The sequence below is a fragment of the Juglans microcarpa x Juglans regia genome, chromosome 5S (genome assembly GCF_004785595.1).
Source record: "Juglans microcarpa x Juglans regia isolate MS1-56 chromosome 5S, Jm3101_v1.0, whole genome shotgun sequence".
NCBI classification, from domain to species: domain Eukaryota; kingdom Viridiplantae; phylum Streptophyta; class Magnoliopsida; order Fagales; family Juglandaceae; genus Juglans; species Juglans microcarpa x Juglans regia.
Window position 1 is genome coordinate 5143125 of NC_054603.1, and position 141080 is coordinate 5284204.

Here is a 141080-nt window from a genome sequence, read left to right on the forward strand (position 1 = left end):
GTATATACATATATAGTAGTTGAAAACCCTAGTGAAAGAGGAGATGTGCATGGCATGGAGCCGTGCATGGCGTGGGATCTGATTCTTGGTTCTCACAGGCTTGGACTTTTTGACTCATTTCAAAGTATTTAAATCCACGTCTTGGATAGTGTATGGACTTAGTAAATGGGTTGGACTAGTTAGCGTAGCCCCAATCATTTCTTTGGTTTAACAATATTTCTATGGGTCGGGTATTTAATCAACACTAATGGGCTTCAATGCTTTAGGCCATGACTAAAAAAAAATCCACCCGATCCATAAAATATCAAATGATTTTAACCTAATTATCTGGCCCAATAAAAATCCACATCTTACAAAAGTAAAATTTTAAACCTATAGTCTATCCCAAGAATTAATCGTTAATCTCAAGTAGGAGTTTCATACGTATAAATCCAAAAATTTTTAGAATGTGAGCTTGGTGCTGGGCCTGAGTGTTACATTTGAACATGCTGATAATTGCCTGGAATCCTTTTCTGTGGTTGTTGATCTTGTTCATCATCATCATCTTCTTCCTCGTTCTTGTTGGGTTGAACTTCATGATCACCTTTTTCCTCTTCCTCACCTTTCACTGATTCTGGTTGCAGAACTTGATAAGGACCACTATCTAGTAGGTGAGTCACCGAGACTCACTTTAGACTCGTAAAAAAGGCCGAGAGAATGTAGCTTTCGAACTCCATGAGTTAAGAAAATGATGAGCCAGGGACGTGTCTATGCTGCCTGCCGCCGGGGGCCTCCCAGGCCCTTCGGCATACTGACTTTATGTATTTTTTTCTTTTACAACATACCAAAATTTATTTTTTATATTTTACATATTTACTTTTACAATATAACATATATCAATTTATCTATTTTTTATTTATATCATTCAAATATTTTATTTTTAATATATTTTATTCATTTCAAATAAAATAAAAAGTAGAAAGTAGCTAAAAAAATTAATAAAAGGTAAAAAGTAGAGAGAGAAATGAATTAAATATTTATACAAGTGTAAACAGTATTCCATAGATGTAGAGATGATACCGTAGCAAACTAGATATTAGTTATAAAATATATAATTCATTGGATGGGCTATATTGAGCTATTTCTTTCAAATTTTACAAAAACATGAGTTAAACCCATTGAGAATGCTCTAGACACGCGAATAAAATAGTAATTTCTATAGCAAAATTAAGCCCTACGGAGTTAGGCCGCCTCGTTTACACAAATATTTTATAGTACAAAGTAAACTCACAAATTGATGTGGTTTTATTGGATCTATTATATCTACTTTACAATAAAAATAACTTTACAATCTGACGTACTATATCAAACCACATCAGTTTGTGAGTTTACTTTTGTGTAATCTCTTTATATCTAAAATATTTTCCTAAAATATTTTATGGAATTTTAAAAAATAAGAAAAAGTTGAATAAAAATATTTTAAAGTTAAAATTTTGTTGTAATATAATATTTTATTTTTATTTTTATTTTAGAATTTGAAAAATTGAATTATTTTTTATATTTTGTTGAAAAGTTTGAAAAAATTGTAATGATTAGGTAATGATTTAATGAAAAAGTTGAATATTTAAAATTGAAAAGTATTGTATTTTTGTTTTAGTAGTATTTAGATGTTGATATGGAATAAGATGATACGAGACCATCTCAACATCTAAACAGAACCTTAGAGTAACTATGTGCATCTATTTTTTTAGGATAATGATATCCTTACTCATCCTTTACTACTGTTTTACTATCCAAATGCTTTTTTCCTTTTGCCATTTGAATCTTGATTAAAAATATCAGAATATGACTTTTTTGCATAATCTAGAAAAAAATAAATTCAATCAACTAACGTAATCATATAATTTAATTCATAATAAATTCAATTTTATAAAACTTGGCCTTTTGCTCTTTGAGTCAATTTTTATAAAATTAAATTTATTTTGAATTAATTTACATGATTACGTTAGTTGATTGAATTTATTTTCTTTTAAATTATGCAAGAATATCATATTCTGGAATTTTTAATCTAAATTCAAATAGCAAAAGGAAAAAAATAACTATGTAGTAAAATAGTAGTAAATGAGGTGTAAGGATATATTACTATTTTTTTTATAATTTTTTATATAATTATATTTTAAAATAGGAATATTTTTATAAAAAAAAACTTTGCTTTGCACAAGTGATTTTATAAGGATTATAAAAAGAATTAAGTGTCATCTTTGGTGACTTTAGTTTTCTTAAGGATGATAATTCGTGTTTGCGGGTCGTGTTTGCAGGTTATATTCGTGTATTGTCAAGTAATGAACATTCGATTATATGAGTCAACTCGAACCCGATCCGTTAAGTTAAACATGTCAAACCTTAATCTGACTTATTTAAATAATGTGTCGTATCATGTCATCCGTTTTGATCCATTTAATAATTAATTATAAATATGTTAATATGACATGATTCATTTCAACTCATTTGATTTAATTAACATAATTTAAGATAAAAGTTAAATTCTATATTTATTAGTAGCCATAATATCTAAAAAAAAAAGACTACCTACTAACAAAAAAAGTCATTCCCGACCCGCTGCGACAATCCAGACCTCGATTGGTATGGTTTGGAGGCCCTGATGGTGATCCGGTGTGGCTATACGACATCCATATGTACATCCATAACAGTGAACATAAAATAAATGTATGAAAAATAAAAGAGATAGAGACACACAAATTTAAGTAGTTTAGCGTAATGCCTACGTCCACAAGTCGTTTAGGGGGGAGAATCTACTATAATATGGTTGTTTTATAATCTCTTATGGTCTCTCATTTTCGTTCTACAATGGAGATTAGAGATCTATTTTCTAGTGGAGATATATTATTTGAAACTCTTGTCGCTAGGTTGAAAAAGCTGAAAGAGAAATCAAAGTAACCATGATGGAAGAAGCCCCCTTTGAAGTTGTCTGATCCTTTTCATTTATCCTCTCCCCCTGTCCTTTTTTACGTTACATCTTATCTCCTTTATGTCACATCTCATCTTTTCTCTCCTGACACACTATCATTTCTAGTCTTTTGTTCCCTTCTTCATTCTCTATTTCTTCCCTCCTAATGAGACCTCCAACCTTGGGTTGGGCTTGGAAAGCCACTTTGGGCCTGAGATATTTTGTTCCTTCCAAGGAGCATATGTTCAGAATTAAAATCTCAACAATACAAATATAAATATATTGAGAAATACTAATATTTACAACCAACAACAATAAGAAAATTATAATTTTGAAATAATATTTAAACAGATTATTGCGTGTTGATTTCAAGTTAAACATGTTGACCCATTTTATTAATTGTGTATTAATGGGTCAATCCGTTTTGACCTAATGGTTGAAAAACAATAATTTTAAATAAAAATTAAATTATTAATTAATATATAGAGTGTATTTGTAAAATATAAAAAATTATTATTAAAATATCTAATATTATATTATTATTTTAACTTTTAAATAGATAGTCCAATATATATTAACCTCTATAATGATTTTGACTTTAATCAAAATCTCAACTTCGTCAAATTTTAGACTAACCATTGCCAATGCTCGGCTCCTAATTACTGTAGCTCAAAATTATTGGTGTGGTAACTTGCCTAATCCAATCTGACATATTTTTATGTTTTAGGAAAGAGCAAAACTACGCATCAGCCTGTAGTCGCAACACACCACACAATATATATATATATATATTTTTTTTTTTTTACCGCAACACACCTACGAATAATTTTTCTTTAGGAAAATGCTTGCTCCATAGATGAAGCCCACCGAAAGCAGCCACAGATTTTTATTTTATTTTATTATTATTATTATTATTTTTACTTAGTGATCAATAAAGTGTTTTTAAATGATGTTGTAGTTTTAAAAAAAAATCACAAAGATATAAAAAAAAAATGTATTAAAACAAAAACACATTTCGATGACCACCTTCGGTAGCCTTCATCTGTGGACGTAGCAGTGTCCTATGTTTTATTAGCGACTGACTTTATTTGTATTTTTCTATTTCGATGAGAGTGCTATAGAGGAAGGGAAATTAATTTTTATTTTAAGAAATGATATTTATAATTTTATAATGCATAAGTTTTACATATGTTTTTATATAAAAAAAAATGGCTAAATCTTACACCCATATAACAAATTAGTTCATTTATTTATTTATTTTTTAAATCGTCTTATGGTGATTGGTAGCCCGAATTTTCTCGTATGCTTTCACAGGAACCTAAACTCCGCTACTTAAAAACTCCCTTGAAATTTCCCATCCAAAATAAATTTGAGCAGTGCATGCACCCAATGTCCCAACCTCTTTTCAAATTGTGCAGTCGAGTTCTATTCCCGCAACCTCGCTTCCCAGCCAGGCCCATTGGCCATCCTCGCCTGTCGCCTCTTGGCACTTTCCGTCACGCCGAAAGAAAGAATGCCAAGCTCTTCTTTATGATTCCAATTCTCCGCAGGCTATCAAAATCAGTGCCGGCCATAGACCCGCTCTCGAAGTTTATGGACTCGTCCAGCTTCTTTGGAGTCTCTCGGAGACTCGCCGCCTTGGCTCAACAGCTCCGCCTCTACAAAGCTCCGCCTACCCTCGAGGACATCGACGAACAGTGCCTCGAAGAAACCGCTGGAAAAGTGGTTTCCCAGGTTGGTTTTCCGGAATCGGCCACTCCAATTGCGCAAGATCCAGAAAGTTTTAGACCCAAGAGAGCCGCTGTTTTGGTCTGTCTTTTTGAAGGGGATGCTGGGGATCTGCGCGTGGTTCTCACGAAACGTTCTTCGAGGCTGTCCACTCATTCCGGTCAGTGGTGTCGGACACATCTTTTTGTTGGTTCCTGAGAAAAAAATGCGGAAGGAAAGAAATGGAGAAAAAAAAATTGAGTCTTGTGTTGGGCTTTTTGGTTGGAATTTTGTTTTTTTCACTCCAATTGTGTTTAGTTGTTGTATAAGGACAACATCAAATGGGAAGTTTTCTCTGAGTTGGTTTTTACTTCTTCTTTTTCCCTTTCCTCCATTTTATGGAGAAGTGGAACCAAACGGAAATAAACTGATGATTGTGATGTGGTTAGTGATTCAGATTATCTAATTATGTATTGGAATTTTGTTTTTGCAGGTGAAATAGCATTGCCGGGTGGGAAAGCTGACGAGGGGGATAAAGATGATGTAGATACTGCTACCAGGGAGGCGAGGGAGGAGATTGGGTTGGATCCTTCACTTGTCAATGTTGTCACTGTACTTGAACCATTCTTGTCTAAGGTATCAATTCTTTTGCATTTTTTCCATTGTCATTTTTGGAAGGCATTTGTGGTATGTCTTTAATGGAGATAAAGTGCATAACAATGTACCAATTAGGTGAATATAGACTTACTGTGTTTCCAATCCTATAGCATCTTCAAATTTTTCAAAAAATGGTGCGTACAATTCTCAATGTCGAAGTTGAAGTTTTGCATAACCAGTTAGGAAAGACTAGTGCTTACAATCAAAATCTGAGTCACTGGATGTAGTCCAAATCATATCAGGGGAACTATGCCTGTATTGAACCGTCAGATTTTTATTTTCAAGGTTGAGCGGTTGGTGAGCTTTCTCAGAATCTCAGGTTTGCAGAATTCTGAAGTGTCAACAGAATTCAAGCCTCATGAGTAATTGTCATTTTGTTATATAAGTAATTATAATTTTAAATTTAATGATTCAACCTTCAACTTCTGGTGATGGCTACATAACTTACATGAGTTATGATCATCAATGATTTCACCTTTTGCCATTTTGACTACCATGTATGATTTTTTTTTTCCCTGGTAAACTACATTTACAAGTGAGGTTGTCATAGAATAAAGTTTCAACTCTGAATCACATGTGAGTCTGTGACAAATTGTATGTTAAGTATGCATTAGGTTCTCTCCCATTTGATGGTTCCGTTACCATTGTTTTCTATGCAGCACCTCCTGAGAGTTGTTCCTGTTATTGGCATACTTAATGAAAAGAAAGCATTTAAGCCTGCTCCAAATCCTTCTGAAGTGGAAGTAGTTTTCGATGCTCCCTTGGAAATGTTCATCAAGGTTTTTCTCTTAAGCTCCATTTATTGAGCAAGGATTAAATATATTTTTTAATAAGTAGACTAAAAAAATTACAGTTTTTTTTCATTATTATCTTTATGTACTCTTTATAATATATTTGATTCAGGATGAAAATCGGAGAGCAGAGGAGAGAGAGTGGATGGGGCACAAGTATCTCATTCATTTCTTTGACTATGAAACAGAAAACAAGAAGTACTTGATATGGGGTTTTACTGCGGGTATCTTGATAAGGGCTGCATCAGTTGTATTTCAACGGCCACCAGCTTTTGTGGAACAGAAGCCCCCTTTCAAGGTTCCGAGAGTTCTTTGAAAAGATACACCATGATACCTTAAATCCGAGGAAGACTCCTAGAGTTCTTGGAAAAGATACACCATAACGCAATTGAGAATCATCTTTCCTGCAACAATATCCTCCGCAACCTGCAGTTGTTGGACTAGTATAACTAACTTCAGTCGATTGATGTGTAAACCAAAGTGGCTGAAACATTTCTGACTGGAGGAGTTAACCCTTATCTAATGTCGAACAGATCTTCACCGAGTCTCCACAATTCACCTTTCTTCAGGTCAGTTTGTCTACGGCTTGAGAATTTTCTCGACTGTGAGCCATTGCAGGACTTGATCTCAAGCACAGAGATCTTATCCAGTTTTTCATTAACACAAGGTTCTCTTTTGTTATCCCGTCCAATGATTGATAAAATATATAGAATGAAAATAATTGAGTATAGAAAATATTGAGGGTAAGAACATAGAAGAAAAATATATAGCACTATGACAGTGCCGTTGGTGTACTGTAATAAAATTATGGGACAGTTGTAGTTATTAGACTATATACCTCTGATATACTATTATCTATATGTGAGAAGAACAATAAGCAAACAGCTGATATGCAATCCAGCTCACAACTGTAGAGGCCTTATGTTAGTTATTCTCTAAAGTTATTTGTAACAACTTAGATTCCTTTTCTGTTCCTTCCAACAGTGTATATATACATAGCTTTACAAATGGAATACAAGGAGAATGAATTCATTTCTGTTATGCTTTGTCAGCTGCTATCGCACTCTGTTAACATGGTATCCAGAGCCTATGACTAACTGTGTAACACCCCCTTCCCGTAGGTTGGGAGTGTCACGTATTTTTCATAAAAATAAAATCCGGCAAGAGATTTCAAATTTCATAAATGAAATCAGCAATTTATTTTGTAGAAAAGGTCTAATAAAAAGTCTTTCAAAAATATTAAATGAAATAAACTGAACGAAACTCATGTCATAAAAATATGTTTTATTTTAGAAAGTCTGAACAAAAATTTAATGCTCCTTCTACTCCTGGTCTGTCTGCTCGTATTCATCATCATCACCTGGGTGGTTTAAAACATGAAAATAAACAAAAATGAGTCGAAGACTCAGCAAGGAATTCATCACAACGAAAACATACTAAATATAAGGTTTTCATAAAAATTTTCATGCTAAGAGTTTAAAATTATGACTATTCATACTGATGCTTGTGCTATGCATGACTGTTTAACTGAATTAACTGACTGATCTGACTGATTAATCTGACTAATCTGATTTATCTGACTGGCCAACACACTTAACCCTGTGTGCGAGGTTGTGCACCGGCCCCACATCCCGCGGCCGCAAGGGAAGCCGCTAATAGTATTCTGGCATACTATGGTGGACCACGACTGAGTTCGTGGCTTGTACATCCACCTTGAAACTGAACTGCATTGGTACCATGCATCTAAATAGCCATCTTATTAACTGATCTTATCTTATCTTTCACTTGAATTTAAGATGGCTTACGTGTCTTATACACATGAGATGTATGACATAATACATACATAATTATAATTTCTGAATTTAAACATGATGCGGAATGACAAAATAGTATGCTATGCTGGATGACATGTTTACAGATGACATGAGTGGTGCATAAATAATTGGCTAGAAATGAACTGGCTTGAATACTAATTATCTATAAACTGAACTATGATGATCCTAAACTTGTGATCAAATTACTTACCTCGCTGCGTGTCTTCTTGAATAACACTTCGTAACTTGAGACCTATACGAAATAATAACTATCACTAAATTAGTTTGGAAACACGTATTAATATCTTACTTAATTAAATCTAAAATCTAAAAGATAGTGTTAAACAATTCAATAAATCCTAGTATCTAAATTACTTAAAATACTTATTTATAATTTAGATGAATACTCGAACTATTTTTAAATAATTCATAAACTTAAATTCTTAAACTAAGTTTTATTTCTTAACATAAGTATTAAATCTTATAAGAAACCTAATAAATTCTATTAAATATTCTTAACATCAAAAATTTATTAATTTCTTAACATAATAATTTTATTAAATCTTACTAAATCAACAAAGGAAATATTAACTAAATACTCGTAAAACATCCTTATAAAAATAGTATTTGATTAATATATTTATTTAAGAAAAACTGACTTTTAAGATATTAAGCCCAATAAAATTTATTAAAACTGTTGTTAAAATAAAATAAGATCAAACCCAATTTAAAATATAAGCCCATTTAAACATAACTAAAATAGTTTCTGTAAAAGCATATAACCTGGGCCAATAACATATAATACTGAACTACATGAGCCCAACGAAAATGAGCTCAAACACCCGCACAAGGCCAAGGGCCCAAGGCCCATCAAAAATAACCCACGGGCTCTTCAAGAACCGAAACACACGGGCTTAAACACAAGGAAAACAGAGAGTTTGAGAGAGAGAGAGAGGTTCTGCGCAAGGGAATCTCACCGAGAGAGGGCTGAGTGCGACGACGACTTCGGGTGGCTGGGAGAGACCGGCGACGCGACTGGGAGTTCCTATGGTGGTGCGACACCGAGAGAGAGAGAGAGAGAGAGAGAGTTTAGAGAGAGAAACTGTGCTAACCGAGAACTACCGAAACCAAAACAAAGGCTGGCGGCGGTCGAGGTCTTACCGGAAGGGAGTGGGTGCGCTGGGGCTGAGCTGGTCGGCAGTTTCTGGTTCCACGGGTGGTGCTCCGACGTCCTATGGTGGTCGGCGGCGGTTAGGAAGAACTTAAGGCTTAAACGGTAGTGTTTTGGTACTCTGGGTATTTCAGAAACAGATGATTTGGAGTGGCTCACGAGTTACTCCTCTCGTACGAGGTAAGTGATATTTATAAGTGTAGAAGATAGAGAAATAAAAGGAATCTTAGAGGAGTAGAGACGTGCATGTGACTGAGAGTGTAAACGTGCGGAGTGGAAATCGTTACTCATTAACAGAGTCGGTTTCCACTAGAATTTGAATTTACAAAGCTAGGGATGAGGCTGAATATAAGGTTAGAATTTCAAATTCAACAGAAAGTGGGATGAAACCTACGGGTTGGTGGTTTAAAGTGTTTAACTAAGAGGCTAAAACCAATAGATAAGGTTCGGTGGAGATAGAGAAAATAAACTTTAAATTTCAAACTAACTCTAGTGAACGTAAATCTGATGTAATATAGAAAATCATTATTAAAAACAAACTCTAGCAATTTTAAATAAAATCATAAAAGTAATTATAAAAAAATATAAAGTAAATATAAATTCTGATAAAACTATAATCATAATAATAATAATAGAAAAAAAAACTTTTACTAGGAAATTTACTGATGTACCCTAAAACCAAAACTAGTATGTTACAAACTGTCTCTGATCAATGGCTGAATCACTTTCTCCTCCTCCCCTTCCCTCCTCCTTCATTACCTCATCATTTTCCCATATTGTCACCACGAAGCTCACCACTAAAAATCACCTTCTATGGAAAGTTCAGACCACTGCATATTTGCGTGGCCAGGACCTCTTCTCTTTTGTTGATGGATCATCTCTCAGCCCTCCCGAATTCGTTCCTGCTTCCACTAATGAAATACCAAAACCAAACCCAGCCTTTCTCTCTTGGTGACGCACTGACCAACCGGTCCTCAGCATTCTCTTCTCATCTCTTTTTGAATCCATTTTAGGCCATGTTCTTTCTTCTACTACAACTCATCACTTATGGACTTCCCTTTCCTCCATGTTTTCCTCTCATTCTCAAGCCAAAGATTTCCAAATTTGATTCTAGCTTGCCAATTTATCCAGAGGTGAACAAACCATATCTGATTACTTTGGGAAGGTGCGTCACCTTGCTGATTCCATTGCCTCTAATGGAGCCCCTCTATTTGACAATGAGCTTGTTACTTATCTGCTCAATGGACTCGGTCCTTCATACGAGTTCTTTGTGCTTTCCATTACTACCCGAGCTGAGCCAATTTCCTTCAATGAACTTTACCAACTTCTCCTTATTCATGAAACCAGACTCTTATAATACCAGACCTGCCCCTTCTTCTTTTGAGTCATACGTGAATCTCACTACAGCAAACAAAGATCAATGAGGCAGGAATTTCTTTCGAGGTGGATGTCAAGGTTGAAGCAGAGGGCGATAACTTACAATGGTCGTGGTGGTCGATCTCCCTCTCCTCTGAATTCATCACAACATTACAATGTCCAACGTCCTACTTGCCAATTGTGTAATAAATCTGGTCATATTGCACTTCAATGTCGCCACAGATTTAATCACTTATATCAGATGGAAGCTCCAAGGAATTTCTCTGCAAATTACACTGCACAAAGCTCACCTCCTGATTCGGCTTGGTATCCCGTTTCTGCACCTACACATCACATTACAAATGATTTCTCTAACTTAAATTTATCCTCTGAGCCATACACAGGTAGTGAGACAAGTAGAGTGGGTGATGGAGCTGAACTATCAATTCAATCCTTCGGTGACTCTTCTTTAGACTCCAACTCCTCTTCTTTTATTCTTTGAAACTTACTTCACGTCCCTTCTATCACCAAAAATCTTGTTTCTGTTATTAAGTTTTGCATAGACAACAATTGTTATTTCGAATTTCATGACACCCATTTTTCTGTGAAGGACAAGGAGATGCAAAAAATCCTCCTCACCGGGCCCACTCGTGATGGTCTCTACATTTTTCCATCCACCATGTCATTACTGTCATCTTTTCATTCAGCTCATGTTGGTGAGCATACATCTCTTGATTAATGGCATCAACGGCTTGGGCATCCATCGTTAGCCTTAGTGTCCTGTGTATTGCACACCAAGTGTTTGCCCCTTATCCCCACAGAGTTTGTTTTTCAGTGTTCTCATTGCCCTCTAGCAAAATGTCATCAACTACCGTTTTATGCTAGTCAGGCCCACTATACTCGCCCTTTAGAACTATTATGTATTGATGTTTGGGGTTCAGCCCACTATGTCTCCCACAACTGTTATAAATATTATATTTCCTTTGTTGATTATTACACTTGCTTCACTTGGCTTTTTCCACTTAAATTAAAATCGGATGTGCTTCAAGTTTTCTCATCTTTGTTACCATTTCTTGAACAATTGTTTAATACCAAGTTAATAACTCTTCAAACGGATGGAGGTGACGAATTTAAACCGCTCACCTCTATGTGTAAACAACTCAATATAACTCATCGTTTTTTATGTCCACATACCCATTAACAAAATGGGCTTGTGGAAAGAAAGCACCGGCACATTGTTGAAATCAGACTTGCCTTATTGGCCCATTCCTCACTCCCCTTCATTTATTGGGTTGAAGCCTTCGAAACGGCCGCCTACCTAATTAATCTACCTCCATCTCTTACTCTAAAAAATAAATCACCTTACTCAATGGTATACAAATGTGACCTAGATTATACATTCATCAAAGTATTTGGTTATGAGTGTTGGCCCAACTTACGACCCTACATTTCTCATAAGCGTAATTTTCGATCCACATCGGGTTTGTTTTTGGGCTACAGTTTAGCTCATAAAGGCTATAAATGTATGGATCTCAAAACAAAAAGAATGTATATTTCCTGTGACGTTCTTTTCAATGAAACTTATTTTCCCCTTCCAAAAACACGACCCAATACCATTTCCCTTGATCCTTCTTCTACTCAAGCAACATCACCAATCCTTTCTACTCCATCTTCGGGCCCTCATTCCAGCCCAACCACTCACGTTTTTAGCCCATCCATCCTTGGCCCTGGTCCATTTCAACCATCACCGATCTCACCTAACCCACAAATATCTCCATTGTCTTCCTTTCAATCCTCTGTTCCTACTCATCATGATTCCTCCCACACCTCAGCTCCCAGTTCTTCTATTCCTCTCCTTGTTCCTCCTTGGTTTCCAATAATTACTCGTGCACAAACAAACTCTTCCCATCCTTGAAGGTTTCTTGATGGTACCATCACTTATCCTACTCGACACTGTCTCACAATCTCTGTACAGGTTTCGGATGAACCCTCAAGTTTTTCTCAAGATGCCAAATTCTTTGAATGGACTCATGCTATGGCACAGGAATACGATGCTCTAATTCAAAATTGCACCTAGACACTTGTGCTGCCTGTTCCTCAGTCCAATGTACTCGGTTGTCGATGGGTATACCGCACCAAAACTCATGCCGATGGGTCTTTTGAAAGAAGAAAGGCATGGTTAGTTGCCAAAGGGTTTCATCAACAACCCGAAATTTATTTTCACGAAACTTTCAACCCGGTGGTTAAGCCCTCCACAATTCGTTTGGTGCTTTCAGTTGCAGTGTCTAGAGAATGGCCTTTGTGCCAAATTGACATCCAAAATGCTTTTTTACATGGTACACTAACAGATGATGTTTACATGCAGTAGCCTCAGGGCTTTGTTGACCCCACATGGCCTCATCATGTCTGCAAACTTCAGAAAGCCATGTACGACCTCAAGCAAACTCCAAGTACTTGGTTCGCGCAGCTAAGTACCTAGTTACTTGACTATGACTTTGTTGCATCTAGAGTAGATCCTTCACTTTTTATTCTCACCCACAATGACATTCAAATCTATTTGTTAGTCTACGTTGATGACATTATCATCACATCTTCTGCTTCATCGGCAATTACATCTTTAATACATGACCTAGGCTGTGCATTCCCTATGAAAGACCTTGGTAGTCTTGCATTTTTCCTAGGAATTGAAGTGGACTATACTCGTGATGGTGTTGTTTTATCTTGGCATAAATACATCAATAATCTGCTCACTTGAAGCAAAATGTTTCAAGCCAAACCCATGTCTTTTCATGGCTACATCTCTAAAACTGTCCAAGCATGATTCACCTGAGCTTGAGGATGTCACCTTATACAAAAGTATCGTGGGTGGTTTACAATATCTGTCCATCACGAGACCCGACATCTCTTTTTGCAGTGAACAAAATTTATCAGTTCATGCATACACCCAAACTTCCTCACTAGAGTGCAGTTAAAAGGATCCTAAGATACTAGAAGTTTCCCATTAATCACGGCTTATTTTTTGCATCAAAATCAAGCCTTATACTTCAAGCTTATTCTGATGCCGATTGGGGTGGGTGTCTTGATGATCGTCAATCAACAGGAGGTTTTTGCATCTATTTAGAAAAACATATCATCTCATGGAGCTCTAATAAACAGTCCACTGTGGCTAGATCATCGACTAAAGCAGAGTATAAGTCGATTGCTTCATCTGCGACTGAGCTTATTTGGTTACAAATAGTCATCCGAGAGCTGAGTATTCCTTTAAAACAAGCTCTAATTTTATGGTGTGACAACCTTGGTGCCACATACCTCTCGGCAAATCCTGTTTATCATTCAAGGACAAAACACATGAATATTGATTATCATTTTGTCCGTGACCGAGTGGGTGCAAATACTCTCAAAGTTAGATTGATTAGTTCTTAAGATCAAATTGCTAATGTGCTTACTAAGCCTCTTGTAGCTGATAAATTTTTGTGTTTTAAATCTAGTCTCAATGTTGTAGAAACACCCTTGAACTCTAGGGTGCGTATTAGACTATATAACTCTTATGTACCATTATCTATATGCGAGAAGAACAATAAGCAAACAGCTGATATGCAATTCAGCTCACAACCGTAGAGGCCTTATCTTAGTTATTCTCTACAGTTATTTGTAACAACCTAGATTTTTTTTTTATTCCTTCCAACAGTGTATATACACATAGCTTTACAAATGGAATACAATGAGAATGAATTCATTTCTGTTATGCTTTGTCTGCTGCTATCGCACTTTGTTAACAGTAGTCAGTGTGAAATAGAGAATATAGTACAGCACAAGATATTGGGGATTATTGATAATAAAAGTTTACCAAGAATCGTCAATTTAAAGCAAGAATTGAATTAGTTTGTGTTTGATAAGTGAAGTAGTCGACTACTTGATTACTATTCACTACTATTTATAAATAGTTTATTATTAGTTACAAACTATTCGCTATTTTTTTATTATTATTCATTAATTTTTTATTACTATTCACAGATCATCTGATATCACCTCAGTATCCAAACATAGCGAAACTGAAGCTGCTGGCCTGTTCTTTTCTCTTCTTGATCTTTAACGAAGCTTTTATGAATTGTGTTGTTTGCCTAATGGCTAATGAACAAAAAGCACAAACACCCAATTGCTAATTCAAAGAAAAAAGAAAACGCAAAAGAAAAACAACTTCCCTGTTTAGTCCAGTGGGGTTGGAACCATCCATTTTCCTCCCAAAGGATATTAATGAAGTTTCTGATTGTAGCTGTCCTACTAGGAAAAGATTATTGGTGGCGGAAGGATGATGGCATCTGATTTTTTTGTAAACAAAGAACCACACTCACCAGCTAAAGCCGGCAAGTCCTCGAAAATTTAATGTCTCCACACAAGCCTTTAATTAATTTTAAATTACTAAAAAACAAAATCAAAATAAAACTCGGTACTTTTATGTACATGGTAATTAAGAGTAATTATCCAGCCGGATTATACTTGCGCATCCGAACCAATCCATCTGCCGCCATCCATGGTAATGGACACTTGCTTTTCCCCTTACTAAGTAGTGAATACGGAAGGTGTAGAATTTTCTATAAGATAATAAGAATAATATTAGTATGTTATCTCATTTATATATTTAATCTTTTTCTAATTTTTATTTATTTATTAATTAAGGAATTGACTAATTAGTATATTAATATTTAAAAAAAAAAGTTTAAAAATGTTAAAAAATATATAAAAAGTAAAAATAAATAAAAAATAAAAAAGATAATTTTGCCTAGGCTGCCGCCGCATAGCATCGCTCAAATAATAAATGCCCTACTTTGTTTTTAAAGAAAAATGTTAAGTGGTTGTCCCCTCAATTGGACCATTCGTATATATTTAAAAAATAAAAAATATGACTACTAATAAATATGTACATTTTTTTAAAAAAATATTTAAAAAATATTTTTAAAAAAGTTAAAAATACACTAGAAGCACGCCTAGTGTACATGCTCGGCTGCCCTAGCATTGTCTTTTTGTGGTATGGTCGTAGACAGACGGTCACCCATCCCTACATATACAGATGAACGTTGAATCCATCCGCTGTTAGGACGGCGATAATCCGCTGTTGGGGCGGCGATAAAGGTGATGTAATAGGAATAAATACCATCTGTCCTAAAGCTAACTGGCGTTGGCATCCCTCGTGCCTAGCAAATATGTGGGGTTCACCCTATGTGATGACAATAAAGAGATTTAAGGCATGTTTGTGCGTTAAGATAATTCTCAAAATTCTTTATAATTTTATTATTAAAACATCACTCAAATATAAAATGTGTTACTCAGCTCCCTCACTTAACCCCCTCAAGTGTACCTCTAGTACATTTTAATTTTGATTTTATTTTAATTTTGTTTTTTTAATGTTAAAAAAAAAACATAAAAATGTACTTGTAGTAACTTGAACAAAAATCAATATAATTTTTATAAATTTCTAAATAAAAATTATATTATTTCTTAATTTTAAAACATTTTTATTTGTTTTTTTTCTCTTTTGTCGTTTCAAATCTTCACTCAAATTATTACACAAAATTTTGAAATGTGAGTGTACAAAAACATCTCCTTGATTGAGGAAAGGAAAATATTCTGTTTTATAAAGAGATTATACAAAATCAATCTTACAAACTAACATACTTTAATATAAGAAAAATTATAGACATAAATTCCACATCCTTGCATACTATTTAAAAATATATAATTTTATTTTTTTATCATATAGTTTGCCAGAGTGTGAGATTTTTTTGTAGTATAACTCTTAATACAAAACAAATCTAACAGAATATATGAGCTCAATTTTTCGGTGCATTAATTTGTTACAACTATTTAAAGAAGAGAAAAAAAGACAAAAAGTACGCTGAAAAATGGGCTCAAACAACCTCGTAGGAGTGCTAGAAACGCTCCAATCGTTGGCTCAAAATTCGTGTATTCGCAATCCTCGTCCGCCAGCGGATGCTACGAATTCGTCACAACAAAGGATCGGATCGAACAAGACCAAGCGAGCCGCAGTTCTGGTCTGTCTCTTCGAAGGTCCCCAGGGCGATCTTCGCGTCATTCTAACCAAGCGAGCTTCGACCCTCTCTTCCCACTCTGGTGCTAGGCCTTAACTAAGTTTGCTGTTTAGTTTTGAATGTGTTTTGGGGTTCTATGCTAGAAAAAGAAAGTGGGTTTTGTGTTTTGGTTGCAGGTGAAGTTTCCTTGCCGGGCGGGAAGAGGGAGGAAGACGATGCTGATGATGTAGAGACGGCGCTGAGGGAGGCTAAGGAGGAGATCGGCCTGGACCCTTCGCTTGTCAATGTTGTTACCGATCTCGAACCATTTGTGACTAAGGTACTTGTCATGCTTTTCAATTTGACCATCACTCGTCTATGTAGCTTTGCTTTGCAATTTGGTCATCACTAGAATGATGAAAGAGGCTTTTTCCATTTGTGTTGGGAATATATATATATATATTTTTAGCAGAAATGCATTCTACTCTCTATACCTGTTTCTCACTGGCTATGCGCAGAATGGTGTGGCAGTAGTTCCTGTGATTGGCATACTATCTGATAAGAAAGCATTCTGTCCAATTCCAAACGCTGCGGAAGTTGAAGCACTATTCGATGCTCCCTTAGAAATGTTCCTCAAGGTCTTGCTCTTGTCTCAATTCTCAATTCAGTCTGGACTTCTTTGACGAAATTAGTCTCAAAGAAATATCTTCGTGACATTTGTTTTCATCACTTTCATGGCAATAGGATGAGAATAGGAGAGTAGAGGAGAAAGAATGGATGGGAGACCAGTATCTATTACATTACTTTGATTACGAGTCAGAGAATAACAAGTATGTGATATGGGCTTTAACTGCCGGAATCTTAATTAAGGCTGCATCAATCGTTTTCCAGCGTCCACCGGCGTTTCTTGAGCGGAGACCTAACTTCTGGAACAGAGCTGCTGACAGCAACGCTACTTCATAGATCCAAAGCAATTTTGATGGGTCTTTTACCATGTTACTCTCACTCGTGTACTTCAAATAATCAACAACGCTTAAATAACCGGAATGATCTTTTGTGAAATAAATGAATTTTTAGGCAAGAAAATGAAATAGTTATATTTTCTCCAGCTCCTTCCTTTTTCCTCCTACTACAATACTGCCGGTCTATTGTGTACTAGATGCTCTTGCTTTTCTGTAGAGTGTAGAAAGTAGACCATATATCTTTTTTTTGGTAGCAGACGCTGTCGAAATGCAACAAAATGCAACACGCCTTTTTATTTCGGTTAAATTCTAGAAATAGTAGAAATGCAACAATCATTTTACCAAGTAAACCCCGAAACTGTGCAACATCGCCCGGATAAAATAATTATCTGCTTTTTCCGAAGTAGACCATGTATTACGAATAATGGATGCCCAGTATTCGTTAGATCATTGTGATACTAACTTCATGAGATCATCTTTTATTTTTTTCGGAAAGTGTTTACAGATATGTCAAAAACCTGAAAAGCCATGTTGCCTGCAGATGCTAGCAAATAGACGAATGAATTTTTACATATTTCAGCTGACTAATCGAGATCTCACTTACTACAGGGTCCTTGACCTGGTAATAGTTGGCAAATTCCATAAGCTCAGAAGAGAAACCTCAACGTGAATTGGTTTGGTGGTTGATGTGTGCATATTAATCAGTGTCACAAGCTCGTTTATAAAAGAACGTATATGCCTAGAGGAAGAACGTGTCCTTGAATGGATTTTGGCAAAACTATTGACAGAACATTATACATATGGATTGTTCAATTCCACAATCCCCAATACTACTGCTGTAAAGTTTGATATCATGGAAATAGTTCTGAGTTTTGCTAGTGGGGAAGGAAAATGGAAATGCCCGCAAAATATTAAATAAAGTAATAATCTGTTGAACAAAACTTATAGATACCTCCCTCAGCCAAACACCTCATAGAATTTTTCAATGACAAGTAAACCTGAGTCGATAGACTCCAAGGGATCCTTCCGAAGGCGGTGTCTTAAGCAGTTAGGAATCACAGTAGCAATATCCTCCGAGCTTACTTTATCTCTTCCCTTGAGAGCAGCTAGGGCTTTTGCAGCTCTATTTGTCACAATGTCTCCTCTCAACCCATCAACATTCAGCTCTGAACAAACCTTAGATATTTTCACCTTGAAATCATGATCAATCTGAACGGAAGGTAGAGAACTTCTAGCTGAGGTAATTTGCTGTTGAAGCTTTTCTTGCTCTGCCTTGTAAGATTCCCTGAATTCCTTGGGGTTTCTGTCAAACCGAGCTCTCTCCTCCACAATCTTGACCCTCAGCTCTGCATCCCTGACAGTCCCCACTTGTGCATGCATTCCAAAACGATCAAGCAGCTGTGGCCTGAGCTCCCCTTCTTCCGGATTGCCTGAGCCGATGAGAATAAACCGAGCAGGATGTGAAATTGAAATACCCTCTCTCTCCACTGTGTTCCAACCTGAGGCAGCAGAATCCAACAAAACATCCACCAAGTGGTCATCCAAAAGATTAACTTCATCCACATAGAGAATCCCCCTATTAGCTTTAGCCAGAAGACCAGGCTCAAATGCCTTGACACCCTCAGTAAGGGCTTTCTCTATGTCAATTGTCCCGCAGACCCTATCTTCTGTAGCACCCAGAGGCAAATCAACCATGTTGATTTTGGCCAATACAACTGGTAGTTTCTCTCCTTTCATAGTGCTTTCTCTGACTTCCATGCCCATGGATTCTGGATCTTCTGGATCTGAATTATATGGGTCACCAGCTACTACCTTGATTTCTGGAAGCAAATCAACCAAAGATCTAACAGTAGTGGATTTCCCAGTTCCCCTATCGCCCATGATCATGACACCTCCGATCTTAGGATCAATGACATTTAGCAGAAGGCATAGTTTCATCTCATCCTGTCCAACAATGGCAGGAAATGGATATACTGGCCTTTGGCTTTCTTTCGCAGCAAGCTTCTGGGCCTGAAAATCATTAAGTACACTCCTTAATCCCATAAAATTCATAACCTAATCACTAAAAATTTTCCGCAAGCATTCTCTTTTAAGAAACGATTACTTCCTCAGGCATTATTAATCTCCCCCTTTTCACAAATTGAAAAGTGATATTCAGTAACCATAAAGCCCACATCTAGAGTGCGCAAGGACCTCAAATCTTATCCAAACACTAAACAAGAACGCAGAGTAATTTGACTCGTTTCAGCAACCGATCAGCTAACATATGCACAGACGGAAAAGATATCAATAAACCAAAGTTAAATCAAGAACACATGAAGTACCTGCTCAACGGAGCTTACGTCAGTGGCAACATTTGTAACTGCAACATGGAATTGAGACCTCCCCCTCTTACCATGAATCCCAATCCCTCCATAAAACTTTTTGCCATTACTCTGCCCTGAAAACCCACAATTACCAAAATCAACACAGTCCACTAAAAAAACTAAATCCCATTTCTTAGCATGATGGAAAACACCTAAAAATCAACAAAATCTGAAAGATTAGAGTGCAGAAGAACCATAGAAGAACTGGTCTGTCGCATAGGTTCTCAATACGAAAATGTACAAGCCCAAAATTGGTTCAGAAACTGAAAAAAGAATGAAGTGGGATTTAGTTTCTTTATTCAGTAATGTACCTGGAGTTAAAGTGAGAGAGGGAGCAGAAGGCTTGGAGGTGGGAGAAGAGAGGAGCCGAGAAGCCAAGATTGCCTTTGAGGAAGTCCCCAGTACTGAGGCCATGGGAATTGTAATTGTAAATGGGAGTAGTCTGTGTCGCAGTGTATGAGTTTCTTGACCTTCACAGCTTGACGTGGTTCCTTATTGGTTCGTTAGGTTGTGGATAAGATAGATTGATTTCTATGGAACCGTATCTCCTATGTCTTTGCCTCTTTCTCGCATTCCGCTCATGAAATTATTAAAAACTACATTAAAATAACGATAAAAGAAATAAAATGTTTTTCATTATACTTTTTTTTTTTTAAACTTTTTTTCATTATCCTTATAAATTTATAATCGTTATACTTCTATCATTTCCTAATATCATATGAAATAATTGACTAAAAATATAGTCATTTAACAAAATGATGGGAAATAATGTTTAAAAATATGTTAATATTATTATGCAGAAAGAAATAGTCACAAACTCAAAAGGTTAAGGAAAGTTGAATTTAAATTGGGTCGCCATTATTTAATTTAAAAAAAATTAGGCACCTGTATATTATCATCTCTCAAAACTCATAAGAATGATGGTTAAAAATATAATACAAATAATTAAATTTATCTATTTTTATCAATTTAAATTTTTAGAATAAATAGTAATTTCACATGATATTAGAGAAAAGATCTTAAGTTCGAATAATGACTATACACTTTATCTCATTTAATAAGAGAATAATGATAAGCTTACTGCTTCTTACCACTCATTTATTATTCTTTTAATTTTTTTTTATTTAATAAGTAAGAAAATGACTATTAGTAAAATAGCTAATAAGAAAGTGACTCTACTATTGTTTAGGTAATCAATCCTTCATTGTCTAGATTGTCCCTAGCTTGTAGCTAAATCTGTACCTAGTGGTTTTCAAGCAAAAACATTGGTCATTGTGGTGTATGTCCCTAGCTTTGTAGCTAAAAAAAAATGATTATCTTTTCCTTGTAACACATATGACTCTTCTTTTCCTTTCTATCTACTCCATTGTGATATATGGAGTCCATTCTCTATTCCTACTCTTCAAGGTTTTAGATATTTTTTTTTATAATAGCCTATGATCATTCTCGATCAACTTAGGTTTATCTTCTAAAGTCCAAATCACATGTCAAATCAATTTTTATTTCCTTCGATAACATGGTAACTACATAATTTCATACAATAATCCATTGTGTTAGGAGTGACAATGCTCCAGAACTTTGCATGATGTAATTTTTTAGCTATAAAGGCATTATTCATCAAACATCTTGTGTTGAAACTCCTCAACAAAACTCTATTCTTGAAACGTAAACATCAACATCTGCTTAATGTGGCTAGAGTTTTAAGGTTTCAATCCAATCTTCCTTTATAGTTTTGGGGCGACTGCATACTTATTGCATGTTACCTTATTAATCAAGCAGTTCTGCCACATATGGGCACATGTGCAGAGGTATTGTGCACGCCACTAACATGGCATTCTGCCATCAGTGCTTATATTATTTACAAAAAATGAAAACGGAGGAAGAAGAAAGAAAAACGCAATGCCCATTTCCATCCATACATAGACTGCTTAGAAAGAAACCCATTTCGCATTCTTCAAGAGTTTGCCTCTCAATTTCTCTTACACTTCAAACCACTCGGAAAATGAATCTTGACTCCACCGGTAATGCATCTCTCTCTCTAGAACTTTTTGGTTAAATATTGGTGGAAACCTATTTGGGTTACTTTCTATGGAAACCCCTTTTAAAAAACTCAATTTGACTCCAGTATGTGTGCGTCCCTTCAATGCCTTCATTTCACTTTCTCTTCTCTTTAGTTGGTTTGTTTTTTCCCAAGGCACCTCGAGAACAGATCCTATAAGGGGCTTGGGGTAACAATAATGAAACAGACTGTTTCATTAGAAGGGATTCTGTCCCGCGAGGCAAGATATGTGCATCCTTCTAAAACCTCTCAATTCACTAAACACAGCATGCACAAGGCCTTCCCCTTTATGCCTGTGTTTAGAGTTTTTGTTAATCGAATTCCTTCGCCACTTCCAAATAACAAATCTCCTCATGAAGTGTTATATAACACCACCCCATCTTATACAAATCTACAGGTATTTAGTTGCCTATGCTATGCCTCTACCCTTAGCCGAAACAGATCCAAATTTTATGCCCAAGCTAAAAAGTATATTTTTATTGGATATCCTTTTTGGAACTAAAGGATATGAACTATACGATTTATTTGACCATTCTACCTTTGTGTCTCGGGATGTTGCATTTCATGAGTCTATATCTCCATTTAATCGTATCCATCTAGTCACAAAAATTCTCCTAAAACTCTTAACATTGTTTTTTCTCAATTAATTCCTGATATAGATTCTTCACATAAGCCACCAGCACCTGCAACTTCTCCTTCACTTGTACCATCTTTACAAGATAATCAACATTTCCCACCTCTAAGAAGATCATCTCGACAACACAAGATCTTAGGCTATTTGAAATCTTATCAATGTAATTTGGCTTCACCTTCTACCCCTTCTACATATTCTATAGGCTTTGAAACTATAAAACCATGTAAACAATACAACATTTCTGATGTTCTTTCTTATTCAAAATTGTCTTCTTGTCATTGTGCCTTTAGTATCTCCATTTCTTCTAATATTGAACCCACCTTTTATCATGAAGCTATTAAGCACTCTCATTGGAGATATGCTATGTCTGTAAAACTCTTTGCCCTTGAAGAAAACCAAACCTAGCTTCTTACTTCTCTTCTTCCTAATAAACACCCTATCGGTTGTAAGTAGGTATATAAAATAAAATACAATGTTGATGGATCTATTGGGAGATATAAGACAAGATTAGTTGCCAAATGATTTACTCAACAATAGGGCATAGATTTTTTTAAGACTTTTTTCTCTAATTGCCAAAATGGTGACAGTTAGATGCTTGTTATCCCTTGCTATTATCCGTGGCTGGCACTTAGTGCATTTGGACATAAACAACGCTTTTTATTATATGGTGATTTAGATGAAGATGTTTACATTGCCTGGTTATCTCCAAAATGGGGACAATCGAGTATGCAAATTGTAGAAGTTCTTATATAGATTGAAACAGGCTTCCCGATAATCCCACATCTACAGTTGCTCATCAAATACTTGGATATGTCAAGAATGCACCTGGCCAAGGCTTGTTTTTCTCGACATCATCTCAGATTCATCTTAAAGCTTTTGTTGATTCTGATTGGGCTAGTTGTCCTAAAACTAAAAGGTCTATATCTAGTTATTGTGTTTTCATTGGAGATTCCTTAATTTCTTGGAAATCATCAAAACAAAAGACAATTTCCAGGTTATTTGCTGAGATGAGAAACACTCTCAACTCATCTCATTTCATTATTACAATTTTTTAAAATTTTCACACAAAATATAATAAACAATTCAACTTTTTCAAATCTCAAAATAATAATAATATTAAAAAGATAATATTCTAACAATATTTTATTCAACTTTTAATTTTTATCTAAAATAATCTCTTCTCGTCTTACTATCCTAACAACTCCTTAATCAGAGAAAAAATCCAAACTGGTCTCTTACACACACTTCATGTTCCATCTAATCATCAGATTGCAGACATGCTCACAAAACCTTTGGGTTCTCAGCCTTTTCATTAACTCTTTGTCCACGATGAATATGCATACTATATACACATCATCTTGAAGGGGACTATTACCGAATGTATTTTGTACACGTAAGCATATGAGGGGTTAGGCAGTTAGCTTGTATTTTGTTCTTGTAAAGAATCTTTGTGATTTACCGCCAAAATCTGCAACTAGTATAAAAGCAGAGTTTTGGGGCTTTGTATTACTTAAGGAAAATAATTTAGAAAAAGTTCTCATTGTTTCCGGTCTTCTTCCTTTTGTAAAAAGGAGGGATTGTAATTTTAAAAGAGTTCTATTACTCGTTATCTACGTATCATATATTACATTTATTTTTTCAATTTTGTTCAGTTTTATTCTTTTTAAATTAATTAAATTTTTTTATTTATCATTTATCTATTATATATTTGATAAGAAAAAAAATTAAAAAAATTATATATAATATATAATACAAGAATGATGAATAGATTTTTTTTCACCTTAAAATGGGGTACCCGTCGTTACGAAAAATGCTACTTATATAAAATAAATAAATAAATAATTTTAATCTTAAATTCTATTCTTTTTCAAAATAATTACACGAACGGCTTGCCCACTTATTCTTCAAAAATCTCTTGGAACTTCAAAACTATAAATACAGAGCTCATTCGTACTGAATCTTTAAGTTCTTCTCTGCCTAAAAGCTCCCATTGCACATTTTCCTTCGACTCAAACAGAGATCGTTCTCATTTTCTCCCACAGCGAAACCAGGCAATGTCTCTCTCTCTCTCTGAATACGGAAGCTACGGATATAACTGGCGTAATACTAGATTCCATATCTTGTAGTTTATTACCTAGGCTTTTTCGATTTATAAGTGATGCGCTATTATTCTGATATGAGAAAATCGAAAATTGAATTTGTTGCCGTTCGTTTGGTTCTATTGATATGTTTCAGTTAACTTCTGGTGAGTTCGCAGATCGATTAGAGTTGTGAACGAAAGTGATTTTCGTACTTCTATTGGCGCAATATCGTGAGATTTTGGCAATAGATTCAAGTCTGGTTGTTTTAGCTTATTCTCCTTTTATTCAACGGATTTGTCGTTAAGTATTCCGTGGTGAAATCTATTTCATTAGTAAATAACAGTTCACTACAGCCTTTCAGTGTCACTCCGGTTCCTTTGAATCAAAACTTCTCTGGAAACTAACTCCACTGCTTAAACGTTAGATTTATTTTTTCCGTCGTGAATTATCTTTCACATTTCACTTTGAAAACATGATTAACATCGGGCCAGATCCTTAAAATTCTTTGTAATTTTCATTTATATTTCTTGATGGTTTAAAATAAAATTGATTCATTGGTCATTTTGGGAACTCATCTTACTCTGAGTGGCCGATGGACAAAGCATCACAGTTTGGATTTGATCCCTTTCAATTCATTTTTTCTACTTCACAAATCTAAGAAAATCTACAAGTGTTCCTTAACGTTCAAATGATTTCACAGGAATGCTTTGAGAATGAAATGTGGACAATAGTGAATCCATTTTATTTGTTCTGAGGATGGCTTGGTTTCTACGTCTTTAAAATTTGTGAACTCGTTGAACCATATCTTTATTGGCATAGAACCTCATCTTTCTCGTTTTTGAGCTTCCGGTATAATTCCAATAGATAAGACCAAAAATGATGACTAGAATTAAGATTTCTTCTATGTGCCAGCTTTTTCGTTGATGATTTTCTGCCCTTCTATGTATTGAAGATTTTTTTTTCCTGCTAATTACTTTAGGATAGCTTGTTGCTTCGTTTTTGTTTCCAAGTAATATTTCTTTTATTGAAGTGTGGGAAGGTTTTTTGCAGATTCTTAAATATAGATGAAATTTATTACAGTTTATGGTATTAGTCTCTCATCTTTGGTCCTCGTATTATTTTAGAATTATTAGTTAGGTCAGATGGTAATGTAGTTCTTCATTCAAAGTGCCTCCTTTCTGATTGGAATGCATATATGACAGTTTCCCGTGGTTCACAGAAGTCAGTCATAAGATTTACCTATCTTTTCAGATGGCAGAAGCACAGATGGGAATGTCATCTATTGATCCAAAAGAGAAGAGTTCACTGCTAGGTATTCTTCACTGCCCTTCACTCACAATATATATGGAGATTTTCAACTTAAAGAATTATAGTCCCTTGTCAATCTATACTAGCATAGGAAACTTAGAAAGTAGGAGTTCCATTCTGTGTGTATCTTCTCTCTGCAATGAATTAACAGGTTTAAAGATAGTTGGCACTGTTTAGACATAATATTGCATGTAGAGGGTTCCAGTGGCAAAGAGAGTGTCATAAAATGTTTTTAGAGTAGGCTCGAAAATCTAGGTAAGCATAAACAGGATTTATAGCACTAAAGAGTACTAGAAGACCATAATCGAAGTGACCAATCCTGTATCTTGGTTACTCAAGTCCTCAGATTTGTTAAGTGTTTCACTTCAACACGCCAGTAGTTTTTTTTCTTTTTCTTTTCTTTTTTAATTATATTGGCATGAGTAACTCAATGAAGTCCTATGCTCCTCTATAAACAGATGAGGAAATAGGAAAGGAGTTCCTCACCTCCTGGAAATCAATGTCAGTGACAGAAGATGATGCTATGGATTTTAGCTTTGATACCGTGGCCAAAGGCAAAAAAAAGACATTCAACTTTGAGAATTTGTGAGTACTGCAAAAATTTTAAGTTATTGCAATTGGTCAAGGAGTAAAATATCAAGTCTAATGCTGATATATTTGCTGTATAACCCTGTTGATTTGATAAGCATTGATTTTGTTCCTGAATCTTAATTTATATTTGAACTCTTCAAGTTTTGTTGACAGTATCTTCTCATGACTTCTGCTTTCTTAGGTTTCATGTGCACTATTATGCACGCCCACCCTCAGTGTATATGCTAACTTTAGTGTTTTATATGTAGCAAATTATTTTTCAACTAGGGATAGACTTCTGGAGACTAATGTATTTGTTCCTTAAACCCATAAATAAATTAATGATAATAGTTCAAGGCTGTAACTGCTGCATAATACTTATAAGCATTTTTTCTTTATATACTTCAGGGATATGGATTTCAATCTGGATGGTGATTTTGACAAGTTGTCATCGTTTAAAGTGGACATTTCAGACCTTGATTTCTCATGCCCACCCAAAAAAACTGCAAAACCTAAAGAAAGCTCTGAAGCAGAATTTACCAGTGGAAATTTTCAAGGAAAAAAAGGCTTTGATTTCTGTTTTGATTTTAATGAGTAAGTGGATATATCTTTCAAGACATTTTAGCCCTCTTTATTTATTCTGGTCTAGTTTTTTTCTATCTGGATTCTAGATCAGGAAAATGAGTGTACTTCTAATTTGAATTTCAGAATTGCTTACCAGTCATATCTTGTTTCAATTTAGGTTGGGTGGTTTCAATTTTGAGTCGAACATACTGAAAGAAGATAAGAATTCTCAAAAGACATCAGAAAGAAAAGGAGTTGCTTCAGAGCTAAGTCAGTGTCAAGGTTCTAAATTGAAACTGAGTGAAGATAATGCTGCATGTGATGATAGCTTAAGCATGAAACTTCCAGCTTGCAAGACTGTGGTCACTTCAAAGGTTGAGACCTCAATAGTTGTTCAAGGGGATCTTAATTCTAGTAATGATCATTCAACGTTTGAGAATTTGCCTGTGTCACATGGCCAAGGAACTTCTACATTGCAAACGACACTTAGGAGTACAGAAGATACTGATCAAGAAAACTGCTTGTCTGAGAAGTCAACATTTGCAGATCCTTATCCTCAGCAGGTCAAACCTGATTTACCAATCCAATCTGTTTGTGCAAATTATCCAAATCAAGATACTATTTCTGATGCTTTAGAGGTAGATACAAAAGTTTGTCCTCTAGGCACAAAAGAAGAAAATGCTGCAAGTGGAGAGCAAATTGATGTTGACGAAATGACGGTTAGCGTTAGATCTGATCATGAAAAGTCACCATATAAGATTTCAAGTCTGGTGTTCATTACTGGATCAGATAGAGATGATGGTGAAAGGAATAAGTCAGATGGCCTTGCACCAATTAAGAATATGGATGACACTGAACCAGCTGAAAGGGATTTAGATATGAAAGATAATTCTTTGACAAATGTCTCAAGAAAGAACCCACATGACACCAATGGCATTTGGCAGAACCAGAGTTCGAGGCTTCATTTGGCCCCATTATGCCGGTAAGAGAGTTCAAAAACTTGATGGATTTTATTTTTTGAACAAACTGTGCGGATTAGAAACTGATAATCATGAGATTCAACCTTTATATTTTTACATGGATTTAACTATAATTGAACAATTATTAGAAAACATACCGTGTAACTGAAACTGCAATTCAAAACATGAGGAGGCTGTTTTTGGTTTTATAAGCTGATGCACCTATTCACTGAATTTCACTTTTTTCATGCATTTCGTTGAACAATTTCTACTCTGCTATCGGCCATCAGGTTCATAATCTCTGATGATAACCTTTGACACCCCATGTTTCTTTTGATGTTCAGTGTTAGTACATGTTTCGTTTGCTTTTTTAAGGGAACCTGTAGTTAATACAAGGATGCTGGAGAAAGAAAAAGAAGGAAGTATTCACTCAAAGTTTTATACAAGGCCAGAGGAAACTGGATCTCAATTGTATCAATTATCTGGGACCAAGTTACCCGCATTTGGCAGAAAAAGAGTTGGGGCCATGCATGTATGTCCCATTGGTGAAAAAAGGTGAGTCATTCTCTAATAGGTGCAGTGGTTGGTCTTCAAATGATAGAATGGATCATATACTCTGCTACAGGAAGGACTTCAATGTCAACGATGCCCAGACTGCAAGCAAATTGGCTGGCGGTACAATTTCAGTTGCTAGAGAAGTAACAAAAGGCCAGCCTGTTTTTCTTCGAAGTGAAAAGAATGTTAAACATATTATTAAAATCCGGTGAGGCCTCTGTCTGCAGGAGCTCATTTTTTTAGTAAAAACTTCTGCACTTTAGCATTATGTTGAATTTTTTGTTCCTCTAGAAATGGGATTAAATCAAGTAAGTTAAAAAAAAACTCCCTTATTTGGCTCAACTGACAGTGTCCTTCACAACCTTCAACAGGGAGGGCTTAAATTCCGATATTATACCTCATGTGGGCAAGCTGATTGAGAATTCACAACCACATGATAAAGAAGTAACAGAAGGAGAACCTGTTTTGATAGGAAGCGAAAAGAATGTTAAAGATCATCATACTTTGAGGTCAGCATCTATACTTTAATGATTGTATTTTCTTTCCTTCATATTATATGTTTGACTTTGCGGTAAAGCATCAAAAAGTTCACTAATTAAGGAAAACTGATTAAGAACGAAACTTAATGAGGATGCATATATGTGCTTATTCACATATTTTTCTTAAATGCTTTTACCTTTCCCCATTTAAAAGAATCACTCTTCAAACCAAGTTTCCTCTCAGTTAATGCACATGTTTCTCTAGTCATTTTGGATAATGACTTCTCCAGAAATTATACTGTTTTTGGAATGTGTTCTAATTATACTACAGAATCTTTCACTATATTGAACTGGCCAATTTCTTTGAAACCCGTTACTGTATATTGGTTTGTTTTTCTGGATGTTACATGAGTATTTAATCTCTATCTGACAAAATTCTAGTGTGATAAGTTCCTCAGACGTAATCTGGCTTGTAATTTTTCCATGAGACTTGCTAGCAAAATATTATATTTTTGATTCAATCTTTTCAACCCTAAGGGAATTTCTGAATCCATCCAGCTTAACTGAGAAGACAACTGAATGTAGTGCCCCGGCACGTGTTAATCTGAAACTTGTGGTTTCAAGCATGGAGTCGTTGAGGAACTCAAAGATCATTTCAGCTGAAAAAAATAAAGTTTGTCCTATAAAAGCTGGCAAGAAGATGCCTGATCTTTCTCACATGAAAACTTCAAGGTATGATGCCAATACAGCTCTAAATCTTCTTAAGTGCTTCTATCTCTGAAAACTTGACGATTCATCTTTACATGATTGCATGTCTTCAATGTAGGACACTAGGAGCAAAACAAGTTCTATCAAATTCTACAAGAGAAGTTTCTTCCTTGGGAAAGTTAGAGGAGAACAGGAAAGTACAAAGCAATACAGAATTGAAGACTGAGCATCCTGTTGACAGTAATGAGAAACAAATGTCTCAAAACCTTTCCTTGAAGCGGAAAACATTTGAGGTTTATATGATACAGTTATTCCTCATAATTCATAGAGATCTATTTAAAATGATAAAATAAAATTGTTTATACTAGGGCTGTAAGTTGGTCGGTTCGGACCGGAAAAACCGATTGGACCGACTTCTAGACCGGTCAATTTCAGTCCCATAAATTATGGACCGGGAAAATTCGGTCCGGTCCCAGAGTCTATAAATTTTGGACCGGATTGAACTCCTATATATATTTTAAAAATATTTTTAATAATATAATATATTATTTGTATATATTAATTAAGTTAATGATGTAATTTTCATATAATTTATTATTATTTACTATATAAAATATTTTTTTAATGAGTTAGTTACATAATACATATTAATTATTCACTTAATTTTAATTTAGTGATTTAAATAATTTTTTTATTAATTTATTTGAAAAAAAAAAAAGAAGAAGAAAAAAATAAAAAATAATTGGGCCGGACCGAACGTACCAGATTGGACTGGACCGATTTACACCCCTAGTTTATATTATAAAACCACCACTTGTCTTAAAAATTTAAGCTGATGGGAAGATATGGGTTTTTATTATTTATATCCTTTAACATATACAAGTTGGAACTTCAGTAAATTATATGAAGATTTTCGTGAAATGTCATCACTGATACTATCAACAAGCTATTTTTTCAGGGTTCAAATTCAGATTCAGGGTCCCTAAAGCCTCTAAAACGACTCTCTGAGTCACCTAGTGAAAGCAGGTCTCGTTGTTCTGTTGACTACGATTTGTTTTATTTTTAACTGTCTTTCTTGGGCCTGAAAATTTAGTAATTATGTTTGTGACATATCTTATGCTTCATAACAAATTACCTGCAGCAATTTTAAAGTACCTGCAGAAAGAATTCTTGAAGAACAGGTAGATACGAATTAAGTTTGTCAGTCTCACAAATAGAAAGATAGAAGCTGAAGCAATCTATTTCTTTTACATGCCATCCAGGTTTGCATTCATGGGATTCAGGGAGAGAGTACTGCCAAGCATGTTGTTTATGACCACCTAACCTCTGGACTTGAAAGTCATAGAGTGGCGAACATGATGGACCTGGAAATTCCTTTAGTTATGGAGACTGATGGAAATGTTGAGAAAGCTGAGGCATATGCAAAGGAGCTTGATGATGTGAGTAAACAAGGATTTATTTATTAGCTATCAAGCAATTTCTATATCGTTTACGTGATAAAAGCCAATCAAACCGTGAAACTTACCGAAGGCTCAAACCTGTGAGTGACTTGAAAACTGTGAACCTGAAAGCGGAAACACTTGAGAAAAGACTGCAGGTGTAAATTTGAGAGGATTTTTTTTTGCTCGAAACCTAAGTATAGGGATGCAAACTATCAGTAGTGTCAGTAAATGTCAAATAAAAGAAACCCAGAATAATTAGACTCCATTGAAATTATATGTTAATTGTTTAATTTTATTTTCACTGCAGATTTGTAACATGCTGAAAAAAAAGCACGAGGAAGCCAAGGAGATATTGGTTCGAGCTATTGTGAACAACAATAATTTGCTGATGCTTAACCATCCAATCCATGAAGAGAAGATATCCTTCCAAGTTGTCTTAATTTGCTTCTCCCCCAGTTTGGCTTATGTTCTGTTAGAAAATCAAAGTTGCGTATCCTTGATAATTGAGAACATCCGTAAGATTCAGAACTTTGCTGCTCGACTGATGTCCAAGGAGCTTCAAACGTGATTATTAGGAGCCAACAGTTTGAATAGTAAAAGGTGCGTAATGCATTCTTTTTATCTGACTCGCCTTAATTTTGCTACCCAGCTGATTATTTCATTTAGAGTTTTGTTTGGCAATGTTAAATAATCAGTTGAGTTATGCAAGTGTCAGGCTCAGGCAAAAAACTCTCAATGCGATGGTTCATATTTCATGGGTCCAGTTAGGTTTGTTGTTTTCGATTTTCTAGTTCCAAATAGTCACTCTTTAGCTGAAAGATGAATCCTCGCTTGCTCATGCATGAGCTAATTCCATTTCGATAAATAAATGGCAATGGTGATGTAAATATAACAAGATATATCCTCTCTCTCTCTCTCTCTGGGGTTTGTTACTTTCTTTTAGTTTAATCCGGGGAGCCACCATCGTAGTCATACGGCCTAGGCCGCAGGCGCAATGGTATTTAGGGCGTGGACTTGCAAGCTCACGGCGAGTCTTTCGAAAGAATTACTGTAGCTTAAAAAACATGGAGAGAGATTTATCCGATGAAGGCTGAAACTTGTATCAAGTACTCGTCTTTAAAAAATAATAAATAATTTTTCTTTTTACAATCACGATAATTTGGTCCCTATTCATACTGTGAGATAATAACATTGAGAAGGGTGAGATCAACAGATAGCTATGGCAGAACACTCGGTTTTCAGAGCCGAGCAAACCATGGGACCTGATCCAGGAATTTGCTCTCAATCTTTTAGCCACCTTATTAATTCTCAGATCGGGAAGATAAAGTTGAAAGTTGGAGGAGTTCAAAAAAGAAAAGAAAAGGAAAAAAAGAAAAAAAAAAAAAAGGGGATTCAATTTGTTTTGTCATGATGAATGAATCTTTTATATATAGAGTTGAAACATGTGGAAATCATATAGAGAAGGAAGAACATTGGGGGCCAGTTAAATCCACATCTTTTTTTATCCTACTCCCAAGGAACAGATATGGCCTAATTTCGTGACTAGATCCCACCGCGCATGTGCAGGCAGATAAACAATGTGAACGACGCCATTGGTCATCAAAAAAGGAAGAACTAAATGAAAGATTCAAATGCCAAATAATTTGCCCCATAAATTGTCCTAATGGACACAACACAATTTGGTGGTAAGTTGCAACTTTAGTTTCTTGTCCTTCAAATGAAAATCAAGACCAAACCAAACGGCCAGGAGCAGAATATGAAGACAAAAACACCAGAAAGTCCTATAAATACCAGCCTGACATGACTTTGAGATCGAACCTCCACTGCTCTACAGTCCGCACCAGTTCTTCCACAACCTTTGAGACAATATATGGCTAATTTCAGGTCCTGGGTTTGCCTGGTTTTGGTGTTTTGTTCACTTGCAGTAGTTTCTGAACCTCGTCTTCTTAATCCCACAATTCAGAGAAGAAATCCAACCACATCATTCCAACCAGTGGGGGTGGATCCCCGGCAACTTTTCCGTAAATGGTGAGCAGTCAAGAGAACAAGTGACAAGATCAGCATGCGTAGGACTGAACGTAAGAGTCCCGGGGGCCCTGATCCCAAGCATCATTAATATGAGTGCTTAATTGGAAGAAAATCTTTTTCGGGTGATCAGTAAAATTCTATACACTATATTACTATTTGATCACTTTCATCCTATTAAGTAAGATGTGACATATTTATCACCATTAAATGATTATTTATTATATTTTTTTATCATCTAATGATAATAAATGTGCCATACACTACTTAATATGATCAAAATAAAATGTGAATGTGGTGTATAATATTACTCATCATGAATAACGTTTAAAGTGTTGCGGCTGCTGCTTCGTCCTGTATCTGTCGTTATTTTACATAGATTTTCTATCATTTTGGCCTCAAAAATAAATTTAAAAAATAAATTAAGGCGTAAAACTAATGATGTAAATGAAAACCACGTGCATGTACCGATCAGTGCTCATATTATTCTAACTAGAGCTGAACAAAAACCCGTGAACCCGACCCGAACCGACCCGTTTGCACATAAAATCGGTACCGGAATTAGCCGACCCGTTTCCTTCTTTTGCCGGGTATCACCCGTTACCCGTTTTAAAAACTCAAAATCCTCACCCGACCCTCTCCCGCACGTCAAAACCTCTGCCCCTCTGTCGCAACTCCGAAGCTCTCCTGCTCTCACTCTCTCTCGCAACTCCCGCTCTCTCTCGCAACTCGCAGCTCGCAGTTCGCAGCTCGCACTCACTATACGACCATCAAAGGTAAGGTTACTGTGGCCTGTGGGTGTTTTTGTGGGATTTTTGGGTGTTTTTGTAGGATTTTTGGGTGTTTTGTGGGTGTTTTTGGTTTCTGTGGGTGTCTAATCGTTTTTGTCTACTTGTTTGAGTTTTTAGATTTCCTCTTTTGTCATTTTCTCATTTTTTTAGTGATAATTTTTTTTTTTCTTTTGCTGATTCTACTCACATTTTCTTTTGTTTCCCACATTTCTGTGTTTTCATTTGGTTGAGTTAAATATTTTGACATTTCCTTACTTCTTTTTGAGTAAAAATATCTGCACTTTGGCTAAAGATGATCTTAAAAAATACATTTGGGTTTTATCGTATGGATGCTGTGCCATTTCTTGTAGAGCACATTCATAGGGCAACTGCAAAATTACTTCTCAACATTGATGGGTTAGTAGAAGACATATTTATTTGAACAGTTATATGCCCGGCCCTATAGAATTGGTATCTACATCTATCAATCAGCATTTTTCATCTAAAATTGTTGACTGATTACTGGTTTCATATTGTTTTCTTTGAATTCGTGTTTGTGGATAGTTTCAAACATAGTGGGAGTGCTAGCTACTATTTTCCAACATTTTAAGCTGTTCATTGTCCACCCGGAGGCAGCTTTCTGAATGTTAGACTTGATCCCTCCACTCAACAAAGCCTTAATGCAAATGATGGTTGCAATGGATTCTAAAACTGAAGAAGTCTTCTAAAACTGGAGGTGCTAAGATTTGGTTATGGGAGAAGGTTTAGCAAGGTGGTTTTGAAGAAAAGGGATATGTACTAATTTTAATTTCAGGGGATTTGGAAAGATCTGTTCAGTACCAAAAGGGTGCTTGGATTATGACCAATTGCTGAATATTGCTTTGTTTAAAGGAATAGGCAATTGTCTTTGATAAGAGTTTTTTTTGTTGGCTAGCTCCCATTTTAATTTGTTGTTATTTTAGTTGCCATAGCTAATGACTTTGTTTTGACAAAATAGCTTAACGTAGAAATTTGGTATCTTTCACGTGCAGATGGATCATAACATAATTTATCTCAAATTGCAGTTGAACCTTATAGAACATAGTGTTGCTATACTTTCATCTGGGTCTGAATCAATGCCCAATATGATTCATTTGGATAGCACTCTACCTCCAACTTTGGATAGCTCTCTCCCAACAACTAGTTCTCAAGTTCGCCCTCCCATCACAAGAAAACGAGGCAGATCAGATGTATAGCAACACTTTACGAGGATTGAGGATGTTGAGGATCCCAATGAGCCCAAAGCCTCATGCGATTATTATGGTAAGATTTTATTATGTCATCCTAAAAAACAAGGTACTTCATCCTTGAAGTACCATCATCAGACATGTAAAGTCTTTAATGCTAGTGGAGTTGGAAGGGATAACCCCCAATAAAAAACGATCGGGACTAGAAAGATGGGGGTGGATGGTACAACTAGTAGTCCTAGTGTTGGACTTGCCAAGTACAATGAACAAAAAATACGATCAGCGGTAGCTAAAATGATAATCATGGATGAGCTACCGTTTAGATTTGTAGAAAAGCAAGGTTTTAAAGACTTTATGGCTGTAGTTGAGCCTAGATTTCCAATCCCCTCTCGCATTACTGTTATGCGAGATTGTATGAAAATGTATATGTTAGAAAAAGATAAGTTGATGAATATGGTCATGACATCTGATTATAAGATTTGCATCACTACTGACATGTGGACATCCATTCAAAATCTTAACTATATGTGCATAACAACCCATTTTATTGATGATGATTGGATCTTGCATAAGAGGATTATAGATTTTAAGAAAGTTTCTGATCACAAAGGAATAACAATAGGAAAAGAGATTGAGTCATCTGTACTTGGATGGGGCATAAAGAAGATATTTACAATCACAGTCGACAATGTATCATCAAATACTACGGCCATCGATTATTTGAGGAAAGTTGCCAAACTTAGGGATTGTATGGTATTAGAGAATGAACTTATGCATATAAGATGTGCACATATTTTGAATTTTATTGTCCAAGATGGATTGAAAGAAGTTGATAAATCAATTGTCAAGATTTGAAATGCAGTTAAATATGTGAAGTCTTCCCCTGCAAGACTTAATAAGTTCAAGTCATGCGTATTTTGGGTGGTGTGCTTCTTTGTCTTGATGTTCCAACTAGGTGGAACTCAACATATCTAATGTTGAGTGCGGCTCTCAAATATTATGCGGCATTTGACATGATGCAAGATGAAGACAATGAGTTTGGCCCATATTTATGTGAGGTTGGACAAGGAATATCAACTTTGCATGATTGGGAAACTATTAAGGTTTTTGTTCAATTTTTGAATCTTTTTTATGATACGACTTTGTAGGTTTCAGGCTCAATTTATGCAACTTCAAATTTGTTCATTAGAAAAATATTTGCAATTTATAATCATTTGAACAAATTTTCTATGAATCATTTGAACAAATTTTCTATGAGTGAGAGTAATATGTTGAAAACCATGTCGGAGAGGATGTTGTTGAAATATGACAAGTATTGGGGGGATTTTGAGAAATTAAACAAAATGTTGTTTATTGCATCTATGCTTGATCCGTGCTTCAAGTTGGAAGTTTTGAAGTTTTGTTTTAGAAATATTCTTGGGGTTGATCGAGCATCTGAACTTGTTGATTGGTTAAGAAGGATGATTGAGCGGATGTATAAGCAATATTCAAAATTCAGTGTAGGTTCAAGTAGGGGCCAATCAAGTGTTGGTGAGACCCAAAGCAACACTTCTTATGATAATGCGGATGATATATTAAGTATGTTTGAACAATATCAAGCATCAAAGGTTGCGGTAGAGTCTAAATCAGAATTGGATAAGTATTTCATGAAAAGTGTTGAAGGATCGGCACCCGACTTTGACATTCTACTATGGTGGAAGGTAAACTCAATCAGATATCCGATCCTTGCCAATATGGCTCGAGATGTGTTAGCTATTCTCATATCTACTGTTGCTTCTGAGTTGGCATTGAGCGTTGGAGGTCGTGTCTTAGATTCATTTCGTAGTTCATTGGCCCTAACAATAGTTGAATCTCCTATCTGCACACAAAACTGGTTAATGGCTCCCTCCATTAATTATGACTCTCAAGATGTAATGGAGGATGCTGAAAGCTACAAGTTAGAAACTGGTAAAATTATTTTCATAGTCTTTTCAATTAAGTATATGTTTAAGTTTTAACATAATTTTTTTTTTCATGTAGAGATAACTTTGAAGAATATTTTAAATGAGGTCGATTGAAGATTACTTAAAGTCGCCTTTGGTTGGATTTTTCTTTTTGATATAAACAGTTGGATTTTTCTTTTTGATTAATTAACAAAAAGAATTGATTTTTTACTTAGAGAAACATGCAATGCATACAGATAGAAGTGTCCCCATTTGGGACTAGCGAAAAATGGGAGATTTCAAATACCTCTTGACCAATCCCATGTTCATGTCGAAGCATCGCATTGGGTGCTTCCAGACAATATTATTACCGTTCAAAATCAAAATGTCTACGAAACTGAAAAGCATTTAAAGATCTTTCTTCTAGTGACTCAAAATCAAAATAATTTTCTATTTTTCTAGATAAAATCAAAATGTAGTGGATTTTTTCTCATTGAAATGTAGTGGATTTTTTCTCATTGTAAATAGATTTTTTCTCATTGAAATGTAGTGGATCAAAATAACTTACACGATCAAAATAACTTAACTTTCTATTTTTATTTCAAAAAAAAAATCGAGTAATCGGGTATTCCGAAATCAGGGTCGGGTCGGGTCGGGTCGGGTCAGGTAATCGGCCGAACGGATAATCGGGTACTCGGAAGTGCATTGGAATCGGGTCGGTCGGAACAATGAATTTTCAGGTTGGATCGGGTCGGCTGAACAGTCCTAATTCTAACCGCTTAATTGTGAACGAAATGTATGCGCCTAGTTTTGGACTTTATTCGTTACAAAGAAAAACAATTACTTATGATAAATTATTTATCATAAAAATTATTATTTGTAATGAGAATGAACTCATTTTGATACTAAATAATCATTTTCAACGCAAATTAGTAGTCACATATAATCGTTTTTCTTGTAGTAGTAATTTGCAAGTTTTACTTTTTTCCCGTAGTTGGACTCGTGTGTATATATACACACACATATTAAAAGGTATATGGAAGATTAGGAACTTTATTGCCAAAATAGATAATTTGAAGAGTAATTACAAATTGGGTGCTAGACTAGGGGAGTTTGTGTATTTTTACCCTAAGTTCTATTTTCATAAAGCCTTCGTTAATTTTTGTATTCCCTGCGAGAAGATGTATGTATATTAAGATCAGCCCTAGAATCTAAACAATGTTGTCTCAAGCCTCACGTATATAAGATGATCAGTGCTCTTAACGTACATCATTTTTTAAAAGTCTTTAAACTCTCAATTAGTACTGTTTTCCGAAAGGACTGTTAATGTAAGAATCTATATAGATATAGATATCTAGTTCATCTTAAGGATTATTTTTATGCTATGTGTACATTTATGCAATAATTAAAAGATCCCCATAATAATAAAATTATAACACAAAATAGTCGTTCTCGACAATACCAAAATTTGCATGACTCCCTCAACGTGAGATCCACACATCATCATGAGGCGGAGCCAAAAAATAAAGATCATGAGAAATCCACTAATTAATTAATTATTTTTTATTATAGAGAACTGCAAAACGAATTACAATACTAATCACTAATTCACCCTAGAATTCAATTTACACATGTTTGTGAAATACGTAATAATATAAAAGAAATTACAAAAAAATTAAAATTAAAACGAAATCAGTTTAGACTGAGGCACAGAAATCTCACTTTCTTTAAGAAGATTCAAGCCTTCTACGGTGTATAAAATCTCAAATTAACCAGTGCAACAGAACTCCTTTTAACTTGACTCTTCCAGGATACAACAACCCAACTGATCGTCGTATAGCCACACAAGTGATTGAGCTCAAAGCTCTACCAAAAAAATATTTTTCTTTTATGTAGAAATACTCTTAAAATTATCTAGGTGTAATCCTCTTTTTAGTCTCTCTAAAAATTTTTCTCTATAAAATAACACCTCACTCAAATGGAAAATAATACTAGATGAATCCCCTCACTCAAATAAGCTCAACCATTTAAATAAAGAATAGTCGTTTTCCTCCATCTGGCAACTGGGCAATCAATGAAAAAGAAACTGACAAAAAAAAAAAAAAAAAAATCGTTGGCCATCAATGGTACTAATAGCAGCCAATTAGCTAACTTATTACACCATTAACAAAGAGCCGGTAAAAAAGAGTATTAAAGAGAGAAAATAATTCAAACGGCTTGGTTAGAAAAATACCGTAACAATGAGCAATAAAAGAATTAAAGCTGCCAGATTTTATTCCCAATGAATGCCTTAATGAACACGAACGTTTAAGCTGTAAAAAATGCTGCAAAACTTCAATTGATGGAAACCAACGGTTATGACCTCCTAAAAGAAATGTTATTAATAAAAATTATTTATTAAAAAATACCAACAACAGAAACGAGAAGCTTTCACAAAATGGGAGAATTATTTATCTGTGAAAACTCGAGACCTAATTTCTATCTTTTACTAAGCGACGTACGCACAGCCCACGACAAACCACCCAATTAAGAAAAAAAAGATGCTTAAATTAAATTTATAAACAGCAAAAAGTTTAAGGCTAGCTGTACTTAACCAAAATTATAAAGATAAAAAGAATCACAGTGTAGGAGTCGATACATAATATAGGAGCTACTCACGGTGGAAGAAGGTGACGTACTGCATTGAGATGGAAGAATTGAAGTTGGGATTAATTTGTCAAAATTTTTGAGAAAAGTGAATTTTGATGAAGACTTAAGGCAAACATTTAAAATATTAATTTTTAAAGTAATACTAGATACAGAATGTGTAACTCATTGTGTTCTCTTTGAAAAAAAAAGAAAACAGCAAGGCCTAATATTATTAAAAATAATTTTATTACATGAGTCTAATATTTATTTATTTTTTTTAAAATGAATATACGGCACTTGCACATCCTAAAACTACAAATATTATTTCTCTAATTTTTAACTATCTTTACATGAATGGATGGTGCATGCCACACTAAGTAGTGTGCCCAAGGTTAGCTTTCAAGTATTGTATTTTTTTTTTTTTTTTTAGAGAAGAGGACGGTACTCTAAATTTTATTGATTGTCCTCACTTGTGGCGGAGGAAAACCATGGTTACAACAAGACACCTAGGAGATACAAGTACACAAGATACCAAAATCCAGGCATCGTAAAACTAAACCATTCGGGATACAAAACAAATATCATAACAGTACAAGTCGAAGCAGTACAAGAAAGGAACCTGCAAAAGAGAAAACCAGGAAGGAACATAACAGGGCTAGACAAGATAAAACCTGCAAGAGAGAAACAAAAGCACATATATTTGGGAGAAATAAGACAGTAAAACCAAGAAACGGTTACCAAGGAAAAACCTTTACGATATCCGCAGATAAGGTAGACTAATTCTGTCCATGCGGAGGAGGCTTCTTTCAAGTATTGTATGCATATATGTGTATATATATATATATATATTTTTAAGAAAGAGTTAGGATCACATGTCCAAGAGTAATCTCTCTCCAATTTTATTAAAAAACTCCACTTTCGGCGTAGGAAAACCGTGATTACAATTTTTAAACTCAAATGAACCAACAAAAAAACCAAAACAAAACAATCCAATACCAAGTCTCTACCCATAACACGTTATTGATCTAATAGAAGAGCATCTGGTTCTATACAAACGGAAAATACCCCTAAGAAACCGAGGTAAATTTGAGCTATTATTCCATGTTTTATTAACACCATCAGCACCCAAACGAGCAAAGCCATCAGCCAAAGAATTGCATTCTCTATAAACATGTTGAAAGTGGAAAACCAGACCATCAAGTAACCTTAACAACTCCTCCCAGTAGTCTTCCAAATACCAAAGGCCACACCTTTTCTTCTTCAACCAATCTATTACTAACTTCGAATCCATCTCAATTTCTACCCTTTGTAAACCCAAAAATCTCACCATGCGTAGTCCTTGGAGCAAACCCATAAATTCAGCAAAATTATTTGATTGTATACGAGTATTTATAGCAAAACCAGAGATCAAATTCCCCTTATAATCTCTGATAGCCCCTCCTGCACCCGGATTCCCCAGTGAACTGCCATCAACATTCAACTTATAACAACCTTCCTAAGGCTTCGTCCACTGCATTATTTTAGAGTTTATAAACTTTCTTTTCTTAACATGGATATTAAATAACAGCAAAATCTCCTCACCCCGTCTAGAAAAGTTGGAGGACACCTTAAGGTTTTCTCCTACTAAAGCCAACCAATATGTAATCAAAGTCCAAACCGATTGGATAGACTCCTGCTTACCCTCCATTCTAGATGTACACTATCGAGTCCATAGTCTCGAAGTAATAATACAAGGCAAAAGGCCAATTAATTGACCACTCTGTGAGGACTGCTTTGCACGCCTATACTAACTTCTATTTTTTCCTTCCATGTTTTGCCTTCCAATAAAGGCATTCTAAGCTTTATAGAACAAGTGCGCCAATTCTGTTCTGCAAAAGACCCTAGTGCCAAAATATGGTTCTGGTCCTCATATCTCCCAACACTACAGCAATCAAACTTTGAGGCCAATTGGATTCCTGCTCTGTGAACTCGATCATCCTCAGGTAGAAAATTGTTTTGAGCCTTCCACATAATTAAAGACATTTTCCTTGGTACTGCAGGATGCCACAACCAATGTACCCACGACAGTTTACGAGCACGGGTTCGAATACAATCCCATGCCGAATGGGTGGAGAAGCTTCCTTGAGCACTCGGTAGCCAAATGAGCACATCTCTCCCCTGTTTCACTCTACCCAGTTCTTCTATAATATGTTCCGACTTTTCCATCCCTACTAGGCGATCAAATGCTTCAACCTTCCATCCCGCTTCTGTCTTGCAATCTGATAATAAAATATTCGGTGAATCTCTAACCTCCTGTTGATCTATAAGCGGGCCATCAGAAGACCACTTGTCCTGCCAGAAAGATAAGTTTCCATCTCTGACCTTCCACTTCGCATACCATTGCACTCCCGGCAAATTATGCAATATTAGTTTCCAGAATTTTGAACCTTTTGAAGGGTCCACACTAGAAATATGTTTTGGTCCTACATATTTAGCAAGAAAAAATTTTGACCAAATCGAATTACCCTATAGTAAATTCCAGACCAGTTTCATATGAAGTGAATTCTACACCTCATGCAAGTTACGTAGACCAATGCCCCCCCCGGAAACACCAGCCTACAAAGTTCATCCCATGCCTTACATTTTTTCTTCAGTTTCCCATCTCTGACTCCCTAAAAGAAAGTGCTCATAAGCCTCCTCAATTTATCCATCACCACTTTAGGAGTGTGTAAAATAGAAAGGCTATAAATAGGGATACTGTGCAAAACATGCTTTAACAGCAGAAGGCGAGCACCAGTAGATAATAATCTAGCCTTCCATCCCTCTATTCGATCCCGAACTTTGTTAATAATTCTTTCAAAATGTACCACACGAAGTCTTCCTGAAACTATTGGAACACCCAAATAATTAAACGAAAATTCCCCTTCACTAAAACCAGTTAAACGTAAAATCATTCGACGTCTCGATGGGGACACATTTTTGGAAAAATTGATAGAGGATTTCCTCTTATTCACTACTTGACCCGACCATTCACCATATTGCTTTAGAATTTTCGAGATAGCCTTCATAGATGTTTTTCCACCACTTGCCAATATCATTATATCATCCGCATAAAGTAGATGGAAAATAATAGGAGCTCCCCTCGGATGATAAAACAGAACAATCTTCCCCAATGCAACCTGCTGTTTTAACATCCTATAAAGGATCTCCACCACAAGTATGAATAAATATGGCAATAACGGATCTCCTTGTCTTAATCATCTTCCTGATTCCTTGAAAAATCCTTTAGGAATACCATTCATTACTACCGAGTACCAAGGAGAAGTAATACATTGTCGAATAATCCCACAGACCGACTCTGAGAATCCAAAAGAGCACAACACATGTATAAGGAAGTCTCAATCAATACTATCATATGCTTTGGCCATATCGATCTTCATCACAACATTTCCCTCATAAGATGGTTTATTTAAACCATGTATTATCTCTTGAGTTAAGCTAATATTTTCAAAAATACTTCGACCTTGAATAAAAGCACCTTGTTCCCGCGAAATAATTTTGGTTAATATTGAAGATATATGATTAACAAAATTTTAGAGCATGCCTTATAAAATACCGAACATAAACTTATTGGTCTGAACTTGTCAAATCTGTTAGGATTAGGAATTTTTGAAATTAATACCAAAAAGGAGGCCAAGTAAAACCTTGGAAGTATAGCACCACTAAAAAATTATGCCACCGCCTCAACAACCTCCTTGTAAATAATATGCCAACACAATCGATAAAACTCCAAACCGAAACCATCGGGCCCCGGACTACTATCTATCGAAATAGAGAAAATAACCTCCTTAACTTCCTGTTGAGATGGCACTTTACATAATTCAGCATTATCAAACTTAGTCACCACCTTTTCCACTAGTCTAGCCAAGTTTGGCATGACACCAATTGGCCTAGCCTTCAGAAAATTTTTAAAATGAGACAAGGCTCCATTATGCACTTGTTCCAGAGCATTAAGAATTGTACTATCAGAAAGTTGCATCCCCTTCACTTGTTTATGATTACGCCTACTAACTGCACGGAAAAAACCAGAATTAGCTTCACCTTTGGGTAACCAATGCTGCTTAGCCTGTTGCGATAACCCCAGCTCCTCTCGACCCAACCAAACCTTAAGCTCTAGCTGTTATGCAATGAGGTCCATCTCATCATCTTGAGAATAAGAGCGCGGTAGAGTTTCCTCAATTTCCTCAATACGTGATTCTAGACGTGTAATGTTCACATATGTCTGCCCAAATACATGTTTATTCCAAACTTTAAGAGCAGCTCTTAAGGACTTAAGCTTAGCAACAAGTATGAAAAAGGCTGAACCTGATACTTCTACTGCCCACGCCTTAGAAACATAGTCAAAAAATAATTAACATGAAGTCCACGTTTGCTTAGACTTAAAAGATGGAAAGTCGTAAGGAACCTCTTTCCCTACCAACGTAATTTGCATTGGTGTGTGATCAGATGACGTGTGAGCCAAGTATTTCAAGTGAGCTTCAGCATACTTAGCATAACCCAAAGCATTACAAAAACCACAGTCCAGACGAGCCCAGCTTCAGGTAAAATTACTATGGTCATTGCACCACGACATCGACATCCCATTAAATTGCATCTCCATTAATCCACATACATCAACAGAATTATTAAAATCATCAATTGCCATTGCGCTTTTAGGCCTCCCCCTACTTCTTTCACTATCATTTCTAATGATATTGAAATCACCCACAACATTCCATGGCAAATTATGCGTATCAGTAGCTTTTAAATCATTCCATAACCTTCTACGATCTTGATAATAACATTTAGCATATACCAAAGTCACGTAAATAGGTTTAGAATTTTCCAACATTCTCACAGTAATAAACTGATCTCCCATGGCTTGCACTACCAGATTAGTATCGTTTTTCCACATTAACCATAGTTTTCCACCAACAACCTCATTTGAAGCACAATCATCAAAGTTAAACCAATCTCTCCATACCTGAATGCGAGTATGAGACACCATAGGTTCAGCAAGCATTAGGACTTTCGGACTCAATTTCACAAGTAATTTCTTCAGTCTAGTTCTCGACATACCCAAGCCTCTCACATTCCAAAATAAATATGAACTCATCATAGATCAAGTCTGGATGGTTTGCTTTAAACCCTAGAAGAACCCCTGATTTCAACTGCCTTTTTTCATTGAGTTTCCGTCTCTACTTGTACTTCTAAATCTGAGACGCAATCCTTCCCTTTAGCCAAATGTTGTAAGGATCTATTTGTTTCTGACTCCGAACAAACCTGAATTTCACCATCTTCTCTTTCAAATAAATTAGGCAAATTGACATCAAGATCCTTTGGCCCCATCAGAATCTCGTTATTACAATCCCTATCAATCAACCCATGCTCCACCACGTTAGCAAAGCCCAAGAAGACCTCAGAACGAACATTGGCTCCTGGAACTCATGAGGCTCCGCCATCACAACAATATTCATTCCATCGTGATCAGAACCATCAACCTCAGTAAGCACAACAACAGATTTTTCCACTTGCATGGCCTGAACCTCAATAACAGGACTCTGCATGAGCATACTTTCACCATCAATGATTTCCACTTCCTTTCTTAAGACACTCATCTTATCAACCGGATTCGATTCTGTTTCCAGGATATTCATTGTTCGATTAGTTTGCCCCTCTTGAAAAATCACTAGATTGCTTGTTTCACCCTCTTGAAATATCACAACACTTTGCTCCAGAACAGTCTCCTTAGCCGCTAGTGTTTTATTCTAATCTCTACATACCCATTTCTGATCCACCTTCCCACCATCAATTTTAGGATTCTGATTGCCTACCTTTTTCTGAGCAATCTGTTTGCATGTCTTAGATAGTGTCCTTGCATATTACACTTCATGCAATATGCTGGTAACGTCTCGTATCTCACTTCCTGCAAGAAACTGTGAGGCTGTCTAGGGATACAAATCCAAAATGTTGTCAAAGGCTCTTTAGGCACATCCATCTCAATATAGACCCGCGCCCTCTCAGTACGAGTAACACATTTGGTAGGGTTATCCTGTTTTAGATAGCATTCGATCGGAGCCGTAATGCTACGCAAGAATGAATCGTGATAAAAGTTCGGGAGAAGGCCTGGTAAAGATATCCAGACAGGTACATTAACCGGTTCTTTATCCTCCTAAAATTTTGTCGTCCACTTAAACACCCGATAGATCACTCCATCAATATGTCGCCTCCCTCGTCAATGCTTTAACAAAATCCTCCTCAGATGACATCCTGGTGAAAACATTACGTGGCCTTAGCATTGACGATACATTAGGCTAATTAAGGAGACCCCATCTAGAACGAATGAAGGCTCTAATAGAGAATCGAAAAGGCACCATCGATTTATCAATTTCATCCTTAGTGAATAAAACACAAACTTCATCATCGACAGTTTTAGGAGCACGAAAAGGCACCAGTACCTCAGGAATCGGTTGAGGAGATTCCTAAACCAATTCCGCAAACGATTGTAGCCTAGGAGCCGTCACCGAGGTGGCCAAGGGGCCCTCGGCGGCAGCTATCATGAGAGAATGAAAACCCTTACAGAGAGGCCCTTGTAAAAAGATCTCCCCCCGACTCACACATGTATATATACACACATGCACGTGCATATATATATATATATATATATATCCATGCTGCATACACATGCATACATATACATATACATAGAAACAGTCCTACAAGAAGATAGTGCCTAATATTTGGTGTAACTAGTTGAACTTAAGCAAGTAGTGGGCGGTCAAACTTTGACGTTTGTTCTATTTTTATTGTAACACAAGTCAAGTTTGAGCTTATCTTTAAGTTTTATTTTATGTTTACAAACAACTCGTTTATTATTCAAGTTTAATTGTTCAGCAACTTAATTTTGACAAATCAGATTATTTATATCATACCTAATAAATTTATAAATTTTGACAAACAAATTTTGAGTTTTTGTAAATAAAATCATATGGTTTATATACATATATATGCCGATATCAATAATCATGATATTCATAAAATCCAAACAACATGCAATAGATCAAGCACATGAGTTCCCCTTATATTTTTAAATACTTAAAAACATTTTCGTTATAAAGTTAAAGATATATACTATATAACGTATCAAAAAAAACAAAATTATTACAGCTGCATTTGAGTTTGGCTGAATTGATCTTGAGTGACACAGCATTACCCTAATCTTATTTAAGCTTATCGAGTAATTAATCCAAACGTACAACTCGTTTATATATCATGTATACGTAATACGTACGTGTGCGTACTCATCCATATTATATGTATATATATATATATCTGTCCCAATAGTCACGCGCAGCATCACTAATGACAGATTGACAGCCAAGGATCGAGTATCAGCTGCTGACAATGCAGTCATGGTTATCTTACAAGCAAATTATATATAATTAGAGGAAAATGATACACACGTCACTTTTTTTAATATATTAAATAATTATATTTTAAAATGAAAAGTAATTTAATAAAATATTTTATAAAAATAACGTGACTTTATAAAAACATATTTATTTTAAAATATATATTATAAAATATGTTGTAAAATATATTGCGTAGATATCATTGCTTATAATTAGAAGTTGATAAACGTTAAGGACTCCTTTATTTTATTTTTATAGATAAGATGAGATGAAGTAAGATAAAAATTAAAAATTGAATAAAATATTGTTAGAATATATATTTTTAATATTATTTTTATTTTAAAATTTTAAAAAATTAAATTATTTGTTTTATTTTTATAAAAATTTAAAAAAATTATAATAATTAAATGAGATGAGACAAGAATGATCGTGTAATTGGCCATTAAAAACAAACACAAAAGTTGTTCTTTTTATGGGATATTATTAGTGCTTATCCATGTGAGGTCTGGTGGACACTGGAATATTTAACGGATGATGATCTATGAACTAGGCATTGTCAAAAGAGGTGCTTTCCGGATAGATTTTCGTCACTCATTCGTAAAGTTCCAAGTGTAGCCGAGTCATCAACTTCCAATTCCGGGTGGATATCGTTCATGGCATTGATACCACATGACTTTAATATTGGGTTTATATATCCTTCTGATGATTCTTTTATTTATTACCGATTAATGTCATTAAACCAACCTAAAAGAGACCTCTCTTTTAATGTGGAGATAGTTTTTCAAATTGTTTGGCCGGCGCACGTGTATATATCACATCATGAATAAGAGAAAGTGGTTTTCATGTCTATAATGGCCGTGCACTAAAGTTACTGGTTGGTTTGGCGGCGGCCATACGTTTTCGTGCAAATCTAGATCATAAGGAGAACTTGGAGTACCACACGAACTCATCACGATGATCATCTATAAATACCGAAAATCTCTCTGAGTTTGAACTCCCCAGCAGTTAATTCACCACCATTAAAGCAATTAGCTGCATGTTATAAAGCTCCATATATAAAGATCAGGATGCCAAGTTTTAGGTGCTCGGCCATGTGCATTGTCTTGGTCCTGCTTGTATGTGCCAGCAGGAGTACCGAAGCACGCCGGCCTCCCGTGAGGCCAACCACAGAGACCAGGAGGAACCTAGCCTTATTACTGGATCAAGCTGCCTCCAATCTGGCGGAGGCGAAAGAAACAATCGCCCGAAAGGGGCTGGGGAATACGAACGAAAACCAGAGTAACCAACCCAAGAGAGTGAGTCCAGGCGGTCCTGACCCACATCATCACTTTGTCTATTTAGGTTTACCATGATCCCTTCTAGATTGAGAATAAGAAAACGACAGACATATGAAGTGAGCTTTAAAATAATATTTATTGAGCATTTGATAGTACTGTCCGAAAGTTTCTAACTATATATCTATCTTGAATTTACTTCATATATCTATCTTTTTTTTCACTCTAAATACTAGACTTTCAATATATAAAATCTCAATAGAAACCCATCACCCCCGACCAATTAACCACCAACAGTAGTACCCTCTCATCATCCTAAGTTACCATGCAAGCTTGTATGCATGACTTTTGTAGTATAATTAGTATTAATGGACGTTTCCAAATGATCATATATCTGTCGTTTGAGTTTTTTTTTTTTTTTTAACTGTACGTAAGGTACGTATATAAAAGAAAGATGCATGCATGGATTAAGCGGAAGAAAACCGAAAGATCGAAGCCCATTAGAAGTCGCGCGCTATTAAAAGATGACCACTAAATAAATGAATGGCTTCACTTTATAACGTGCTATATATAGTACTTAATTTGCATGCAGAAGCTGGTTGAATAATATTTATTTTTAAGATAAAGGGAATGAAAGAAGAGCACGTAATTAAACCAACTTCCACTTTATTTATTTTTATTTTATTTATTGGCATGCGCGAGATCCCTTCCAGGTTGCATGCCTGACTAATATTTTAATTAAGGTTGAAATCCATGTAACAGTATGCGTCAATTAGTGCAGTACTATTCGGGCACTGGATTGATCTCTTTTTGTAATGCATGTCAACCTCATGATTTGTTCTATAGTCAACTGCGTACGCACTCTTTGGCTCATTCTTATAATTCAAATATTATTGCATCTGACATCAATGATCAACGAAAATATGTCATGCTGGCCTGGGAATCATTATATTAATTATTTCAGAAATAACTAGCTAGCTGTGAGATTTTTTTTTATATTATTATTATTGCATTTTGATCTGTTGTGAATATTGTTTGAAGTTATGTATCTAATTTTGATCTTTTGATTTTGATCTAATAACTAGTTGACTAGGCTATCATGTATATATAGTTCATTATTGGTCACAACTCCAAATTTGATATTCCAATTGCGAGCCACTTTATCACCAACACCTAATTACCTCCTAATTTCTATAGCATTGATTAAGGTTAAACACGTAGTTTATTACTATTTTAAAGACTTTCATAGGTTTGATTGTCCCAGAGATTCCCTAACGTTGACTTCTTATGTATTGACTTCAAATGACAAAAACTAGTGGGAAAAAGAAGGAAATGGGTCAGGGTACTCGTGTAAACAACCGGACCTCTGTTTATATTACTATTTTCTCTTCTTCTCTTTCCCAAATCTTAAAACACATGACATTTAGCCCTTAGGGGCCTCGATGCTCGGATCTTACAAAAGAAAATTGGAAAACAAGAGCCCTTGCAATATTGGTTAATCATATGGAAGTATATATCTTTTATTCTTTACTAATATATGATTCTTTCCTAGCCTCCTCTTTTTGATTTCGAAATATTTCTAGGATGAAAAAACTTTCTCTATCTAATTGTAGGTGGTCGTTCTCTTTAGCATGTAAATTAAAAAACATTGCGGGAGTTGTGATGCCACTAGATTGTTGTGCAAAACACACACACACATCAACGATGGTAAATTAAAGTAAAAGCAAGCACGATAAAGCACACGACACATAATATACGTGATTCGGCAAATTACCTACATCTATAGAACTGTAAAAATCTTATTAACCAGAGGATATTACAATCACTAAATCTCAACTCACACTCTCTATGGCATTTTTACTCTCTCACACAATTTACACTCACTTGATAATTGTTCTCTCTCAAAATATGCTGAAACTCATACAAAATAAGTCAAATATAACATATTTATAGTAAACGGCGCTGGAAATCCTAATCTAGTAAAAACTACGTTCTTTGCTCAAGCGGGGTGTTGAGCGAACAGCCAATCAACATTGGCTCGAACAGAGTGTCGAGCGGGACTCGAGCGAACGCTAGGGTTCATGTCTCGCTCGAGCCCACTTTTGCGCAAGACTCGAGTGAACTCAAGGGTTGAGTTTTGCACGAGCCCACTGTCAAGCGCACCTCGAGCGAACTCATGAGTTGAGTTTCGCTCGAGTGCACGTCGAGCAAACTCTCTTTTTCATGATTTTCAGCTCCAAAACCAATCTCCACCCCAACAATCTCCCACTTAGAGACTAGGTCTCCACATGCCAGCCACTGTTTCCAATCAAGCCCTATCATCTCTGCAGCTCACAACTCCCATCTTCAAGCCAAAAGATGCACTAAAATCAAGCCTGACTTCAGTCTTCCATGTACATCGCCCTTAGTCAGCACATCCACTGGTGACTCAAAACTCCCAATGCACCAGGAGTATCCGGTCTCAAACCGATCTTGGCAACCTCAGCCAACTTTCTCAGGCTTCCATGAGGAACGACAAAGCTGACTCCCTTTGGCTTATTCATATGTTTCGCGTGATCAAATCTGCCTTTTTGCACTCTTGTATTTCTCTTCACATCATTGGATCCTAATGTTAAATACAAAGAGTTAGATCTCTTACCATGCTCTAAGACCAGCGCACCTTTAGTGATCTTCCAAACTCCTCTAGAGAACACTACTGTATAACCGTTGTCATCAAGCTGTCCCACAGAGATAAGGCTTTTATTCAGATCTGGAACGTGTCTGACTTGTTGTAAAGTCCATACGCCCCTGCTTGGAAGTGTGATGTGCACATCACCCACTCCCACTACATCTAGTGCCTCTCCATCAGCCGCATACATCTTCCAAAAATCACCAACAATATAATTCTGCATGATTTCTCGATGAGAGGTGTATGGAACGAAGCCCCCTAAATCCAACACCCAATCATCAATCGAACTGTGTACTGCAAGAAGTAAGGCATCATGAATTTCTTCTGCTACTACATTCACCGCATCATCCTCAACACTTTCTTGATTCCTGTAGTTTTTCTTAATATAACCCGACTTGCCACAACTCCAGCACGTAATCTGCTACCTAGATCTCGTCTTACTCTTTCCCTACTCTTGGAGTTTGACATGTCATGTCCTCTATCCCAATTGTCAATATTCGGGACCAATCCTAAACCCGAGAACTCGCTCAAGTCTTTTCTACGTACCCTTGAAGCAAGGATCATGTCGCGTACATCATCATAGTTCAGTTTCATCTTGCCGGATGAACTACTCACAACAATCATCATGGCCTCCCAACTATTTGGCAGCGATGCCAACAGAATTAACGCTCTGATTTCATCTTCGAACTCAATCTTTACAGAAGACAATTGATTTGTGATCGTATTGAATTCATTCAAGTGTTGGGCCACAGACATACCTTCTGACATCTTCAGATTGAACAATTTATTCATCAAGTGCACTTTGTTATTCACTGATGACTTTTCATACATACCTGGCAAAGTCACCATGAGATCTGCCATGGTTTTGATCTCTTTACTGACATTATGTGTCATTGTTCTGGACAAAGTCAGCCGAACAATTCCAAGACCCTATCGATCTAACAGGGTCCACTCAGCATCATACATGCTCTCCGGCTTCTTCCCAACAGTGGAAGGTTGAGCCTCTTCTCATAGAGATAGTCCTTGATCTGTATCTTCCAGTACCCAAAATTAGTGTCATCGAACTTCTCAATCCAGGGTGCTTTCACTTTATCTCCAGCCATTATTCTCCTTCAAATCCAACCTTGGCTCTTGATACCAGTTGTTGTGCAAAACACACACACACCAACAATGGCAAACTAAAGTAAAAACAAGCACGATGAAGCACACGACACACAATACGTGGTTCGGTAAATTGTTTATGTCCACAGAGATGCAAAACTCCTTATTAACCAGAAGAGATTGCAATCACTCAATCTCAACTCACGCTCTCTAAAGCCTTTTTGCTCTCTCACATAATATGCACTCACTAGACAATTGCTCTCTCTCAAAATATGTTAAAAGTCATACAAAACAAGTCAAATATAACATATTTATAGTAAACAGTGCCAGAAATCCTAATCTGGCAAAAACTGTATTATAAGGTTTGTGTCTTGCTCAAGTCCACTATCGAGCGAGACTTGAGCGAACTCACAAGTTGAGCTTCGCTCGAGCCTATTGTCGACCGCATCTTGAGTGAACTCATGGGTTAAGCACAAGTCGAGCGCATGTCGAGCAAACTCTCTATTTCTCGATTTTCAGCTCCAAAACCAATCTCCACCCCAACATAGATTTTATGGGTCTACGATGTATATAACTTATCAACAATTAGAAATCCTTTTCAAGGGCCATGTAGAATATTGGAATTCAATTTAATTATTTGTAGTATATTATTAACATACTTCCCTCACATGTGGACCAAGTAAATGGGGTACTAGAGTGTAATATTAGGATTCGAACTCATAATCATTGCTCTGATACCATGTAAAATTATCTTTTATTCCAAAAATTTAAACTGATGAAAAGATGTTAATTTAATTATTTATATTATATTCTTAACCTTCAAAACAAACAAATATTCTTTTTTTCTTGGCTGTAGGCTGTAGACAAGAGTAAAAGAAAGATTTACTAGCCAAGTCTCAAAAAATGATTTGCTAAGCATCAATGGTTGGCAGTTTGAAAGTTCATGCAGCACATATCCCATCATTAATTCACTCGGCCTCTAAATTCTAATTGGAATTTTATCTGTCTTTGTCGAGGTTATATTTCCTATGACGTCCTGCATACGTCCTGCATACGTCTTTGGAATTAAAAGAGATCCATTAGGATTCTGCACAAGCCGAGAAAAACAAAAGCACTAAGAACAAGACAAACAGCAACATAACGCCGATTCAAGGATCAACGGGACGAGCTGTTTTATATATTTTTGATTAGCAACACGTTGAAAGATTTTCTCTATCATCGATCCAAGTGGGCAGTGCACGCCCGTGGGGATTTTACTTATAAATGAACACTATCAAACAAAAATAGTGAGCTTTTATTATTTTTGACAAAAGTACTGCCCAATTAGAGTTTACACGTACACAGCAGTGGACGACAAGGCATTGACACGAATCTAGCTATAACTGCGAATGGAAAGAAGAGGACAGAAAATTTATAGGAAGGATCAGAAGATATCTATGAACAACAATGTGACACATTGGTGCTCGAGTGGGGACGAGGGACGAGCTGCTCTCTTCGTTTAAATTTGTGGAAATGGGATTCGTGTGTTAGAAAAAGCCAAAGGCTTTACTGAGAAAGAAGACAATGATTCATCGTTGGACCTAGTCAGCTTGAAAAGCCATATCATTATTGTTTAATAAGCCTTGGGATCTTTGGAAACTTTTTTCCCATGAATTTTCTCTCTATATATTTGTGCCTCTATTCGTAGAATGATACCTCACTAATCCTGCAACTTTAGCAACACGTATATTCTTCTAGTTTCTTTGTGTAATATCAGAATGGCCAACTTCAACGTCATGAAAGTTTCCATACTGATCATTCTGCTCATTTTATCTGCGCATGCGAGCGGCTTCGAAGCTGCACAGATGGGGCGCAAGACCTTGCTCAAAAGGATTAATGGCAGTTCTGTTTTGCGTGAATTAGGCTTTCACTTGTCAAAGATGAAGCGGAACATCGACGTGAAAAGGAGGGCAATGACCGACACGGAGACGGACACAACTAGAGATAGGATTACACCTGGTGGTCCGGGTCACATGCATCACACTTCACCACCAACAATGCACTAGATACTATCCTTATTAAGGAAATGTGCAATGGCCGGGATGGCACTGCAAGCCTCTATCGATCCTAGATATATATAATATGCGTCTGCGTACGTACACCACACTTGAATTGTGGGTACTTACTACTTAGCACCTTATCATGTATTAATAGCAAGTAATAAAGTTTTAACTATTTTTCTATTCTCGGTTCTTTATATACATGTAGTGATTAAGAGTAAAAATCATGCATGTCTTTTTTCGGACGTACGTAAGAGTGAATAAGTGTATGCGCCCCCTTTTTTTTTGTCTATCCTTCTTTTGTATTGGGTGGGATGGGGGTTTTCAAATTTCAATGCCTGCTAGAACATATTTACTAAGATTTTTTATGAATTATTTGAATTTAGCGATAACAATCAATGTTAGTAAAAATAACTAATAATGAAAAATAATTAATTGATAATGACCTGTAACTGCTCATACAATTCCCAATGTCTAGACCATACCTTGATGCAGGTTATTCTCTCCCCTAACATAAGAATGCAATGACAGGTCAAGCCGAATGCTTCGGTTAAGAAAAATAATGAGAGCCACAATTATTTTTTAGCCGTAGAGACTATATAAAAATCATACAAAATTAATTTTACAATTGAAATGACTTCATCTGATTCATTAGATATACTTTATAATAAAAGTAATTTTATAATTTGACGAATCATATTAAGTTATAACATTATTTTGTAAGATTATTTTTATATAATTTTCTATGGCTAGAGTATTTTTTGTCTTGTTATAACATTTTATATGATCATGCTTTAAAATGAAAATATTTTTATAAAATAATAATATTGCTTTTATAAATTATTTTTATTAAAATATTGCTCATTTAAAACATAGCTATTAAAATGTTATAAAAAATTGAATATTTAAGATTAAGAAATTTCCTATGCTCAAATGGGTTCTTTCAATCGGAGGGAAAAAAATAAGAGGATCGGAGAAAGTAGTGTTCAACCTTTTTTTACCTCATATATGCAAAACGATTTAGGGCTGTTTGGATATTAAAAACGTGTCAAGATATCTATAAAAATTAATAAAATAATTTATAAACAGTAATAAAAAAATAATGAATAATTTATGAATAATAAATAATTTAAACATATATGAAAACAATTGTATTTTCAAACAAAGCTTATATTATATATTTGTTATTAGGAAAAATTTATTTATCATCATTTTTATCATTATCTTTTTAGTAATCACTGATATCATATTAAATAATAGGTTTATAAGGGAAATATAATAAATAATTTTTAATTATTTAATTAAATGATGAGAAAATAATAATAAAAAAGAGAGAAATAGAAGATTTCTGTTATACGTACCACTGGAGCCCGCACTAATGCTTCTCACTCCACCAATGATATGGGTACACTTGGACTGACCCATGTCATTTCTTCATCGAGTGTGCTGGGATGCTTATCACTTCAACATTTTAATACTCTCCTCTCAATCTCATTTAATATTTCAAGTTTTAAGGATCCAATTTCTCTGCACATCTCAAGGATGATCATCTTTTGTCACAAATTGACGTTTTTTAATGTAATATATTAAATTATAAAATTATTTATAATAAAAATAGAGCTATCGTATCATATGAAATCATATTAATGGAGAGACAGTGTCCAAACTAAGTATACTTGTATAGTACTACATAAGTTCTTGAGTTGCAGGTTGGTCTTGGATCATACAATATTCTAGATGCCTATTTGGGTTATAACAATATACGAAATCATAACTTTCTGCCAAGAAGCCACTAGTATATAGGTATATATTAATCTGGCTTTCTTTTGTGGCAGCATCCACTACTAGTATCAACGTCTATCTTGAGTGGTACTTTTGCCTCTCGGAATTTTGAAGAATTTAATTGCTATGTATTACTCCGAAAGTTAATGTTGCGATTTAGACACGATATTTGAGTCACGAGGACCTTTGATGTTCTTTTCACTTTCCGAAACATGAGATGTAGCTTTGCCCACCTTGACTGCGTGCTTGCGTGCGTGCGTCGTCTAAGGTAAGAAGACCTTGGGAAGTGAGAGTTGTTATCCAAAAGCACATTTTCTTTGGCAAAGCCGGTTGGGACAAGGAGACACCTTTCGTTCTACCTTCTCATGCTGAAATGAAATCCTTTTATAGCCTAAAGAAAGATCATTCGAATTCAACTGGATCGGGTGCCAGAAGGAAAGAATTTCACGTTTATTATATATGCTTTGGTGTAACTTTCTGACTTTTGAGCAAGGGTGCTCACCCAAAATCAGTTTCTCCGACTAAAGATTGCTTGACTAGATCCCAGAGCATTTGGATCTTTAACTTTGGATTAGAACTGCTTATCCCGGACGAAATTTGACACGTCGAATACGAGACAAAACCACTGTGCATGTGTAAAGAAGACAATCATTCACCATATAGAACCTTCCCTCGTCTAATTTCCTTCTTTTTTTTTTTCTTTTTGAAACCATGTAGCTTCCTTGTTGAGGATAAGGGAAGAACACCTTCACTCAATGCTAATCACATGGTTTTTTCCTGTGCTAGTAAGATAAACTTGTGAAAGAACTTTTTTAAAAAAATAGAGTTTTACTATGTATAAACAAATTTGCGTTCCAATCTGCATACTAATGTTGTTACCTTCATATTTTAAATTCAAATTAACATTATTTTTAATAAAATTTACTTTCTGTCTAATCATATTAAATAGGTGCGCGTATTAGTACGCAGAATCGCTTACAATTAAATTTTTCCACTTTTGAGAGAGAATGAAGTTTGCTTTTATTTTAATTCACAACACACAAAAAAAGTGTTTTCCACCAAAAGAGATGCTTTTAGATCAGCCAGAGCTAATTTATAGACAAATTAAGTTACGAGGTTCTCAAGTTGGCTGGCAGCATGACCCTGTGACTATATTGTAGCAAAAGATCCCACAGAACATAATGATAATGTACGATATCTATGTTACTTCTCGAAAGCCTTGAGGGGGTCGTTGGGGTCAATATCAGTTAGCAGTGGGAGATCAACTGGCAAAATTTCTAGACTCAAGCCTTCATCTCTGAGCTTCGTGACCACTTCCTCAAACACAATCCTGTTTCCATTTGGAGTGAGGTGCAGACCATCCCTGCATTTTATCCAAAACATTTCATGAAAACCATATACATTCACCAAGATAGGGCGCTAATTGATCGCTCCTGCGCGATACAGCTGAAAAGCCTTACCTTGCCAAGTAAATATCAATCAAATAATCCATTTAGGCAAAAGAGGTCCATGGCACCAAATTCTTACACATGACATATAAATGTACTAAAAATCACTCTACCAGAAGAATGATCACTGCAGCCATATAAGGACTTGTATTGAAATGTTCACTAACACAAGTTATCAGTAACTAAATACAGTATGTTCTACTGAAAGTAGAAGTGGCATGATTAATTTTTTAGTATATGGAAAAGAGTACTCCATTCCAACTGCAAGTTACAATAATGGGATGAATCCTTTTACTTGCAACTCGGTTTGAACGACACATTCCGCTAGTTGATATGGCTAGGGCTGATTTACCAGAGAATTTAAAAATTGACCTTTCTTCAATTTTTTCCTTCTGACATGTTAGCGGTGTGGAGTGTGGACCTCTACTCTAACTTGCGAATAGAATTTTAATAATGGTTTATAATAGCAAATCAGATAGTCAGATGAAGCTAATCTGCAGGATTAATGCAGGAGTTACCATCAATTATGCGAAGCACATGCAAACATGCTATCCATGCATACATAAAGGCATCACGCAGTACCTCAGAAAAGCTTTTTCCCAGTCAGGAAACTGCTGCATTTTAGTCCAGAGGTCTACCGCTGGGATCTCACATTCTCTAGCAACAGCAACACATGTTTTCGCATAAGCACCGGCAGCTTCATTTGTTCTCTCAGGCTGACCCGATGGATTCTCAGTGTAAGGATATCTGCATAATAATGGTTTTTAAAAATTGAACAATTCCTTTTCTTAAGATAACACCATTATCTCAAGTTACCTAAGATTTGACATCAACATTAAAAGAACTAAAAGGCAGCAAGAAATTGAAGATCTTTTATGTTAGACCATACCGAAGGCGCCCATCTTCATCAATTGGAGGAGGGGCTATGAGAAGAATTTGAATCCTTGGCCATCGCTTCTGAAACCATTAGAAAAAAATAAGAATTAAAATGTAAATAGAGAGCCTACAATGGGATGCACACCTTTAGCTAGGTTTAAGGAAATTTAAATTAATAGTTACTTAGCAAGATTCAATGGGAAGGACGGGCAACTTCGATTCATTGACGTTGAACCATAAGTGAACTAATATAACGGAACAGAGGTAGACATTGGAAACATATTATTAGAAAGTTCAAGTGCATGTCCTTGTTGCACCGAGAGATGGTGAAGCTTCTACGAATTGAAGTTAATACGAGCCAAAGATTTTGTACTACATAGGAAGAGGCTCCTACTACATGCTACCTTCTATGAATTTATGCCTTCGGTTGCCATGCATGTTGAACATAATTGACAATTGACATCTACAGACAGTATAAACCAACATATCTGTTGGGTACATATGACTAACACGGTAGTAATCTAATCAGCAATAGAGAATTAGATAATAACAGATGCAGATCCCTTGATTGCATTAAAAAAATATAAAGGAAACAGTTACATTAACTATTGAACTCAGCTTGTTTCTCCAGCAGCCAAAAAAGAGGGGGGAAAAAGGAAAGAAGGGTAAACATTCGAATTTGGACAGGGAGCAGAGAAGAAGTAATTACTCTTTCTTGCAGATTTTATTGACCAGTGCAAAATTAAGCTAAACTGTGTCAAATAAGCATTATTATTCCAAGTGAAAAACACGAGCGCATTGAACAAAACCCCAAAATTTATATTGCAAAGTGCACTTTTGATCAAGGCAATTTCCAGTTGAAACCATATCCCGATATTCTTGTTACCCTGCCACACAAATGAACAGTCAACGGCCATCACAAATGAGAGGTGGGATATGATAAGGACACCTTCACCCCTTTCGTTACAGGCTACAACTTAAATATGTTTAAGGAAGACGGCTTTAATCACATTTGATCTCATCAAAGTAAATACGAAGCAAATTAATTTACTGATATAAGTCAAGCGATATATTTTTAAACTAGTATTGAAGAGAACCTGTAGAAGCTTTCCATCTTCATATTTTGTACAAAAAATTGTAGATTATAATCCGAAAGAAAAACAATATTAAGCTGACACCAGAATAACTTCTTTCATGAATCATGTTTCACCGATCACTTACCCTAACTCTCATCATCCCCCTTCCCCCCTCCCATCTCTCCTCAAAATCAAAGTCACTTATTTTTCTTTTCTTTTTTTGTCCAAATGGTGTTAAAACATGATTACAACCACTTGTCAAAGATAATTATTAGACTAATCCAACACTAAGACTATACTGATCAAAGATAAATAAGGAAAATATTACTTAACAAGGGCCCCCTAGATTGTATGCTACCCAAAACTCGATCATAAGATCCATGTATTGATACTCAAGTTCTTCAACAAATTGGAGTTCATCTTGAAAATCAGACAAGCAATTTATAAATCAGGAAATTTTCAGCGGAGCACATAACAAGCAACCTCAATGGTAAAATTTTCATAGATAGTATCCACAAGCTTCAAGAAGGATCCTTCAAAAAGTTTTCCCCACGTCTTTCTGTTTTTTTCCCGAGTTTTTCTTTCTTTCTATTCTGCGGCCAAGGCCAACTCTCTCTCTCAAAGGCAACAACCTCTCATATTTGAAACCATTAATACATAAACGTACATGCATATCAGTGATACAGATACACTAGAGACTAGAGAGTAATGTATGGAGTGTGGATCGGTATGGACCATCTAACAACGACTCAATAAACGTGAGAAAGGAAGGCCTTCTTTCGGTCCATCTTACAAGTTATATTCAACGCTTCGCCTCATCTGTGGCTTTGTGCCAAGATGGCGGCCATCTCGAGAACGACAGCTAGGCGTGAGCCAGCCACATATTAGCAAGCTATGGTCTAATTGTACAAGTCTATATTACAGACAAGTGCCAAACATCAACAGCAGCATCCACGCCTCCACCACGACTTTTTTCTTGGCTGCGTTCCATTTCTATGACATCCCAAAGCTAAAATTTTCAAGCCCACTTTACTTATTCGGTCCATCTCTGGTCAAGTGATCATCTACTTCGAAGCATAGTATCATCTACACATACCTAGACCTAAAACCTCATTCTCATGTCACTCAAGAATTGTAATATTCCTGGTTCCAACATTGAAGGTGTCTTTTCCAATCATGCGTGCCTGTGTTTGGGCGTGTGTGTGTGTGTGTGTGTGTGTGTGTGTGAGAGAGAGAGAGAGAGAGAGAGAGAGAGGGGGGGGGGGGGGGGGGGGGGGGTTCTACCTTGAGAAAGGAAACAATGGAGATGAGGTTGTGCTTATATTCGTCGAGAGGCACGTGTTGGAAGGCTGAGCCTCTGTCTGGAAGGCAGGCGTCGTTTGCGCCAAAGAACACCGTCACTGCTAATGGTTCGCCAGCGTCACAGCCTTCCACCGCAGGAAAAACCTTGTCCAGCACCTTCACGGCCCACCTTGTGTTGTATCCACTGTACCCTCTTAGCACCACATCAACCTGATCATCAGAACCGGCACAAACTGTCAAAAGTCTTCAATCAAACCCACGAACCTACTATCCAAAATCATCCCCCAAAAACTCAAAAAAACATAACTATTAGAAGAGTCGTGCTCTTATTAATAGAGGCTATGAAAGACTATACCGAGCGAGAGAAATGGTTGGCAAGAGATGCACCCCAACCTCCATCCCCAAAGGACTCCTCAGTGATCGAGTCACCGAAAAGATAAATCTTCGGCCTCATCTTTCACAGATCTCAATACGGGATTTGCTCGGCCTATCAAGTCAACCTTCTTTTATATTATTTTCGGAACTACTACTTCTCAACCTTCACGTGGCATGCAATATGAAATCTCCAAACTGAAACTCTTTTAGAGCTCTAGTTTGTTGTGGTATTTAAATAAAGGGCAAAAATAATAAAGCATGTCCCTTTTAAATACGCCACCCAATTAAATGCACCCGAAAAAGGCTGGTATAGAGAGAGAGAGAGAGAGAGAGAGAGAGAGCACTGAAGAGGGTTATGTGTTTGTGGGTTTGGCACTTTCGTTCCTCAAAAGTGTTTTATTTATCTGGTGCAGGTTTGGTTTTTTATGATCCTCTGGTTTCATCGTCTTGGAGGAGCCCATCGTGGTTTGCATTAGATTTTTATGACCAATCTACAGATTGCGCCACCCACTGCGCTAGCCTTTATAGTATCTCATAATGACAGGCCTGCCGTTGCCGAGCACTGAAAGTTGCTGACATGACCTGCTCTGCTTCTCACTTTTACATTAAATTATCTGCGACGGTGTGGTCTGAGTACTACGGTATTCGGTAGAGGAGGGACCTGGAGGGGGCCAAGCCCATGGGGCTACCTCAGTTCTCAGAAGATTCACACAGACGTCAGTTCTCTCATCGCATAGCCTACGCCGTAGAGAGACAAGCAGGCCGCTACCTATCTCGATCGAGTCGTCGTCCTTTTCTCGCTCGAGTGGTTTGTTTTACCTAAGATTTTTTATGCCCAAAAAGCATTAGACTAGCTTCGTCAAATACATTTTTAAAATTTTATCAATACCATATTTTTTTATTTATCAATTTTATTTAAATTCAATCTTTATATTAGATTAATTATTTACTCTCTATAAAATAATAAAATATTATTAAATTAATAATTTATTTATTTAATTTATTTATATCACATTTTTTTAATTCTATCAATTTAATATTAATAATAATTATATTCTAATTAAATTAATATTAAAAAAATCATATTTTCAATGGTCATTTAATACTAATAACAAAAAATTAAGATTAAATTTATTTAAAATTCTACTTAAATTTCTTATTCACTAACCAAATATTTAATATTCCATCTAAATATTCACTAACCATATTTTCAATAGAGTGAGAAATTATTATTTTAACTTTTGGTTCTTTAAATTTGGTCAATCACTGTAGCAGAAATTTAAATTATTTTAGAGATATCCAATCCAATATTGACTCTTTTTAATACTGTTTATCTAAATTTTAACCCACCTTCAATTTTACCTAAGTCAATACTAGTGCTCTAAGGGCATTTCATTATAATGATGGTGGGCCAATCATGCTTTACGGTAGATCATCCAACGAAACTTTGGATAGTTTTGACAAGTTTTGACAATGAGTTGGATGAAATAAATTGTTATAGAAGTTTAATAATAAATAAAATATTATAAAAATATTATTTTTAATATTATTATTATTTAAAAATTTTAAAAAATTAAATTTTTTTAAAATATATTATGTAAAAATTTAAAAAAACTATAATAATAAGATAAATTAAATAAGATAAAATATTTTTTTTTGTGTCTAAACGGCATCTAAATAACTTTCCAGCCATGCTACCTTCTTTTTAAATCAAGTCCTTAAGAAATGATACTTGCAATTAGATAGCAATGTAATTTTTTTATAAGTTAGTAATTAAAAAATTTATATAAAAAATTAAATTTTTAATATTAAAACTTACTTTAGAAAAAAAACAACTGTACGCTATGTAGCTTCCATTTTTTATAAAAAGTGAACTCTGCCGTAAAAAAAGTGAGATTCAAATTTATCTATTTAAAATTTGCACTAACATTACTCATTATACAAGCATTAATCATGATACTTATTATCCTTACTATATTTTAAGTGATTCTTTTTATCAATTATTTTAATCTCCTATACTTAAAATGTATCTTATTATTAAGTATAATTAAGGATAAAAAGAATTAAGATAAAAAAATAATATTAGTCGTTTCTACAAATAAAAATAAAAAATACTCTAATTTTATTAATAAGTTTTATTTATGACAAAAGAATTCTATATTACAAACAAACTTGAGTTAAAAATAAGATACATTATTACTCATTAAATTTACCTTGCAGGGATATAATAAAAGGATGTACCAGAGGGTGAAATATACTATTCATATCTTTTATGTGTTATGATTTAATTTAGAAGATAAATTTTAAAATTTGAATCTTTTAAATCAAATTATATAAACTATAATGAACTATATTTCATTGCATCAAGCATTGATGTATGCATAATTAGATATATATTTTTTAAGATGTTACATAAAGAGTAATGTTATTCATTATCTATTTATTTATCGATATAAACCTATATGTTTTGTTTCACTATAATACCAAACATTTGAAGCCGAATGATAAAAGGATAATAAACTAAAACAAAATGAATATCATTTTTCACTGTAGGAATATTACACTTATGAGAAAGTCTATTATGCTGCCAAACTATGACTGCTTAATTTGACCGCTGGTCAAATTTTTTTTTGTTTTACTTAGTGGTTAAGGAAGTGATTTTAAATGTATTTGTGTATTTTTTTTATTTTTTAGAAATATTTAAATGTGAAAAGAAAATATAAAAAAAAAAAAAAATAAAACTACTGGACGGTACAGCCAACAGTAAGAATGGGGCGGCATAGCCACACTCTATACTTACATGTTGGGAGTAGCAATACCATTTAATATTTTTTTATTATTATTGAAATGGATGAAACGATGCATGTAATTAATGGGATAAAGTTTAGAATTAATATTTGAATTTAAGATTTATGTTCAAATATTATGTGAAATCTTTGTTTATACTAAAAGTTTAAGTCAATAAAAACAGATAAATTTAATTATTTATTTTCATAAGAAATGTGATATTAAATATGTCCAATAATTCTATACAAATAATAATAAATATTGTAAAATCTCTATCTACTTCTAATATTAAATAGACAATTAAATAGTATCTTTATTATAATAAAAAAAATTACTTTTAACTTTAAAAAATACGACATTTATAAAAAAGGAATCATGAAAATAAATTCATCACGTGTTTTTATATAATAAATTAAATTAAATTCATCACTTGCTACAATATTTTTCTTTAATTTTTGTTATATAAAAAAGAAGAGGCATCTGCCATCCACAAGTCCCAAGCACTGCTGCAGCGGTCCAGCCGATCACGTTACAGCTCGATAATTTAATGCAAAAGGAAAGTCTGATATCACGTTGCAGACTTTCTGAAGGCTCCCCAGTCACGGATGATGCTTCGCCTAATAATTATACCAATAATGCTAGAGCCATCGCTCAAACATGTGTTTTTTTAGTTGATTTTTTTAATTATTTAAAAACAATAAAAAAATTTATAATATTATTAAAAAATATTTCCTTAATCACGTAATAAAATAAAAAATAATTACACCCATCCCCTGTTTTTACTTCATTTTTTTTTTTTTTTTTTTTTTTTTGAAGTGCAAATCTAGAAGCTATGTATGTAGGACGGTTTCAGAAAGTCGATCTTTTTGCGCACGCTGATACTACTCGAATTAAGAATCGGGTAGAGATTGGATACAACTCTACTACTTATTTACTATTTATCTTATTATTATTAATTTTAAATAATTTTTTAATATTTTTAAATATTATCTGAATTCGAAGATGAATTGAGATGAGTTGTAAATAATAGTGAAATGAATTATGAATAGTAATGAGATTTGTGAATTAAAATTGATGAATAATAATGAATAGTACTGAGATGAGTTGAGATGACTTACGAATACAAACCATACCTTAATCATTAAAAAAAATTTTAAAAATATATAATTTTACTAATAATTATTTCTTTAACTATTAAGTAAAATAAAATTTAAAAAAAATAAATATAAAAAAAATAATAAATAAATAATAAGACTTAATAACTCTATCATCTTCCTTAAAAATCATGTACGTAATTATGAGTTATGTGGGTGCACGAGTTACTACTATGTGTAGGCATGCACACAATGCAGATCAAGATCTATGGCGGAGGAGTAACGCTGCCAATAGTCAGAGCTTACGTAAGTTTTCGTGCATTTTTTTAAAAAAATAAATTTTTCATATATATATATATATATTAAATTATTCACTTTTCTAAAATAAAAATACGCAAAAATTGCAAATATGTGCTAATTTACCCCCTACTACCTTTGCTTTGACTGAATCAATTTCGCATTATCGGATTTTGTACAACTTTATTATATAAGATATTAATCTTAATAAACAATTAGATTATGTTGCTTGGAAAATATATATTAGTTTCTATTGATTTGAACTTCTTTTGGCTGTATAAAGTGTACGTTTTGTATACCGTGGTTAAAAAATAAGACGACTTTCATTATTTTGTTATTGTTTCACTTCAAGTTCAGCCGGACTGATTAACAATAGGTTCCAAATTCCATCTTACAAGAAATAAGAGCCTATGTGGTGGGACAATTAGTGTTATATAGTTATGAATTATACAAACGTCACTCGTGTTTTTTGAAAAAAAATATAATCTACCATAAAAAAAATTATCTTGCGCACTATTTTGGAAAAAAAAGCAGAGTAAATAGATAGGGATCTACATTTCAAGAAATGATAATTACAGTCATGGAATGTGCAGTCCTCACGTACTTCTTTTAAAAAAAATAGATATTTTTTAATAATGACTTAACTTTTTTTTAAATAGAGTATATAAAGACTGTAGAATTCAAGACTATATATAACATTATGATATATGACGAATAACAAAGCCAACGCTTGCATATGATATTAGTATCTCTAACATTACTTATGAGAAATGAAATTTGAACATCGTGGTCCTCCAACTGTGCAGTGTGCCATGATCTACAACTCGGTTCAATTATTGATATCTCATAACAGTTATCAGAATGGCATATTTTAATGATTTTGTATATATGTTGTAGGCGACACGTCTCTATCGTGAAACGGAAAATTCATACATGACCCCATGCACGCACCTAGCTAGCTAGGTTTATAAAATAAAACGACAAAGATGCGTACGTAAAAGTCTTTTAGAAAGCAAAAATTTTGCTAAATCGGTCTGACGGCCACTTGATGATCGATGATGAAGAAAGTGGAATGTAGGTCCACTCAAAACGAACGTGAATGCTGCAGAGACTCTGCAAATAATGGACGGACGTTGTTTTCCAATCCCCACAAGGATGAAAAAAAAGCAGCTTCCCAAGCGTTGTTCACTTTTCCCCAATACTAATGACATTACTACTCGCAAGTGGAGTACTACTTGTGGAAGGAAACATTAATGCTCGATCCACCTTTTGTATTTATGAAAAATCCACGTTCTCCAAACCGAAAGATGAGACATGATTTCTAATATAATATCATATGCATGCCACGTTGTTCGAGAACCTGCATGCATATGATCGATTTCTAATATAATATCCCGGCCGGGTAACTTGGCTATTTGGCAGCTTATATATGGTCTTGACATATTTCTCAACTCATCTGCTGACACTTGCCATCATTCCTACATCATTAACGTTAACATATATCATATTAATATATCGCAACTAATTCACATTTAGAGACAAACTTATTTCTCATTTTTTCAACTTTATTGATTGATTGATACCTAATTTTGGGCATGTATAAAATAGTACTGGAACTTTACACCTCGAATGAGTATATCATCAAGACTAAGACTCTTACCACTTGTTCCAACCCTTAAGATTTATCTACTAGATAAATTTTATATGAAAATCTTACACCACACACATCCACCCAATTAACATGTGATTTGTCCTATTATCTTAATACTTAAAATATGTGTGTTTAAATATAAAAATAAAAATAACAAATTACATATTAGTTAAGTAGAAGTGTCTAGTATTGGAGGGGAGACTTTCCTCTTGAACCAATGAGTTGGGCCTGTGCAAAATACAAGGGCCTGTTCCTATCCACGCCCTATCCTCCTACAACCCTAGGGTTGAAGAATGAATTTGGCTTGAACAGTATGTCAACCATAGATAGGTGCATCGTGCGGGAAACCACACCAATGGAAAAAGACAAGACATGTCGACCCTGACACCCCCAACGAGATTAAGCATTTAAGGACCTGTGCCAACAATAGAATGGGGAGCACAGACAACCCTCCATCCTTTGACGCTGAACATGAAGAGCGACAACTTTGATCATCTACCGTCAAAGCTCTGCCTAGGGAGCTACACCGTATTAATAGCGCCACCTAGGTCCTGTATCGCATTAAAGGCCCTGACTAAGAGCTACTGTAAAGGATGACGTGAGCCCCTTGACATGGGGTACAAAATGCTTCCCAGAGACCATGTATAAAGGTCGACCCTTAGGTATGAATAATGCTCTCTGATTTCGGTGATGCTCCATCCATTACTACACACATGAAGAAACTAACTTAAGTATTGGAGGTTATTCGGACCACATTGAGTCCATTTTCTCCCTTATGTTTGCAGGTGCAGACCTTAACTTGAGTTGCTAGAACCTTGTCCAGACATACGAAACACGATCTTAACAAGGATAAATCTTTCTTGTAGCATTTCTCCATCTAACCTCATAGTTCTGGCCAGTATGCATGGGCTCTCTATGTATCATCTAATGGTGAGCCAAGAGTAGTGAAGGAGGCAAAAGCCGATCTCATGATCGGTAAAACCAAAAGGCATATAAAAATATTCTCAAAAGGGGGACTAAATCCCAATTATCCAATTCTCAAAAGCCGGGACTCCGACGTACATATTACATGGATTGGAAAGCAAGCCCATTATTGTAGATATCATGATAATATAATTAACCTCATTGCTCATGTTTATTCTATCGACAGCCCACAAAATACATGGATACCCCCCCCAACTTCATTGTCTTCAACCAAACCCAATGGGCCCAATTCATATCCCTACATCCTACTTTATCAACTTTATTCTGTGAAAATCGAATCAGAGTGGGCCAGAATTTCCGCGCCCATTGAAAGATAAAAAACAACAGCAGGAGGATTGTTACTTCTACTCTACTCTCTCACATGTTTGGTCTCGTGATTTCAAACTATTTTTCAGTCGCAAAAAGTTTCCGCAAATTTCCTCGAACCCCTCTCTCCTGGCCCCCCTCTCCCTCCCCGAATGACCTGTCGCAGAACACGGCAGTTTCGTCAGGCTCTCTCAGCTCAGTTTGGATCAGATCAAATGATATGATGAAAAATGCAAAACTACCCACGATCGGACCGTCCATTTTCTTATCACAGCACAATCTTAAACTCCCGGTTCCACCTGACCATGCTTTCCCCCCAACGCAATATCTCTTTCACACAAATGCCACCTCTCTTGCCTCTGCTCTGCAGCACTACATCAACTCGGATAACCCCTCCCCTGGCCGAAAGATACATTCCCATATTCTTAAAACTGGGTTCAAGACCAATACAAATATCTCCATCAAACTCCTTATTTTGCACTTGAAATGTCGCTGCCTGAAATATGCACGCCAAGCGTTCGAGGAATTACCTCAAACAACGCTTTCTGCTTATAATTATATGATCGGTGGATATATCAAACATGGAAAAGTTGAAGAATCACTTGGTTTAGTTCGTAGACTGGTTTTTTCTGGTGAAAAACCTGATGGGTTTACTTTTTCTATGCTTTTAAAGGCATCTACTTGTGCTTGTCATGTGCCTTTGCCGTGTAGTTTAGGAAGATTAGTGCATGCTCAGATACTGAAATCTGCTATTGAGCCGGATGATGTTCTTTATACAGCGCTTGTTGACTCCTATGTTAAGAATGGGAAGGTTGCTTACGCTAGGACTGTGTTCGATATGATGCTGGGAAGGAATGTAATATGCTCAACATCGATGATTTCAGGGTACATGAGTCAAGGTTCTATTGAGGACGCTGAAGATATATTCAGGAAGACGGTGGAAAAAGACGTGGTGGTATACAATGCGATGATTGAAGGTTACAGCAAATCGATTGAATATGCTAGCAGGTCGCTTGAGGTTTATATTGGCATGCAACGGTTGAGCTTTTGGCCTAATATCTCTACATTTGCTAGTGTGATCGGGGCTTGTTCTGTGTTGACAGCATTTGAAACTGGCCAACAAGTTCAAAGTCAACTGATGAAGACTGAATTTTTCTCTGACATTAAGTTGGCAAGTGCTGTCATAGACATGTATTCTAAATGTGGAAAAATTGTGGACGCACGAAGAGTTTTTGACCACATGACAGAAAAGAATGTATATTCATGGACTTCCATGATTGATGGATACGGGAAGAATGGATATCCTGATGAAGCACTTGACCTCTTTAGCAAGATGCAAAAGGAATACCACATTGAACCCAACTACGTTACATTCCTTGGTGCTCTATCTGCTTGTGGACATGCTGGGCTAGTTGATAAAGGCCGGGAGATCTTTGAAAGCATGGAGAGAGATTACTCGATGAAACCAAAGATGGAGCATTATGCTTGCATGGTTGATCTCTTAGGCCGTGCCGGGAGTTTAAAGAAAGCATGGGAGTTTGTAATAGGGATGCCTGAAAAGCCCAATTCTGATGTTTGGGCTGCTCTGCTTAGTTCGTGTAGGCTGCATGGTGATGTTGAGATGGCAAACATAGCTGCCAACGAACTTTTTAACTTGAATGTTGATGGTCGGCCTGGGGCATATGTTGCACTATCCAATACATTGGCAGCTGCCGGGAAATGGGACAGTGTTAGTGAACTTAGGGAGATAATGAAGTTCAAAGGGATATCCAAAGATACTGGCTGGAGTTGGGTTGGGACTGATAGTGCTTTATAAGCTTTCAGATTCACATGACGTAAACCATAGTCCATTTATTTTCAGGTCTCCTTTTGCTTTGACGATATTGTTTATATGGGAAACGATATCATTCAATATGCTTTTGAACGATTGGGTGAACATGTAATTTATGCTTTTGGATTCTTTGATCAAGAATGGACATATAATTGTTCACAAGATAACCACTAGCGTGCAGATAGCAAGGTTTGTGATGTTCGCTCTAGAAAGATTCAGGAAAAGACCAAAAGGGCTCGCTTCAACTGTTGTCTGCGGTGAGTTGGTGGCTAGATTCATCCACCTTTCTGCAAGGTTGGATAATTCAGAACCTCAAGTTTATAAACGCAGTAGTGGAAAGTGGGAGGGGGCTCAGAGCCAGGCTTCGAAGCTTCTTAGGTATTGAACTTGATGGACAAAATTGAGGCAAGATTTTTGAGGCTTATGTACCGAAATAATTGTTACAATATATTCAGTCTCGGCTGTCATTGGATGATGAAATTGGGAAATTTTAGAAGAACCAAGGCAGCGAAACCCAGTTTTCTTGTCGCTCGTGGCATATGGACTATGGAAAATGTCTTAAAATTTGGTAGAGAATAGAAGCGCTGAACTCGAAGGCAAAGCAGTTCTACAGCAAGTTGCTCATTTTTATGTGAGGGCGATATCTGTTCAAGTTGAAGAATATTTTGGACCCAGTGGTAGACTGGTAAGTACTCTTAAACCGTTTCCATTAGGCGTTCAAAGTAGCAGCTTTTGACCCTCAACACTTGAGAATGAGCATATGCTCGATAGTTATCCAATAAACCTGAAGGGGCAGTTTGTTTGCATATCATTGCTTCGTAGAGCATCCAAAGCATGTTGATTCTGTGATTGTCTGTTCAAAAAATGAAGCGGTGACAATTTTCTTACACAGCATTTTGAGGATTTTGTGACTTCTAGTGTCATGACCAATTAATAATAGCCCAAGAGGGGAAATTTTCACGAATAAATGATATAGTTTTCCATCAGAAAGGGATGTAGATAAACAAATAAAATCGTTCTTTCTTCAAACAAGAGACATTTTAAAACATGATTGAGAGTTGGGGAAATATTAGTTAAAAGAAAGCACTGAAAAGACATTCCACGAAGGGAGCTTCAGGAATGGTTCGATGATGACGTGGGAATTTGTTGTTGGTAGTTCACCCGTTTCTTTCGAAAATCATGACCCAAACTTTGTTTAAACGGCAGCATAGTACGTGTTCATTTCGTCTTTTTTATCGACCTGCACTAGTACTCGTGTTCTCCGTCAACGATATTTTGCATTGTATTTACTGCTTCTTGAAGCTGTGAGAACGAAAGATCTTGAAAAGAAAAACCCAAAAAGCAACGAAGAAGAAGAAGAAAGAAGAAGAAAAAAGGAAGAAGCTAATTATGTGCTGCTGCTGCTGTGAGGATTGTGAATGCAGGCCTCTGGGCTTTCTGCTTGGCCTGCCCTTCGCTTTCCTCGCCCTCCTCATCTCCCTTGTTGGAATCCTCGTCTGGATCGTCGGGTTAGTCTCTCTCACTCACTCACTCACTCATAGAGACTTGTTAGAAGATTGATGTTGACTTGCATATGCCCATGCTGCTTGTGCGTGACACTGATCGTTGAGTTTGCACTAATGTTAATCAAGGCTCCTGTTCTGGTCATGGAATGGTTCACATCTAAGATCCCCTGTTAAAATTGTAGGTAATCTGAATAGAATATCCACTATCCAAATGTTGATTGATATTTGATTATCTTCCTGATAGACTTGTAACTTGACACGTCTTGGGGAAATAGATTTTGTCTCTGCTCTGATGAACAACATATATCTCATTGTGGTGAGATTCTGTAATTTTCTGCCAAATTGAATCATTCGATTCGAAAAGTAGCAAGTATAATAATAAATATTTATGTGAGATTCATATTGTCTCAAAATTTCATATGAACGATGTTAAATGTTATAGGATTTGGATTAGACCATCTTATTTGGACACAGAATTCGAGAAAAATCTTGATTTTTCCATGCGATTATAGTGGTCAATAATCAATCTTGTGATTATTATCAGTAGTGTACTGGACCATTTCGAGAATTTATGTATGATGCATTTTCATTTTAAGAGTGGTTTGGATTCAGAGATGAGTAGAAATGGGTTGAGATGATTTATAAATAGTAGAATAAAAATTGAATTATTTATTATATTTTATGTGAAAATTTGAAAAAATTGTAATGATAAGATGAGATGAGATGAGTTAAGGTAGGTTTTGAATACAAACGAGATCTATATATTACCGTTTTAATTATTATACAAATTGTTCTTTAGAAAAGAAAAGGTTGATTTCATCATAAGCCGATTTTTTAAATAAAAAATTTGGATTTGAATTTCCAACTTAAAAGAGGAGGAGGAGGAGGTTAATTTCAAAGATCTTTTACGAAAATTGTTCTCTCAATCAAAGATATTTTACAACGATTTATTTATCCTTTTGATTTATGGCATTGTTTTGTCCCAAAACTCTCTCCATTCGGCATACGTCTCTTTTAATCAGTTTCATTATCTTGACTGAAGTTTTTTTGTTTATGACAATGAATAATACCAACAAGTCTATTATGTTTATCTTTGGAGCTCCACGTATATTGTTGGAGTCTCTTACGTTTATCCTTGGAGCTCCACGTGTATTCTCCGACAAAGAATCATGTCCCACCTCAATAAGAAGTAAGGAAAAGACCTTTTTAAGCGAGTTGGGTCATTAAATTATGCACCGATACTTACCTGTAAAATATTCGTTTAAATAAATGATACGAATTAAAAATAGAAATAATTTTTATTGATCTTCTTTTTCTCTTAAAATCTTTTATTTTTATTTTTTTAATAAAAAAATCATGTCAACGTCGATATGCGATTTGATGTGCTAAACTTCTTATATGCTCAATAAATAATACTTGTAACAGTAACATAATATTACTGAGATTACATTTATGTAGTTTTAAGGTGAGAAATAATTTTTATAAATTTTAAATAAATAAATTTTGCATAATTTTTTATAAAAAAATAAATTTCATATTAAAAAATTATAAAAAACTATTATCTATCTGTCTTTTATTTTTTTATAAAGAGTTTACGTAGAATTTTCTATTTTAAATTCGTACATGATATTATTTTTTAAAAATTATAAATTAAGTTGATATTTATAGGAGATGAAACTACGGTTTCGTTTGGATATAAAAACGGTTTCATCTCATCTTATCTCCTCATTATAATTTTTTTAAATTTTTACACAAAATATAATAAATAATTTAATTTTTTCAAATATTAAAACAATAATAATGTTGATGTCGTGTTTCGCAGCCTGAACAGTTCCACAAAGCCCAAGCTCCTTGGTGCCTACAATTAAGAAGAACTAAAGGCTCCTGTGGCTTCCGTGGTCACTCCGATACCTAAGTCAGTGGATAGTTCTCTAGTAAGGGAGAAAGAAATATAGAGCAAAGTAGAATAATTATACAGCTTGAATCGAGAGTCTCCCGTAGGAGGGTTATCCCTTATTTATACCTGATTTGGGCCTTTCCATTGAGGGAGATCGTGGCGTATGAGACGCCAGGCTTGCCACCACTCATTCTCTGTCGTCTTAGTGGGTGTCAGTCTGCGGCCTAGCGGGAGATTGTGCCATGCCTGTCGTCCTACGTCTGTTTGGTCGCCACTTCTCTTTCATGCGAGGAGGTGTCAGATCATGTGCGAGCTGTCATTGGCTCGTGGGATGCTCCGTTGCGCGTCGGATTTCCTGACACTGGCCTGGGTTGGCTCGTGCCTTGGATCTGTGACTCTGGGACCGGGTGCATGCCGATGGTGTGCTCGTCCAGCCTAGTGATTAGACTTGTTAATTCGCCGACCCTCGAAGCGTTCCTCTCGATCCTCCTGGGCCTTGAGTCGACAGGTCAATCTTGATTCGGCTTGCACTCACTTCCCGATCCTCTCGTCCTGGGTTCCCAATTCCCTCCGAAGTATAATTTCGTATCTCGGGCCCTCCTGCACGGTGTTGTGCACTCGGTCTTCAATTCTGTAGCCCTGAATTTTTAGCTCCCCTACTCTAGCCTGGGCTTTGTGGTTGGGCTTTTCTAGGCTCAGACCCTTCTGGAGTGGGCCTCCCCTCACAAATAATATTAAAAAATAATATTTTATTTAATTTTTAATTTTTATCTAAAATCATCTCATTTCATTTAATTATTCAAAATGAGCCAACGAGCTAGATGTCAAAACCAGAGACAACCCACCTTGCATTATTTCAATCTTTTGGTCCATCCCTCCAATTGATTACTAAACCCAATGTCAATAAAATATACGTAGATTTGTCGGTGTGCCTCACCACACTAATAAGATACATATTATTTTATTCAATAGTCCATTACCAAAGGAATAGTCCATGGTTTCGAACAACTGAACTTTTCAAAAACTAAAGCCAACACTGTTTTAGACTTGTCTAAAGTAATTAAACCCACAGAAAACAGTTCAAAACAACTATCGGTTTCTTATCATGTCCAAAAATGGTATACGATTATAATATTTTATGACTTATCTTTTTGTGTTACATGTCTAACCTGTTTAATAAATTACTCCTACTTATTCGAATTTGAAATCATTTTTTTAATTTTCTTTGTGGTTAATATTTTATAAGCATGAATTATATTACATTACTCAAACTTAAAGAGTATATCTAACTATTCATGATTCATCTCATCTAAACTGTATAATCAAAAGAGGCCTAAAACTCATAAAAAAAATAAAATAAAAACAGAATAACAAGTCAAATTGAGTCCCAATAAATGACACGATATGGTAAGTATATATTGAGTTATTGTTACAAAGAACATGATACGATTATTAATCGACACAAATCAATGCGTTTATTCATCACATGTAATCAAATCCATACAACTTGACTATAATGTTCGAATACCAAACTTTAATCTTATAATCTACGGTCGGATTGGTAGTTCGCGTCAAAGAAATTAACCAATCACCTAAGGGAACGAAGAAAAACTGATTATTCTCGATGTCCTACCTTTCGACGGTAGGCTGTAGCCGTTTTCATCTCCCAAAGTCCGCCAATGGTTTCCTAAAAGCTACTCTTTTTACTTCACTGTGCGGCACCCATTTTCCCAGATCAACCTATATAAGATCACGATCAAAACTCAAAAGCCGTCAGAAACCCAAAAACCTGATTAATATCAAAAGGTTAATTTAGTTTCATGGAAACTGCAATTTCAATCGGGTCAGCTGCGGCTCCCGCGCCTGTCAGCCCAGCTGCCCCAGTCGGAACGCTGGGATGTCACCTGGCCCGGCGGCTCGTGCAGATCGGCGTCAGGGATGTGTTCTCCGTGCCCGGGGACTTCAACCTGACACTTCTGGATCACTTGGTCGACGAGCCTGGGCTTAACCTGATCGGCTGCTGCAACGAGCTCAATGCCGGGTACGCCGCTGACGGGTACGCGCGCTCCAAGGGCGTTGGCGCGTGCGTGGTCACCTTCACAGTCGGGGGGCTCAGCGTTATTAACGCTATCGCCGGCGCTTATAGTGAGAACTTGCCGGTGATTTGTATAGTTGGTGGGCCCAACTCCAATGATTACGGGACTAACCGGATCCTCCATCACACAATCGGGTTGCCCGATTTCTCTCAAGAGCTCAGGTGCTTTCAGACAGTCACTTGTGCTCAGGTAACTCGGAAGGAAAGAAACATAGTTTATATAGCGTTATATGTGTCTCATTAATTTCATGCTTTATTTTTGGAAGCTTTGATCATCCTATGCAAGTTTATAATTGATTGGTAATGTACGCAGGCAGTGGTGAATAACTTGGATGATGCGCACGAGCTGATCGACACGGCAATCTCGACTGCCTTGAAAGAAAGCAAGCCGGTTTATATTAGTATCGGTTGTAATTTGCCGGGTATTTTTCATCCTACTTTCGCTAGGGAGCCGGTGCCCTTCTTTATACTACCGAAGTAAGGAATTTTCTCTCACTAATCGATTTTGGGTTTTAGAATGTGTATGAATTTGATTTGCCTTTCTTGAATTTTTCAACCAATATATGGTTCGTTTAGAACTTATGGGTTCCTATAATTAACGATATGTTTTACGACTTGGTTCACGCATTTGACAAGTGTGTTTCTTTCTTTGGTTAGTACGTTGTTTGATAAATGCGACGGTAAGGTGCAGACAACGGGTGAAGATTATGCTAGGCAACGTCAATAATGTTGATAAAAATGTAAAGTTGATACACTTGAAGTAGGCAGTAAATAGCTAGATGGTTATAGAGAAGAGAAAGGATCTTGCTTGCTTGTTGAGGTTTCTCTATAAACTTTGCTTATTTTGGTTTGAGCAGTTGATATTTGACTCCCTATCTATGAAAAAAAAAAATGTGAACAATATGATGGCATAAGTTTTTGGCTGATAAAGAACAGAATTTTTGGATTGATACATCCTGAAGACATTCTCATTCATCCATTTGGGATGTTTATCTGTAGTGGTGCTCTACGTCACTTTTAATACATGCATGGGAAATGATGTACTCAGATCCAAAAAATGTCATCTTGTTGCCCGATGTTTCCGATTTTTGATGCAACTATAAATTCTGCAGTTTTTTCAGCGCACATCTTGTTTTTAGTGGTAGAGATGGAACTTTTGGTTACTTTAAATCATTGGATCCTAGTCTTTTTAGTAATTTTAGTGAATTGACTCACGTGACCACTCTTTTCATGCAGGGTTAGTAATCAACAAGGATTAGAAGCTGCGGTGGAAGCGACGGCTGAGTTTTTGAATAAAGCTGTGAAGCCTGTCATTGTGGGTGGGCCCAAGTTAAGGTTTGGGCAGGCTCAAAAGGCCTTCGTAGAGCTTGCAGATGCCAGTGGGTATCCAATAGCTGTCATGCCCTCAGCCAAGGGGTTAGTTCCGGAGCACCACCCGCACTTCATTGGGACTTATTGGGGTGCTGTCAGCACCAGCTTCGTTGGGGAGATTGTGGAGTCTGCCGATGCCTATGTTTTTGTTGGCCCCATCTTTAATGATTACAGCTCTGTTGGTTACTCCTTGCTGATCAAGAAGGAGAAAGCAATAATGGTGCATCCTAATCGTGTGACTATAGCCAATGGTCCCTCTTATGGCTGGGTTTTCATGGCCGATTTCTTAAGTGCATTGGCCAAAAAGCTAAAGGGAAACAGTACAGCTCTTGAGAATTACCGCCGGATCTTTGTGCCACCAGGCATCCCTCTAAGATGTGAGAAAGATGAGCCTCTAAGGGTCAATGTTCTCTTCAAGCACATTCAGGTAAGACCCAAGAATCGCTATGTAAAACGAAACTTTTTATTCTGAGAGGTCGTTGAGGTTTATGTAAGACATACTCCTTTAAACTACTATGTTGTTTCTTCTCGTCTAACATCCAGTACGGTTGGCGTAGCATATTCCATCTATTGGTTTAGTAAACTTGCCCGTCATAGTTCATCAATTTTTTCATGCCACTGGGATTGTAAGATTGTGTCCCAGTCCTTCAAATGGTAACCATTTTTTCATGTCTCCTTTTTCTGGACCATCCTCCTAGAAAAATTGTTAGGTCTTTATTGTGAAATTTTTGGTTGTTAATTTGAGCTCCAAACTTTAAATATCTTAGTAATACACAATTTCTTCTTCCTGTGTCTTTTTTCATGTCATAAGTAATCAAATATTCTATTTGATTTAAACAGGAGATGTTAGGTGGAGACACTGCCGTAATTGCTGAGACTGGAGACTCATGGTTCAATTGCCAGAAGCTTCGCCTCCCTGAGAACTGTGGGTAAGCCAGGCTCTTCTTTAAGCTCCCTTTATACTTGAATATGAGATTATCAGTCAGCAGGGTGCCATTTTTTTAATATCGATTGGATTTAGGTATGAATTCCAGATGCAATATGGATCTATTGGCTGGTCAGTTGGTGCCACTCTTGGATATGCTCAGGCTGCCAAAGATAAGCGTGTGATTGCTTGTATTGGTGATGGTAGTTTTCAGGTTAGTGATAATTATGATAGAAACTTTTATAGCACGTTTGTGCTGGTGGTAGGGATAGCAACGGGACTGGTAAGCCTATTTCCTGTCCCTGTCCCTGTCCCTGTCCCCTCCAAGCAAAACCTTTCCTGTCCCTGCTTTGGGGATTTGTGGGGATCCCTGACTTGGTCCTGATGACAGATTGCTAAACCGTGCCATGGAATTTCTATGTTTTGGATTATAGATTACAGAGCATGGATTGACAAATGTTCCGTTTTATTCAGGTTACAGCTCAGGATATTTCAACCATGATTCGATGCGGACAAAGGACCATCATATTCCTAATCAATAATGGTGGTTATACAATTGAAGTTGAGATTCATGATGGCCCATACAATGTGATTAAGAACTGGGACTACACTGGCCTTGTTGATGCCATCCACAATGGCGAGGGCAAATGCTGGACTGCCAAGGTTATCATCATTCATGAGATAGACTTCTGATTCTTATATTATAATTAAGAGGATATGAGCTCAATGATTTATCATTTTACTACACATGCATTCCCCTTCCTCAGCTTGGTCATTGCAACACAATTCTCTGTTTGTGATTAACTTCCAAAATTTATCCTTTTATCTAACATTATTAAGCATTGCTTAGTCTGTAATTTAATTTGTTTTCTTCGTATCCATTTCATTCTTACTGTTATATGCTTTCTTTCAAGTGATTCCGTTATTTTAAAAATACAGGTAAAAACAGAGAATGAACTGGTAGAAGCCATTGCAACAGCAACAGGAGCACAAAAGGATTCTTTATGTTTCATTGAAGTATTTGTGCACAAGGATGACACCAGCAAAGAGCTGCTGGAGTGGGGATCCCGAGTTGCTGCTGCTAACGGCCGCCCTCCAAATCCTCAATAAGAGATTGGTGTTGGAAAATTTCTTTCCGCAGGTTTGGAATTTATCTCGAGTTCTAATCCAGGGACATGTAGCAGAACTACAAATAAGAGAAAACAGGCTTGCTTAGTTTGGAAGAGATTTCTATTGTTGTTGCATCCTGCTTTTTGTTGTAAAAGAGGCGAGTGTTTATCGCTGTATATTAGTATCAAACCATTTTGGAGCTATGAAACTAATCTTGCCTCTCGTTCATCCTACCCACCTGGCTAGCTACATGATGTATTAATAAAAACTAACTGTTAATGTCTTAATTTTCACAACAGACCGGAAGGGAGGAAAAAATCATCTCCAGCCCACGAGATGATTCGGGTTTCGATACAGTGTTCTTCTTGTTTATTCATAAAATACGTAATAAATAAGCTAAATAAAAATAAATATATAAAGACATAGGAATTTACGTGATTCGGCATAATGCATACATTCACAAGTTGTTTGCGGGCAAAATTCACTATGATATGTGAGTTTACAATCTCTCATGGCCTCGCACATCGCTCAATACAATGAAGGAATTTAGGGGAGATCATTTGGAGTCGTTATTGTTATGTGTGGTGGAGTTTAGCGTATGAAGTTTTTATGGAGATATTTTGTGCAGAGAGCTTGTGGAGAGTCTATCAGATTTGTGGGGGATCTCTTTATATATATATAGAGGTTTATTTCCTTGGAGTGATTGAGTCCAACTTACTTTGTGAAGTATTTTCCTTTTAGAAGTCTGAATCTCTTTCCTTTTAGAAATCTATGTGTCTTTCCTCTTAGGAGTCTGAGTCAATTTGTCCTATCTCTTCATGGTTTTATATTTTAGTTTGATTTTTGGCCTTATCTTGAGACTAAATTATAGGCTACTGATTTGACCCCTACGCCTGCGATTCTTGAGGGTGATTTGCTGGACAATAAGGTCCTGAAAATTTTCAAGTCAATAATCTGCAAAATAAATTTTGAATATTGACCCTTGGTTTCCTGTTCGGTCCCTGGTTTTATGTTTGTTTTGTGCTAAGCAGTGAAGAGCTCAACTTGAAGAGATAGGCGGGAGATACTCGAGTGCATTAGGTGAGCGTGGAGCTCTGCTTTGGCAGAAGGTGTACTCGACCACATTAGGTGAGCATGGAGCTCAATTTTAAGTTTGTTTATTTGTGGGGATGTTTGCCTAATAGATTGTTTATTGTTAGCGAATAGTGCATATTTTCATGATTAGTTTTTTTGTGTGTATTTTTGTGATCGTTTTTGCTTTTGTTGGTAGTAGTAAATTTTTTGCCCCTTTGGTGTAAATTGTTGTTGGTGTTCTCATTTTGTTGTTTGTTGATAGTAACCCATGCTTAAGTGGTCAGAAAGCCCGTCAACTCTCTAGGTCCACATTAGGCAATTGTCGAGCTCGTCGACTCGTTCATGAAAGAAACCAGCACGATGCAGTTGTGGAGCTCGGTGGCTCATTCCCGAAGGTAACCCGCTAGCGGCAGTTGTGGCGCAAGCATAAACACTCGGTATTTGCTGGAGAAGATGATGTGCTTGTATTGCTGTCCATGTGAGAGAGGTTGGGCAGTCTAGAGAGTTGCCCGCCTGTTAGGCGCCTAGGAAGTCGGGCAGTCTTTGACCTTTCCTTGTTGTTGGCTCATCACGAGGGAGGTTGGACAATAGGATAACTTGTCCCACCTATTACTCTGGGCGATGTGTGAGTAGGGTTTGGCGGTCCTTGATCTTTCCATTTTTTCATGGACACCATGAGTCTTTTGACTCGTCATTAATGTTTAAGGGTCGTGTGGTCTGTTAATCTCTACTCCATTTTTCTTTGGCACCACGAGTCTTTGTACTTATTATTGGTGTTTAAGGGTTGCGTGATCTTTTGACCTCCGCACCCTTTTCCTTGGCACCGTGAGTCTTTGTACTCGTTATTGGTGTTTGAAGAGATGCTCGACTGCACTGTTGTGGCGAGAGGTTGAGTTCGACCGCCCTGAGAGGTTTTCATCAAAAACTAAATATGTTAGTGTAATACAAATTACAAGTTTGAATTTGTAAACCTGAGTTATTTTGCTAGAGTGCGGTGAAGGTTGGTGACACACGGGCAATGCCCGTGGGTGACCATGCTTTAGCATTATTGAAGGTCCGGGATGCCCGGAATACCGAGCGGTCTAACTGTTAATGACAAATTGAGATGCCCGAATGATGCTTGAGATGGTGTAGTCGGTATTACGTTTCATACGAGCGATTTCCCATAAAGTATATTCCCGAAGTGTGTAGCCACTCAGATTCTTGTGGAACCTCGAGGAGTTGCGGTGGAGAAAATCTCTAAAAGACAAAATTGTTAATAAAAATTAAAATAGCGAGTTTGAAAGAGAAACCAAGACGATTTAGCTGATGCTTTGCTTGTATGAATCGGGACTCATGGTTGAGCCTAGATGCCAAATCAATTAAAGTGCATTATTTTTGTCTCCATGTTCCTGTTTATTTGCTCTGAAATGAAATTATTTGATCTATAAATTTTATGTGCCCTTGTGATGGCTGGGTCCATCGCCTTTTACATACTCCATCAGATGCTCTTTCTTGCCACGATCAGTTGCTCGCCAAAATCAATTGTCCACTATGTTGGGTTGTTCGCCACAACTTGGTGTGGTGTTGTCGGGGATGAAGTTGCATGGCACTATACAACAGGTTGTGGCAACCTCCGACGGTGACAGGAGATGCCGGTGTTGGTTGTGTCATTGGCCACAACCGGATTCACAAGCCACTGCCACAACCGGTTTCACAAGCTCAAGGTTGTCACGGGGGTACAAAAATGCGCTGCCAAGAAACAGTCAGAAGGAGCCTTTGTGACTGAGAACTTCCTTGTCGATGACAGAAACCACCGTCGAAGGTGCAAGCGTTGTGCCCTCTGTCAACCTTGCGACGCTCTGTGGGGCGTACGATTGAGCTAAGCTTCACGGCAGGAGGCATACTCGCAGCGGTGGAGAGGCGTTGAGCAGCTCTTGTGTCGAATGTTGGTGGTGGGGGCGAGGTACGACGGCAAACAAAGCCCATGTAGTCGGGGACTTGTCCGACGACAGAAAGCTCCGACGAGCTAGGTGGCAGCCGGTGGCTAGATCTTTGGGGCACACAAGAATGTGTATCCTTTGCTCGAGGTGCAGTGTCCGATGTGTTTGGCTTTCGGCATCAAAGAACTACCCTGTCGGCAGAAATCGCAAGCGATGCAGTTGTTGGTGGTGGCTTCGATAGCTCATGGATGTCTATGTGTGTGCCTCCAGCAACTCGTTGGTCTCTGCTCGCCCTGTGCAAGGCGTGCATACGCACTGCTAAGGTGAGCGACCGGTGGAAGGCTCTGTCGTCGGGACATCTCCGCCATACGGGGTGGTTAGAGCCAGACCCCATCACTCTATGGGGGTGGTGGCTATAACTTGTGCGATTTGCACAAGGAAAAGAAAGAAAAAAACTAGGTGCATGCCTTGCACCTATTATGCACGCTGTGCATGGCATTCAGAGTGCGTCTGTCACGTGCACAGTACATGCCTTGCACTCTGCCAATTTAATCTCCCTCTCCCTTTTTTTTCTGTAATATCACGTGTGGCCTGCAATCATAGTGCATGTCTGCTGCACACATTTCCCTTCTTTTTCTTTCTTGTTGTAGAAAACTATTAATGAAATAAAAAATAAAAAGAAAATAGTTGATTTGATAGGGAAAACTTATCTAGCTCTTGAATGCAATCTTGTGAGCTGAGGAATTCTCATACACCCATTTCCGGGGTTAAAAATAAATCGATTCCACAGACGGCGCTAATTGTTAATGCCTTAATTTGCACAACAGATCGAAATGGAGGAAAAAATCGTCCCAACTCACGAGATGATTCGGGCTTTGATACGGTGTTCTTCTTGTTCATCCATAAAATACATAATAAATAAGCTAAATAATAATAAATATAGAGTGACACGGAAATTTATGTGGTTCGTTCATAGATTGTTTAGGGGCAAAATCCATTATGATATGTGAGTTTACAATCTCTCATTGCCTCACATATCGCTCAATACAATTGAAAAATTTATGGGAGATCCTTTGGAGTCGCAATGTGTGGTGGAGTTTGGCGTATGAAGCTTCTATGGAGATATTTTGTATAGAGAGCTTGTGGAGAGTCTGACAAATTTGTGAGAGATCTTCTCATATATATAGAGGTCTATTTTTTTGGAGTGATTGAATCCAACTTGTATTGTGAATTTTTTTCTTTTAAAAGTTTGAGTCTCTTTCTTTTTAGGAGTTTGTATTTTTTCTCTTAAGAGTTTGAGTCAACTTGTCCTATTTTTTCATAGTTTTATCTCTTAGTTTGATTTTTAACTTTATCTCGAAGCTAATTACAGGCCGTTGATTTGACCCCTACACTAGCAAATCTCATTGTTTCTTTTGAGAGCATTTTACAGCTGATGTTGTTAATTAGAGTGATTTAACTGAAAGATGTCTCGTGTAAGGCTTGCTTGACTACGATTAACGCTCATGACGACAGTCGCACTAAACCACACCATCCCACATCTCTGAAACAGTTAATACTCTCAATTTTTCAAAGAAAAAAGTATGTCTAATTTTAAAGAAATAGAAATTCCTCGTCATAAAACCTCATAAAACCTAAAAATAGTTAATATTCCATTTGCAACAATATAATTTTAAGGCCAGTACCCTCTTTTTGCAAAGCTCTAACAGTCATCCTTAATTGGTTTTTGCTACATATGAGACTCGTAATTAGAGCATTCACATTGGTCTATGCATATGTATCTACAAAGTCATATTTATATAATATGATCCTAAAATCTTCTACATTGATTTATACATATCCAAATATTTAGCTAGCTATGAACAATGCTTATCTAAATTTGGATAACTACTATTCACTCCACAAAATATATTTTAATCATTATTTCTCTCTCCTCCAACTCTCTCTCTCTCACAATCCTTTCATTTTATCCATCCTTCACAACACAACAAACATTCACCTGCACATTCATTTTATTATTATAATATATTATATATATTTTTCATTTTATTATATTTTTAATATAATATATAAAAAAAAATTATTTTTTTATTATTGCATTTGTATTATTAATGTTAAATGTATGTAATGGATGCTAATTGCAAAATATATATAAAAAATTGATTTTAGCAAAAAATTAATAATATTATTATTTTATTATTATTTTGTCTCAAATATGCATAAGCCAATATGAGAGTTTTGATTGAATGACAAAGTGGTTATGCAAAAGAGGTGATTTTGCATATGTATATGTATAGACCAATGCTAATGCTCTTATTGATTTTATTTTCTGTTGTGCTTATATCAATGTGGTTTGTTGAATTCAGTATTCCTTCCAATTGGGTACCGAATTGCAACAAACAAACTATAGTGCATGCTGATGCTTTAAGGTGGATTTGGATAGATAGTTCACATGATATGAGATGATATGTTTTGAATAGTAGTGAGAATTTTTGAGTTAAGATCATGATATGAGATAGTTTGTAAAAAAATGTGTTTGGATAGTGAAATAAGATGAGATAGTTTTAAATTTTTTGAGATTTGATAAAGGGGTGGGTCCCATTGTGCACTGGTCATGTACTGTTCACACATTGTTCATGTATTGTTTACGTCAGTTTTGACACTGTTCACGCAATGTTCATGTCACTTTTCACTGTTTATTTACTGTTCATTTAAGTTGATATTTTCAAAACTGAAGAGATGAAATATTGTGTTTGGATAGCAAAAATTACTGTACAGTTTAACTCCAGATGAGATGTTTTCTTCTGAACTGTCTATCTAAACTCACCCGAAGGTAATCAATTGCATGCATGCATGCACTTTGCGTGAGAATGCCCATTTTTTCATCATGCTTTTGTTGTTACCAGCACTTCATTTGATTGATGCCTTCTATAACTGAACAAGCCCATTTTGTCTGGCCCTGTTCCTCTTTGTTACCGTGCACTCTTCTTCTTGGTGTCCCTTTCTACCAAAAATCTTGGTTGTAACTTGAACACATCGATCCCGCTACCTCTTTAATTATCATACATTGTTCCCATCAGAGCAAATAAAATGATACCTTTGTGGTATTGAACCCACTCTTTTATACCAGATTTATTTGGGTTTTTCCATAAATTTTGCTTAAAATTTCAAGGCTTAAGTTATTTTGATAAGAAGAATCATATTAGGTGTATGGAAAGAATTAAAAACTTACTTTAGAGACTGATATACCTTGATATGACTTATTAGATTGTAAAATTTATCTTTATCGTAAAATATATGTGACATATCATATTAAATGTCAGTTTTCAGGTGTTCTTGTTTGTATTTCTCTTTGTGGGTCTGGTATTTTCCTTTCAAGAATCAACAAGCGCACATCTACATGAGAACTTACAGCAATATGAATATATATTTTTCGACAGAAATAATGCATATATAGAACGTACGTAAATGATATTATCAATTAATTTTATGCCATCATATAATATTATATAATAAAAAATTATAAATCATATTTTGTAATTGGATGAAAGTACAGCTGTAACGCCCTAATAGAATACCCAAACCACATGACATATACTCTAAAATAACTAATCAATGATACAATTGGAGTCCTATTAGAATCTTATAAAGAGAAAGAACTTCTCATTCTCAAGCAATGTAATATCTCATACACCACACACTCTTATCTTTATCATATGGGATATCACAACAACCGTACTATTATGACTATGTAATAATTACTTCTGAAAACATTCAATTATCAGGCTCATGATCAATCAATTTCCAAGAACCATCGGGCTGTTGAACCATACCCTTGTTCTGCACACACCGCCATGATGCCGGAATAAGATAGTCCTCCTTCAAACCATCCATGGTCTTATTCACTAGTGCAATATCACGATGAACCACCAACTTAAACCTCCCTTTGCTCCCTTGCGTCCCTGCAACTCCATGCAGGTAACCCTCCAAATTATGCCAATTTCCCTGATTTCCACTCTTCAAGAAGTTCGATTTTGTGGTATCAATTTTCAGCTCTTCTCCCACATCCGAGTACCCTATTAATGGATAGTTGGGAACAAAATCCGGAGAATTATAGATGCGCAAGGCTCGAAGATCTTTATGTCCGGAGAACACTTTCTTGAAATCCGAATCTCCCACACGAGGGCTGCCGAATACGAATGCCGTCACCGGGCAACTTTTGTGTTGATGGTGTTTTGGCCTGTTGAATCCGTTGGCAACTATGTCAATTGCATTTAGAGTTGCGAGTGCTGCACCCAAGCTGTGGCCAACTACAGTTATGCTGATTTCCTCGTTCTTGAATTCTTCCACCAGTCTCCTAATCTCACCAAGAACCTGGATCATAAACGAAACATTTCTTCATGAATATCGTAATGTTTAAGAATGATGGGTAAGTAAATAAAGAATAATCTGTCGAAATTTACCTGGTTTCTGGCACTAGTCTTATTGAAGTGCGAACGAGAGTCATCAGAAGTGTAGATGGAATACCAACCTTGATGCACCTTAGGATGATCATGACCCTCAGCTCCAAGTATTTTGGAAGCTGAAACCAAACCAGATTCTAAATCATCTATCCATTCCAGGGTCTCCACTGTTCCTCTCCAAGCAATCACAATATCCCTCCTCCCTAAAATGGCCTTCCCTTCGTCTGTGGCAACTGCAACATACCCCATCCAGTTTGATTCCTTGCTCCATGCCTCCCTCGACAAGGATTTTATGATAAATGCTTCGGGGACTTTGATTGATGATGTTGCATAGAAGAACTTTGTCACAGTATATTTGAAAGGATTGCCGTTCTCCAGAAACACCTTTGGGAAGAAATCCTTCTTTGCATATCGGCTGCTTCCTGCAAACCTTGATACCTTCTCTGCATCAAAAGCATCGTATGTAGCTTGAGTCATTTCACCATAATGAATTATGTACCGGCGAAGATCAATGTCGAGCGGGTCCAGCAAACCCTCCCAATGATTTTGGCCGCTAAGGCTCTTCCATTTTTTGGCTGTGCTATTCATCTTATTCTTCAAGCCAAACCACCTTGTGAGGATATACAACTAATCCTATTGCAAGCCTTTATATACATGGCTTGCTTGAGATCCTCTTTGACCGTGCATTTGAACACAGTGATCAAGCAGCTTTTAATCCACTCAATCTTCTTCCTTTGAGTTTCCAACTAAAAATCTAATATATATAATATATGCTTAATTGGTGTTTCCTTTCAGCAATCAAAATAATAAAAGAAAAATTCAATCGAGATATCAATAAACTACGATATAGAATGTTTAAGTCTTATTTTATGCATTAAATAACATTATTATTCTTTCCATTTGCCACCAAACCGTAATATTACAAACAAATCGCTTCTCATTAACAAATAATAAATTAAACTCCGGCCATATTCCAACCAAATCAGCCCGTCAAGTTTTTAATTAGTACTGATCATTTTTTTTTTTTTGCCAAAAAGAGGGTGGCACCTCCGGCACTTTATTAAAAATCATCACTTATGGCGAAGGGAAACCTTATCAACAAAAAACCAAAGAACTCAACTGAAACCCAACAAAAACTCAGCCCCACCAAAAAATCCTATATAATTACCAACTATGTCTAACATATGTCGTGCCCATCTTATCCAATCTATATAGTCCCCTAATTTTCCGAGGAAATTGTAACCAATCCGTGAACATTTTATTCTCACCCAACGCACCACCATTTGCCAAAGCATCTGCAACTTGATTTCCTTCTCTAAAAAAATGCTTAAGTACTGATTAATTAGTGAATGATCTTATACGAATTAAAATAGAGAAATATATGATATTTGCAATATACTCTTTTTAAAAATGGTTAGCACATTTGTAAATCTTGCGCATTTCCTTTAAAACAAATAAGGTCCATCATTGTTTACTTTTTATTATTTGCAAACCTACATGATTTTTTTTTACTAATAAATTTCATTTTTTTCAAAAGAAGTACGCCGGACTTGCACACCAAAAGATGTATCTATCATTACTCTTATAAAATTAATATCATCCAACTTATATAGAATGGGACATGAATGTTTATTTTAATCATAATGCATGCTTCAAGCGACGTGCTAACATGCCTTCAAGATTGGCAAATATAGCTAATGGTATCCAATTAAGATCATGTTAAAGCTGACGCTGTACTGTCGAGAAGCCAGGCTAGGCGCGCACATTAATGACCATGCCCGTACATCATGTTCTTGGCTTAGAAGTCCTAATTACCACCTTTTTCTTCTCTTTTTTTTTCTTCAATTTTCTTTTCGACCAACAGTGACAAAACATTTTCCTTTAAGCTTCTCTTGCAGGTTCATGATCATCTAAATCGATCACGGCCTCAAGACATAAGTACTCGTCGTACGTAGCTTTAAAGTTATTAAAACAAAACATGTGAAAAACATGAAGATGCTTGGAAGTCAAAGAAGTTAGGTCATGCAACTTATCATTTCAATACTTTGCTTGCGATGGTGTGTAACCAAGTTCAAGTTCTTTCAGAGGATCGAGCAGATACCATTCGTAGTATTGATATGGCATAAGTTCATGATTTGTAGCAATGACGTTGTATCATCAGCTACAAGACTTACTAGATCAGGCAGCAATAATAAGGAGGCTGGAGTTTTATACTATAAACATCAGCAGTCTATTGCTGTGAATCTTTAAGTTTTGCACTACTCTCAAACTTTGATTACCATTAATTACACCTGAAATCACTGCCAATTATTAATTGAAAAATAATAAACACATCACTTTTCACAACACATTACATAATTATGTTTTAAAATCAATGGTATATTTGTAAAATACCTTCTAAAAATAACCGGAAACATGACCTTATGGTACTTTGACTAAGGCTTCTTCTAGGGTACGTAGTTGATGCATAGGAAAAGGAAAATTTGCATAAGAAGTCTAGAGATATTTCATAGAAAGATCATTCAAATAAGTGTGAGGAGGGCAGTTTTGGTGAAAGGAAATGAGGAGTGGAAAGAGAAAATGTTTGCTTTATCCATGAATCAAGAGGGAGGATAGAAGGGCAAAGGAAAAGGTAAATCAAAACCTGCTAAGGTTGTCCGGCCAAAGCTATTAGGGGAAATGCCCAAAGGACGAGTAAAGATTCTATCACAAAGACGGTCTCATGAAGGCTATAATTTGGAATGTCAAGGGATTAAACATTTTACAAAAATATACTCATTTTAAAATATATGTTATGAAATGTGTTATATATATCATTACTGCTTACCTTCTATGCATTCGTTTGAAATTTTTTTGGTTCAGAATGTCAAGGGAAATTTATTAAAGTTAAAACCAAAAATCAAAATAATAAAATAATAATGTTTTATTCTATATTATTTTTGTCAGTCAGGTCTGCTATTCATTGGTTTCACTTGGGCCTGGCTCTGGAAGTCTTGTCTTTGTATCTGGGCTTAAAATGGTGAATATGGGCTCCGTTTGTTCAAAGTTCGAACCAAACCACCACCCCCGCCTCTCTCTCAAAAAAAAAAAAAAAAAAACAGACACTATTCGAGGTGGTGGGGATTGTTGTTTCGTTCGTGCCAAGTTCTAAACGAAGTCTCGTAGATTCCGAAACAAGCTCAGACCTTTCACCTCGACCGGTTTGGTTTTTGGGTATTCTGTGTTTGTGTATGAGAAACTTTTTCTCCCCAGTCGGTCGACACCGTAACCAGAAAAATTCCTTTCCCTGGAAGCGACGAGACGACGGACCAAGCCGGCCCCGAAAGCATCGACTTCCACTATTTTCCTTTTTATATTAGACTCAAATTCTGCGATTCTTCAGGTAGGCCATCCCTTTTCTTACTGTTCTCTCTTTTCCTTTCCACATGCATCACCATATATATGGTGGTTTTTTTTAAAATAATAATAATGTTAGGTTTAGAATTTTTTTAGAATTTTATAGTTCAGTATGCGATGCTTGTTGTGAATAAGAATAATTGAAGCAACAACCTTTTTTTTTTTTTTTTTTTTCTTGTGTGTCTGAATGCATGAATTTAGGGGATAATCTCTAAATATTCCTGTGATGCTTTCAGATCCCAATCAGTCTGTCGTTTTCTGGGACTCGTACTGATCGTTATCGTCAGATCTCTATGAGCTTTTAGGAATAGCTTTATTAGGGAACCAAGAGCAGTTTCAATTACTCCCAGGTAGTGATGGTATCAAATGTTTTGGATTGGATGGAAACTATAATGTTAAAATCGGAGGGGCAAGCTTTGTTCTAGGCGTGATTTCTCGAGAGGATGTTGCGAGGCAATTTCATTGGTTGCTAGTATGGCTGCCTTACTAACCATTGTATTCTTGGCAGCCCCAGAATAAGAATTAGATGGGCATTCATTGTGTCTATTAAAAAAGAAAAAGAAAAATACTTTAGCTAGTCTATAAATGGAGTGTGCCAATGCCCGAGTGTCATGCCATAGAATATTTATATATTCATTTTGAATCCGGTATTCATTGTTCTACGCATTCTCATGCCAAAAAACAGATTTTTTTGCCAAGTGAAAATGTACAAAGTTGGGTTGTTTTGACTTAACCTCGTAATTTGGTAATTAGTTAGCCATTTGAGCTAGAAGTTGTTATTTGAGAATCAGAGGAATGTGTGTTCTTTGGAAATATAGCATATAATTGATCTTTCCAGTTATTTTTATGTGGAATACTAAATTTAGATATATTTATCGGGGAAGTTATGCTGTACTAAGATGTGATCTGAATCACTTCCTCTTGTAAACAACCTGTGTACTTAAGCTATGCCTTTTGCATTTTTGAATGGCGAAACAGGATTTGTGTAATGAGCTAAGTCGTTAGGATGCATATTTTTTCTGGTTCAGCTATCACATATATGGACCGAACCCAGTTGTTTCATATTCTTTCTCTTGCATCATTTCACTAGTTGATTGTAGCTTGTACCTGCACTCTTTATTTGGAAATGGTGGCGATGAAGAAGGCATTTTCAGAGAGTACTGCATAGTGGCTGAAACAGAAAATGTTCTGGGTAGAGGTGAAAGGCGAAGAAAGATATGCGTGACCACCCAAAGTGGTTGGGATACATGGTTTTCATATTTTGGCTTGAATCTGCTTATGCATGGGCTCTTAACTCTCTGTTTTGTCTTTCATTCATTCCTAACTGTTGGAATAGCTTATAAAAAAAACAATGAGAATAGATTATAGTCGAAGATAGTTCAGCCTGTCTCATAGAGTACTAGAGTATACAGCTTTTAGAATGAAATTGTATTAATTAAAGAGTATACTTTTGCAAGTTGTGCCTATTACTTCCTGTGTACACGGGCTATGCCTATTTCATTCATATCAATGATATTTATCATTAATGTGCTTCCTTGTGTTTTGGAGATATGTTTCAGTTCTCTTTGTTCCAGTTTGGAACTTAATCTATTTTTACCTCTAATGTGCAGATAAATATTAAGATTTGGGTTGCTCATATGAGTCGATTACATCATTGCATGATGCTTTGTGACTAGGTAATGAAGGGTTTCTATGAGAGAGCCGTTGCTTCGAAATGTTCTTCTAAAAGTTTAATTGATACCTCAAGTAGATGTCCACCATCTGTTTCTTCAGACCCAGGATCCAGTACTAGTAAGTTCCCCAAGGCCTCCTTATGGTCAAGTATCTTTGCATCTGCGCTCTCGGTCTTTGAGACACGTAGTGAGCCATCAGATAGTGAAAAAAAGGCAGTTCATAGTGATTCACCGGCTTGTGAGAAGAAGGCAGTTCATATTAGACACAATGGATGGACAGCAGCTTTGAAAAAAGCTGTGGCTATTGGCTCAATGAGGAGACTTCAAGAGCGTGTAATGGGGTCAAGCAGGACTGGTGTTTCTAGCTCAACTAGTGACATATGGCTATTAGGTGTGTGCTATAAAATCTTGCAGGACGAGTCATTTGGAGATGCTGATTCTAGCAATGGATTAGCAGCATTTGAACGAGATTTTTCATCAAGAATTTTGATGACATATCGTAAAGGTTTGTTCAATGAAATATTCGCTTTGCTATGGAGGATCTACAGAAAAAGCTTTTGCAAGTTTGAATTGCTGTTATAAAACCATTATCCCCTTTTTTTCTACAGGTTTTAATGCTATTGGAGATTCAAAGTATACAAGTGATGTTGGCTGGGGTTGCATGCTTCGCAGCAGTCAGATGCTCGTTGCTCAGGTATAGTGCTGCTATATTATATTCTTGCCTGATTATCATTATATTGTTTTAAAATGATATTTGAATTTATTATTCATTAGGTTGTTTCTTGTTTTTATCATGCTTTTTTTTTTGGGGGTCAATGAATGACTACTACTTGTCGTTGCAGGTGTTGCTTTTTCATCGTTTAGGGCGATCTTGGAGGAAACCTATGCAAAAGGTGAGGTGCATGGCATAGAAATGAGATATCTAGCATTTTAGTTTTTTGTTCCAAAAAAAAGGCGAGATGAAGCTTATTCATCATATAGGTCTATGAGTTACAAATAATTCTCAACCACCCCTATTAATTTTAATATGGTTTATTTGCATCATATGCAGCCATTGGACCGAGAATATATTGAGATTCTGCACTTTTTTGGGGATTCTGTGGCATCGCCTTTCTCTATCCACAATCTTCTTCAAGCTGGAAATGCTTATGACCTTGCTGCTGGGTCATGGGTGGGCCCTTATGCCATGTGCCGCACATGGGAAACTCTAGCCCGCTTTATAAGAGAGGCAACTGACCTCAAGGACCAGCCACTTCCTATGGCTGTTTATGTTGTTTCTGGTGATGAAGATGGGGAGCGAGGTGGATCTCCTGTTCTTGGCATTGAAGATGCCTCAAGACATTGCTTGGAGTTTTCAAGAGGTCAAGTTAATTGGACGCCCATTCTTTTATTGGTTCCTTTGGTTCTTGGACTTGACAAAGTCAATCCCAGGTTTGTAAAGTCGCTGGAATTTTCACTAATTGTCCCTTATCTTCTAGTCTTTTGTAATCCTGGGAAGTTATAGAATCTAGATTAGCATAGTTGTGTTAGATCATGGTATGTTCATGGTTTTGATGGGATTGGTGGTCACTTGTTTTATTGATCTTGTTGAGGAAAGACTTGACAGGAGCTTTTTAATCCAGCTTGTTGGATTGCCCGTAGCTTCCTGAGTAATAATTTTAAGGAACTTTGATGGAGATCTTAATGAAATCCCAGTATGTCCATATCCACTTAGGTTTCAGTTTTAATTTTTAGAAAATGTAACTCAGTTTATTGGGAATCTCAAGGTCATAAAAAAAGGCTTGTAAGTGTAATTAAGCTAAACAGCCATATAGCAGACAATGGCAATGCTTTGGGTGAGATAGAGGGAGTTAGATTCTTCAAATTTTGTACAACATTAAATACAACCCATACATCCACATGCGATGGAACCCATTTTATGCCTTCTGATCCAACTTTTAGGGGAGAGGAGTTGCCATTTGGTCCAAAGACCATTGATAACAATTGTTTAATCTTTTTAGAATCCATGAATTGAAGAAACACGAACTCGATCTGCTAGGAATTCATTTCCCATTGACATGAGCAGGGCATTCAATGGTGATCCTGTACATGTTTTACTGATTGTGGTGTGACCTAATATGCTGGTTCTGAGATTTACTTACGAAAAAAATATTGATTCATAGAATAAGGTTATGTAGAAAATATTAACAAATACATTAATCAATGATAGAATCAGTGAAATTTAGAATTTGTTTCTATCCTGCTTCCTGCTATATATGATAATTACTCAATGATTTCTCTTTCATATTCTTTCCAGATATATTCCATCGTTGCAGGCAGCATTTATGTTCCCACAGAGCCTTGGTGTCATAGGTGGGAAGCCTGGGGCTTCAACTTACATTGTTGGTGTGCAAGATGAAAAAGCTTTCTTCCTTGATCCACATGATGTTCAGCCGGTATATAAGCCTGACTTGAATAAATTGCTTCCTGTTTAAATACTTGTAATTGCATATATTAGATGGATAGAACTATATTTGTAGAAATTGATGAATCTGAAAATATTTCTTTTAAAAAAAAAGTAGATTTATTTTAACTTTTGAGAGACTAGAGGAATGAGAGGAAGGGAGATGGTGGAAGCATGGACTGTGATTTTGTAGAGAATATAGTCCTGGAAAGAGCTCAAAGGAGAAAACTGATCGTGTTTTATCTAGTAGTCAGGATTTACTGTTTCCTTGGATTGGAAATTCCACATATATGCATGACCTGCAATTTTGTTCGGACTCGTTGAATTTCCCCACGAAATAAAATTTGATAACTTGTTTCTCCAGTGAGAAGCTTGCAAAATAAGAAATGTGAATCGACCAAAAAGCGAAGGTGGATGATTGAAATTATCTCCAGCATCCCGGCATCCTTCTTTGCCATTGGTGCATTCCTTTTTTTTATCAATGTAAACATCATTTCATCTCAACTTCTTCTTGTCTACAGGTCTTAAAGATGCTTATCATTTGATTGGTCTTATGTTCTAGGCTGTATATTGAGCATAATGAAATTGTGGTTTCACTCTTGGATGAATGTAATACTTTAATGCTATTTGTTGTCAGGTGGTTAGTGTCAGTAGGGACAATCAAGAGGCTGATACTTCATCTTACCACTGCAAGTAAGCCTATTGCTGAGACTGAATCACTTTCAGTATTTACAGTTTTTGGTTTCTTTTTTCTACTTATATTTTTACCGATCAAAAAAAAGTTTTTTGGTTTCTTTTTATTTTGCTCTCACTCTCGCTCTCTCTCTCTCTCTCAGTATCATTCGGCACATACCATTGGACTCAATTGATCCATCCTTAGCAATTGGATTTTATTGCCGAGACAAAGGTTTGTTGCTCCCTCTTGACTGAATCTCATGGTTCTGCTGCTAATCACTAATGACAAAAGTTTTATTGACGAAAATATTTTCTTTTTCATTTTTCTATATTGGCAGATGATTTTGATGATTTTTGTTGCCGGGCATCCAATCTTGCAAATAAATCAAATGGTGCTCCATTATTTACTGTGGCTCAGAAGCATAATTTGTCAAAAACTAGTAGTCATCCTGAATCATCGGTCGGTACTGATGGGATCCAAAAGGAAGATTCCTTTGCTGTGATGGCCATGAGTGATGCTGAGGGCCATTCACATGAGGATGAGTGGCAACTCCTTTGATTAAGGATCACTTGGTGGGTTCTAAGGCCAGCAAGAAGGTTGGAAATTTTGTACATGATTTGGGCTTCTGTTTGGTCTTGTGCCAATTCCACAGGGTTCTCACTACCTCTGCAGTGGTTCTGTCTTACTCAATCCAGTTTGATAGATCTGCATTTGTAGTACGAACATTGAATTATTAGAATTCTTTTTCTATGTATTTTGTAAATAACTTTCCAAGTGTCAATATGATAAATTGATTAGAGAGATTTATTATGCTTATATCCAGCAGTAATATCGAGTGATAACCAGTGGTGAGAGTATTATTTTCCTATCTGGTATATGGAGCAGCTTCTTTTACTTATTTATTTCCCAGACTGTTACAATGGCCACAATGGGTTGGAACTCTCAGCCTGTACGGAACCAATTCTGTCTATTCACCAGTTGGACCCTGAGGTATCAATAATATTCCTGACCTGGCATTGGGCGCTCCTGTCTGTTGTTTAAGGGTGGCATAATGGCACTGAATTTTCTTGAATGTCATGGTTTCTCATGATTCTCTTTCTTCTTTTTCTTTGCTGGCTGTCCAAATCTTCGCGTGTTACTTTATGAGCAAAACGGTATCTCGCTGAACCAGCTGAAAACATCCTTGGATTGCCATCGGCGGCAGATCAAGGCAGCCAGGTTGGGTACCCAAAAATTAGTTGGAAAAATGGTACATGGATTCATATTTTAAAGTTCAAACACAAAGATTTCTCAGCTAAGAGCTTGATGGCATATGAGTAATGTTACTCATCATTCTCTTTCTCGTCATCCCATGATATGACATTAGAGAATCGATTCACAAGTAAAATATAATAAATAGTATCCAATAATCTAATGCCACATCATGAAATGACGAGAAGATGATGAATAAATTTGTTTATCTTTTCGGTTTCTTCCCCCTCTTAGGTCTCCAACAATGAGTTGTGCATCTGTTAATTGGTGGTTTCCTTTTATATGTTTTTCTCATCAATCTCCTGGATTCCCAAGGAGCAAGGAAAAACCAACCACAACTTACTATACAAGGTTCATTAATATTTTGAATGATGTATTTATTGACATTAGATTTTGGGTCAGTTTTTATTGGCCTCCATATCCATAATCCATGCCTTTATACAACAATGAGCTTTGCAACCTTTGCTTCATACTACAACAAAGCATATTATTTTGTATTGTATATCTGAGGTTATTTATCTTGGAACTATATATGCTCTTACTTTTATATCCTGCAAATCATCATAGGCTTTGTAAAATTATTTCATTGTTATATCAATTTACTAATTCCATTAACCCACTCTAAAAGAAGAATTCAGGATCCCCCATGTGTTGTAGAGAACAAACTGGTGCAAGATTCAGACATATTTCCCCTTAGATAGCAACATTGTTGCCAACCAAAACCACTGCCATAATGCAAGCTTCCAATGCACGATAAATAAAAGAGGAAACTAATGATTTGAGGCACAAACAAATTGGGTCAAACTCAATGCAAGATCTTCTGCTTTATTGCACGCAGACAAACCATCCATATTATTAGATATTTGCCCTCATGCATGCAAAAGACAAACTAATAATCTCGGGAGACATCATTCATGGCCCCTGAAAATGAACCCTCGCTGAATTGCATGTAAAGTTAAAGAAGTTCGAACAGCCCTTTGCCGCCATGAAAGCATGAAAGTGAGTGGTCAATCACACTTTCTGGAAAGGAAAAGTTCTTCATGACCTGAACACACTGCGTCTTCCCTTTTTAAATCAATTGGCATACTCATAGGTACCGATATCTGAGGATGTAAATATCAGAAATTAATTAGCTAAGACAATTGTCTGAAGTGTGATATGGTGAAACAGCAGCGGTACTGTCTTTCCATGTTAAATTCAACAGTATAGCTTTTCCCACAGGCAAATTATGTATGTGGGTTCCTTCAAATTAAGCCCGTGACCACTGACCAGCGTGTAGTCCAAACAATACGGCTCACGGGAAGAGCAGAACCTATTATCACAGCCTTTCAGGGCAACATACGGTATTTCTAGTCATGTAGGTAGAAACCACCGACCCCACAATTATTGGCTTCATGTGCGTACTTGGCTAAGTTTGGGTATAAAAATGATTTCAACTTATCTCATCATTATAATTTTTTTAAATTTTTAAATAAAATATAATAAATAATTCAATTTTTTTAAATTTTAAAATAATAATAATATTATTAAAAAATAATATTCTAACAATATTTTATTCAACTTTTAACTTTCATCTCAACTCATATTACTTTAACTCACTATACAAATCTCACCTCAAATCTACCTCCCCAACTTTAGGGAATGGTATGTGGTTTGGAAGACATTTGACTTCATGGAATTCATTAGATCTATTTTAAAATAAAAGTAACTTTATAATCTAACGTACCACATCAAATCATATCAATTTGTGGGTTTACTTTTGTGTAATCCCTTTGTAGCTAAAATATTTTCCATACTAAAAACATGTGCACTCCATGATTAGTTGGAGTTTAGAGTGCCGAATAGAAATAATTTATACAAGTTCCAAATAAACAAGTTTTATAAAAAAATAGAATCTGCTTAAAAGATGTAAAAAATATATATATATATTATTTATTAGGGAGACCTACTTTTTTTTACAAAGAGTCTATATGGAATTTTTATATTTGAGACTTGTCCCTAGTATTATTAAAAAAAAAAAAAAAAGGTATTTGCCTCTCCCTCAAACTTAAGAAAATGTTTTATTCATTTTAAATGACTATATATTTTTTAATAATAAACGTATAAAATGGCTATAAATATAAGATATTGATAAGTATAATTGAAAATAACAAAATATATAATAAAGTATGGCAACATTGCTTCTCTGATAAACACACTAGAGGTGAGTTTTCAATATTGAAATTGTTGTTAATGCAGGGTGTCCAACGTCGTTTACTTTTCTCAAATCATTAGGGCATAGCAAATCCGTGCTTTTATGTTCCAAATTAGTCAAAAAGGTACTTCTGTTGACTCTCTAGCGAAAATTCGTAATAAAACAAAAAGGTCGTTTGGCTTTGCTAAAAAACTACTTTCCAAAGCTAGTGAAAACTATTTAAAACTAAACCTCTTCTGGGCGCATTCACATGTCTATTTTCCATAGCTGGAGCTTCTGTTCATCCTTTTCATAAGAAGCACAGCATATTAGCAAACGGACCCACCCATACATTCATATAAAAAAAGTTTTTCTACTTATTATTTTCATACGCACGTCACACTTACTTTTTGTTTTTGTTTTTATATTAATTGAGCTGTTCTATTCATTACTCATATACTACACATTTAATAAAAATAAAAAATAAAAAATTATATATAATATATAATATAAAAATAATGAATAGAATTTTTTTTATTAAAAAGAGTACACTAATATGGTTAAATAGAATGCTCCATCTTCCATGCCCCTCCTATCGTTAGATCACTCTCAACTTTATTTAGATGTTAAAGAGTACTTCAAATCATCGGTTTCATCGAAATTCATTTTTCTTTTACGAATCTTTATGGCCTTCCGAGATGACTTGTTCTTCTTGGATATGCCACCACACTAGGTTATATTTGAAACACAAATTTATATAAATTCAGCTAAATTAATTATTGATCGACTTACTATTTTTTTAATTTTTCATAAAAAACTTAAATTATATCAATCTATTTTATATAGAGTAATGACTACATATAATTATAGAGTGAGTAAATATCACATAATTATTTATTAAAAAAATTGAAATTTATTATTAGAGAATTAATTTTTTTCATTATATTTACTTTTTTTTTTAAATAGATTGCGCCATGGGGGTCATTGGACTCGACAGCCTAGCAGCATAGGTTATTAGGTTTCGTTTGTTTTCACAAAAGAGATAAGATAAATATTAAAAATTGAAAAAATATTGTTAGTAAAAATATTGAAATTTGAAAAAAATAAATTATTTATTTATTTATTTTTATGTAAAATTTTAAAATAATAATAATAATAATAATATGAAATAAGATAAAATATTTTATAAAAATAAAAAATATGATAAATGATTTTTTTAAAAATATTAGGTCATCTCACTGTCTAAACTAGTCTTAATCAGAGATTATTATTATTTTTTATGTAAATCCGGTACTTACTTTCTTTTCAAATAGATTGCGTCATCTGGCCGTCCATACTAATCTATTTACGGGGGGAATGGGTTTGGACAGCCTAGCAGCATAGGTTATTAGCTTTGGGACAAGTACGAGACCACTTTTCCCTTTCTACTGAGAGGATTACTTTTTAAATGCATGCCTTTTCTCTGGGCAACATAAGACCGATACTCAAAGGTCCCCCGTCCAATCTATGGCGGCCTACAGAGAAAAAAGTAGACTGGTTTTTCTTTTCTTTTTGTCAACTTGCTGTTTGTCCGTGTTTTGTTGGTTAAAGGTTTACACTTTACAGTCATCTCTGCGCAAAATATGTATTGTCCTCCGTTTAAAGCTAACCATTGGGTGGAGAGAGATTTCCGTTTTATTTTATCTCATTTTAATATTATAAATATAAATATTTTTTAATTTTTAACTAATTATTATTTAATTATTATAATTTTTTCAAAATTCTAAATAAAACATAAAAAGTAATTTAACTGTTTCAAATTTTAAAATAAAAATAATATTATAACAAGATTTGAATTTTATAATATTTTTATTAAATTTTCCTCTCATTTTCCAAAACTCTAAAAAATATTTTAACTTAAATCAATTCATCTCAACTAAAAAAATAGAGAGAAATAATATTTACAATTACAGTATGCAAAACCAAGCTATTATTTTAAATAAAATGAATAAATCTAAAATTTATATAAAATAATTATTTTTTAGTAATAAATTTCATTTTTCTCGACCAATTATCAAGCACTACTTTCAAAATAAACCTTTATACCGAAAACCAAAAAAAGGAAAAAAGCAAATGGTGGTGTGGTGTAGCATTTGATCTTGACGAATTCCGAAAAGGGGTGAGCCAAACTTGGGACATGTTACCAAAAAAGATAGCAAATTAATACTCTGTTGGAGACTGGATTGCAAAAAAGAATTTTGTTATTTACAAGTAAGTTTGCGTATTAATCTGCATATTAATATTGTTATCTTTATATTCTAAATTTAAATTAGTACTGTTTTCAATAAAATTTACTTTCTGATCAATCATATTGAATGAATGCGCGTATTAGTGCGCAGAATCGCTTACAATTAGTTTTTCTTGCAAAAGAAAGTGTTTTTTTTTTTTTTTTTTTTTTTTTATTTTAATTAGCTCAGTGTTCTAGGTCTTTGTATGGTCATTTCATTGTTTGGATGAGAGAGTACGTACTGGGTACCCTCCAAAGAAACATATATAAGAGTGAGCTGTTTATTATTAATGGCTTTAGAGTAATAGAGACGTGACAATATTCAACGTGTTCGATCGGTAATCCACGATTTCATTTCAGTGTTGGCATGCATGTGATATGATATGCTGTCAATAGTCACTGACTCGCAGCATGTGTGATAACTAAAAGACATGCATACCCGAAAGGACCATTAGCCTCATCTCCATGCTTATAGTGCCAAGTCTCCATAAATTTGTACTGAGTTTTCGGGCAAGTTAATGTTATGAAAATCGAAATTACTGCCTTACCATATGGCCGTCTACAACACCATTTAATAGTTATTCTGTTTGTTAACGGAAAAAAATGTGGATGTAGTCAATTACAATGAAACACAGATGAGACAAGTTATTAGGCATAAGATGAATGTATATTCTAAGGGTGAAGCTACCAGCCGGATGCCACCTGCTCTGTCTCGCCCCCCCTCCTTCACGCTCTCTCTCTCTCTCTCTCTCTCTCTCTCTCTCTCTCTCTCTCTCTCTCTCTCTCTCTCTCTCTCTCATCATGCCTGTCGGCCTCTAAAAACAATAAAATGGTTAAGCTTTTCATGGACTCTTTAATGCAAATGTGTGTATGTAAAGAAATGTGGTTTCGTTGCAAATGTTGTCATCGACAATGATTTAGAAATCTTTGCAACACAATTTTTTTGTGCGATTGTATTTTTAGCTAATGGATTTGTCAATGTAATGAGATTGTGATTTAATCTCTTCAATTTTTATTATGGATTTGAACGCTACATATTTGAGCTTTCATTGCAAATTATTGTGGGTTTGGACCGCTGTAAATTCGGCTTTTAGGGGCTTCGATGGTCAAGACAACGAAAGAATGGGTCTTCAGAGCGAGAGAGGGTCATAACAATGAAAGAATGGGTCTTGGTAGAGAGGGTCTCGAAGATGGGAGGGTCTTGGGAGCAAGTTTCTGTGTATGCAGCCTGCGGTTCAGTGCATGTGCTGTCCATTTTTAGCCACGTGGCACTACCTCATTGGAATATGTTATTTGAGGTTTAACATCAGACTTGTCCGAAGATTTTCTCATATTCTAAATGTAGTTTAAAAACAAACGGGAAGTGTGATATATAAATAGATTATATAAAAATAAATTTATAAACTGACATGATTTAATTTATAATAAAAATAATTTTATAATACGATGTAACACATTAAATTTATGTTAATTTATAAATTTATTTTTATGTAATACATCTATGATTAAAGTATTTATCAAAATTAAAAAGAAATGACAGTAAAAGAATATAATTAGTGAAAAGTTTTGGGTTACTAAAATTGGCAACAATCCAAACCCAATCTATTAACAAAAGGGTAATGCTACTCTGCCGCCTAGTATTTACTGCAGGGCGTGCTGCCCAGTTTTTTTTTTTTTTTTTTGCTTTTTTCTTTTCATTTTTTTAATATATTTAAATTTTTTAAAAAATAAAAAAATACATCAATACACTTAAAAATATTTTCTTAATCATTAAGTAAAAAAATAAAAAATAAAAATTTTACTAAATGATAAAAAAAAGCGATCAAATTGAGACAGCACACTAATATTTTCCTTAACAAAATGGAGTGTTGTCTATGCAGGCAGAATAGATGGAACCTGTACATTAATTAACTCACGTTCACGCATCGATCGTTGCCCCTTGCGTGCAAACAAGTGACACAAGATAGCTAGGATTGGAGGACAACTTTTCGTTTGTACATTTATTCCTTCCCCACGCCCAGTAGTACCTCTTGTCACATTCCTTTCTGCTTAATTTCCTTCCAAACCTAATTTCATATCATTTTAGTAGTTAATGTAATCAAACAAATTTCAGGTACAATGATATTCCTCAATTAATTGGGTTTCTTCAAAATCCATCTTAAATTTCCCACATTAATATCATTTCAAACTTTGAAATCGTGTATCCTTTAGAATATTTCATGAACATGAGAAAGTTAAAAAAAGCAAAACATATCAACCATTTATTTATAAATTTTATACAAATCTTTATAAAAAAATAGACAATACCTTAAAAAAATATAAAAAGAATTATTTTTTATTAATATGACTGATTTTTTTATAAAAAATTTGTATAAAATTTATTTACTAAGTATTGTATTTAGCATTCCTCTTAATCAGATTTGGACATGAAAAAAACAAACGCATCAATCGTGTGTCTGACTGTTCATGTGTCACTTTTCACTGTTTTCTTTGACCATTCTATAAGAAAGACGGGCTGCTCGCTGATTAACAGCCGTTTGAATAGGGAGATGATAAAGAGATAGAAAAATTTATAAATAATAATAAAATTATTAATTTAAATGAGATAAATTGAGATTATTTGTTAAAAAAAATCTAGTAGATAATTTTTATATACTCGAAAGGAAAGGCGAGACACAAAAACAGTATTTAGAATACTTTCCTCTTATTGTAACAATATTGAACAAATAATCTCAAGGATCTTAAATTTATAAATCTGTCCATATAGATTTTTCAAATACTATTGAGTTTTCGTGAAATTCACAAATTACAACTATTATAATAAATTTTTGCTGAGTATTTAATATTTCCATACAAAAAGTCTTTTTATTAACGATACTAGCGTTTTAATATATTTCTTGGAGTGTTCAGTCTGCCATTTTGTACTCTTAAAATTATCACTAGTTTAAATTATTATTTTTGTATATTCTTTATTTTTATTTTTTTAAATATTAAAAAAAGAATATACAAATATTATAACAATTTTAATTATTTAAAATAAAAAATATAATTACAAGAAATATTACTCATCATTTATATACTACACATTAATAAATTTTTATATTTAAATAAAAAATAAAAATAATATTATATAATATTATATAACACACTCTTATTTTATTTTAATTATATTAAATAATATGTAATATATTAATTATTATTAAATAATAATAAAAATATAATAAATAATTATTTAACAATAATAAATATGTGATATTATATGAAATGACAGTACAGTATAAAATTTTCCAGGTTTTTCAAACCGGATCCGAGAAAAGAAGAGACCGTTCCTCGTTTTCGGAGCTTCTTAGTTCTTAGTTCTTACCTTTACCCTCTCTTTAACACAGCGTCCCCTTTCAACGTTCTCTATCTTTCACTTCGATTATTTTCTCATCACTCGGAAACTTTAAGTTCAAACTCTATCCTATTCCTCTCTCCCCCAGACAACGACGTCTTTGTAGGCTTCACTCTATTCGGCCAGTGGATTGAAAACTAGAGGACTTAGAAAAAAAAAACACAGAGCCCCAAGAAAAACCTTTGGGGAAAAACCAGAACCCAGTGGTTTCACTTCATCTATATTCTTTTGGAGATATAGAGTGAGTGAGTAGCTAGAGAGTGAGTGAGTTGCAATGGTGGCTGGGAAGGTGAGACTGGCCATGGGGCTGCAGAAGTCTCCGTCCTGCTCGAAGCAGGAGACGCCCCCGAAACCGCCATTGCCATCACCGAGCTCGGCTAAGGTTCCCCAGAAAGCAGTGTTCTCTAGGTCCTTCGGGGTTTACTTCCCACGCTCGTCAGCTCAGGTCCAGCCTCGCCCACCTGATGTCACGGAGCTGCGTCGTCTGGTCGAGGAGCTCCGTGAGAAAGAGTCACGCTTGAAGACCGAGCTCCTCGAGTACAAGCTTTTGAAGGAGTCCGTCGCCATTGTCCCTGTCCTTGAGAACGAGATATTTTCCAAGGATGCAGAGCTTCAAAGAGCCTCCAACAGAATCGAGTGCTTGGAGATTGAGAACCAGACGTTGAGAATGGAACTGGAAGGGTTAAAGACGAGGATGGAGGATGAGAGAAAAGAGAGCGATAAGAAAGTCAAGGCAATGGAGGCTGAGATTTCGGAGTTGAAGAGAACAGCATTGGATCGCAACAGAGTAGAGCTGATCATGGACAATGACGACCTTTCATCTTCCCAGAGGTTTCAGGGCCTAATAGAGGCGTCCGTGAAATCAAATCTCATAAAGAACTTGAAAAAGGGAACCAAATGTGCGGACAGCAGTTTGAGTTTTGAGAACCAGAAGCTCGAAGGACCGGATTCGAAGAAAGAGGACACAGAAAATGAGAGACCAAGGCACTCGAGGTGTAACTCAGAGGACCTCGCCGAGTCGTCCGAATCCGCTCTCTCGAATCTCAGATCTCGCCTCCCTAGGGTCCCAAAACCACCACCGAGACCATCATCCACAACCTTATCACCCAGTACATTGCCAAGCAGTGCTTTTTTCACTTCCGAGAACAAAGCGTCAACGGAGCAACCGATTCCTCCGCCGCCTCCACCGAAGAGAATGGTGCCTCCACCGCCTCCCCCGCCACCGAAGGGGTTGAAGGGGGTGCCGGCGAAAGTGAGGAGGGTGCCTGAGGTGGTGGAGTTCTACCACTCCTTAATGCGAAGGGACTCCCGACGGGACTCGGGCACCACCTCGGAGGCGGCACCGGCCACGGCCAACACTCGTGACATGATCGGCGAAATCGAGAACCGGTCTTCTCATTTGCTCGCGGTAAGTCCCGGTTATCGGTCGCGGTTTGCTTTATCCGGCCGTATCTACAGTTTTTTAACACTGGAGCTTTAATTTCTGTCAGTGACTACTGACAGAAGCATCTGTGTCTTTACTGTTGCCTGTGTGTGCACATTTTGTTTCTTGGATTTTATCTTAATTGCTTGGCAGATAAGACACTGTTTATATTCGGTATTCCCTTTTCAAAATCAAAAGAATCAAAACAAGACAAACCAAAAAAAAGGTGTAATTTTGATGAACCCTAGTGGCAATCCAAACTTGTTCGGAAATACTCCCTTTTCTTCGTTTGTTTAGTCGATTGGGCAAATAGGGTTTTTAGACATTGTTGGTTTGATTTGAGTTTTCACGTTTAATGTGAATTTTTTCCAGATAAAGTCAGATGTAGAAACTCAGGGAGACTTCATAAGATTTCTGATAAAAGAAGTTGAGAGTGCAGCATTTACGGACATTGAGGATGTTGTTCCTTTTGTTAAATGGCTCGACGACGAGCTCTCCTACCTGGTACACTTCATTTTTTGCTTTATTATTATTGTTATTATTTTTTGGAGTATCTGTTACTTTGATCTGATCATTTCCTTCTTTTGAGTTAAAGGTGGATGAAAGAGCGGTTCTGAAGCATTTTGAGTGGCCGGAGCAGAAGGCAGATGCACTGCGCGAGGCGGCATTCGGGTACTGTGATCTCAAGAAACTCGAATCCGAGGCTTCCTCCTTTCGCGACGATGCCCGACAGCCGTGCGTCCCGGCCCTTAAGAAAATGCAGGCTTTACTCGAGAAGTAATGCTCTTTTCCATAACTATTCTATATATTATATGAATTTTTCCATTTTGTCCTCTAATTTTGTTATTTCTTATAACTACGAACAGGTTAGAACATGGTGTGTACAATCTCTCGCGTTTGAGAGAATCTGCCACAAAGAAATATAAAGTTTGTAATATTCCTACGGATTGGATGCTCGATGCTGGTTTTGTAAGCCAGGTAATTTCGTTTCTCAGAGACCGACCACTTGGCCCTTTTGGTAGATTAATTAATAGATTTCAGGTGGTCCCTTCTAATGAAGGTTTCACCAATACTGCACCATGGAGCATAACTAGGAATAGTGGTCGCAAAATGACAGAAGGAAGGTTTTGCTTTTGCCTCATTTTTCTCTCTCTCTGCAAACCTGCACGCGCACATGTGAACTTCCAGATTCTTAAATTTGTCTGTTTGTCCATTTCCTCCTCTCTGTTGACCATTTATGGGGTTCCATAATCTTGAAAACTCCGATGGGGGTTGCAATTCGCATTCTTTTAGTAACGTGAAGAAAGTCTTGAAAGTTCCTCAAAGTTGCATATTTTAATGTCACTACTCTCAGTTTGTGAGATACTCAATATATGTTAGATATTACTACTCTGCTCCTCACACCTGACTTTAAGGATCATCCAACTGATAAAAAAAAAAATTCTTGTTTTTATTTTTATTGAAGAGGACGACTCCCCGTAATTTTATACAAACCCTTCACTTGTGGTGGAGAAATATCGGGGTTACTTTTGCAGCATTGTTACGTCAAACCACTGTTGTGAATTGGGTATTAAGCCTAGATTTTTATGTAGTGAAGTGGGCTGTAAATCAGTGGGGTTGGAGTTGGTACACTTTACCTGTCCACTTTACACTTTTCATTTAACATTCTAGTTGGATGTTGAATTTAAGTTACTGCTTGCCCAATTATATAGCTCATTTATAAAAAAACAATGCTGTAAAATGGTGCAGATCAAGTTGGCATCAGTAAAATTGGCCACAAAGTACATGAAGAGAGTATCTGCAGAGCTCGAAACAGTTGGCAGTGGTCCAGAAGAAGAAGAGCTAATTGTTCAATGTGTTAGATTTGCATTCAGAGTACATCAGGTAAATGATTTACCCCATTTCTATGGTCGAGAATTCATGGTTTTTGTTTTTCGTTTTAAATACATTATTGATGGGGAATGCAAATGGTAATGTGCTTGCTTGTTCATGGCCAGTTTGCTGGTGGCTTTGATGTGGAAACAATGAGGGCGTTTCAAGAGCTGAGAGACAAAGCAAAATCATGCCATGTACAATGCCAAAACCAGCAACAACAGAAATTTGTATGCAGGTCGTCGTAAACCTTGCTAATCAATCTGTAGCAAACTCAGCTTCAGAATTGCACCTAGTTTTTGTTGTAAAGATGATTACTTGATGTTTGTGAATACAATGGCTGCCAGCCAGCCATCTTGACTTAGAAACATTAATTTTATTGCATATGCCTTAGTTTACTGTGAATTATTCTGATAAATGAACTAATTACGAGGCTTCTGGCGCCAAAGATGCTGTCCTTCAATTTTCAACTTTGTCCTTCTATTCCTACAGCTCTAGTGCTTTACGATCTGTTGAGTGACGTTAACTTGTTAAGTTTCTTGAATTTTTAAAATTCATTTGCAGACGAACCAATTGCCGTATGACTTTGCTCGAGAAATTACATTTGTAACAATTTTTCGAACTATATGCTTAATGACTTTTGCTTGAGATGTAGTAATTTTTAGATTAAAAAAAAAAGATTTTGACGTTAAGTAAATGTTAATGTCTCAAAAAATTTTATAATTTTTTTTAAATATTATTCAAACACATTTTTTAATTTCAAATATTTAATTTTTTTATCTAATTATTATTTAATCATTCTATTTTTCTAAACTTTCAAATAAAACATAAAAAATAGTATAGTTTCTTAAATTTTAAAACAAAAGTTATGTTAAAAAATTATATTCTAATAATATTTTAATTTTATAATATTTTTATTCAATTTTTTCTCTTTTATTTTTTAAAATTAAACTATTCAGAAATTATTTCACTATTATTTACAGAATTTTTATCTCATCTCATCACTCGATCATCAATTTTGGTGATTAAGATGACATAAAACTAGTTGTATAATCTCTTAAGCGAGTATACGTTGCATTCTAACATGGTTTTGAATTACGATGTCAAGGAGATAATTTTGATAAAAAGAAAGAAAGAAAAAGATACAACGGGAGAAGACTTTACTTTTTTTTTTTTAAAAAAAAAAAAATGAAATTAGTATTATTTTTCTTTTGCAAGGGAAATTTTATTCTTTTGCAAGCTTCATATAGATTGATAATAATAATTCACATCTTCAAGCCACCGTTCAGGTAATTGAATAGGATTTAGGGATACCAGTCTGTCTAGACTCTAGACCCATTAATTCAATGCCCTTACAGCGAGCAGCCTATTTGCATATCATTCTTTGGTAGGTTTGGATTCAAAATTATCTCCATTCATTTTAATTTATCTTATTATTTTTATTTTTATAAATTTTTATATAAAATATAATAAATAATTCTATTTTTTCAAATATCAAAATAAAAATAATATTTAAATAATATTTTATTTAACTTTCATCTTATCGTAACTCACTATTCAATCTGATAAAAACCAACTTCACTTTTGAACTGTCAAAATTTGGTGTATAGAGTGTTTTTGGAGGACCAACCAATTTAACAAGGTGCTGAAAAATAATAATGGTTTAATTACGTGCATTTAAAATAAGGCGTCACAGAAGTGAATTCATTCATTGAGTTATACAAACAACATGCACCAACCGCCTTGCATTTTTGAGAACCAGTACCGGCGTTTTTTGCCGGCGACATTTTTAACATTCGCACCATGTACAGTTTCTTCTGGCAAGGAACTTGGAATCTTACAAATTCTTCTCCTTTTGTATTGGTCTTAAATGGCAAATAAAAAATGTTTTGGTCCGCCATTATTGTATTCTTCGTGGCGGGCTGAAGCTAAGCTAATTGTTTGAGTTCAGTCCAACCCACTGAATGAATCGAATATCTGGCTAAATCCACCCTAATTCATTGTGCCCATGAATTACGATCCCGTCTGATGGCCGAAACATAAAAAGGAGGTAGACAGTCAACTTTTTATCGGCAACAGGTGTCCGCGACAAGTTCTGACTAATTTCAGGCCGTAAATACCAATCTGTACTATTGCTAGCTTGATACTTTGTTCTATTCCAACTGAGCTCGACGTGAAAAGAAAAGTTTAACTGTGAAAGTAGAAATCCGCTCGGTTAATAAATCATACATTATTCGATTTAGTTCGGTTAACACTCATTAAGACTTATTTGTTAGTTCCACTTGATTATAGTTCATTCATAAATGATTGAATATATATAGATATATATATATAATTATATATTTAGTATTCTTATATACACATGCATATATATGCATGCTTCTTTAATAATATAAACATAGTTATCTTTATAATATAAACATACTTATGTCTAGTCATTTATGATTATATATTAAATATAATTCATAATTATATGTTAGTTAATTAAGCACTTGAGTGATTAATTATAGTAGATATTTTATAATATGTGTAATAGTTAGTACGTAGGACTTGGTAGTTTCATATACTACAATGTAGAAATCATATATGAAACGTATTTGTAAAAATGTTATAATCTTATAATTCAATATAAGGTTTATATATTAGTTGTAAAGATTTCATTAGATTTAATTTTTTTTTTTGTAATTTGATATTTTTAATTATTCAATTCATTCAAAAAAAAATATAAAAAATATATAAACCTTATATAAACGAGCTGTACAAACAAAATTTGAATAATAACTCGATTCGGCTCGAGCCATTCAAAATATATATATAAAAAAAATATAAATGAGTAAAAATAAAATTCGAATAATAACTGCTCAAGCTTATTAAAGAGTATAGAAAAAAATTGATAAATAACTCGACTTGAACCACAACTCGGCTTGGCTCATCGAGCCCTCAACTTGAACTCTCAACTCGATAATCCAAAAGTTTGACTCGGCTTGAATCAATTTCAATCCTAATTACGGCGGCAGGCCCGTAACCTTGCGCATCTACATGGATGCCATCTCTTCCAACTCAATCCGGGCGTTCCAAATAGGTTTTCCTCTTGGGTGTCGTGTGTTTGTGTGACTTTTTTATGGTTATGGAATGAGATTAGATAAATTTGAGGTCCTTGTACTATGATGCGAATTGGGCCTCTTGGATATGTTAAGATACAAAATAATAAAATCTACTTCTTTTTATTATTTTAATTTTTAAGACAAGTAGTGATTTCACATAGTATTAGAGTAGAGGTCTTGAGTTTGAGCCCTGACTCTACAGTCTACTTTAGTTAATTAAATATTCCACTTGTTGATCCTACTTATTGAAGAAAATTCTGACCTACAAGTGAGAGAGGATGTTAATATATAAAATAATAAAATCTATATTTTTCTATCAGTTTAAATTTTTGATACAAGTGGTGATTTCACAAGATAGAATTGGGTGGCAAATCGCCATGTAAGTATAGTTGGCATAATGCGTTATTGAAATTCTGTTACTACTATTGAGGTAATTCCTTGTTCTATTATTAATTTTTTATGTGTGTATTTTTGTCATGATGATAACCTTTTGTAGGATGGTTCAGCAAACTTTGGGGGGCTTGAAATGGGAAAGAAACATAGAGATATGTCAATAATCTTCTATGCTCCTATATGGCTACATGTCTATTCAAGGGAATAAGGGTCGACTGGAGAATGGGCTATCAAAGTTTTGCAATGTAGTGTGGAAAAGTTTTGCTGCTTTCCCAATCAAGTTAAAAAAGAACGAGATTCCCAAAATGTTATTTCACTTGTCACCAGATAGCTGCTGACCAAGGAATAACCCATCCATTAATAGTAAAAGAGAAATAATTTGTATAAGTCCCGCGAGTCTTTGTAAAAAAGTAGATTCCACTTTAAAAAATTATAAAATAAACCATTCTTTATTAGAGAGATCTACTTTTTTATAAAGAGCTTCACGAGACTTGTCTATTTAAAACTTGTTCCAATAACTTGTGAAATGTGAATTCCATCCTAGTTTTTTTGGCAGAACCCTGGACCTAGTACAATAGTATGTTCTGTATGGTATTGTGAGGGAGATAAAAATATTTAGCCTAGGCCCAGCAGGGAACGAGAAAAGGTGAGAGGGGAGAGGATGCATGGGGTGTCAGGGGTAAAGGCCATGGTGTCAGGGGGGACTGTCCATGGTGTCAGGAAGGATAGTGGGCTGTCAGAGGAAAGGGACGACTAGGAGGGAGAGGGTTGTCAGGGGGTCAGAAGGCATGGGGCTGTCAGGGGGGTTAGACACGCAAGACAGGTTTGGCCTTACCACTGTAGGGGCGCAAGCGGGAAAAGCAATTAGATAAGTAGGGGTCCGGATGACTTCCAAGGAGGATGATCTTCTTCTTCTTCCTCTTCGACTTCTTCTTCAATTTCGGAACAGGGGGCTCTAGCAAATGGTTTTTCTCTAGTAAATGTATCCGAAACCACTATTGTACAATGAGGAATGAGAGACCATGAGAGACTGTAAACATAAATATTATAATGGGTTTCTCTTCTACAAACGCTTGTGAATGTAAGCATTATGCCGAACCACGTAAACTCATGTGTCCATCTTCTTTTATTTTCTCTACACATTTCATTGTCATGGACGTATGCGCTGACACCTTACAGCCGCACTGACACACTGTCTGGAGCTCCTAACAACATCAATCGAGGTCCAAGTCGCTCGAGTGGGCTGAGAATGACTCTTTCTCTCCTTCTGATTTATTGTGCAATTTTTGGAGTATCAACAAGCACTGAATGGGCTATTGGGACTTGATATGTTGGTGGTATAAAGAAGTGTAATCAATTTTTGTCTCACCTTTGTGGACCATAAAATGAGACAACTTCAAGAGCTGATTGTTATCCAAAACAAATTTTTGGAGAAAGATACTGAAGCAGAAAAGAGAGATACACGTGGTTAAGACAACCAATTACTTTACAATTGACCTTTGCCCCCCTTTTATTCTGATCCCCCAAACAATTACAAAAAAAAAAAAAAATGATTTGAAAAGATCACTAAAATCGATGTGCTATGTTAGCTTTCACACGACAAGATCAGCTGCGTACAGTAGTTGGTTCCAAGTATCAGGGAGTCCAGGAAGGCACCAGTGGCTGCAGTCCATGCCGGGATGCTCACCACTGTATGAGGAAGGGTGTGCATCCTTTCTCAACTGTGACAATGTTGTTATGTCAAGCAAGTAAACAGGTTTCTTAATCTTACTTAACACTTCGTTCACCACACCGACGGCTGGAGGTGCACCGGCCGAATAGGTTGACCCAGATATTGGCTCGACTTCTCCATCACAATTCTTTTTGGGCCGATTCCACTCTGCGCCCCTGATTTAAGAAAACAGTATCAACATCTTTCTTACAAAGGAAAAAATTACTTTACCCTCTCAATTGTACCGCTCCATTTGATTACTTAGAATTTTTTTTTTTTACTTAATAATTAAGAAAGTGATTTTAAGTGTATTGAGATATTTTTCTTTTATTTTTTTAAAATATTTAAATATATTAAAAAAATATGAAAAAAAACCCAAAAACCAAAACTGATAAATTTGAGTGGCAGAGTAGCCCGACCCTTCTTACCAATGAACATTTTGCATTCAACTTTCAAGCGGAATAGTTTCTATATTATCGAGTAATGTTAAATATAGTTTAGAATATACAAATCTTACACGTTATTTTTTAAAAAATATGACGTGTACTCACAGATAATGGGTAGGAGAGATGCCCTGGAAGAAAACCTTGGTTTTGGTAGGAACAACATTGAGGTCGACCCAATTGGCCCAAGTGGTGAGCCCTTTATAAAATGCAGTGAGACGGTCCATATCTTCGTACAAGTTTGTCCCTTCCCTTATATAATCCCACCTGCATATCCCAAAACCTCATCACCTGACACCTTAAAACATTCCGCCCCACCTCTCGGTCCATGCCAGAATATTACAAAGACAAAAACATAATCTTACGGTTGAGATCCTCCCGTGTGGGTCCACCAATGCCACGTGTTGAAGACCAGCATGTCCATCCCATTCCATGCCTTCCCGCCCTGGATTGAATCCAGCGTCAGCACTCGGCCAACGTCTTCTCTAATTATATCAACAAGGTATGGTGAACGGTATAGATGCAAAGTGACACCAAATTCCTGCACACACTCAAAATTTCCCCCTTATTCAAAGATTAAATAAATAAATTAATCAATCAAACACACAAAATAAATTACTATAATATATTTTAAATTTGTTTTATAATTGACATAATTCTACGATAATTAATTAATCACGAACTGAATTATAGGACAGCAAGAAAAAAGGTGCAAGCGTCGGTCAGGAGTCTTGTTGATTAAGAAATTCACGTGGAGAAACAGTAGCCATTAGCATTATTTTTCATCCACGAGCCCACAAAGTCACGACTCATCAGAATCACAAGGCGCCAAAGAAAATGATTATTTGAGAATCTTTTTTTTTTTTTTTTTCCGAATAATTTAGACTTTTAGTTTTATTATTTGAGACCCTTTGCCTCTTCAATTAATATTTAATGCTAATTTCAAACATACGAGAAAAAAAATATAAAAATTTTATGTAAATTCACTTTTACATATTCATTACGAATTATATTAATGTGATTGATTACGTCAATTTTTTTAATATAAAATAACTACTTGATCAATTACATAGGTAAAGTGTACAAAAAAAATACAAAAATAAATGCAGAACAACAGAACTCAAAAAAATAATTGTAGAGGGCGGCAAGAATACAACCTGTATAAGTGCTGCCTAGACAAAATTTTCCACCCAATACCTATGGTAATCTCCCTACGGAAAATACCATCCAATTCACAATGGAAAGAGCTATTTAGTATTTTGCCTCTCAAATTGTACCGTTTAAATGTACCGCTTGATAAGTTTTTTATTTATTTAATAATTAAAGACATGATTTTAAGTATGTTGATATATTTTTTTATTTTTTAAAAATATTTAAATATATTAAAAAATGTAAATAGAAAAATAAAAAAGAAATTGAAAAGTAACTGGTGGTAACAATTAGCAGTGGTACTACTCTCGGCAGAGTAGCACCGCTGCTTCAGCTATTCTGGTAGTCCCTAATAAATTACATTTTCATTTCGGCCATTATTGCTGTGTTCATAGGTCGGCAAGAGGAGCTTTTGGCGAGCCGAACCATCCAAATACAGTAACTCTATAAAGGAGCATGGTTTCCTCCGTTTCAGGAGCTTTTTTTTTTTTTCTTCTTCGATCTTTTTAATGGAGCACAAAAGAATATTACAAAAGTGAGGCAATTGTCCAAAGCAGAGTTGCAGTCATTCAACGAACGGAATTGTGTTGATTTTGAAACAAAATGGGCAAAAAAGGGCTGGAATTGAACTCCTCACCTGGAAAGTCGCAGAAGACAGTGAGTCTTTCCTCGTGAAGGATGTTTTTGTATTGGGCACCGACGCGTGAATCATACACGTCAACGATTCCCACATGTTCAGACTCAGCGAGTCGCCCACGAACATTATCTTCTTCCCTCCCCACCTCCTCAGAAATTCTATCCCATCAAACCTACAGACCAAAAAACCAAGCAGATGGTATAAAAAGCGTTTTGGAAACGGAGAGTTTAAACAAATTCTGGGGGCTTGTGTCTGTGCCCAGAAAACAAACAGACGTTTTGAATCTGAAGAGGCGAGATTACCTGGGTAAGTCACAGTTGTCAGGTTTCCAAGCATACTTGAGGTACTGTTTATCGGGTCTGCCATACTTTTGGCAATCGAACTCTGGGTCTATGAAGGGGCAGCTCGAAGAATCATAGAGAGGATAAGAAGCATCAAACACCCATTGTCCTTGGAACAAATTGCACCCACCGCTCACTTGCTTCCTACTCAAACTGCTCACATTGTGGAATTGCCCTGCTCTTGCTTGCTCCAAAGACACCAAGAGCAGGACATGAAGGAATGCAGAGATGAGGGCCTGGAAACAAAACCCCATCTCCGGTTTTTGGGTTCTCAAAGTTGATGTTAAAGATAAGCTGTGAACAGAAGTTGTCCGTGACCTTGGTTTATATAGGGAAATAAGCCACGGGTTCAAACTGAGGACAGAGCAAATGAGGGAGCTCTGCTCATCTAGCTATTTGTGGGCTCTTTTTTAGTTTTAGAAAGTCAATGGACTCATCTCGAAATTGAGTTGGTATCAAGATCTCTCAGATTCCAATTTTATTAATTAGATAAAATCAAGGTGGCAGAAAAGAGTCCTGGACGTCGAGAAAGACAGAGAGAGAGAGAGATGAACAGAGCTCACATGATTTGTGATAACACTGATAAGAGGAGCATTTTATTTTTAATATCTTCTGACATGAGCTGGAAATCATGGATTCATTTGTCTCGTGTAATGTCTGTCGGGGTTGAAATTATGTATGTTTTTTCTCAGTCCGTGAAATCAAATATTTGTATAATAAGGGTTCTTGAAAAGTGCATTACATGATGATTCCACTGGTCTGCATGTCTCGGGGGATAAATATGCATCGAAATAAGCTAAACGACAATTGATTAGAAAAAAAAGAAGAAGCTAAACGACAATTGGTGAGCTAACTTAATTATTTGGGGAGAAAGTAAATTCACAAGTTCATGTAATCAATCCTGTTACATTCTTTAAAATTCTAAATCATGTCAATAAAACTCTCATTGCAACATGTGGACTAGCATAACGTTTATTGAAACAGTCCTCAAAGCCTTGAAATAAAAAAGAAAAAGAAAAAAAATCCAAAAATCCAAGGCGTCTCAGCCACCAAACATCTTGATACAGAGGTTCCGCCCACGGGCTAAATGTTATTTTGTCAAAGCAAGGTAGGTCCAATCCAATAGGTTGGTGAACCGTGCATTACTAGATTTTACATATTACCGACTATTCTCATTATTTTGAAGAGTAATTATTAGATATTTACAATCTATTATAAGATGTCACCCACATCATCACGCTATGAAATTATCTAATAATTCTCTTGCTTTGGAAGCTAATTCTTGCGGTTGATTTAACAATGCAAGTTTTAGGGCGAATAAAGTCTACATATAGTCTCCGAGACTGTTCATCTAAGCGTATACAGTTATATTTAAAAAAATTTAAAATTACAATAATATCCCCTTACTCAATACTGTAAATAGAATTTCTCATAATAAAATTTGCAACAACACTCATTTAGCGTAAGGTAAGATTCTCTGCAATAAAATGTATACGTTCAAATATGTTCACTTTCATGATTGAAGGGTTCTGGTTATTTCTATGTTTTGAGAGAAGTCAAATCCATCATCAATGGAACTCTTTCCTTAGGCAGGCCATCTCATTAATGAAACTTATTCCGTTTTCTCTTTGAAAAGGCCATTTCAGAAGTTTGTTTGATTGCCATGACAACTGGGTGGTTTCCTTTTTAGTAAATACGACCAATACTGTTAACAAATAAGAGCATTGGCATTGCCAAGTTTAAAATTTAGTTAGAATCTTAACTTTTAGTTATAGTATCAATTTTTGACTAAATGAGTCTACATTGGACTAGCTATCTTAAAGTTAAAATAATAATATAATATTATATATATTTTTTATTTTTTATTTTACAAATACAATTCATATATTTCCTATATCTTCATGCTTTGTAGAAATAATGTGTCTACTCTATCAATATTTGCAATCAGAAGAATAAATAAAAATTTTTACTAGTGCATGACATGCATGTTTTACCATTCAAAGAGAGAGGGAAGTGATGAAATAATAAAATATTAATTTCCATTGTGAATAGTAGCTAGCCATGTTTGGAGAGGACTTAAGATTTACTGTAGCTCAAGTCTTAAGCTTTGGACCATTGGCTAATCCAATGTGGAAGCTTTTTCTCACATCTAGCTAAAGTTTGAACTTGCATTGACATTTGGCTAGTCCATTACCAATGCTCTAATAAGCGTATGCAAACAGAAACTCCTCTGTATTCTTGAAAACAAAGAGCAAATATCGACATCAATGACGTGGGACTTGCGAGTCTTTTTCACTTGTTCTGCAAATTAATCGAAGCCTTTTTCTGTCCTGAAGATAACTTCCCAATTAGTTCCATATTTGGGTATTTTTCCACTTGCAAACGACACAAAAAGCAACAAGTTCTTGAAATTTCTAACATCCACATCCGTCATATAATCATAGGTTTAAACTTTTAGACAATACCATCCACCACCAATGAATGCCATTTTGTTCATTATTCAAATGTATTATAGCACAATCTCCTCACGTGTGATCGATGGGCCAAACATGTGGCCCCAAAGCAAGAGCTAGTGCCACCATTTTTAGGCTACTAGAAAGTTTTGTCGTATTGCTATCAAATTGTTCTTTACGAGCCCAAATATGGTGCCCCAATTGGAGTTAATATTCAATCGATTGCAATCATGTGTGTGTGTATATATTACACTAGTGGAGCTTGAAGCATACTTAAAGATTATAAGCTTTTAAAAAAACAAAAAAGAGAGAGAAAAACAAGCAAGCAGTTCTATTTTTAAATTACGTGTTTTGTCTCCGTATATAATGCAACAACATAAGCATTTTTTTAATGGACTAAACATATAAGACATCAAACTTTAAAAAGATCAAGAAAGGAAAAGTAGGACATAATTATATAACTTAGATAAGCATGGAGATATATAGCAATCATGATGGGACAATGCGTGAATAAGATGTATTCATCACTCCAATATAATTCAAGCAACGGGATAGGAAGACTCCATGGCAATGCCGCATAGACCTTACGGCGCATCAATGTCTCTCTTCATTCTAATATATCCCTTTTCACCCCAACTGGTACCCCATGAATTCTTCACTAACTAGTACTTAGTCCCATCGATTGTTGTCCCATAACCAACTGCAGTCACACCATGGTCCAGTTCTGTTCCACACTCTCCAGTGAAGACTCCGCTCGAGTAAAATTGGAAAGCGGAGCCACTCACATCAATGGCGACAGAAATTGGTTGGTTGGCAACTGCCTTGAGCAGTGTTTGCTCACTGTTGGCAGGCACATCTTCATAGCTTTTGATGGTGGCCGCATGGGATGCTGCCTTGTTATCGTTACAAGTTCCATCCACTCCCTTGTATGGGTACTTTACTTCTGTTGTAAGGCCTTTGTTTTGGATGATAAATTCAAATGCATCATCCCACCCTCGTAGCCTTGGTCTTCACCGCTGGTGTCACAATCAACTAATTCTTGCTCTGAAAGAGAGATTAACTTTCCTGTTGTGATTTGGGCGATCCCTTTCGTGGCTGCAACAGCAGAAAATGCCCAGCAACATCCTAGATTCATATCACAATGCAAGGTACTTGCCGTGTTAGGAAATCTAGCCAATGATGTTCACATTATCTATTAAATAAATTAAGAAAAAAGTATGTATATAAATATATCTGTCTTACCGCATGTTTTCTGGTCCTTAATGGGGGTGACGACTCCTTTTGTTCTCCAATCAATGCTAGATGGCACTGCAGTCATGTTCTCATACTTAAATGGTGTCATTGGAAATGACCTGAGAATGGAGGGCCTTTTGTATCCATTGTGAAGGGCCCGAAATTCTTCATTACTTTGATCAACAAATTCATTGGCACCTAGCTTATAAGGCCGATTTACATCGCTGTTGAAAGACTTGATGAACTCCACGTTGAGCTTGAAAAGCTTGAACCGCATTTCCTTCTCTGCACTATCCTTATACATGCGTCCATGAAGAGCCATCCATTCCTCGTGCCTCTCCAACATGGAAGTTTCATGCAACGTGTGAGAAGTGGCTTGGGAAACCCATATCCCCAACAGCGTGATCAAGAGCATCAATGCTCTTCCAGTTGTCAAAGCCATTTTTTCCCAACTTGAAATGGGCAGGCAGTGTGCTTGATGGTTAATCTTAGGGATATGATTTCAGGAACCCAAAGATCAGCTAGTGAAGATGAGTAGGCACACACCAATGATTGGGAAGAAACTGGTATATATAGAAGATTCCTTCCTCATGCATGGTTCTTCCCTTCAACTCATAATTAGTACGCCACAATTAGAGACATTACCAGGAGTCGTAAAAAATATCGTATTATTGACAACGGAAAGTTCAGGTCTTGAACTCCGTTTACGTTCCTCTATTTAATACTTTATTTTAATTAAATATATATTTTGCAACCATTGTATTAAATAAACTAATGATCATTGGATTGTCTTTTGGGAACTCATCCGAATAGTTGGGTTGCGTATTTGCCATCATCATGTGTTCGATCTGATGTGTCCTAAAATCAAATTCTTGCTTAATATATTGTTTGTAGGTATTCCATGATCACATCGTTTGAATATTCTTGTGTTTGGGAGTTCCATTCCTTTAAAAAGTATATTTGCCTTCAATTCTAACTTTATTGGTGCCATGGCCTCCTCGTACTTGATATGGCCGGGGGGCTAATTTGGAATTATATTCAGATCCCTCCCAAAAGGATATATATGTTTATTTTATCACTTCTTCTATTTGTATGCTGGTCATGTAAATGACGCGTCATTCACATCACTAACTAGAAAAAAACTTGGTTTGCAAGTTTTAAAATCTTAAATTACTCTTACAAATTAAATAATATCATATCGTTAACATAGAAATTGTGTCTTTCACACTTTACTTATTAGTAGAATTTCTCTTATTCTAGTATGACTAATAATAGTGGGTTAACGATCCATCAAATCTATTTCCAAAGAGTGATAGATTCATTGCACGCAAATACCTCTTGCATATGAGTAATGCTAAATACAATTAATCCTAGTCTATGTAAATTTCGCACACTCTCTTTAAGAAAGAGAAATGATATTTACAGTTTTAAAATATATAAATCTCACACACTCTTCATAATTTGGAAATCCTGGTATATATGGCAAGATCGGGAGGTATCTTGTGAAATGCAGCTAAGCATGGATCTTTGTTTACCTTTTCTCTTCATTTGGGACATGAAACTAGTACTTTGGCTGAGTTGATGGCTCTAAAATAAGGCCTCTTATTTTGTTTGCAGTTAGATTTCTTGGGTGTAATATATATATTTTTTTGAAAGAGGGCGGCACCCAAATTTTATTTGAAATTGATTCAGAGTCATTGTTCAATGGTTTCTTAATTCCACTTCTCCACCATGACAGTTTTATAACATTTGGGAGGACATTCTTGCTTTCCAACAAGTTTTATATATTTTTTTATTGAACATTGAAGGTAATTTTATTGTTGATTAACTTGCAAAAAATACAACTAAACATTTTGCAGTGCAGTAGGTGTTTCGACCAATTATTCTTTGCTATTCAATTACCATCGTTGACTTTGGGGGAGTATAGGATGGATGTTTTGAAATTACTTAGATTTAGGCACAAAAATTAGATGATTGTGACTTTAACTTTGTTCTTTTAAGTGTAGATTTTGATTGTAATTAGCACAATATAGAAGTTTTTCTTAAAGTTTGGTTTTAGAATTTTCGTAATCCCAAAGCTTTTTTTATATAAAATAAACAAAATTAGAGATACCGTACCTCGTCTTTAAAAAAAAAAAGTCATGTCGTTAATGTAAAAAAGTATCATTTATTAGTAGAGTTTTTCTTATTCTATTGTGACTAATGATAGTGGGATAGCTATCCATCAAATCAATTTACGAAGAGTGACTAATTCACTGCCAATACCCATTGCGTATTATTTTTGATGACATTACTATTGTAAAACATCTTTTTATTTTTAATCTAATGAAAGCGGTATTTTGTGCTACAAGTATCACTACAACAAATTTAACTTTTAGGAAAGAAATCCAAACTTTGTCCCAAAAATAGCTCGAGTTGTAAATATCGTTTGAACAATAACTTATCATTCAAATGATCTTATTTAGGGACAAAATCAATTTTCTCGAAAAGTGATTGTCCATTTGAATGATTTATTATATCCATTTGAACGGTGTCCATTCTGTTTGAATGATACCAAATCCACTCAAATGGTAAGAAATATGTTCGAACAACGACAAATGTGTTCAAATAATCACAACTACATTGACATATATTCTTTTCCAACGCAAATTTCAACCTAATATTGCCTAGTAAGTAGAATGCACCATTTTTTTTTCAATTTATAAACTTTGTTTGAACGATAATAGTTTCCGTTCGAACAAGGATATTTTCTTTTCAAAGGAAGTTTGATTATGTTAGAATGTATTTAAAATTCATTCGAATGGTAAAATTTCAATGAAGTTTGACTAGAATTTGGAACGTGCTAATTTTTTAAAATTTGACCATTCGAAAGTGTTTTAGTTTATTTAAACAATCCAAAATGTCCTAAAATATATAAAGCGCCTCACACAGAATGGGATGAATCATTTTTATCCACCCATTTTTTATCTCAGGTATATGCTTAATCTATCTACTAAGTCTCTTCCCCTTTTTTGTTTTTTTTTTTATTACTATTGTTTCATCTCTACACATCTCCTAAGTTTAGAACTCGATAAACTTTCCTTATTTTCTTTAAAAGAAATATCTCTCGTTCGTATAGAGTTGTCATGTGTATTCGTGCTCTAGTTTATTTTTGTGTGTGGCCGATTTGTTATTTTAGGAGTAGGTTTGCAAAAAGAGGGGATACATAGTAATTCTTTTCCACTTGGAACATGCTCAGCTATTGTGTTGCTCTACTCTATCTGCATGCATGCGTTTTGATTTCGTTTGAGTTTTTTCTTTGTTTATTCCTCTTATTTTTACTTTTTATCACGTCTTTGAGGATTGGTGTTTATATTTTATTGTGTTTTTGCCTACTTTATTTCATTTGTGGTGATTGATTTAAAATTTTCTCGCTGCTTTTTTGTGTGGTGGCTGTGAATGTGTATATATAGAAGAAAAAATTTTTGTGTCATTTTGGGCTATGTTATCTATTCTAGTAGCTATCATTGGGTCATTTTTTATTTTAAGTGACCATTCTTAGCACACCATATCATTTTTAATTAGTTTGTTGTTTGTATAATTGTTTTTTGTGGTTGAGATGTAAAGTGGATGTGTATTTTTTTTTTTTTTTACGAATTCCGTTTTACTGCTATTTTTTCTTTTTCTTTTTTTTTTTGTTAATAAATAACTATTTGGCAATAAATATTTTGGTCACAAATAATTCTTTGCGGCCAGTTTTCCTAGCTGCAAATAACGCTTTTGGTCTAAAATATTTATTTGCATCAATATAGAGTGCCAGAGAAGACTATATGCGGTGAAAAGAATGCCGCCGTAAAAAATCCGGTCCCACTTTTGTTCCATAGACAATATGCGGCAAAAATAATGTAGCCGCAAAAGATCTTATTTGGGGGCACTTAAAAAATCTTCAGAAAATAGTTTTTAAGATGAGACTACTGCAACTACTCAGTGCAAGTATCAGATGAGAGTTATGAGATGTTAAAAAAAAAAAAAACCAATGTGAGAATTTGAGATTTCATTAATGAAAAAAGAAAAAAAAAAGGTAAAATTGTTGAGGAACTAAAAGAAACATAGAAAATTAAATACCAAGTTGTGAGAATATTTTTGAAAATTTTTGGTAGTACAAAATGCAAATTGTCTTTACATTTGAGGACATGGTTTTATTTCAAATTGCTCTACCAATGAATGCCCTTTTGTTAATGAGTAATGATAATAAAAATGATGATAATTAAATTTTGAGTAATGTTACATGCAATCGTGGAATGCGCAAACGCCATGCAGTCGTTTGAAAAAAAAGTGAGGTTCACTATTAAAAAATTATTATTTTTTCATGTGAATCTAATATTTATTCACTTTTTTCAAAGTGATTGCACCGTACTTGTACATAATTCACGACCACAACTATCATTTTTCATAGATTTTTCTTATGTTAATAATTCAAATATATTATAGTACTCCCCTCGCGTGTGATCAATGGACCCAACACGTGGCTCCAAAGCAAGAGTTTTGGGAACAAGAAGTCAGAAGTCAGATCTCCAGAAAGCTTGAGCATCTTCATCATAAACCACATCCATCCGTTAATGGCTACTACATTGGACTTAAGTTTCTAATTGTATTGGGTATAATATAATTAATTGGATTGGATATAATTATTGTTGTCTAGACTACATGGAATTTTTGTCGTATTGCTATCAAATTGTTCTTTATGAGCCCAAATATGGTGCCCCAATTGGAGCAAATATTCAATGGATTGCAATTCTATCTTACAGTGGAGCTTGAAGCATACTTAATGATTATAAGCTTTAAAAAAAAAATAGATAAAAAAACAAGCAAGCAGTTCTATTTTTAAATTTCGTGTTTTGTCTCCGTATATAATGCTACAACATAAGCATTTTTTTAATGGACTAAACATGTAAGACATCAAACTTTAAAGAGAGAAAGAAAGAAAGGAAAATTAGGACATTATATAACTTAGATAAGCATGGAGATATATAGCAAACACGATGGGACAATGCGTGAATAAGATGTATTCATCACTCCATAATTAATATAATTCAAGCAACGGGATAGGAAGACTCCATGGCAATGCCGCATAGACCTTCCGGCGCATCAATGTCTCTCTTCATTCTAATATATCCTTTTTCACCCCAACTGGTGCCCCATGAATTCTTTACTAACCAGTACTTAATCCCATCGGTTGTTGCCCCATAACCAACTGCAGTCACACCATGGTCCAATTCTGTTCCACACTCTCCAATGAAGACTCTCGCTTGAGTAAAACTGAAAAGCAGAGCCACTCGCATTAATCGCGACAGAAATTGGTTGGTTGGCCACTGCCTTGAGCAGTGCCTGCTCATTGTTGGCAGGCACATCTTCATAGCTTTTGATGGTGGCCGCATGAGATGCTACCTTGTTATCGTTACAAGTTCCATCCACTCCCTTGTATGGGTACTTTGCTTCAGTTGTAAGGCCTTTGTTTTGGATGATAAATTCAAATGCATCATCCATTAAGCCACCCTTGCAGCCTTGGTCTTCGCCACTGGTGTCACAATCAACTAATTCTTGCTCTGAAAGAGAGATCAACTTTCCTGTTGTGATTTGGGTGATCCCCTCCGTGGCTGCAACAACTAAAAATGCCCAACAACATCCTAGATTTATATCATCAGGCAAGGTACTTGCCATGTTAGGAAATTTAGCACATGATTTGTTCACATTATCTATTAAAGAAATTAAGGAACGAATATAGCTATCTTACCACATGTTTTCTGGTCCTTAATGGGGGTGACGGCTCCTTTTGTTCTCCAATCAATGCTAAATGGCACTGCAATCATGTTCTCATACCTAAATGGTGTCATTGGAAATGACATGAAATTTGAGGGCCTTTTGTATCCATTGTGAAGGGCCTGGAATTCCTCATTGCTTTGATCAGCAAATTCATTGACGCTTAGCTTATAAAGCCGATTTCCATCGCTGTTGAAAGACTCGATGAACTCTACGTTGAGCTTAAAAAGCTTGAAATGCATTTCCTTCTCTGCACTATCCTTGTAAGTGCGGCCATAAATAGCCATCCATTCCTCGTGCCTCGCCAACATGGAAGCTTCATGCAACGTGCGGGAAGTGGCTTGGGCAACCTATATCCCCAACAGTGTGAGGAGGATCAATGCTCTTCTAGATATCAAAGCCATTTTTTCCCAACTTGAAATGAGCAGGCAGTGTGCTTGATAGTTAATCTTTGGAATATGATTTCAAGAAGCCAAAGAGTGATGATGAGTATGTAGGCATACACCAACGGGTATATATATATATATATATATATATAGAAGATTCATTCCTCACGTTTCTTAATTTCAACTCTGAATTAGTACACCACATGAGGGTCATAATTCCCAAGAGCGCCATAACAAATATCGTATTATTGACAACGGAAAGTTTAGTTCCTGAGCTCCGTTTACGTTCTTCTATTTAACACTTTAATTTAATTTCATATTATATATATATTTCGCAACCTTGGTATTAAATAAACTAATGATCATTGGATTGTCTTTTGGGAACTCAGCCGACTAGTTGGGCTACGTATTTGTTATGTGTTTGATTTGATAAAATCAAATTTCTTAACTAATATATTAATTATTTGTATGTTCTATGATGATATTGTTTGAATATTCTTATGTTTGGGAGTTCCATTCCAGCTTTAAAAATATGTTTGCCTTCAATTTTAATTTTATTGGGACCCCCCGGCCTCCGTGTTTGATATGGTGGGCTTAGTTGGAAATAAATTGACATCCCTCCCAAAAGGATATATTTATTTTATGAGCTCTTCTATTTGTAAGCTGGTTATGCACGTAGAGGATGCACCATTCAGACCACTAATTAAAAAAGATTTGGTTTGCATGTTTTAAAATTTTAAACTAATTTTACAAATTAAATAATATCATATCATTGACGTGAAAAATATGTTTTCCACACCGACTTACAAGTAGAAGTTTTGATCTTATTCTGTTGTGACTAATGATAGTGTGTTAGCGATCTATCGAATCTATTTGATTTGAAGAGTGATAGATTCACTACACGTAAATATTCATTTCATATGAATAATGTTAGTTACAGTCCTAAATTATGCAAATCCCCCAATACTTCCTCTGAGAAAAGTGGGATCAATCATGCAAAAGTTAGGTTTTTCACGTGGATCCCAAGTTTGCCCTATTTTTTTCAAAATAATCCAATTGGATGGTTAAAATCGACAGCTTGAAATTATGTTTGGTTTCATTTCTTTTGTTGGTGTTAAATATCTCTTTTGCTGGTGTTAAATAACTCTAGATCTTTTTATTCTTTAGATCGCGTTGTTCTGATATTTGCTCGTGACATTTCAAAGAATCCAACAACCCTGGGCCGGACAACCAATTTAGAAAGGTGTTGAGTTTCTTGAATGAAACCACCACTTTACCGGACTAGTTTTTCAAGCAAGTTTGTCATTATTTTTTTAACTATATATCATTACTCCGCTCATATTAATTAGGTAGTTGGGAGCAACAGTACTACCTCCGTACGTTCATGATATACAAAAGCTAGATCATTTTTTTATTTATTTATTTTTAAAAAGGGGACAAATCCTCTTATTCATTAATGACCCTCACTTATGGCGGAGGAAAACCTTCTAAAAAAAAACACGCCACAAACAGAACCACCCTTATCTATGACCTTCAACACCTTACCTACTACGAATTGAAACCAAACCCAACTTATACAACCTATACAATCCTTTTAACTCTCTATGAAATTGCCCGACCTCTCTATACAACTTATTCTCACCCAAAGCACCCCTTTTAGCCAAGAAATCAGCAACTTTATTACATTCTCTAAAACAATGAATAATAGAAAAATTCATCTCATCTAATATATCCAATAACTTATCCCAAAAATCCCATAAATACCAAACTGTACAACTTTTAGTTAAAATCCAGGAAACCACCACTAATGAATCTCACTCAATGTCCACCGATTCATAGTCAAGTTGCTTACAAAGAACTAAGCCTTCCAACAGCGCACGTAACTCAGCCTCAGTGTTAGACCCATATCCAAAACCCTTTGAAAATGCAGCAATAAGCACCCCAAACTCATCCCGAATAACTCCACCCCCTCCACTAACACCAGGATTTCCCAAACTACATCCATCCACATTTAATTTTACTCTGCCCGCCTTAGGTTTGTTCCACCGCACCAGATGAATTTTACTCCTTCTAGGCTCAGTAATTTTCACACCCAGACAGGACAATAAACGCACATCCCCTTCTGTCAATTTATTCATCTTCGTAACCTTACTCGCTACCACATGTACCTAGTATCTAATAGAATGCCAAACCTCATTTAACGATTCCCTCTTCCCTTCCATACGAGCACGACATCTCCTCTGCCATAATCTCCACACCACTATCGTAGGTATCAAACCCACTAGTTGCCCAATTTGAGATTGCCGATTTGCTCTTCGGAACCAAGCTAACACTCGTTCCTTCCATCTCTGCTGAGCCATGAACGGAATACCTACCTCAATCGACACCTTCATCCATACTTCTCTCGCAAACTCTCCACCACCCAACACATGCTCCAAATCTTCAACTTGACCACTTGAACAGCAGTTACAACAAGAAACAATAGGAATATCAATCTTACGAACTTGGTCATCCACACTTAAGTAGTTGAAAAATGCTTTCCACATACATACGGAGAATTTCGGCATCGAATTATGCCAGACCCATTTCGCCTAATCCACCTTTGGAAGTTTTACACGTATTAAATCCCAAGCGGACTTCATTGAAAAACTTCCATCCATTTCCAGCAACCAAATCAATACATCCTTAGAATCCTTCAACCCACCCACTATCGACATGACATCATTGGCTAACTGAACCCCCACTAATTCCTGCAAATGATCGACGTCCCATGAGTCTTGAATTATCAACTCGTTAATACGAATGCACGGCTCAACTATCTGGTCAACTACTTCATGCAGAGGACGTTCTCCCATGAATTTGTCAAACCACAAAGATGCCATTCCTTCTCGAATCTTCCATCTGGAGTTTTGCAATAAAACTGGTATCCCTCTTAAGATTTTTCTCCAAAACTGCGAACCAGTCCTTCCTTCCAACGATAGGCAAATATGACTGTCCTTAACATATTTGGCCCGAAAGAACCTTGCCCAGAGAGAATCTTGTGTCAAAAATTGCCATCCCAATTTCAGAAAGAGCGAATAATGAACTTCACCCAAGTCTCTAATGCCAACACCACCTTCCTCTACTGGCAGACATAATTTCCTCCACGCCCTCCACTTCCTCTTATATTTCCCATCCTGCTCTCCCCAATAAAAATTAGCCAACATACAATTTAGTTTGCTAATGACTTTCTTTGGCATATGAACAATTGTAAGAAGATGAACGAGCATACTAGCCAGCACATGCCTCAATAACAACAAACGACTCCCTTGCGAAAGTAATCGATTTTTCCAACCCGCCAACTTCTTAGCCACTTTGTCAAGTAACGGATCAAAATGGACAATTTTTACCCTTCCATCTACAATCGGAACTCCCAGATACTTAAATGGAAAATTCCCCCGCAAAAAACCTGTCTCCACTAAAACTTCCCTCACCCGACGATTCGATAACCACTTGGAGAAGTATATAGCCGATTTTTCAAAATTAATCACCTGCCCTGTCCATGACTCGTACTTCCTGAAAATCTCCATCAAACATTGAATCTTTCTTTTTGAGGCATTAGCAAACACAACTACATCATTAGTATACAATAGATGAGAAATTTTCAGAGCATTTACCAGAAGTGAAAACAGTTGTATCTGTTTCTCTACCACCTTGACATTAATCATTCGAGTAAGAACTTCTTCCATAATAATAAAGAAATATGGCGATAGATGAGTTTTCAAATTGATTATGGGTTCAAGAGATTTTATTCCCGCGGGTTTATATCATTTGGTATCAAACGCTAGATCATGGAACTATAAGTACAAACGTTAAACACCATACACGATGATGCCTTCAAGGCAATACATTTCACAGCTAGCCCATAACGTGATTAGCCACACATATGGGAAACGTAAATAATTATTTATCTAAGTGATTAATTGATCTGCAGTCAACCTTCAGACTACGGCCTAATTAATCAAGCAACTGGATAGGAAGGTTGCATGGCAATGCCGCAGAGACCTCTGGGATCAGAATAATCTCTTTGAATCCTCATATAGCCACCCTCACCCCAGTTCTCACCCCATGAATTCTTGATTAACCAATGCTTGGTACCGTCTTCAGCTACTCCATACCCGACTAAAGTAACAGCATGGTTTAGATCGGTGCCACATCCTCCAGTGAAGATCCCGCTTGCATAGAGCTGAAAATCACGTCCCTCGCCTTCAATGGCAACGGAGATTGGTTGGTGAGCTGCGGCTTTTAGCAATGCCGCCTCATTGTTGGCAGGTACATCTTCAAAGCCAGTTATCTTAGCTGCTTTAGCAGACGCCTTGTTTGTGTCACAAGTTCCGTCCTTAGCCAAGTATGGATAATTTGTTTCAGTGGTTTGTCCTTGATTTTGTACTATATATTCAAAAGCATTATCCATCCAACCACGATGGCAACCATTATTTCCATTCGTGGCACAGTTCACTAGTTGTTGCTCAGATAGGTCGACCAATTTCCCTGTTTTGATTTTGGTGAGCCCCTCTACCGCTGCCGTTGCTGAAAAGGCCCAGCAACATTCTACGTACATACAATTTATAAGTCGACCATGTCAGAAATACGGCAAGCAAAATGATAAATGCAGGCATTGAAAAACTTGGGAGTTTTTTAGATGATATGACCCTCTTACCACATTCGCCCTGATCTTTAACGGAAGTGACGGCTCCTTTCTTTCTCCAGTCCATACTCCCCGGAACGTTAATCACTGATGCATACTTGAACGACGACGTTGTCTCCGCTGTGGTTGACCTCGGCTCGGTTGAGAGCTTGTATCCAGTACGAGTGGCACGAAACTCTTCATTTGTTAGGTCTGCAAATTTGTTGACACTCAACTTGTAAGTACGATTCCCTTCGTTGTTGACTTTGTTCACGAAATCCATGTTGTCCTTGAATATTTCGAGACGCTTTTGCTTCTCGTCATTGTCCTTATAAGTACGTCCATGTTTAGCCATCCATTCCTCGTGTTTACCAGCAATGGAAACTTCAACCTCATTAAGGATCCTGCGGGACATCGCTTGAGATGTACAAGTCCCCAAAATCACCAACAAGACTGTGATAAAAGTCATTGTTTCCAAAACAAATTAAGCAGCTAGCTTTTTCTCCCCGCAAAGAATATAATTTTAGTGTCTAATTAATTGTGAGGAAGAATGCACCCAATCTCCTTATATATATAGGATCGGAGACCAAACGTCCTCAATGTTCATGGTATGTACGTACGTTTTGACGTAGGGCTTGGCTTCCTTTTCGAGAAGAAAGTCAACCCCCAACACATATTTGACATTATTTTTGGCAAGTTTCTTGGTCTCCGAAGAAATAATTATGGTAGGATTTTTTTGAACTCTCCTTAACGGCTCTCCTTAATTAGTAATTCCTATTAGGAGCATCTATATAAATATATATATATATATATATATATCCTGGAACCTGTAGCATTCATGTGATCTTGACGACATGTATGATGCACATGCATTGGTGTTTAAATATAATTATTTTTATAGTGAATTGGTTTTAGTAATTCATTTGGTGTTTTCTTCAATTACTTTGCAATGATCACTTTGTATCCTTCAAGAAAATGAAACTATCACTATCCGGCTAACATTAAAGTCGGAGCAACAACTCTGTACATTCCAAACTCAAAGGAGCTCTACACCATGCACGATGTGGCCATCATATCAATACGGCCGCGGGCATTTCGGAGTCCATAAGACTTGAACACATTATATGGGCCGGGAAGCATATGGAGAATTATTATATGCATTTATCTAAATGCATGGTTTGATCTCAACCTTTGGACTACTTAGGCAACTGAATAGGAAGCTTTCATAGTAATGCCACAAAGACCTGAGGCACCGTTATAATCTCTTTGAATCCTCATGTAGGCTTGTAGCCATCCTCACCCCCATGATTAACCATCCGTCATCGGCTGTTCCATGCCCGACTAAAGTAACAGTAACAACACGGTTTTAGCAAATGCCTCCTCAATTTTGATAGATGATCGGGTAATTACTTTCCTGCCGAGGATAAAATTTACTTGGTACCGGTAATTGAGTGATTGTCTAATTATTTTCATCAAATTTTCATCAATGTTTAATCCTTTAAGCACGACTATTTGTATTGTAACGCTCTAATGGAAGGCTTAAATTACATGACATTTATTCTAAAAAGATTAGTCAATGATATAATTGGAACTCCATTAGAACCTTATAAAGAGCAAAAACTTCTTATTCTCAAGTAATGTGGAATCTCATACATCTCCTACCCTTATCTTTATCATATGAGATATCACATGTCCCGGGATTACTGTGCATAAAAATGATTGTCCTAATTACTCTGTTTTTAAGGATGGCTATAACTAGATGGCCAATAGTGCATGCCTGATAGTAGACTTGCACACTTGCTATGAAGAAAAAGCTATAAAACAGAGCATGAGACCTTGGTCTCATCGCCCATGGTTGAAGGTATATATGCAGTATGCTCTTCTTTTGTAACCCATTTTTCACTCAATCAAATAATTCATTTGACACTAGCAAAGGTTTCCCGAGAAAACTTTCGTTTTTTTTATTTTTTTTTCCAGGATAAAAAATTGTCACTATTCATACTGCACAAGGAATGCATATCTGTGGCAATCCAAAAAGTTCGTTTCCTCTGTATCTGCAGAGAAGCTTAAAAATTGGAGTGTAAATTCCAACATTTAAAACTTTTAGTAAGGCAAGCTCTTTGAACTTGTGCTGATCACAAGGGCTTTGAGCTTAGAGGAGGAGTGAACTGCAGCAATATTGGCTCGTCGGGTTATTACTTCCATGTTCTTATATAAACTTTGCTTCACCAAATTCTTCATCATTTTCTTCCCTTCTTGAGCCTCCCTTGGATTTACAGGCGAACCCATTGCAATCCTTCCTGTTTGGGGTCCGGAATGCGGCCGCATGTTTGCTTGCCGCTCATCTTTGAACCATTGTAATAGCTTTATCGCCCTCTTCTGTGCTAGAGGGCTACCCAATAATGACACTTCAAGAAGTACCTGCACAATTCCTGACTTGGCCATTCTCTCCCGTTGGGTTGAGTTTTGATGACCCAAAATCATTAGAATGTAAGCTGATAATTCTTGGCACTTGGGTTTATCTTCCCATGTCAAGATCTCTATCAAGCTCTCTGGCACCATTGGACTGTTTTCCATTGCCTTTTTTCCCATTAAAGTCACCACCAAATGCCCGAGCGTTGCGAGGGCTTTCTCTGAAAGTTCCTTTGTAGTGGAGAGTGTCAAGAGTGTTTGTAAAAATCCGCTAGAGACCAGGGCTCCTGCATGGTCCAAGACGGTGGAGATGTTGTACGTGGTACCCAAACACAACTCTTTAGTTTCAACACTTGAACTGGATTGAAGAATGCTCAAGAGAAATGGGAGAGTACTTTCGGACGAGGCTAGAGGGAATTGTGTATTATTTGCAAGAGAAGATAACGATAATAGCAATTCTGCAAATTCACGTCTCGTTAGTTCATCGACAGTATCAATGTTCTGTGGCAGTTTGGATAAGATTCCTGCCTCCAACATGAGCGCCTTGTTCCTGAGGGAAGAAGACAGACCGATTCAGAAAGAAAATTGGGAAGATAAGACACACGCACACATATAATCCTTCGTCATTTAATACTATCCATGTATAATTTTCCGGCAGTATAAACCCCTACACCAACATTTAATACTGTCTTACATTAGACCATTAGATTTTATCAAGCAATTAGAGAGGATCTCAGTCTATGTTGAAAACAAGAATGATCGTTGCATCAGGTATGACTTTGAAACTTGCATTAGTTAATTAATTAAATAAAACAAGCAAAAACCGATTTAGCGGTCCATTATTGCATATTTAACTTCATGGAAAACTCCATTAATTGCTCCCCAAACTAATCGAATAAAATAAAGAACATCAAGCTGCCGAAGTCAAAAATATTCGGGGACTAGTGAAAGTCAACAAAGGAAGTGTTTAGTTTTTCAAAGATTTTCATGGAATCTGAACCACTGCACTATATCTCTAAGCAATTTATCTACTTCTAAAAAGACAAAGATGTCGCTTCAACAAACAGTACTGTTCCCCCCGCAACTCTCCCAATTGTCACCGTGGAAATTAGTGGGTACAGTCAGCGCGCACCTTAGGGGACTTCTGATTCAAGGTCATTCTATGCTATCCAGGATTGTGTTTTCATATGTATATAAGAAGATCTCAACTTCTCTTTTTTATTCAGTGATTTCTACAGTTGAGTGTTCAATTTTTGTATATTTTATTTGGAAAAAATAAAAGGGAGAATCACTATTAAATTTTTTTTTTTACGTAGATTTTAAATTTACTCTTTTACTCAACTTAACTCAATTCATTTCAACGTCAAAATGTAGCCTTAACACCCACCTCTCTTGCCATCTTCATGCATGGAAAAGGATTCAATGAAGATAAATGCAACGGTCTAGATGGAGAGCTCCATTATTCCTTGCACGAGGGCTCATTCATCCTTACCATTAATTTCCTGAAACATTTATATCCATTATTTTTTTAAAATATATATGAAAAAAATCTAGGAATCTGGGTCCTCCAGTCCATGTCCTGCAAGACCAACTACCTTGTGAATAGTGAATCATCTGTCCTTGGACTCTTTACACACCCTCTAAATGTCAAAGGTACCAAAGGCTTCCATTTTGGGCTCCACAATCTCGAAAAATTAAGAACTCTCATCTTATTCAAAGGTATTTTAAATTCTATTTTCCCCCCAAACATTTCAAATACATTTTCTCCGTGCAAAAATATTAGTTCAGAAGTTATGAAAAAAAGCTAGATCTCTTTTTATTTGTTTGATTATATGGTTGTACCATCCTTACCTAATACAGTATATATGCTACCTGCCATAATAAATCACCAACCCTTTAAAATAAAAATGCAAAAGAAAAATTAAGATATTGGAGCGATCATCTTGGATGCAGATACTTCTGGCGCACTCCCATCCACCTAAACTAGATTATACTAAGTACTATTTATACTTATATTACTCCATGAAAACCAGAAGGAAGATTTATCCATTAATCTCACCTTCCTATTTTCTTGGTTCCAAAGATGTACTCCTCTTCCAATTATTCAATATGCAGGTGAATAATTGCAAGGACAAATGTTTGATTTAGAGATGAGATGAGTTGAAATAGTTTGTAAATAATAGTAAAATTTATGAGTTGAAATTTATGAATAACAGTAAGATAAGTTGATCTCTCAATTCAAACCACACTCTTTATTAATCCTCTCGACGAAGGATAATGATCTCAATCATTTGAAAATGAAAAAATAAAACAAAGTCTAAGAATTTAGATATTTGAATAGCGAGAATATATGATCAAGATTATCATCACTCATATATAACGCCATGTTTTAATGCCAAAAATGTTTTAAAAAAACGAAAAGAAGTACTTACGTATAAGTTCCATTGGCGAGCTCAATCAAAGCCGTCACCGCCACACGCCGCTGCGTGGCCACCTCCGAAGCAGCCATAGCCACCAGCACAGGTATAACCCCAAGCTGCGCCAAGAATTTCCTTGTCTTCCCGTCTTCTCTAGCAAGCTTCTCAATCTCCTTAACCGCCATTTCTTTCTCAAGCCAGCTTCCGAAGTGAAGCTTCTTAACTGACCTCTGTAGCACCGCCGACTCGTCCTCACTCTCCCTCTCCAGAGCCTGGACTACTACTTCGTTATTAACACCTCTGGCAGTACTACTCGCTACGTCGACTCCGCCCGACGATCCGCATCGCTTACGAGCTGCTTTCAGTCGCAGGAACCGTCGGATTCGAGCAAAGAAGTGGAGCTTTATGTGGGGCAATAACCAAATAGGAGAACAAGGAGGAGGAGGAGAAGAAGAAGAAGAAGAATCGGGCATTATTGGACGTTGTGAGGTGCACAAAGACATGGTTGAAGAGACAGGGAAGGAGAGGGATTGGGAATATAGTTTTTAGGTTTGGTTCTCTACACTTCAAACTTGTCTGCAAATCCGACTTTATTGTAGAGAATAGGGATTAGTGGGAGGAGGAGGAAGACTTTTGTTAGCAAAAACAGAGGGAAGCACATGGCGAACCGTGCATATATTAGATCAAGAAGATGTCTCAAGTTCTGACACGTATTTTAAAAGTAATAAAATGGACGAGGGCTTGGTATGTATACTGTTTAGGCTGCTAAATTCCGTTGAGCTAAGTTTAATTCAATCCAATTTTAACTTAATCTAATATTTAAATATTTAACTTTTAAATTACTAAACTTATATCAACTCAAAACTTTTTTACACGTGAGATCCACAACCTTTTTCAATTTAAAATATCTTTATACGTGAAACTCACAAACTTTTTTAATTTTCTATAAAAAATATTAAATTCGTCTTAACATCTAAGCACACTTTAAACTCAATTTAGATGAGCCTCACATAACTCCCTCCACTATTTAACTCAGCTGAGTTCAGCTCAACATTCAAACGCAATCTAAATATATTTTTTTTAAATAATATCAAATTTTTAATAAATATTATGGTGGCAGTAGATTAATCTATCTCGTTGTAAAAAGTTTTTCTTATTTTATTTGTGTAGATTTATTTTTATAAGATAATTCTCCGCAATCAATGTAAAATCTAGATTCAAGTTTGTTACCTCAATTCGGTTTGCGTCAACATCGCTAGGGAGATTTTCTCGGATGCATCATTATTATAATAAGAAAAATTTTTCTCAGTCACTATTTATCGCTCTAAAAACTTCATCACATTTTATATATGAGAGTAAATAATAATTGATACGTAGCATTCGTAATTTGGGGGGACGGTGGTTAAATAGACCATCCGAGACAGATTACTGCTCCCAATAAGCCTTAAATTTTGTGGATGAGGCAGGCATGGGACTGTGTTTCCTGCATTTTTGCTTTCATTAATCATAAACAATCTTAATCGACATTAATGGCATGTGAGAAGCAGGGTGTATAGGGGAAGGACCAGCACCGATTTCTCCACGAAGGATCGATCATAAATTTATGTTTTGACATTATATACACAGTACAGGTGGCTTCCAAACCATGAAATTGTTGTGTTTCTGCTTAATCATAATTCTGAGAGTGAGATCTTCTCACATGCTTGGTTGGTACTTGTCCATTAAAACTCTGCTGCATAATGCAGCTTACAGAACACAAAATCAAAAGGGAAACAAAAAAAAAAAAACAAAAAACAAAAAATCATGATCAATTCCCGTTTGTGTTAGACAAAGTGAGATTATTGTCAGCGATTTTGTAGCCAATAGAACAAAAAACAGAACATAAATTAACGATAAAAAAATTTTCAAATCGAGGTGTCTTTCGTGCATTTTTCCTTTTTTTTTCTTGTTGTAGTGTTTTAGGACATTAAGCACTAGGATTTGCGGCTGCCAAATATGGCCTGCTTTGTCACGACAATGCTTGCTCATTCCACGATGCTTCTACGTTTTGCTGTCTAAGTCTTATAGATTACAATGGTTAGGTAATGTATCACAACGTTAATTGACCAAACAATGTTTTGATTTCACTTGCATTCTTACTAATAATAAATAAACAAAAACACTTTATCTACAAAAAAATTTATTAAAATAAATTTATAAATTGACGTGATTTGATTTGATATGTCAGATTATAAAATTATTTTTATTATAAAATAAATATATATAAATATTATTTTGATTAGAATACTATCTAAATTATGTTGATGTATATTACTTTGATTAGATTTTTTCCTTATTTCACTTGGCATCTTTTCCTATAAACAGGACCTCTTACTATACGTATTATTCATTCAGAAATTATAAAAATATTTTCCAAATTCCATTTACTTATTTTTTTCAGATTTTATATATTATATGAAGTTAATCAATTTATGAATTTTTTTTATAAGATCTTTTTTGTGGATGTAGCACATATTTAAATAAATCAATAACGAATATGTAAAAACATTAAACAACCTAAAAATTAATTAGCACACCGATATTATCGTTTTTAGTGATTTTAATGAAATTATGAGCCAAATTAAGGTATACAAAAGAAAAACTGCACACCAATATATTTTTGTTTGGAGATATAACACGTGTTCAAATATAGCCCCTGATCAATTAGTACACTGATAAAATTAGAAAAAAAAAAATATCACGCTGATGAGAAATGAGTATGGGAAGAATTTTGAAGTACCAACTTGGGAGGATGGCACAATGAGTCTTCATTACTCATTAGTGCACGACTTTGACACGTACTCATCTCACCATTATTGACCCATCTCAACCCATTCAAAGGAAAAAAAAGAAAAGAAAAGAAAGAATCGATCCGTACAAGTTATGGGTGGAATTGCATTACGAGGCCTTTGAATTGCGTGGCATTTCCACGTCACATGCCACTGTAAGGGAGTCATATATGTTTTGAAGGACAATCTACACTTTTTCCTATTACGAAGAATCATCTTCTTCTTTTTTTTTCTTGAAATCGAAATACACTTTTTATTCAAAAGTACATTATTGTAGTTATGCGAGCATGTAAGTACACATCTATAAATATATAATTTTTAAAATAGAAATTTTGTTTCTATTAAACCATGTAAACCATTCTTAAGTTAAATATTTGTAAATTTAATTTTGTAAGTATAGACTAATTTGGAACGTAATGTCAATGGTAGAATATCGTGGAAAAAAATTAAAAAGAATAAAATATCCAGACCCAAGTTCAGTTCCAGCCCACTAAACAACAATTAGGAGACGGAAGAGAAGTAGGAAATGGGGGACAATAAGAGGGAGAATGTCAGAGGAAAAGTAGAAAATGATGGGAGGGAAAGGGAACAAGTGAGAAAAAAAGCAGGATATCAGACACGCAAAGCGGACATCTCTCACTACCATCGAGACGCACTCGAGAATAGAGTCAAATAAAAAGCAAGGGGTTAGATGACTTGGGAACTTCGACTTCTTCTTTAACCTCTTGAAGAAGAGCTCCAGCGATGGGGTCTTCTCTAACAAATATATTCAAGATCTTCATTGTACAATAAGAAATGAGAGGCTATGAGAGACTGTAAACAAGCATATTATAGTGGATTATCCATTCCTCGAATCTCGTCACGAAAATCTATGTATCTTAATCTCTTACTTTCCTTGTATTTGTTTTCTATACACCACCATGAATATACGCATCAAAATCGTACGGCCGCAACGGACCACTGCCGAGGGCACTAGACCACACCAATCGAGGCCCGAATAGACATAGCAAGTCAGGAATGACTCTTTCTCCCCTTTCGACTTTTTGTGCGATTTTTTTACGCATCAATAGTCGCACTGTTTGTGGGATCTGATTCACTTTCTACACCGGAGGTGGGAGAAGGACGATTTTCCTGTGCACTAAATAATCTCCAAATGAACAAATGAAGTTTGCTCCAGATAAGTACTCACAACTTTTCTGCTCATATTTTTATTAACGACGCCATCGCAAAAATGGGGCTCGCCCATGTAGTTGATAATATTATACACTTTAAGTGCCCGCACATGGCACTTGCAGCTCAAGTGACCGGGCTACTCATCTTCCCGACCCAAGGGGTGTAGTTTATGCATGGGACACATGCACGTAGCACATGCACTAGCGAGCAAATATTATGCACTTAAATGCATAGTGCCTAAATCCTTGACATAATGTTCTATGGACAGTACCCAGGCACATGCACAAGAGGGTGAGCACTGCCTGCTGGTCATGTACGTTCCGACTATGCATGGCATACACAGTGCCATGCACAGTGTGGGTGCACCTAACGGAGGCACAACCAAAAGGCTCATGGTAGCCAGCTGTGAGCCCAACAGACCTGATAACGGGAACCACATGACCCGCCAACAATTTTTGACGATGACCGACCACCTCTCAGCGGAGGTAGCTCCGTAGGGAGAACCACATGCACAGCCTCGCATGTGGTGAAAACCACAAAGCCTAGCCTCGTCGTTGCATGGTTAGGCCGCCTGCAACCACCCAGCAGCTCGCCGGCACAATCTCCCCACTTTGAGGTGGTTCCTGACCACCCCAGCAGACTGGCGACATCTATTGTCTATGCATGTCGTGCACCAACATGCATGGCAAGCTCACGGCACTATGTCTCCACCGACGGTCACTACTTGACCCTCGACAACTTCTGTCGGCGTAGGGGTAGTTGCCGACCACCCCGACCAACCGACGGTGGCCATTGGCCGCACACCCAGTGCGCGCAACACGCACGGCAAGCTCACGACACTACCGTGAGCACTGTGTCCCCACTGGCAGTCACTACTTGGACTGATGGCGCCTTTTGTTTCCCTTGAAGTGGTCCCTCGACCACCATGGTAGGGACGAGGTGGCCCCTAACCAGTACTCGGCCATCCAGCAATGGCCACTCTGAGGGTCAGCCACTCAACTGCCCACGCCTGATTGGTTGGCTTTTTATTTCACCAGAGGCATGCAGGCAATCGCCCGCCAAGCTGCAAGTAAACCCAAGCACTTACTAGGCCTAAGTGCTCGACCTGAGCAACTACTCGTCCGCATGCATAGCTGAAGTCCCCTGGAAGCACCTTGGCCACAAGCCTCATGGACGGACAAGAACATCCTAACCCCCACTCGGCTCAGTACGTTGCATGGCCCATGCAACGTGCTTCACCAACCCCTCATCGGCCAGTCAGTTCTCGACAAATCCCTAGGACAAAAGTTGCTCGCCCAAATCTGATTGCCTTGGTGCTAGCCCAAAGCTACTCATCCAAAGTATGATTGCCCGCCAAATTCTACTCACCCAACATACTTGAGCAACAAGTTCACCCAGGTTTGCTCGGGCATGAAGCCACCTCAACTGCTTAAGCAACAGACCACAGGCTACGAAGCCCTTGCTCGAAAAATAAATTTAGTCAGTCGCGTTTAGCACAGCAAAATTCACTCAGTGGTAAAAAAAAAAAAAAAAAGGAAGAAGAGCAAGCCAAGTCCCTTGACTCGCCTTGTTACAACGGTTAGACACAAGTCCCTCGACTTTTCGACCCCCGCACCAGCAAAGTCGAGTCCCTTGACTCACCGCGACAAGAAAATAGGACACAAGTCCCTTGACTTGTCGACCCTCGTGCCAACCAAGACGAGTCCCTTGACTCACCACAATGCATTGGTTGGGCTAGAGCCTCAGGGCTCGCCCACATGACCAGTCAGACATAAGTCCCTTGACTTGACGACCTTTGTGCCACCTTGCCACAACGCATTGGTCGAACTAGAGCCCTAAGGCTAGCCTACACGACCAATCATACACAAGTCTCTTGACTTATTGGCCTTCGTGCCGTCAAGCCGAGTCCCTAAACTCATTGCGAAGTTTAGGCCAAGAACTAGTCCCAAGACTTGCCCAGACGGCCATTCAGATACAAGTCCCTTGACTTGCTGATCTTCTCACTATAAGCCGAGTCCCTTGATTCGCCATGAAGTCAAGATAGGCACCAATCCCAAGACTTGCCCAAATTGCCCCTCGGACACAAGTCCCTTGACTTGCCGACCTTCGTGCTGCAAGCTGAGTCCCTTGACTAGTCCTAAGACTTGCCTAGACGACCATTTGGACACAAGTCCATTGACTTGCCAACCTTCGCCCTGATACAAGCCCTAGACTTGCACCGAGTATCACACTCGAGCCATAACCGTTGCCAGTGGGTTATCTCTGGAAACGAGCCTTCAGAGTTAACAGGTCTCCAAACTCCACAATCGTCTTACGCAAGTTGCATTTGGCAATGAGTCGAAGGGCTCGGCAACCGCCTAAGGTGGACTTAGGGGGTCGACAGGCCCTCTGACCACTTTGTGTGGGTTACTTCACACAAACCTTGACACTAACAATAAATCGAAAACAAAAACATTGGACGAACATACGCTTTTCAATAATGACAGACATACATGTAGACGCACCGTGGGACAACGCATCTTACGCGATCGAGTACACCTCTTGCCACATCTAAACTTTGCGCTCGCATCTTACACGGTCGAATACACCTCCCACCTAACTTCACGCCAGAAATTCTTTATCGCTTAACTCAAGTGATGCGGATAATCAGGAACCAACTCTCGAAATTTATTTTCTCACAAATTTCTACAGACAACCTCAGTTGCATATTTTATCTTAAAGATTCTTAAGGGCAATTTTTTCCAGATTCTCAAGGTCTTTGTTGGGACAAATTGCTCTTAAGAATCGCAGACAATTGAAGAGGATAAAATATCTAGGCCCAGCCCACCAGGCCACTGCTAGGAGACAAGAGAGAAGCAGGAAATGAGGGACGATAAGAGGGAGAATGTCAAAGGAAAAAGGGGAAAGGATGGGAGGTGAAGGGAAAAAGCAGAAAGAAAAGAAGGATGTCAGACATGC

The 141080-nt window shown here is 36.1% G+C and overlaps 15 protein-coding genes, 3 long non-coding RNA genes and 1 pseudogene across 22 annotated transcripts; 10 read left to right on the plus strand and 9 right to left on the minus strand.

The window, feature by feature from the left end:
• The first annotated feature begins 4302 nt into the window (after positions 1-4302).
• LOC121267611 (nudix hydrolase 15, mitochondrial-like) lies at positions 4303-6837 on the plus strand. Its single transcript, XM_041171565.1, has 5 exons — positions 4303-4835; positions 5148-5290; positions 5971-6090; positions 6215-6490; positions 6538-6837. The coding sequence occupies exons 1-4, from the start codon at positions 4328-4330 to the stop codon at positions 6416-6418; spliced, it is 975 nt and encodes a 324-aa protein (XP_041027499.1). The 5' UTR covers positions 4303-4327; the 3' UTR covers positions 6419-6490; positions 6538-6837.
• An 8159-nt stretch (positions 6838-14996) lies between these two features.
• On the plus strand, positions 14997-18457 carry LOC121267614. The gene is made up of 3 exons (XR_005941049.1): positions 14997-15010; positions 16317-16331; positions 18380-18457. It is a non-coding gene; the product is annotated as an uncharacterized LOC121267614 (long non-coding RNA).
• On the plus strand, positions 16319-17492 carry LOC121267613 (nudix hydrolase 15, mitochondrial). The gene is made up of 4 exons (XM_041171568.1): positions 16319-16572; positions 16667-16809; positions 16988-17107; positions 17214-17492. Exons 1-4 carry the CDS (start codon positions 16344-16346, stop codon positions 17430-17432), a joined length of 711 nt encoding a protein of 236 aa, XP_041027502.1. The 5' UTR covers positions 16319-16343; the 3' UTR covers positions 17433-17492.
• Positions 17244-20285, minus strand: LOC121267612 (magnesium-chelatase subunit ChlI, chloroplastic). Of its 2 annotated transcripts, XM_041171567.1 has the most exons (4): positions 20109-20285; positions 19756-19871; positions 18384-19441; positions 17244-17500 (listed from the first exon to the last, which is right to left on the minus strand). In XM_041171567.1, the coding sequence occupies exons 1-3, from the start codon at positions 20209-20211 to the stop codon at positions 18389-18391; spliced, it is 1272 nt and encodes a 423-aa protein (XP_041027501.1). In that variant the 5' UTR covers positions 20212-20285; the 3' UTR covers positions 17244-17500; positions 18384-18388. The 2 variants fall into 2 exon arrangements, with proteins under 2 accessions (XP_041027501.1, XP_041027500.1); XM_041171566.1 differs by lacking the exon at positions 17244-17500 and having other exon boundaries at positions 18319-19441.
• A 4097-nt stretch (positions 20286-24382) lies between these two features.
• On the plus strand, positions 24383-31917 carry LOC121267615 (uncharacterized protein At4g18490). 3 transcript variants are annotated; one of them, XM_041171569.1, is made up of 15 exons: positions 24383-24541; positions 25774-25883; positions 26338-26464; positions 26858-27043; positions 27192-27995; positions 28348-28527; positions 28598-28735; positions 28899-29036; positions 29565-29738; positions 29833-30007; positions 30673-30740; positions 30856-30895; positions 30977-31153; positions 31464-31574; positions 31668-31917. In XM_041171569.1, the coding sequence occupies exons 2-15, from the start codon at positions 25823-25825 to the stop codon at positions 31722-31724; spliced, it is 2436 nt and encodes an 811-aa protein (XP_041027503.1). In that variant the 5' UTR covers positions 24383-24541; positions 25774-25822; the 3' UTR covers positions 31725-31917. The 3 variants fall into 3 exon arrangements, with proteins under 3 accessions (XP_041027503.1, XP_041027504.1, XP_041027506.1); XM_041171570.1 differs by having other exon boundaries at positions 25823-25883; XM_041171572.1 differs by having other exon boundaries at positions 24404-24590; positions 25823-25883.
• A 10089-nt stretch (positions 31918-42006) lies between these two features.
• LOC121267616 lies at positions 42007-42330 on the minus strand. Its single transcript, XR_005941050.1, has 2 exons — positions 42232-42330; positions 42007-42058 (listed from the first exon to the last, which is right to left on the minus strand). It is a non-coding gene; the product is annotated as an uncharacterized LOC121267616 (long non-coding RNA).
• A 14742-nt stretch (positions 42331-57072) lies between these two features.
• On the minus strand, positions 57073-61888 carry LOC121267617 (GDSL esterase/lipase At5g45920). 2 transcript variants are annotated; one of them, XM_041171573.1, is made up of 5 exons: positions 61079-61888; positions 60706-60933; positions 58359-58426; positions 58052-58216; positions 57073-57384 (listed from the first exon to the last, which is right to left on the minus strand). In XM_041171573.1, the coding sequence occupies exons 1-5, from the start codon at positions 61175-61177 to the stop codon at positions 57225-57227; spliced, it is 720 nt and encodes a 239-aa protein (XP_041027507.1). In that variant the 5' UTR covers positions 61178-61888; the 3' UTR covers positions 57073-57224. The 2 variants fall into 2 exon arrangements, with proteins under 2 accessions (XP_041027507.1, XP_041027508.1); XM_041171574.1 differs by lacking the exon at positions 57073-57384 and adding an exon at positions 57413-57963 and having other exon boundaries at positions 61079-61831.
• A 6362-nt stretch (positions 61889-68250) lies between these two features.
• LOC121267618 (pentatricopeptide repeat-containing protein At1g28690, mitochondrial) lies at positions 68251-71016 on the plus strand. The gene has a single exon (XM_041171575.1). It carries the CDS (start codon positions 68273-68275, stop codon positions 70031-70033), a length of 1761 nt encoding a protein of 586 aa, XP_041027509.1. The 5' UTR covers positions 68251-68272; the 3' UTR covers positions 70034-71016.
• Positions 71017-71437: 421 nt separating this feature from the next.
• Positions 71438-71825, plus strand: LOC121267619 (signaling peptide TAXIMIN 1-like). The gene is made up of 2 exons (XM_041171576.1): positions 71438-71556; positions 71604-71825. The coding sequence occupies exons 1-2, from the start codon at positions 71438-71440 to the stop codon at positions 71725-71727; spliced, it is 243 nt and encodes an 80-aa protein (XP_041027510.1). The 3' UTR covers positions 71728-71825.
• Positions 71826-75018: 3193 nt separating this feature from the next.
• LOC121267620 (pyruvate decarboxylase 1) lies at positions 75019-79163 on the plus strand. Its single transcript, XM_041171577.1, has 7 exons — positions 75019-75735; positions 75859-76022; positions 76782-77343; positions 77757-77845; positions 77938-78055; positions 78316-78504; positions 78781-79163. The coding sequence occupies exons 1-7, from the start codon at positions 75271-75273 to the stop codon at positions 78949-78951; spliced, it is 1758 nt and encodes a 585-aa protein (XP_041027511.1). The 5' UTR covers positions 75019-75270; the 3' UTR covers positions 78952-79163.
• Positions 79164-85586: 6423 nt separating this feature from the next.
• LOC121267623 (phospholipase A1-IIgamma) lies at positions 85587-87100 on the minus strand. The gene is made up of 2 exons (XM_041171579.1): positions 86411-87100; positions 85587-86321 (listed from the first exon to the last, which is right to left on the minus strand). Exons 1-2 carry the CDS (start codon positions 86996-86998, stop codon positions 85722-85724), a joined length of 1188 nt encoding a protein of 395 aa, XP_041027513.1. The 5' UTR covers positions 86999-87100; the 3' UTR covers positions 85587-85721.
• Positions 87101-89464: 2364 nt separating this feature from the next.
• Positions 89465-95409, plus strand: LOC121267621 (cysteine protease ATG4-like). Its single transcript, XM_041171578.1, has 9 exons — positions 89465-89792; positions 91417-91984; positions 92088-92173; positions 92322-92372; positions 92531-92910; positions 93776-93914; positions 94560-94615; positions 94759-94829; positions 94936-95409. The coding sequence occupies exons 2-9, from the start codon at positions 91486-91488 to the stop codon at positions 95154-95156; spliced, it is 1503 nt and encodes a 500-aa protein (XP_041027512.1). The 5' UTR covers positions 89465-89792; positions 91417-91485; the 3' UTR covers positions 95157-95409.
• An 8180-nt stretch (positions 95410-103589) lies between these two features.
• On the plus strand, positions 103590-107440 carry LOC121267624 (protein CHUP1, chloroplastic-like). Its single transcript, XM_041171580.1, has 6 exons — positions 103590-105090; positions 105478-105609; positions 105701-105882; positions 105972-106083; positions 106855-106989; positions 107103-107440. The coding sequence occupies exons 1-6, from the start codon at positions 103957-103959 to the stop codon at positions 107223-107225; spliced, it is 1818 nt and encodes a 605-aa protein (XP_041027514.1). The 5' UTR covers positions 103590-103956; the 3' UTR covers positions 107226-107440.
• A 4385-nt stretch (positions 107441-111825) lies between these two features.
• On the minus strand, positions 111826-115133 carry LOC121267625 (protein trichome birefringence-like 38). Its single transcript, XM_041171581.1, has 5 exons — positions 114717-115133; positions 114415-114586; positions 112994-113169; positions 112737-112895; positions 111826-112361 (listed from the first exon to the last, which is right to left on the minus strand). The coding sequence occupies exons 1-5, from the start codon at positions 115007-115009 to the stop codon at positions 112067-112069; spliced, it is 1095 nt and encodes a 364-aa protein (XP_041027515.1). The 5' UTR covers positions 115010-115133; the 3' UTR covers positions 111826-112066.
• Positions 114301-122868, plus strand: LOC121267627. Its single transcript, XR_005941052.1, has 3 exons — positions 114301-114312; positions 121202-121204; positions 122700-122868. It is a non-coding gene; the product is annotated as an uncharacterized LOC121267627 (long non-coding RNA).
• Positions 117748-118834, minus strand: LOC121267626 (annotated as a pseudogene).
• A 645-nt stretch (positions 122869-123513) lies between the features above and the next one.
• LOC121267628 (senescence-specific cysteine protease SAG39-like) lies at positions 123514-124648 on the minus strand. Its single transcript, XM_041171582.1, is given in 3 exon segments — positions 123514-123726; positions 123728-124107; positions 124215-124648. Coding segments are annotated over 3 exon segments (930 nt in total). The 5' UTR covers positions 124552-124648.
• A 3795-nt stretch (positions 124649-128443) lies between these two features.
• Positions 128444-129941, minus strand: LOC121267629 (ervatamin-B-like). The gene is made up of 2 exons (XM_041171583.1): positions 129326-129941; positions 128444-129216 (listed from the first exon to the last, which is right to left on the minus strand). Exons 1-2 carry the CDS (start codon positions 129759-129761, stop codon positions 128627-128629), a joined length of 1026 nt encoding a protein of 341 aa, XP_041027517.1. The 5' UTR covers positions 129762-129941; the 3' UTR covers positions 128444-128626.
• A 1287-nt stretch (positions 129942-131228) lies between these two features.
• LOC121268689 (U-box domain-containing protein 12-like) lies at positions 131229-134822 on the minus strand. Its single transcript, XM_041173028.1, has 2 exons — positions 134137-134822; positions 131229-132254 (listed from the first exon to the last, which is right to left on the minus strand). The coding sequence occupies exons 1-2, from the start codon at positions 134622-134624 to the stop codon at positions 131396-131398; spliced, it is 1347 nt and encodes a 448-aa protein (XP_041028962.1). The 5' UTR covers positions 134625-134822; the 3' UTR covers positions 131229-131395.
• Between the last annotated feature and the right edge of the window lie 6258 nt (positions 134823-141080).

What these genes read in the sequence shown, in the direction of transcription:
- LOC121267621 (XM_041171578.1), top strand. Translation starts at nt 91,486, where the DNA reads ATGAAGGGTTTCTATGAGAGAGCCGTTGCTTCGAAATGTTCTTCTAAA. An exon ending in ATCCACATGATGTTCAGCCG is followed by an intron (nt 93,915 to 94,559) that starts GTATATAAGCCT and finishes ATTTGTTGTCAG; the next exon opens with GTGGTTAGTGTCAGTAGGGA. An exon ending in ACTTCATCTTACCACTGCAA is followed by an intron (nt 94,616 to 94,758) that starts GTAAGCCTATTG and finishes TCTCTCTCTCAG; the next exon opens with TATCATTCGGCACATACCAT.
- LOC121267611 (XM_041171565.1), top strand. Translation starts at nt 4,328, where the DNA reads ATGCACCCAATGTCCCAACCTCTTTTCAAATTGTGCAGTCGAGTTCTA. An exon ending in GAGGCTGTCCACTCATTCCG is followed by an intron (nt 4,836 to 5,147) that starts GTCAGTGGTGTC and finishes TTGTTTTTGCAG; the next exon opens with GTGAAATAGCATTGCCGGGT. An exon ending in CCTTGGAAATGTTCATCAAG is followed by an intron (nt 6,091 to 6,214) that starts GTTTTTCTCTTA and finishes TATTTGATTCAG; the next exon opens with GATGAAAATCGGAGAGCAGA.
- LOC121267619 (XM_041171576.1), top strand. Translation starts at nt 71,438, where the DNA reads ATGTGCTGCTGCTGCTGTGAGGATTGTGAATGCAGGCCTCTGGGCTTT. An exon ending in ATCCTCGTCTGGATCGTCGG is followed by an intron (nt 71,557 to 71,603) that starts GTTAGTCTCTCT and finishes ACTTGTTAGAAG; the next exon opens with ATTGATGTTGACTTGCATAT.
- LOC121267618 (XM_041171575.1), top strand. Translation starts at nt 68,273, where the DNA reads ATGTTTGGTCTCGTGATTTCAAACTATTTTTCAGTCGCAAAAAGTTTC.
- LOC121267623 (XM_041171579.1), bottom strand. Translation starts at nt 86,998, where the DNA reads ATGAATAGCACAGCCAAAAAATGGAAGAGCCTTAGCGGCCAAAATCAT. An exon ending in AGACTAGTGCCAGAAACCAG is followed by an intron (nt 86,322 to 86,410) that starts GTAAATTTCGAC and finishes TTTATGATCCAG; the next exon opens with GTTCTTGGTGAGATTAGGAG.
- LOC121267612 (XM_041171567.1), bottom strand. Translation starts at nt 20,211, where the DNA reads ATGGCCTCAGTACTGGGGACTTCCTCAAAGGCAATCTTGGCTTCTCGG. An exon ending in CTCTCTCACTTTAACTCCAG is followed by an intron (nt 19,872 to 20,108) that starts GTACATTACTGA and finishes GTGGGTTTTCAG; the next exon opens with GGCAGAGTAATGGCAAAAAG. An exon ending in ACGTAAGCTCCGTTGAGCAG is followed by an intron (nt 19,442 to 19,755) that starts GTACTTCATGTG and finishes AATGATTTTCAG; the next exon opens with GCCCAGAAGCTTGCTGCGAA.
- LOC121267615 (XM_041171569.1), top strand. Translation starts at nt 25,823, where the DNA reads ATGGCAGAAGCACAGATGGGAATGTCATCTATTGATCCAAAAGAGAAG. An exon ending in CATTTGGCCCCATTATGCCG is followed by an intron (nt 27,996 to 28,347) that starts GTAAGAGAGTTC and finishes TGCTTTTTTAAG; the next exon opens with GGAACCTGTAGTTAATACAA. An exon ending in AAAGAATTCTTGAAGAACAG is followed by an intron (nt 30,896 to 30,976) that starts GTAGATACGAAT and finishes CATGCCATCCAG; the next exon opens with GTTTGCATTCATGGGATTCA.
- LOC121267617 (XM_041171573.1), bottom strand. Translation starts at nt 61,177, where the DNA reads ATGAGGCCGAAGATTTATCTTTTCGGTGACTCGATCACTGAGGAGTCC. An exon ending in CCATTGTTTCCTTTCTCAAG is followed by an intron (nt 58,427 to 60,705) that starts GTAGAACCCCCC and finishes TAATGGTTTCAG; the next exon opens with AAGCGATGGCCAAGGATTCA. An exon ending in GATGAAGATGGGCGCCTTCG is followed by an intron (nt 58,217 to 58,358) that starts GTATGGTCTAAC and finishes ATTATTATGCAG; the next exon opens with ATATCCTTACACTGAGAATC.
- LOC121267629 (XM_041171583.1), bottom strand. Translation starts at nt 129,761, where the DNA reads ATGACTTTTATCACAGTCTTGTTGGTGATTTTGGGGACTTGTACATCT. An exon ending in TAAAGATCAGGGCGAATGTG is followed by an intron (nt 129,217 to 129,325) that starts GTAAGAGGGTCA and finishes GTATGTACGTAG; the next exon opens with AATGTTGCTGGGCCTTTTCA.
- LOC121267620 (XM_041171577.1), top strand. Translation starts at nt 75,271, where the DNA reads ATGGAAACTGCAATTTCAATCGGGTCAGCTGCGGCTCCCGCGCCTGTC. An exon ending in TTCTCTTCAAGCACATTCAG is followed by an intron (nt 77,344 to 77,756) that starts GTAAGACCCAAG and finishes TGATTTAAACAG; the next exon opens with GAGATGTTAGGTGGAGACAC. An exon ending in TTGGTGATGGTAGTTTTCAG is followed by an intron (nt 78,056 to 78,315) that starts GTTAGTGATAAT and finishes CGTTTTATTCAG; the next exon opens with GTTACAGCTCAGGATATTTC.
- LOC121268689 (XM_041173028.1), bottom strand. Translation starts at nt 134,624, where the DNA reads ATGTCTTTGTGCACCTCACAACGTCCAATAATGCCCGATTCTTCTTCT. An exon ending in CTCGCCAATGGAACTTATAC is followed by an intron (nt 132,255 to 134,136) that starts GTAAGTACTTCT and finishes TTCTTCCCTCAG; the next exon opens with GAACAAGGCGCTCATGTTGG.
- LOC121267624 (XM_041171580.1), top strand. Translation starts at nt 103,957, where the DNA reads ATGGTGGCTGGGAAGGTGAGACTGGCCATGGGGCTGCAGAAGTCTCCG. An exon ending in GGTCTTCTCATTTGCTCGCG is followed by an intron (nt 105,091 to 105,477) that starts GTAAGTCCCGGT and finishes AATTTTTTCCAG; the next exon opens with ATAAAGTCAGATGTAGAAAC. An exon ending in ATGCTGGTTTTGTAAGCCAG is followed by an intron (nt 106,084 to 106,854) that starts GTAATTTCGTTT and finishes AAAATGGTGCAG; the next exon opens with ATCAAGTTGGCATCAGTAAA.
- LOC121267613 (XM_041171568.1), top strand. Translation starts at nt 16,344, where the DNA reads ATGGGCTCAAACAACCTCGTAGGAGTGCTAGAAACGCTCCAATCGTTG. An exon ending in GACCCTCTCTTCCCACTCTG is followed by an intron (nt 16,573 to 16,666) that starts GTGCTAGGCCTT and finishes TTTTGGTTGCAG; the next exon opens with GTGAAGTTTCCTTGCCGGGC. An exon ending in TCGAACCATTTGTGACTAAG is followed by an intron (nt 16,810 to 16,987) that starts GTACTTGTCATG and finishes GGCTATGCGCAG; the next exon opens with AATGGTGTGGCAGTAGTTCC.
- LOC121267625 (XM_041171581.1), bottom strand. Translation starts at nt 115,009, where the DNA reads ATGGGGTTTTGTTTCCAGGCCCTCATCTCTGCATTCCTTCATGTCCTG. An exon ending in GACAACTGTGACTTACCCAG is followed by an intron (nt 114,587 to 114,716) that starts GTAATCTCGCCT and finishes TTTGGTCTGTAG; the next exon opens with GTTTGATGGGATAGAATTTC. An exon ending in CACACGGGAGGATCTCAACC is followed by an intron (nt 112,896 to 112,993) that starts GTAAGATTATGT and finishes TGGGATATGCAG; the next exon opens with GTGGGATTATATAAGGGAAG.